The following is a 111,068-nucleotide window of genomic DNA, read 5'->3' on the forward strand; positions in this document are numbered from 1 at the left end:
GCCGCTCACACTGAGCCTGGTTCTGCTGGAGGTTTCTTCCTGCAAAAAGGGAGTTTTTCCTCTCCACTGTCGCTACAAGCATGCTTAGTGTGAGGGATTGCATTTGAGTCAATGAGTCAATGCAATCAACTGGTGTTCCAGGACCCAGAGGGGGACACAACAACATAAACGGTACATAGATCTGGCTCAGCTGATTATTCCTGACTGATCAGAGACATGTCTTCACTGAAATGTCTTTTCTGCTCCCAGACATGTCCAAGAGACCCATATGTCCCTTCATGATGAAGGGCAGCTGCAGGTATGACAGCAGCTATGCTTTCTACCACCCCGGCATGAACGGCCCCCCACTACCGCCTAACCACCCTGCCAACCACCACGGCCACTAGGGGACTGCACTTCTCCTCCTCAATTGGTGAATCCAGAGGGAAACCAGGAGCTCCGCCAAACGAAAAGAGAGACTCTGTTTCACTTTTTGAACTTTTGAAACTGAAACAATCCACAGTGAGCTGCTGTCTGAGCTTATTGGACCATCAGACTACAATAAGCTATGAGTAGAATACTGTTTAAAAATGTGTATAATAAAAATGTAATTGTGCTTTAAACCAGCAATGTCCTTGTTTGCTTCTGTCAGCTGTTTGCCTCATTAAGCCAGAGCGGTGTTCCTCCTGTCACAGCCCGGTTCTACAGCTCAGTCCTGGTGCTGAGATACGAGGCTGCTGGAGTGTTTGCAGCTTTACGCAGCAGCACTACTTGAGTAAATACTATGAATTATTAATTAATTTAAGGTTAAATCAGAAGGATCTCAGATGGTTACTCTGTATATCATCATACAGAAGAATCAACCTATGTATAGTGTTCTCTGAACATTTTCATCTGCTTATTGTTGTCGCCCATATTAATGTCAGTTAACAGGTAATGCTGAAAATGTTTAAAAATGATTCAAACACAAATCGAGCATGTTGTCAATCAGCTGCTGCTTCTCCAAACCTACCCTGAGTTTTTACGTTTCCAAGAAGTTATTTTCAGCCTCTGTCTGATCAGGTTTACTTTCCTGATGCCGCAGTGAAAGCACTGGCAGACTTTTAGTTGGTCAGGAGACTAAATTCAGGCCGTTACCAGGTCTGTTCAGATTACCCATGGAGTAACTGGGCATCCAAGATTCAATTTATTCTGATATCCTGTTAGATCTTCTGAGCCAACTTGTTGGGAGAGTCCATCCGTACCATCTACAGGAGAACTGGAGAGTCTGCCTTCTCTGTTAGAGCCCCCCAGCACCTGTTCATGCTGGGTATTGCTCCTGGTCCAAAATCTCTGAAACACATTGACAACAGGGACGGATCTTCAGGGGGACCATGGCCCGCCCTACCAGGTGATTTGTTCCCATGTTGATTCAATTCACCACCTCTGGAACCAGCTGTTCTCCTCTAACCTAGAAGGTGGCATCCCACCACCATCCTAATTTGACACTTTAAAGCTATATATATATATATATATATATATATATATATATATATATATATATGCCTTCAATGTTGGGAACTTATGCATATATTCCAATCTAGTGAAAGCTATTATATCATCACATATAGGAAAATCCCATTTATTGATCATTGCAATGGGAAAAAAACAATCAGTGAAACCAAGATGGCTGACACACACAGGGGAAAAAGACCAAACATGTCACCATTCCGACAGAATACCATATTACAACTGCAAAATCTAATTGCAACTATATCTATGCAACTACTTTGTTGGTATTTTGATTTTTTACAGTATAAAATGCATAAAGTACACTGGAATGGACAGATAAATATTTCTTTGTAGAATAAAGACAGAAACGTTTATTTTTTTTCAAATCCTGTTTAACTTTCCTAAGGATGTATAAAAAAATACTTAGTAAAAAGATCCTGTCTGAGTTTATCATAATTCATGCATGAGAGGATATTAACCAAACACTGGCAACAAGAATACATAATACCATTAAAAACGGTAAGACAGAATGCATGCTCTTTTATAGTTTAATTTTTAGGTTTTTTAGCGGAGAGTTTGTCTGTGCAGTCATCTAGGAAGTCTTCTATGTTATTAGAGATAAAGGTTTACTTATAAAGAACCAATTTACAACCACTTATTTCAAGAACCTTTACCAAAACAAACAGATCCTGTTCACATGACTTGGATAAAACCTTTATTATAGTGATAAATAACAGGTAAAGATAGAGTAGAGTTAGACAAGTGCACCCTTTCTGAGGCTGTCGTTCTATTGGCTGGAAGGGTTTCTAGGCGACGATCCGACTGCAATCTGAGAGAGAGCAAAAAAAATCGCAAGCAGAGCCTACGGGTTTGCGAGCATATCTGAGACTCGAGCAGAGCGCGGCTTTTGCGCGAAGAGAAGGAGGCAAGCGAGAGGAGAAAATATCTGTGCAAGAAGCATTAAATCTGAGAGAAGAAACAAAGATTTGAGAGAGAGGAGAAAATATTTGAGAGAGAGCGCATGTTTTGAGTGTGAGCATTATAAGTTTTGAGTGCAAGAAGATGAAATTCTTTTCTCAAATTGAAATTATGTGCTCTTGCATTATGGCAGGATAATTCTCCCATACATGCAAAAAGCAAAGTTTACTAAAATAGTGGCTTTTTCAATCTCTTTAATCTGGGTTCAGAAAGTTGAAAGCTTTATCATGATACTAAAATCCAAAACGTTTTTTGAACAAGTCAGTTTTTATAAAATCTGAAAGCAGTGTGCAATGATTTCAGACTTATTAAGGTAGCAAGACTTTTAAAATAGCATTTAGACCACATAAAAAAAAAAATGGCACAACATACATCCCACAGATACCAACATTACACATAAGAAATGGCTGTCGCTGGGAGTGTATCTAAGGGAAGCCTTGCAGCAGATAACACAAACACATGCCGAAATACACTGCCCCAAAAAATAAAGGGAACATTAAAACAAAACAATATAATTTCTATCAAATCAAACTTTTGTGAAATCAAACTGTCCCGTCAGGAAGCAACACTGATTGACAATCAATTTCACATGCTGTTGTGGAAATGGAGGAGAAAGCAGGTGGGAATCTTTGGCAATTAGCAAGACACACTCAATAAAGGAGTGCTTCTGCAGGTAGCAACCACAGACCACTTCTCAGTACCTATGCTTTCTGGCTGATGTTTTTGTTACTTTTGTGTTTATGCATTTAGCAGATGCTTTTATCCATAGCAACATGTCCTGACACAAGTGGCTCAGTTAGGACAGCCACTTGTGTAAGTTAGTCTGTAGTGTAAATTTAAGAAATACAACTGAAAGGCTGTTTAAAAAAAATCTAACGGTCTGTGAATGTGGAACAATGCCCCCGCCCCCTCATTTTATATACACTCACAGGTCACTTTATTGGGTACACCTCTCCAGCTGCTCGTAACACCAAGTTCCAATCAGTCAATCACATCGCAGCAAATCAATGCATATTGGCAGGTAGAGATAGTGAAGACTATCTGCTGCAGTCCAAACCTAGCATCAGAATGGGGAAGAAAAGTGATTTAAGGGATTTTGAATGTAGCATGGTTGCTAGTGCCAGACGGGCTGGCCAGAGAAACCACTGATCTACTGGGATTTTCACGCTCAACCATCTCTTGGATTTAAAGAGAATGATATGAAAAAAGAGAAAATATCTGGTGGGCGGCAGCTCTGTGGCTGCAAATGCTTTGTTGATGCCAGAGGTCAGGAGATGATAGATGATAGAAAGGTAACAGTAACTCAAACAACCAGTGGTTAAAACCAAGGTATGCAGGAGAAGAAAGCATTAAAAACATGCCAGACTTTGAGGCTGATGGGCTACAGCAGCAGTAAACCACACTATGTGCTACTCCTGTCAGCTAAGAACAAGAAACTGATCTACAATTTGCAAAAGATCACCAAAATAGGACAACAGAAGATTGAAAAACATCTGCACTGATGAGTCATGATTTCTGCTGCAACATTTGGATGGTTGGGTTGGAATTTGGAGTCAAAAACAAGAATACTTGGAGCCATCCTGTATCCCCACAGCAGTATTATAATGCTGTGGGGAAATTTTTCTTGGCACACTTTGGCCTCGCTAAAACCAATTAAGCATTGTGTCAAGGCAAAAGCCTAACTATGTATTGCTGCTGACTATGTTCATCTATATATGACCACAATGCAGCCAACTTCTGATAGCTTCTTCCAACAGGATAACACTCTGTGTTATAAAGCATGAATCATCTCAGAGTCTTGAACATGATCATGACTTCACTGTACTCTAATGTAATCCTCTAAAGTCACCAGATCTCAATCAGGTAGAACAAGGTAAACCAATTCAAAATCTGTGGGGTCCAAAAAAAAAAAAAATCAATAACCAGTAAAGGTCTGGAGACATTTTTAATCATAATCCATTACTTTTAACAGCATTTAACACTGAAACAAAATTCAGGTGTTTATGCATCCATGTTGTACATTAAATAAAAATATATATATATTAAAACGTTTTTCCATATTAAAATCTAAAAATGTTTTTAAGTAGAGAACAACAATCTTTTAGTTTGGTATATAGATAATTTCCTCACTCACTTTTTTTTAATAAAACACCTGAACTGACCGTTTGCTTTTTTTCTTTCTTTTTAATGGCTTAATGAGAGCAGTGGGCTTTAGGCTGCCCTGCAAGGCTTTAAACCTGGGTTTGAATGGCAATAAAGCCGTCCTCAAGCACATATCAAGGTGCTAATTTGTGAGCCTGGATCAATATTTATTTTAGATTATTTTCATGGTGGAGAATCCTGCTTCACAGTAGCAGGTTGAGGCAAACATACTCAAAAATGTGCAGGGTCATCTTTAAACAGGCCATTTCACTTTTCTTTCACTAGTTCGCCGTGCTTATTCCAGCAGTCCACACCTTTTCTGCTCTTTTTCTCATCGTCTTCTCCTTCTTTCTCATCGCCCGGCTTGCCACAGGTTTGCCTTCTGTGTCTAAAAGTAGCTGCTGCAGCAACCCAGACTAACAGAAGCTCATTGGCTAATTGTATCACGTGATGCCGGAGGGCTTTACCATGTTAACAGGAGAAGTGACATTTAGACACTGTCGTCAGACAACATGCAGTAATTTATAAATGTTTCAAATCAAGTTGGGTCCAGATTAGCCAGCAGGTGCGTCTGGGTCCGGATCCGGACCCTGGTCCGCTAAATCGGGACCTCTGTGATAGAGCATCTTTGGGTTGTGGTGGATCAGCAGATTTACATCAGCTGACAAATCTGCAGCATCTATGCGATGCCATCATATCAGTCTGGACCAAAACCCTCTGAGGAATGTTTCCAGTACCTTGTTGAATATATGCCACAAAGTATTGAGGCAGTTCTGAAGCCAAAATCCAACCCAGTACTAGAGAGAACTACCTACTAAAGTGACCAGTGAAATGCCATGCTATTACCAGTTTGATCAGCTAGCTAAGGTACGAAAGTTGTTGAAATGGTAACTTACCTTAAAAATTTATTATTCCGCAAAATTGAACTATTTTAGTTCTTAAAAGCATTAATGCCTGAAGTGTAACTTTCAGCACATAGATCTTATAAACAGTTCTTAAATTAGGCCTGGGTATGGCAGTAGTAGAGGGTGAAGGATGGAGCTCATGTACAGACGTCCGTCCCGATGTGGCATTACATATTTGAGTCCCGGCCTGTTGACCTTTGTTGCATGTGTTCCCCACTCTGTCTCAAACCCATTTCCTGGTTGCCTTCTTTCACATAATTACGACTAGTACCAAGAAAACAGAGAGCTGGCAGTTGAAAAAGCACTGAATCATTCAACTGTGTGCCTGTTTTTCACTGTGGGATTCAGATAACACAGCAGAATGTTACGTAATATCAGCAGAGCCAGAGCTACAGTAAGACTCCCTGAAATCAATCACCAGCAGCAGCCTATTTCATTTCCAAGATGAACTCCTGGCTGGTGTATTCCAGCTGGTTGATATTACAGTAGCTTGGATTTTTCCCCAGAACAGATTGAATACCTACAGGAGTCTGATGAAAACAGACAACACAGTACCGAGCTGCTGAGCATACAACAGTTTTACTGTAAAAGTCACCAACTGCAGAGTCAATTACACCTCATTTCTTGGTTATTTTGTGAATATTGATGTTTTCCTGTTAAGAAAACCGATTTTTTTTTTCTGCTTTCATTCAATTCAAGACAGTATTCAAATCATTTGTTTTCTATACTTGAATGTTCCCAATTAAACACTTTTTCATGTAATATAATAACTCCATTTATTTAGGGAGGAAATGTTCCTTTGGGAAAAAGTAATTTATTTTTTTATCCTACTAGCTGGTTTGCCACATCTATCTTTTTTTTTGTTTGCTAACTGCCAGTGTTTATATTATAAACACTGCTCAAAAAAATTAAAGGAACACTTTGAAAACACATCAGATCTCAATAGGGAAAAAACTCATGCTGTTTATTTATACTGTATAAAAGTATCCATTTTCTGCTTGCCTTTCTTCTCCAAATCCGGCACCATTTAGAAACCTGTTTTCCACCTTTGGCGTTAATAGTGGCTAATGCAGTCCTCTGGTTAATACAGACAGGCTCTTTAATTTCTCACATTTTTGAGAACTTTGAACTGACATTAGCATTGCCTATTTTTATTACTTTGATTGCCTAAAAACACATAAATATATGGGTGAAGATAACTGTAAATAAAAACAGGTTGGCCAGATGTGAGTCGACTTAGCCTAATGGATTCGACTTTTTGGTGAATGCCATATGTGTAGGTGTCTGAAGCAATAAGTACAAGTCAATCAGTGGAATAAATTTAAGTTTTATGACTTCGTAGCACAATTTTACATGAAGCTTTCACAAATTAATGAGTAAAAATCACAAATTTACTAGTGCAATTCATAAATGTCTGAGTACAAATTTACAATCCCTAATGAAGCGTTTTCACTGTACCAGTTGATGGCGTTAATGCACCTTAAGGTTCTTCTCCAGCCAGCATAAATGAGAAAAAGACAAAAACAGAACCATCGATCAGATATCTTTGTTTTAATCTTGCTTTCAACTCATGTGCAAGATAACGTTTGATCGATGTTTCTGTCTTTGTCTTCTTCTTCTCGCCCAATGCCGGTTTGCTAACAACCCTAAGCTGCATTTCCATCACCCACTGGTAAAGGGCAGATTATACTTCTGCAACCACACACATCAAATGTCGCCTGGGTCTGGTCGCGAACCAGTGTTGCTGGTATGCTTCTGCACCGTCGGTCTGGAATTTCTAAGGACGCACAGCAGTTTCCCACCAAAGCACAAGGGGGAGCCTATTCAAGAACTTGTGAGAACTTTTACGCATTGTACTTCCAAACCTCCTTGATTACCTTTCGTCATAGTTGTCCATTGTAGTTGTTCCTCGGTTTTTAAAAATGGCGCGCCCCGACACCGAATCGAGAAGGACGACCACACAGACAGCCGGAAAGGTTGGTATGCCTGTTACATCTGTTTTTCGTCTGCACACTTCCGCTTAAGGTCTGCGTGAGTTTGCGAACGTCTGAGTCGGGATTTTTTTGAGGTTTGCAATGACGGTTGCAGAACCTCTGCGTGGGGGGCGTGGTCGCGCACAGAGACAGATTTGACGGTTGCAGAGGCTATGCCTCAGAAGCATAAATTGGCCTTTATTAGTGGAAAGACTTCATCAGGGGTTCTTGATTTGTACTCATTTGTGACTTAGATCTGTAAAAATAGTGATTTATCCTCATCTGTCCGTCCGTCTGTCTGTCCAATTATTCACTACATCCATTGTGAATCATTTATATTTAAAACAAAATAAAGACCCATCCAGGTCACGGTGGATCTGGAGCCTACAGTATGTCCAGCAGCCTATGGGTGAAAAGTGGGGTATACCCTGGAAAGGTCGCCAGTCTATCACATATTTATATGCATATTTCTACAATGCTGTTGTTTGTTAACTTGTATTCATGCCTTTCAACAAACCTTGCATGTGAACAGATAAAACAGTTAATGTCACATGTGTGCAAGAGCTTACAGCAAGGAACAAATACAAATCTTACAGTTATTCAAGCTTATCTATATCAACAAATTCAGACACCTATGCATACGCTTCTTTAGACAGTTATCTTAACCCATACAAATGTCACTTAAACAAAGGCAGATCTGTAAGAAGGCTGACCACTTGAAGCTTTTTGTTATCTTAGTATAATTTCCTTCCTTCCATGTTGGAAGGGAAGAGGCCGGTGCTGATGACTGTTACTCAAAACCACCTGAGTCCTCATAAAATGCCGACATAGGCAGAGCGATAAAACAGCCTGCCCCAGGAGGTAATCAATACTGCTTAATGGATTTTTACAGTGCTGACTAAATACATTGTTCAATAGAAGTTCTTTAAGGTTTAACAAGACAATTAACTTCATCAATAGGAACATATTTTGTGGAAGGAATTTCTTTAAGCAAAAATAAGAACACCAAAAGTATGGGTGTTGAGTGGGCGACTCCTGGCTTCCACCGTGTCCCAGATTATGTCTGATTTGGCAGTAACACCCTCCTTGCCTGTGCCTGTAATACCACTGCCTGCGACAGAGGCCTTCTGCCTGCACACGGTCTCCAGGAGCTTCTGGGTCCAAGGCACGCTCATGCACCTGGACGACGAATAGACAGTTTTACGCTGCACACCAGGCAACTGAAAGAGCAATCCCTCCAGAGGATGTGGAGCCAGGCTACAAAGCTATTTCTATTCATGCCCTATTTCATCCTCCATACTTTTGTATAATATAATACATTTTTGTTATCCAATCCCTAAAATGTTTACAATTGTAGCTTTAAGGGCCATTGAGCACAAAGCTGAAGTTGACTCCGAATTGTTGCTTCCAATTAGAATATATATTTCAGAATAATTCATTAATTTTGCATTTTCCACTTTATTTTTTTCATTAAATTGGATTTTATTTTTAGCACTTTTGCATTCCATATAACTAAAGGGTTACAATGGTAAAATTATTTCATTATATAATTTAAGCATTTATTTCATAGATTTTAACTGAATTACATTACACTACAGTAGTTCTGTGGGTTACCAAAGACCAAAGACATATTTGAGTAGCAATGTAAAACATTGAAATATTACTGAGGTTATTTAGATTTGTTCTTTTTTTAGAAAAAAGACAATGCAATTATTATAACTGTTTTACTTATATCGTTAGAGTGTCTAATCATTAACTTGTAGCCTATTATACTTCTTACTTCATAATGCAATATTAACACTATAGTTATCTATACATTTTTTAGTCAGTAATAGCTTTTTATTTTCTATTTTTTTAGCACCAATAATTGATTATTTTATTGCTTTTACAGTCTTCCTACAATCCTTCAGAGGAAAACTTAAACAAATGTCAAAAAGAAATTGATTCAATACTCAGAAGACTTCAGCTCCAGGACCAACATCAACAGATGCTGTCATCAGAGGATTTTATTAAAGTAGGCAGAGCTATAAAACAGACTAGCGAGATTTCTGAGAAAGATCTAGTTTGCATGTTTTTTCAGAGGTTGTTGATGTTAGATTACAGAGCTAGACACATACACGTACAGCAAAAAAAACTCAAATGGGAAAACCTCGAAGTTTGTCTCAAAGTCTGGAAGTACTGTCACAGATGAAAATGATTTATCTGCTCTTTTCACAACAAGTGTAGACTTCAACCAGTCAATGGAAAGTCATGTACATCCAATGGATGTTCAAATAGCAGCATTTCGCTGCTCAGATGGCTTCCTTAAACAGAAAATGTTAACCAAGCTGTCCCAATGTCAGTATGCCTTGCCATTGCTTATCCCTGATCCTGTCACAACAAATATTGAGTTTCCACTGTGGACATTCAGACAAATAACAAAAACATGGAAAATAGCTTCAACAAAAGACAATAAATCCACTGTCACAATGAAGAGCATGCCAATCTACAAAGCTCAGACTCCCATGGTTTCATTTTCCGACTTGGCTCCATGTCTTTATCCAAATCTCAGCTCATGAATGCCTTGATCAACGACCGCCACCACACATTCTTCCATAGAAACTGTCCAGGCAGCACCAAATCTTGTCATTTGATGGACGGTGTGGCAGAGATTGCCTGGTACTGCCCTGCTGGAAAACCCAATGATTTCTTTACAGACTGCACTGCCTTCTGTAATCTTCATGGGGATTCACTAAAAAATGTAAAACAGCGTGAAATATTGACTGAAAATTCCTGAGTCATTGTTGTTTTGGTAGGAACTTTAAAAGAAGGCCAAGAAAGTAGTGAAATCATTTCAATGCTTTACAAAAAAGAATCTCACAACCTAAAGGGACACATTGAAAAGGAAAAGGGTCAGAATATCCAGCAGCTAATGGAGCTGCGACGGAAGCAGTGTGACCTTTCCTCAGTGAACTGATGAAGTTATTCACTGAGAGCCTTGTGCAGTTGCCACCAAAAGACAGAGAATATTTCTTGACATGGAGTCAGATCCTGATTGATACCCTCTCTACAGATGATCTTTCTTCAATTCTCCAAGATTAGGATAAAACATGGTCAGAAGTCTTGGAACTGGAAAAAAAAACATGACAAATCGGCTCACTTCAGTGTCAAACAAGCACAGCTTAATCAGTTATCAAAAAAGCTCCAATCAGCAACTTTTGGTTTGGAGCACATCTTCAGAGAAATGGGGCAGATCTATGAAGCCCATAAATCTATCAAAAAATCATCACTTGGCCAATGGACTGAATGGACAAAATAGCCTGAGCTGGCTGCAGATCTGATGATAAAAGGACACCCAATGGAGCTGATGGATGGTGATGCAGGTCACGTGCCTTTAATATGGGTCTCCAGTCTTATACAGGAAGTCATCAAGAAACTGGGTGACCAGCGAGTCTTTGTGCTGTCAGTTCTAGGCATACAAAGCAGCGGAAAGTCAACAATGCTGAATGCCATGTTTGGATTGCAGTTTTGCAGTGAGTGCTGGGAGGTGCACCAAGGGTGCTTACATGCAGCTGGTTAAACTGTCAGATGAAATCCAGAAAGACTACAAGTTTGACTATATTCTAGTTGTTGACACTGAAGGTCTGCGTGCTCTTGAGTTAGCAGGTGATGCCACCATTCATCATGACAATGAACTTGCAACATTTGTTGTTGGTCTGGGAAACATGACGCTGATCAACATCTTTGGTGAGAATCCAGCTGAGATGCAAGATGTCCTGCAGATTGTTGTGCAAGCTTTCATGAGGATGAAGAAAGTCAAGCTTTCTCCAAGTTGTGTGTTTGTTCACCAGAATGTCACAGATATTGCAGCAGCAGAGAAAAACATGGATGGAAAAAGAAACCTGCAGGAAACACTAGACAAGATGGCTCAGCTAGCTGCCAAAGAGGAGGGGTGTGATGTTGAGTGCTTCAGTGATGTCATCGCATTTGAAAAAGTTTGAAATACTTTGCTCAGCTGTTGGAGGGAAGTCCACCAATGGCTCCTCCAAATCCAGGGTATAGTGAGAGTGTCCAAGAACTGAAGACCATCATCCTCTCTAAGGCTAAACTGTCTAATGGGATCCTTTTGTCACATTTAAATACCAAGATTCAGGACTTGTGGAATGCCTTGATGAATGAAAATGTTGTTTTTAGTTTCAAAAACACACAAGAAATTGCAGTTTACAGAAAACGTTTGGTTATCTAACATAACCCCAGTTCTTAGAATAATATGAGCGAGGTGTCTCGCTATGGGATGCAGCCTCCTGCAGCCCTGATAGAAGCATCTATCTCAATCTGCCAATCCTGATTGGCCGGTGGAAGTGCCCGTCATACGCCACGCCCCGTAGCTCCGACTACTAAAGCGTGTGCGGATCACGGCACTCCAGTTCAACAAGCAAACCTCTTCTCGCCGCCCTGCAAGAAGGGTCGTCTGGCGAGACACCTCGCTCATATTATTCTAAGAACTGGGGTTATGTTAGATAACCAAACGTTCTTTTTCATAATATTCACTCGGTGTCTCGCTATGGGATATGGTAGCTCCCGTATTGCCAGACAGCTTATCGAACAAGAACCGGCCGATGGGGAAGGTCCACAAGGTCAGTTATGACTCTAGGACCGCACTGGCCACGCACGGTCCAGACACGTCAAGCATGTTGAACCGGACAAAAGTCAGAGGCGAAGACCAATTCGCCGCTGAACAAATGTCCTGAACGGACACTCACCGAAATAAAGCCCAGGACGCAGCCATCCCGCAGGTAGAGTGTGCACGCAGACCCGCCGGGGGCTGCAGACCCCTGCTTCCATACGCCAAAGCTATAGCCTCCACCACCCAGTGGGCGAGGCGTTGCTTTGTGATCGGCTGTCCCTTACGGGGCTCCGCCCAGGAGACAAAGAGCTGATCACTCCTCCTGAAGCTCTGCGTCCTGTCCATATAAGAGCGCACGGCTCGAACAGGGCACAGCGTGTGCGCTCGCTGTTCACCTGGGGAGGCGGCGAACGCCGCTAGGTCGAACCAACCACTTTAGGAACAAAGGCCGGGTTGGGCTTCAGAACCATACGCGTGTATTCCGGGTCGAACCGGGTACATGCGGGGTTCACAGAGAGCGCATGAATGTCGCTGACTCGTTTCGCAGAGGCCAGGGCCAGTAACAGCACTGTCTTGAGAGACAGATGTTTAAGACTGGACCCCAACAACGGTTCAAATGGGGGTCCCTTAAGCCCCTCCAGAAATCCCACGGAGGCAGCAAAGGTCTGGAGACGGGGAGGAGCCTGCGGGCGCCCTTCATAAACCGACAAACCAAAGGGTGTTGGCTCGCCGTTTTGTCTCCAAATCCTATATGGCATGCTGCTATAGCTGCCAGATAAACCTTAACCGTGGAAAAAGCTTTTCCTTTATCAATCAGTTCCTGTAAAAATGACAGAATCGCTGGTACAGAACACTGAAAAGGAACGTAGTCCCGTTCAAGACACCACCGCTCAAACAGTCTCCACTTGGAGCCATATAGGCTCCTAGTAGAGGGGATAGTAGTAATTACACTCTGAGGGAGTCCCGTAGTGGTTAAATTAAGCCACTCACGGGCCAGGCCCACAGCTGCAGTCGCTCCGGGTGTGGGTGGAACACTGTCCCCACACCCTGCGAGAGCAGGTCCCTGCGCAGCGGCAGCTCCCAAGGCTGGGCGCACAGCATCTGGAATATCTCCACCAGTGTTGCGCTGGCCAGTGCGGAGCTATTAGGATCAGTTTGTGATTGAATGCCCTCACTCTGGCGAGAGTGGGGGGTATCAGGGCCAGCGGTGGAAACGCGTATAGCAGCTCGTGCGGCCAGGCATGCGCTAGTGCGTCTACGCCCAGAGGGGCATTCAGAGTGCTCAGAGAGAAGAACAGCTCGCATCGAGTGTTTTCCCTGGACGCGAACAGATCTTTCTGAGCGCGCCCGTAGTGCGCCCATATCTGCTCCACGACCTGTGGGTGCAGCGTCCATTCCCCGTACACTGGCGCGCCTCTGGACAGCAGGTCCACACCCGTGTTCAAGTCTCCAGGGACGTGCGTCGCTCTCAGGGAGAAAAAGTGGGCACTGCTCCAGAGAATCAGGTCGCGCGCCAGATTGTGCAACATGCGGGAGCGCAGGCCCCCTTGGCGGTTGATATACGCCACTGTTGTCGTGTTGTCCGTCCTCACCAGGACATGGTGACCCGAGAGGAATGGGAGGAAGTGTCTCAGAGAAAGAAACACCGCCGAAAGTTCGAGAAAGTTTATGTGAAGGCGCTGGAGGGCCTGGCTCCAGCGACCCCTCACAGACCTGCCCTCGTGAATGCCGCCCCAGCCTGATAGGCTGGCATCCGTGGTTACCACTTTCCTGGACGAGACGGTGCCCATAGGCACCCCTTGGATCAGGAAGGACGGGGCTCGCCAACAGCGCAGAGCTGTTATACAGTCCGCTGTGACCGTTATCCGCCGTGCGCCATGACGCACGGGGTCCATTCAGAGCGAAGCGCTAACCCAGCGCTGAAAGTCCCGCATGTGAAGGCGGCCGAGGCGAATCACGAGGATGGCTGAGGCCATCAGACCCAGCAACCGAAGGCACAGTCTGAACTGGACAGACCTGTGCAGACGGAATTGTGCAAGGCACGCTCTGAAAGTCGTCACTCTTTCCTCTGACAGGCGGGCTGTGAACGGAACAGAGCGCAGGGATAATCCCAGAAAGCATATCTCCTGCGTTGGAGATAGGTGGCTTTTCTCCATATTTATCACAAAACCCAAATCCATCAGGTGTGTTGTGACAATGTGTGTGTGAACCCTGGCTTCCTGTTCTGACTGCGCTAACAGGAGCCAGTCGTCTAAATACATGGCCAGACGTATCCCCCGGCGTCTGAGCGGGCTACCGCGGCCTCTGTGCACCGTATGAAAACCCTCGGGCTGAGAGACAGACCGAATGGTAGAACACGGTATTCGTAACACACCCCTTGAAAGGCAAATCGGAGATATTGTCTGTGAGGGGGATAAATGGGAATGTGGAAATACGCGTCTTTCAGATCCACGGACGAAAACCAGTCGTTCGGTCTTACTAGACGCAACAGTGCTGCATGTGTCAGCATCCTGAACTTGTATTTCCGCAGGAATTTGTTCAGGGCTCTTAAGTCCAGAATAGGGCGGATTCCTCTCCCCCCCCCCCCCCCGTTTGGGGACGAGGAAGTATCTGGAATAAAACCCTGAAAGACTCTGTTCGGGAGATACGACAGAAACTGCTCGTTTGTCTATCAGAGAGAGAATTTCCTCCCGTAAAACTCGAGCTGATTCTCCCTGTGCATGTGAGTGTATTACACCGGAGAAGCGGGGAGGGACAGTGGCGAATTGAAGCCTGTATCCCCGGGAAATTGTGTGCAACACCCACGGTGGAGCTGCTGCTGCTCTCCAGCTTTCCCATCTGAGAGAAAGCGGGGGAACATATTGCGGCTCCTGCCCCGCGCCCCCCTGTGGTGGAACCGAGAAATGATTCTCGGGCACCACCGGAGGCACGGTGGGGCGCTCTGCTCTGCTCCGCGGGGACGGCGGTGCCCGTCCCGGGAGCAGAGCTGCAGGGGGCTGAGCGGCCACCGTGCTTATGGAGAGAGCATTGTCTGTTTTGGCTTTTTTTATTATCTGCACCCTCGGCTCGTGGCCTGGCTGTGACAGATTTAGTATTTTTATTTTGACACCATTTTTTCTTTGAACAAGGGTGTGTGACTGTGCTTGTGGACATTCCGCTCGGGGCGCAACCGCGCAGACCTCCGGGGCGATGTTCTTCTCCTCGCGGACCGGCTCTGGGATGGGCAACGGTGGCGTGGGGTGCGCACAAACAAGCCAAAACGGTGGGCCTGCGCAACGGGGAGCGGCAGGCTGCACCAACTGAGGAACTGGCGGCTGTCAGGCCGCCCTCTTTTTCTTCCTCCCCTGTGGGACCGAGCTCGCGGCGGCTGTGGGCGGCGGCGGCGTAGCGGTCGTGGAGGCAGGTTTCCCCTGCCAGCCGGCTCCGCGCTCCTTCCTCATCGGAGGGGGCGGACCTGGCGGTGGTGGCCGTCTTGGTATCTTAAAACGCGGTGGCTGGGAGGCTGCTTGCGCAAAGGTTTTGATATTTTGGCGGAAGGGCACGGCGGTTTAGGCTTCTCAGGATGTGCTGGGGCCATGAAGGTGTCATCCTCTTCCTCGTCCTCTGATATGAGGAACGAGGTGTCGTCATCCTCCTCCATGGGGCTGACTTCCAGCACGTCTTCCTCGGGAAACGGGGGGGCATGGAGCTGCTCGCACTGGGCACCCCAGTCGTAGTCAGTCTCCGGAGCTTCCCCAGCTGTGTCCACGTCCTCCTCCGTGGCTGCACCTTGTGCGGCGGTGGGGAGGAATGGATCACAGTCCGAGACGCTAACCTGGCGGGCTAGCCTGCGTCTGAGGCTCTTAACCGTGAACACTTTGCAGTGTCCACAGGAGCCGGGAATCTCTAGGGCCAACCTGGTGTGGTCGACTCCCAGACAGGTACTGCACACCGGGTGGGTGTCCTTCCCTGAAATTTTATTCCCGCAGCCACAAAAACGGTAGTCTCCCCTGGCGTGGGGGTTTTGGACGGTCGCCATTTTCCGACGAGCTGGAGTGCTGGTAGGGAAAGGAACCGTAGCTAGCTGGCATGCTAGCGTGGCGGGGTCGAGGAAGTAGCTGGAGTGCTAAATGCTCGTCCGACTCGAGCGTCCGTGGAGGGGAGCCGAGAGGGATTCCGCCGTGAAGAGAGACAAAAGGATACCGGTCCGGTCTGGAGTGAGCGGACAGGGCAGAAGCCAGAGCACAGTGCTAGCGTCCGGCGACGGAAACTAGCAAGGTCCGTCTGTGGGCAGTTAAGCTAGCAGAAGGCTCCGACGTGAGATAAGCTCTCAGGTGAGAAGAGGTTTTGAATTGGAGTGCCGTGATCCGCACACGCTTTAGTAGTCGGAGCTACGGGGCGTGGCGTATGACGGGCACTTCCACCGGCCAATCAGGATTGGCAGATTGAGATAGATGCTTCTATCAGGGCTGCAGGAGGCTGCATCCCATAGCGAGACACCGAGTGAATATTATGAAAAAGAACTGGAGGTCCAGTATGGGAACTGGACTTGGACCCTGAGGAGTGAAATCCTGAATATTGAAAACCAACTTTATCCCAAGATTGAAAAGGGGCAGCTGGACAAAGTTGAGCTCAGTTACCTTTACAAAGAAATTAGCAAAACGTACAAAGCAGTAACAGACAATTTAGGAGCTTACTTTGATAATGACAAAGACAAAGAAATGATGGTTCAGTGGCGGGGACGATTTGAGAACAAAATCAGAGAGTTCCATGAGGAACTTGTGAGAGGCATGAAAAGAAAACTGGATGAAATCATGCAGCAGAATAATGCTCGAAAAAACCTTGAAAAGAAGAAAATTGTGTTTGAAAACAAACTATTCCAGAAGAGTAAAGAGCTTGCTACCAGATTAAAAAGCCTCAGCAGAAGATGAAAAGGAATTAAAAGAGCAGTTTAACACTGTCTGGATTCAATGGGTTGAGGAATTAATCTCAGATGCAAAACCAGTTGAGGACATACATTTGGAAAATGATGAGTTAGATGTTCTTCTAGATCTAGGGCTTGAATCGAGGCTCATTGATGAGTCAAAAAATAGAAAGACATACAAAAATCTGTCAGAAACTGGAAATTACTCTTGTTATATGACAAAGAAATCTTTTTGGTCTAACTTGAGTCAAGAAGCTCAGGAAAGCAAGACAGAACCAGTGGCCAAAAATTATATCTCTTCCACTTACCAGAAAGTAAAAGGACCCTCGCCTTTATCCGGGAAGGAATCAATGACTCGTCTTCAGTATAAACAACAGGAAACAATCAGATTATTAATCAAAGAAGTTGAAAACTATTGTCTGGGGATCATTATGACAAAACCTGTTTCAACAAGAGGATACAAACAGACATACTTGCAGGAACTTGCCAAAACTGTTAAAGACAGAGTGACAGAGTTTGAATCAGGGAGAACATATACATTTAAGAAAGAGTTTATAGTTGACCTTTCACTGTATGTGTTTGACAGGGCAGCAAGTTGGCTCTTAGACTCCCATAAGATATTCAAGGAGAACAATGATATAGTTACTTATTTGGAAAGCAAAAAAAGAGAATATTACAACATCTTTAGAGCCTTTTTGTTGTTGTGTTTGGAGAAATTATGTGTGAAAATCTACAGTAAAAGTATCTGCTATTGAAGCAGTTTGTAACAAGACTGGGATTGATATTGCTGGAGAGATGAGGTGCAATTTCCCAGCATTCAGTGAGAATAGACTGAACTTAGAGAAACATGTGCTGGCATCTCTGGCAGAGAAAGAAGACTTTAACAGATTAATCTCCTACATCAACAATCCAAGAAGGCAAGTAGAAGCCTTTATTAAAGAAAAAGTTGATAAATACATGTTCACAACACAGCAAGGTAAAGCCCAGTCTATTCTCAGGAAAAATGTAGAAAACTTCAACAAGCTCATCAGTCGGGCTTTGTTTAAGGCAACAGAGAAACTGGAAAAGGAAGAGGGAGAAATAAAAGACTGGTTAGAGGAGTTCTCTACTGTATTAGGTCCAGACTTGACAATGGAACCCATTAATTGTCAAAACTTCAGTGACATAATGGATTTTGACTTTCTGAAAGAAGATATAGAGAAAGGCCTCGAAAACATCACAGTGCCTCTGAATAAAGTGTATGAATGCAGGCAGAAGCCTGAACAAATCCTCATTGATCAGCTGTGTAACTGCTGCTGGGTAACGTGTCCTTTCTGTGCTGCTGTTTGCACCAACACTCTGAAGGATCACAGTCCTGAGAAACACAGTGTTCCTTTTCATCGACCTTCTGGAGTTAAAGGTTGGCATGTTAGAGGAAAAGTCGATCTGTTTGTTGATTTCTGCACCACATTAGTTGCAAGTGACAAAAGATTTTACCCTGAACTTGACTCAGAGCAGACTGTACCTTACAGGTGCTGTTCATAAAATTAGAATATCATGAAAAAGTAGATTGATTTCAGTAATTCCATTTAAAAAGTGAAACTTGTATATTATATTCATACATTACATACAAACTCATATATTTCAGATGTTTATTTTGTTTAATTTTGATGATTACAAATGACAACAAATGAAAATCTCAAATTCATCATATCAGAAAATTAGAATATTACTGAAGACCAATAAAAACAAAGGATTTATAGAAATGTTGGCCAACTGAAAAGTATGAACATGAAAAGTATGAGCATGTACAGCACTCAGTATTTAGTTGGGCCTCCTTTGGCCTGTATTACTGCAGCAATGCGGCGTGGCATGGAGTCGATCAGTCTGTGGCACTGCTCAGGTGTTATGATAGCCCAGGTTGCTCTAATAGTGGCTTTTAGCTCTTCTGAATTGTTGGGTCTGGTGTATTGCATCTTCTTCTTCACAATACCCCATAGATTTTCTATGGGGTTAAGGTCAGGAGAGTTTGCTGGCCAATTAAGAACAGGGATACCATGGTCCTTCAACCAGGTACTGGTAGCTTTGGCACTGTGTGCAGGTGCCAAGTCCTGTTGGAAAATGAAATCTGCATCTCCAAAAAGTTGGTCAGCTGCAGGAAGCATGAAGTGCTCTAAAACTTCCTGGTATGTGGCTGCGTTGACCCTGGACCTCAGAAAACACAATGGACCAACACCAGCAGATGACATGGCACCCCAAACCATCACTGACTGTGGAAACTTTACACTGGACTTCAAGCAACGTGGATGAAGTGCCTCTCTTCTTTTCCTCCAGACTCTGGGACCTTGATTTCCAAAGGAAATGCAAAATTTACTTTCATCAGAGAACATGACTTTGGACCACTCACCAGCAGTCCAGTCCTGTTTCTCTTTAGCCCAGGCAAGACGCTTCTGATGCTGTCTGTGGTTCAAGAGTGGCTTGACACAAGGAATGCGACAGCAGAAACCCATGTCTTTCATACGTCTGTGTGTGGTGGTTCTTGAAGCACTCACTCCAGCTGCAGTCCACTCTTTGTGAATCTCCCCCACATTTTTGAATGGGTTTTGTTTCACAATCCTCTCCAGGGTGCGGTTATCTCTCTTGCTTGTACACTTTTTTCGACCACATCTTTTCCTTCCCTTCGCCTCTCTATTAATGTGCTTGGACACTGAGCTCTGTGAACAGCCAGCCTCTTTAGCGATGACCTTTTGTGTCTTGCCCTCCTTGTGCAAGGTGTCGATGGTCGTCTTTTGGACAACTGTCAAGTCAGCAGTCTTCCCCATGATTGTGTAGCCTATAGAACTAGACTGAAAGACCATTTAAAGGCTTTTGCAGGTGGTTTGAGTTAATTAGCTGATTAGAGTGTGGCACCAGGGGCCATCAATTTTGAACCTTTTCACAATATTCTAATTTTCTGATATGATGAATTTGAGATTTTCATTTGTTGTCATTTGTAATCATCAAAATTAAACAAAATAAACATCTGAAATATATGAGTTTGTATGTAATGTATGAATATAATATACAAGTTTCACTTTTTAAATGGAATTACTGAAATCAATCTACTTTTTCATGATATTCTAATTTTATGACCAGCACCTGTATAAACAGTACCCAACTGCTGGAGAAAAATATTCTTCATGGAGCATCACAGCTGATGCTTCTAAGCTGGCTTACTGGAAATGGTTTGTCTGCCACTTCCAAGAGGAACTGGAAAACCACTATAAATTGAAATTCCAGGGTTGGGGTAAAATTCCTCAGGAATGGAAACATCTCAGTAAAGAGGAAGCCATTGAAAGCTTAAGTGAAATATGTAGTTTGTAAAAAAAATAAAAAAAATAAAAAATAAAAAAATGCAACTGTTTATAAGTAAATGTCATCCCTAAAGTTGGATGCTTCCTAACAGTAGAAAAAAATTTGTTGAAGAATGTGCAGACATAGTGGCTCAGCATTAGATTGTTAGTTTTTTTTTATGTCTGTTTTGATTGAGTTATATTTGAATTACGGATTATTAAAGTTACTTCAATACAAACATCTGTATATCTAACTTCATATTGTAGCTTATTTGTTTTTGTTTTTTGTTGTTGTTCCCTTATTTTAGGTATCTTTCATTAAACCAATGATGGAATTAAAGAAGTCAGCTTTAAAATGTAAAGCATTAGAACTGACATTATATGAGTATGTATGTGTTGCTTTTTTTTGTCTAGATTGAATCAATTCATCATGGCATATTTTTGTGTTTGTGTTAATGTACCGGGATTGGATAAAGGCAATTAAGGGAGTTCAGTAAAAAAATAAAAAAATATTTCTAAAATAGTTGTATAACAAATATCCTCATATAAATTTTTAGCAAATTGTCATTATTTGATAAGCAAATTATTCTTTGCAGCGCTTTCTTCTTTGTTTTCCATTTTATGTTCAAAAATTAGTTGAGTTAAACTGAGTCCACCTTTACCTATTTTTTTCTTTGTTGGCCATATTATGGCATGTGATATCTTTGTTTTACCCAAAATGATTTTTGAATATTAATATGATTTGAAAATGTAATCTTTGTCTTAAATAAAATGCAGCAATAACCTCTTACATCCTGATATACTGTATTTTTGGAATGGACAAAAAGTGTGAACATGTGGGCAAAGGAAGCTTGGAGAATTCTTGAAACTCATTCTAGTTTATTTGTTGTAAAACTGGCAGAAAGCTGCTTCCATTCTCTAGCAGATGACCAGATGAGAAGCAGGACGCAGCAAAATCACCTGCCAATTTACCAACATGAGTCATTTGATTTATGTTGTGGAGAAATAGTTATCCATCTGTATAATAAATAACTATCAAATTAGTCACACAAAGAGATTAAATAAAATTGCATGCAGCAGCTCAGCCATGAACCAGTTAACTTCCCAAGCAGTACATGATTTGAGCAGCTCACAGACATTGTTTGCATACAACAGAAGATTTTGGGATGAGGCCATTTTAAAGAAAGCAAAAACCAAAAAATCTAATGTCAGTGCTTATCTGTTTTTCCCCCTCTATTTTCATTTAGTGGAAAAAATTAGATATTAGATAAAAAGTTTGTTATTCCATATCTCAATTTGTTTCAAAAAAGAAAAACTAGATTAAAAAAAGAATTTAAGACGGCCATTGCTGTTTTTTTTCTTATCCCTCTTTAATTACTAGTTATTGGTCCCGAATACTGTCAGCTCCCATCTTTTAGTAATTACTTTTTTTTCAACAAAGTTTTATTGAATACTTGTAGTGGGAGCTGACACATTCATCATAACTTCAGTAAAAAAGTGCTCTGCTGTATGACTGCTTCATTCTTCTTTTCATCGTCATTCTCATGTCCTGAACTGATTAGACTAAAGCCTGATAGCTGTCAGATTTAATTAGTAGTATGAAAGACGATAATGGAAAAACCCGATTTCAGAAAAAATGAACTGAATATTATAACCTACTGTCTGAACATAGCTTTAGTATATTTTTTCTTCTACTGGTATTTTTCTTTTCCCCCTAAAGAAAAAACTATTAACCTAAATGATGCTACCCATCAAGTCTTTCATTTCTGGCACATATTAAATTTCTCATTAGAGAACAAACACACAAACAAAGCTTTTAAACCACATGAGTGAAAGGTTTTTGATGTGCTTTTGGAGAAGAAACTTAAAGTCCATGTTTCAGTGCCAGATTCTTCCTCCCTATCCTGGAAAACTCATCGGTTAAATGTTGCTGCTCTCTCAGGTGCACTGTTTGAGTTGTTATTTTGTATGTTTGTTTTTTTAGAAAAGGATTATTGAACATAAAATATAAAAATGCATTTTCCAATTTATGAGCTACTAACAGTGTGTATCTAACAGCATTGGTTTATTTGATTCTGGTATTTAGATCTTCATGCATTTATGTTACAAGCTTCAGCAGATCTTAAAGCTTGTGAGTTTGAAATCCCCTGCAACTCGGATGTAGGTGATGACATCCATGTCTGCACGATTAGGAAACTGCATCTCTTGTCCATCAGGGAGCTCCACCTCAAACACATCTTCAGAGAGTTTCAACACAATCTGAAAGAGAAAGCATTTTATTTTAGTAAACAATTTTCCTTTACGAAAATTGGAAACAGTTAGGAATCTAATCTTTAAAGAAATATGAGCCAGGTTGAAGAATAGCACATAGATCTCTGGATAATAATCTCTTCTGTAATACAAACATTTCCTCACCTTCACTTCACTGCCTCTCAGCAGAGGGTTGTGAATTTCCCTCTTTTCATCGCCCCAGCAACCCGCTGTCTTTGAGTTGCACACTAAGACGGCTCCATCAGCATCATCATGGAAACGAGGGTTAAAGTGCAGCGCCAGGTCCTCTGAGTCCAAACCAAGGTCAATCTGGAACCTGTTTGGATCATTAATCCACTTTTTTTTAGCAAGACTTTCTGAACAGAGTAATACTTGTTTATCGATAACTGTGATTAAAAATATGTAAGAAACCAAATGTATAAAGCTTCCATCAGCTGTGCATTTTCATAATCATGGATGATGAAGAATAAAGTAATATCCAGGCTTATAGTAATTATTAAATATGAAGTGTTTGTATTACCTCTCAGCGTCATGCAAAATTTCCCCTTTTACTTTCAACTTGTCTCCAGGTCTCAAGTTCACATTCTTCAGTTCAAGTTCCTGAGAAAAAAAGGTTTGTGGTTGCACATATCGATTACAGAGACATCCCAATAAATTGGAATAAATTGTAAAGACAGAATATTTTAGTAATTCAAACGTAATTATCTAACTCACATAAATTACATTTTCTGTAAAATCCTTGAAGTTTTTTTCTGTGAATTCTGGTTTACAGAACCAGAGCAAAGCTTACAGTAAAGGAAATGTTTTATTATTAGAGTTTTTTTTAGATGAATAAGAAAGATAAAAACTATTTTAATGCAGACATGTTATGACCTACAATATTATGATAAATACTGCTTCCTGGAAAGTTGTTTACCAAACAGTCATTCAAGGTTTTTGCAAAAAGTTCAAGCCTCAATATTTCAATGCTAGATTAGCAAGTATTTTAATGGCAGATTGAGTGGAAGGAAAAGAAATGTCAAAAGGTGGACGAGCACTGGATCGGCTGCAGAAGAGTTCTTTGAGAGTTCATGGACTCCTGCTGAAGTCACTGTTTAGAGAGCCAGCACACAGTCCCTAGAGGTCAGATGTAAAGTGTCTACAGTCAGTTATGATTGCGCAAAAAGTGTATAGTTTACTGTTCTGGGTAAACTGGGTTTGCTAGTACAGAGCCAACACAGGCGTCTTCCAGGAAATGTTCAGGCACCTAATTTTTATTACTGCTCTAAACTGTGTAGAGAGGCTGATTTAAATTTATATCTGCTAGCCCTGCAAAATATACTAATACATGCTTTAAAGATTATCACTATACTTAATTTACTGAGCATCTGACTTGTCTGCAGCCTATGGATAATCCATTGGGTTATCATAAGAAGATCATGACATTTAATTCCAGCACTGGAACTAACTTGAAAGATGCTATAAATGCAAACTGGGCTTCTAGAACACCTCAGCAGAAACAAAGGCTGTTCATTCTGATATATTATTGCATATATGCAGTAATTCATATAAAATAAGTCCAGGGCAGCTGAAAAATAAATCAATTTCATTGTCCATTTGATATTGTAAATAATGCAATGAGACACAGAGGAAAAGATTCACCTTACCATACTGAAACCAAGTCCTGCTAAATAGTTGAGATAGGAGCAAGAAGATGGTCCTTATATCAAGTCTGTCTCCTGTGTGGTAGAAAGAAGTTAAACGGTTTAAATTTGAATGTTATTTGTGTGTGTGTAGCTCAAGCAAAATAGCATGTAACAGAAAGCCCTTCGCAATATAATTAAATCAGTATCATGATTGTCTCTGGTATGATAGTCACATGATCTGTTTAAATGCTGACTAGCCATGTTAATCATTGCTGATTAATCAGATTTGTAGATAAGGTCAGAAGAAAATTCATCAAGAATTAGGCATTGAATAACTGGAGCTGTTTGTAGAAGGGGGATACATCTTCAAGACAATCAAGTAAAATAAAAGAAATTAAACTGTGCTACAGGTATTGTTTTCAGTTTGTTGTCCACACAAGCCCTGAATTTGATTTATTATTTATTTATTGCCAAATAGGTTTGCACTTACAAGGAATTTGACTTGGTGTTGATGGTGCAGACAAATTATATATATATACAGAATACAGAATCTATAGCTATATACATTATAAAACCTACAATACACTATATATAATATATAGTAAATAGCTATATACTATATAGAGTAAACTGTGGTTTAATGTAACGCAGGATGTCTGGATAGCTTCTAGGTCCTGAACAGGGGAGGGAGACAGGGTGTCACTGGGGTCCCTGAGCCTTGAAGAAACTGTTTTTGTGGCATGAGGTTTTAGTCCTGATGGACCGCAGCTTCCTACCAGAGGGAAGTGACTGAAATAGTTTGTGGCTAGGGTGTGAGGGATCAGCAACAATCTTCCCTGCATGCCTCAGAGTCCTGGAGGCGTACAGATGCTGGAGTGATGGAAGATTGCAGCCAATCGCTTTCTCTGCAGACCGAATGACACGCAGCAGTCTGACCTTGTCCTTGGAAGTGGCACTAGCGTACCAGATGGTGATGAGGAGGTTAGGATGGAGTCAATGTTTGAGGAGTAGAACTGCACCCTCATTGTCCTTGAAAGGTTATTTTTTTCAGCTGCTGCAGGAATTTAATCCTCTGCTGGGTTTTCTCTGTGAGGGAGTTGATATTCAGCTCCCACTTTAGGTTCTGTGAGATGATATTTCCTAGGAAGCAGAAAGACTCCACAGTGTCAATTGTGGAGTCACACAGGGTGATGGGGATAGCTGGGGCTGAGTTCTTCCTAAAGTCCACAACCATCTCCATTGTATTTAGAGCTTTGAGTCCCAGGTTGTTCTCCCTTCACCAGGTCGCCAGATGGTCAACCTCCCACTTGTAGGTGGACGTGTCATCTGTGAACTTCAGAAGATTGACAGACTTATGAATGGAGGTGCAGCTGCTCCACAGGGAGAAGAGCAGCGGAGAAAAAACACAGCCCTTCGGGAACCGGTGCTGATGAGCTGTTAGTCAGAAACATGTTTTTCCAGCTTCACGTGCTGCTTCCTGTCAGGCAGGAAGAGCTGGGATGATTGTATTGAAGGCAGAGCTAAAATCCACAAACAGGATCCTGGTGTAGGTACTCGCGGATTCCAGGTGCTGGAGGATGAAGTGAAGGGCCAAGTCGACAGTGTCGTCTGCAGAACTCTGGCTCTGTAAGTAAGCTGTAGGGGGTCCAGGAGGGGGTCAGTGATTTCTTTCAGGTGTGAAAGCACAATGTGCTCAAAGGACTTCATAACCACAGAGATCAGGGCGACAGGTATAAAGTCATTAAGTCCTGTGGACATTTCTTATATAAAATATAACAAATATAAAATAAAAGAAATGTAGTAGTAGTTTAATGTTTCTTTCATAGTTACATAATAAATAAAATATTTTTGTGTCTTTATGAATCAGTAGTAACTATGTCAGAGTTCACCTTTTTAAGCACTACAGTGTCCTGTTACAGGTGGGGGAAATTACAGAACAAATGCCTTATTTCAATTTCAGAAAGTTTTTTTATTAATTTAATTTATATTCAGAACCTCACCTCAGAATGTCCACTAGAATAAGATATAATGAACCTTTATGTCTTGTGAAAACTTTGCAATCAGAGAAGTCTTCATAATGATCTTAAACACAGAGCCATTCTAGAGGTTACATCTAAAATATGCTATTTAGACAATCACTCGCATTGATAAGCTGAAAGGATTTTGTGCCAAAAACAAAGTAAATAATTTAACTAAGTTTAAGAGCTAATATTCACTGACTTTACTTATTTATGAATTTTTGGATGGATGATGTAAAAAAAGATTTGTGTTTTGCCATTATTTTCCTCTTTAGCTTTCCTCTTTTTACATGATTGCAGTTATTCTATTATAAATAATATTTCACCGTCTCTTTATGATGTATTTTGCTCTTTATTACCGTTTTAAGTAAAGCAAATAAAGACCTATATCCTTATCTTGGTCTAAAAAGCTGTAATTTTACTTTTTGGCCGCTAGAGGTCAGCCTTTCCCCGGTAACCCAGCTTCCGCTACGTCAATGGAAGTGACATAATTATGTAAACAGGAGCTGTCACTACATTCTATGTTAGATTTAGTGTTAATATTAATTCTAATAAACGGCACCGTTCGGAAGAATATTGGACTTAATGCGGAACCAGCCACATTAGGAAGCTGCTTTAAACCAGTTAAGGTATTTTGATACAATCTTTATAGCTGATAGCATCTCCAGTGCACCTGCTGATGCTAAACCAGCTAGCAGCTAGTGAAGCAGGGTTAGCATGTCAGTTTTCTGTCTTAACATCAGTTATTAATGGAATATTTCCCGTATTTCCTTTGTTAAACATTAAGTTAAGCTTTTGCTTTTTAACTCTTGAGCCTAGACAGGTTTAATTTTCTGGTAAAGCATGAAGGGGAACTTAGCAGCTGTTCCTTTAGCTGTAGCCTTTCTTTTTCTGTAATCATTTCGTTAAAACATCGGTTTGTATCATCTGCAATTAGTGCTGGTGGTTTATACTAAAACGGGCTTTAAGGAAGTTGTTTGCTGTCCATTTTTTTGTTTGTTTGTTTTAATTGTAAATCAGTTAAAAATCATAAAACAGAGGAGGTTGCTTCTATTTTTACAGGGACTTTTGTTTTCTTGAGACAAGCTGTGAGTTTCCTGCGATGTTTACAGACATGGACTATGAGCTGGAAGAGGACAAACTGTAAGTTTGATTTGTTTAAATACTTTACAATCAAACCTTGCAAAAATGTCCACCTTCTTCTAGGTGTCCCGTTGCATTTTACTGTGATTTTATGTGATAAAAACATACAAAGAAAAGCATCATTTTGAAGTAAAAGTTAAATATGTGTAAATGGTTTTCAACATTTGACGGTATTCCTCTTAACTTTGAAGCCATTAATACATTATAGTCAAACCAAATGCCTTCTGAAGGTGACTGGTTGAGATAGTCAACATTTGTTTCATTTAAAAGCTTTAAAAGCCTCAGTGGTTTGTCACAGTATTTACCTGAAGACGATGGGACTCAGCGGACGGGTCATGGATAAAGCTGCTGTTAATTTTTTGTATGGTTTGGTTTAAAAACAACATCCCAAACATTAGACATTTCCTAAAGCACTGTAACTAAATTGAAAATAAAAATGGAACAAATGTAAGCCAAGTGTTCTAATAAACAGTCAATCTAAACTGGCAGGCTGAGAGAATATCAATTATGGGAGATTGTTAATGGTAACTCTGGAGGAGCTGCTGAGATCCACAACTTGTGTGGGGGAATGTGTCAGCTCAACAGCTGATAACTATGGTATCTATAAATCTGGCCTGTATGGAAGACTTAATATAAAGTAATATCTAATGGTCAAAAGAGACCATGTTGAAAGTTATACTACTTATACTACATGCAAAATGTTAAATATGGTGTAAAGGTTCATTCTTAGTGTAAAACACAGTGGTGGCAGCATCATTCTCTCCAGGGATGTGAAGCATGACAGAGTTATTAGAAAGATTAAATGAGTTTATTGCAGCGCTATCTTAAAGGAACAGCTGCAGCTTAGAGCTGAGGTTTAGCTTTGAGCAGGACAAGGCCCTGACATACAGTATGTCTAAACACAACGTATGCGGACGAGTTTTATTGGCCCAAAGATTAGATAACAATGTAACTGGGACAATGTATTCATACTTCAAAATTAATGTTACCAGAAATTCTCCAGTTAATCTCAGGAAAGCTAAATACAAACAGGTTATTACGCTTTTCAGGTTTTAACGCTTCGTTTTTTATTTAAAAAGGGTATTTTATTTTCTTCTTCACTATTGTCTAATACTTTGTTTTAGTTTAACGCATTAATCACATTCAGGTGTTTTGAAGCTTGTGGTTGTAATATGACCAATGTAAAAAATATTCAAGGACTGAATAATTTTGTAAGGTCCTGTGGATGAAAGGGAATTTTCCAATATTACATTAGAGCTACAGGTGTCCTTCATCTTTTAAAAAACTTTTCTCCTCTAAACATTTCATTGAAATAGCTGAAAGATTATATTAACCTGCTAACATGTCCTGCTAGAGACACATTTATTTAGATTTGATTATATTGAGTAGGTAAATGGCTAAAACATAAAGGACACAGGCCCGGGGGGAGGGGAATTACTCTCCCGTGTTACATAACTTAAACTGTAATAATTAAAACATATTTCTAGTTTTGTGGACCTGCCAACTTGTCATCTATCTATCAAAATAAATTTTGTTATATTCACTATTAACTAAAAACAGTAACTTTGTTTCTGCAAATGCATCAAGTAACTGGATGCTTGGGAGTTTGGAGTTTTAGTCAAAATGGATGTTTTAGGAAATCTGATCTCTACACTTGATGCTGGATTTAAGCGTTACATTTTTCCTGGACCATGTGATTCTTTTTCCTTTAATTCAAACAAGGTTCACCAATGTGAGTTTTATATTATTGTAATATGTAGGTCAGAACTCATAGGGGACAGGAAATCGTTTTCAGCTCCAAAATATTAATTTGTGCTATAAAAATATTTCCTGAAATGAACACCCTTTATGTTTGATAACAACTAGAACAAATACTGATTGTTATTCATCTTTCCCCTACAGGGGGATACCCACCGTACCCGGTACTGTGACTCTGAAGAAGGATGCCAACAACCTCATCGGCATCAGCATCGGAGGCGGAGCTCAGTACTGTCCTTGTCTCTATATTGTTCAGGTTGGTGGATAAAGCTTATCTCTATGTTACACATGCATCTTAGTTTACTAAACAAACATACTGTGCTTATATGTTTACTAACAGATGTGTTAGGTATGTATGTAGTCCATCTGAGTCTCAGGTATAATATTTCCTGCTAGAACAACTAAAAATACCATCATGTTAAAGTATCCTTTGGCATTTTTCTATTCTTTTGTTTTCTTTTTTGTCCTACTTAAATGTTTCTGACCATCAAATGATTTATTATATTAAAGATAACCTGAGTAGATATGATAAGAAAGTTTAAAGTAAAGATTTAAAAGCTTTTTTAAATTAACCTGATACAATGTGATGACCCTATAACTGTCATCAGTAATGGCTATTGTCTTTAAGATGGATTTGGAGGGATTTCTTTGCCAGTCATGCTTTATTTTTTCACCCACAGTTTTATTGCTTATTTAAGGCTATTTTCTTGCATCTTTTTTAGATCTTTTTCAAAACTTGGTCTTGGCTGCTTCATTACCTAATTTTATATTAAGCCATTCAGAGCATCTACAGCCAGTCACTATACAGTAGATAGCTATGTTTGCCTGTTGGTAGAATTATTATGCTGAAATTCTCTTGGTGTTGTATTCGATGTAATGCAGTGAAGCTCTTCCAAAACATTGCACCTTTTTCTTGTCAGTCCACGAAGTATTTCCTAATATGTTTTTGGAGTCATTGTTTTTCAGTTTTTTTTTTTTTTTTTTTTTTTTTTTTTTTTTTTTTGGGTAAATAGGAAATGTTTGTATTTTTCCTCAGTAGTGGTTTAGGAACTCTTGCATGGATTGCCTAAGCAACATCTTCCTTACTGTTCATCAGGAGCACCAACGTTATTTAATTTAGCCTTAGAAGTGGCTTTGTAAACCTTTCCAGATTGATCGATGTCAGAGATTTTTGATTCTTATTTGTTCTTGAGCCTTTCTCTGTGGGGCATAAGGGTTTGTTTTTTTGTTTTTTTGACATTGTTCATGCTGCCTTATGTTCTTAGATCGACTCTGTTGGTTTTCATCTTTATATATCAGGCCTTGTAGTGAAATCAAACTAAGCTTCACAAACGATGTCTTCAATGACCACCTGATAACCTTTTTTCCACAAAAAAGTTTACAAAAAAAATCAAATAAAAGGTTATGCATTTCCTTTGTTCATGTTAGTCTGACATGAATGTTTGTTTGATCATAAAACTTTTATGCATTTGGAACCGGTTAAGTGAAACTTTCTTTGAATGTTACGTTTTAAAATGGTTTCCTTTGTCTTCCAGGTGTTTGATAACACTCCAGCAGCTCTGGACGGGACGCTGGCAGCAGGTGATGAAATCACAGGCGTGAACGGGAAAACGGTTAAAGGAAAGACAAAGGTGGAAGTAGCCAAGATGATTCAAGCTGTCCAGGTAATCAGCTTCTTGATAAATAAGGAAAACTTCTGGAGAGCAATGATCATTATAACAGCAGTTTGTGTTGTTTTCATGCACACAAAATAGTCTTAAAGTAATTTAATAGCTGGATTTTCTAGTTGTATTAAACCATTTCAGGGAAATAAAAATATTAAACAAAATGTTTATGAGTTCACTTTAAAAAAGATATTCAGTCATCTAATATTAAGCAATTGCAGAAATTCAAAATTAAAAGTAGATGGCCTTTATGAGACTGAGCTGTTTGTAATCCAGAGAAATGTGGATTTGCTCACAGAGAGATAACAATACAGGACTTAAAACAAGTTTCCAACTGATAAGGAAAATAAATCAGAATATTCAAAACCAATTTTGTTGGATATAGTTAATTCAAAATAAAATATTATAAAGATGAGTGCAGGAATAAAACCTGTAATCTTCCAAAGTCTCTGTCAAAGTGGGCTGATGTTATAGGAGGAGGTCCAGAGAAAATTACAATAAACTTATAAATTAACACTAAAGTTTTGATCATTTTATTTTTCAATGCATTAAAAAAAAGTTGAGCTTGGAGATTATTTTATTTATTTTTTTCAGGATGATATTTCTCCTTAGGTTTAGTGTTTTTTTCTTAAGGAAATGTGAAACAAAACAAATTGCCAAAGATTTTTCTCTAGCTGAGCAATTACTGCAATCTGCAAAGCTGAGGTTGATATTTGAAACAGAAATATCAACATAAAGATCTAACAAATTTATTTTTTAGCTGTGGAAAAAATGCATCAAATAAAAGGAAATCAGATTGGATTAATTACATTTCTTTTAGAGGATAAATTTTACTTAGATTTTCTCAATGACACCCACATGGCATTCCTGATTTACCTGAGGCATAACTGAGAGCTTATTTAGTTAAATCATCGTTTTTTTTGTAACATAAATGCCCCTTTTTCCCTGGGCAGATTATTAAGCTACTCAGGATGAACATTTTAAAAATCCTTAGGTTTAAAATGTCACAAGAATTTAACATTAAAACAACTAAACTATAGAAATTTTTCTCAGATTCAACCTCTTATACCATAAATGTAGGATATAGATTCTAAATAGCTGTATATGTAAGCCAGGCACAAATAATAAAGCAATAAGTGAACTTACTTTTCTGTCCTGATTGATTTAAAGAATAAAAATTCCTGCAGAGATCCAGAGTCCAGCTTTCGATAGAAAAGAAGAGAAGATGTTTAACTGCTGGTTCAGCTCTTTGAAAGAGATGAGGGAGATAGAAAGCATGCGGCAGAGCGTCACCAATGCAGAGCAGCCGTGTTTGTTTTGGACACCTTTTGTTCACAATGAAACAATCCCTGACTTCCTGTGTGCAGGGATAAAGACAGGGTGCATTGTGGGAATTAAAGGATTAGACTGTGCTTCCGTTACCTTTTCAGGGCCCATGACGAACTTTAATGTTGCCATTTTCTCCCCGTTTTTAATTTTTCTGCGATGCTAAAATAAACATTTTACATAAGTTAAAGATTTACATCTGATTTAAACATTTACTCTTTATTTCTGCTTGCTGATAAATCTGTTTGTGTTCACAGGGAGAGGCAGTAATCCACTACAACAAACTGCAGGCTGACCCAAAACAAGGGAAATCTTTAGATATCGGTAGGTTCTTCATTCCACTACTTTTTTTCTGAAGGTTTTTGGATAAAATGCTGTTCTTTGACTCTTTATTTTTAATGTTTTAGTGTTAAAAAAGGTCAAACATCGCCTTGTGGAGAACATGAGCTCAGGTACCGCCGATGCTCTTGGACTTAGCAGAGCTATTCTATGCAACGGTAAAATCTGTTTTTATTCTTACTGTATTTTGACTATTGTCTAATTACCGTGGAAGGATCCTCATATTAATTCATGTTTTCTCTGTAGATGGCCTGGTTAAAAGACTGGAAGAGTTGGAGAAAACAGCAGAGCTTTACAAAGGTAGGGAGAATAAATGGAAACAGAAACGGTTCCTGTAAAGGAAAAGGTTAAACTAACACTGACAGTGATCAGTACGGTTCAACACCAAATTCTAGGTTCCTGTCATCTTTTTTTTTTATATAGAAAAACTTTCAAAGACACAAACTATTAATATGAGGTCTAAGCTCTGCATAGAAATATATGAATATTTTTCTTATTCAAGCAAAAAGAAAAACTCATACTAAATTTACACAAAGGTTTCTTCTTTAGGAACACCTGTTCAAATGCCCGTTACTACTAGTTCTCTACATTGATCCATCTAAATGTATTGAAATTGACCTGCTGTGACTCAGACTGAGCAATGAAATGATGAAGATTGGGAATTTAAGTGAATTTGATCATAACACGGCTGTTGATGCCCAACAGTCTAGTCCGGGTGTTTACAAACAGGAAGTCTGCTGGGCCTTTACACTCAGCCCACTCTTGGATCAACAGAGAAAAGGTAGACTTATAGGGATGCAGCATTAGTTCAGTAAACAGTCATTATCTAAATGTGTGCAGAAAACCATCTTATTAAAGTACAACACCTGGAAGCAGGTGAACTACAGCAGCAGACGATCATTCCAGCTACTTCTATCAGCTGATTACAGAAAATTGAGGCTTTATTTCACTCATATTGACCAAAACTAAATCTTGGGATATGGTGGAACCAGCTATTTGGATAATAGTGACAAAGCTGACTAATCTACAGTTAACATGTAATGCTGTCTGGTAGGGCTGGGCGATAATTCAATAACGATGTATATCGATCGATCGATAGACGTGTGGCGCAATAGAAAAAAAGAGGGTCGATAAAAGTTCGATAAAAAAACGCAGTTTTCCTTCCTTCTCATTGTAGCCTAGCATGTAGGTTTATGCTAGTCACTAGTTCCTCACAACCAATCACAATCGCGGACCCAGGCACGCCGTCACAAAGCGCCGCCCTCTCAAACCACAACACAGAGCACATGAAGATGTCGCAGCAAGGAGAGGCGGAGGAAATTGTTCCAAAGAAAGGTTTTTGTAGTTCGCCAGTTAGGCAGTATTTCGGTCATGGCAAGTCGGACAAAAAACAAACCACAGTCATCTGTAAAATGTGTAGGGAACCAGTGAAAACCAAGTCTGATAAGACAACCAACTTTTTTTTTTCATCTGAGCCGCTCACAGCCGCAGGAGTACAAGCTGTTTAGGCCCCGGCGAGGCTCTCCTCCGAGAAATCTTCGGGAATTTCGGGAAAATATATATATTAAGTTCTGGGCAGTTTCCCACGTAGTTCTAACAATTGAGAGAAAAATGCTGAGGGGCCAGCAACTTCAAAGTAATAACTCAGGTTAAAGCAGGAATGCGGGTGGCGTCCGGGGGGGTGGGTTTCTCCATTTATTTATTTTTGTTATATTTATTTTGGTCACTTTTCTGATCACTTTAGTTTATTCTTTGTCAGTATTTAATAACATAAGTCAGGTCTCTTAAGTTATTTTTCTTTAAAACAATTCTGTTATGGTTAAAAAAGTTGATTAAATAAAGATTTAATTAGAAGTCTGAGTTTGTGTTCTTTATTAAAATTAAATCATTTAGCAATATCATAAATGTCCAGGCAGAGCTGCACATAAAATATGGTTTCAAATTTTTTCAATAATTATCGACATCGATCAATATGCATTTTTTTTTATCGATAAGCTTTTTTTCTATATCGCCCAGCCCTACTGTCTGGTTAATATGGGCCAAAATCCTCCACAACAGGATGAACTAAGGCTGTTTTAAAGCAAAATAAGTGCTTGTGCCTGATGAGATTAAATGAGGTCATGGCTTTCCATATGTCCACCCATCAGTTGTTACTGCAGCTGGAAGGACGCCAGTTAGATTTAGGCTCCTGCGGACCATTATCTCCACTTTCTCCTGCATTACTATTTTTATAGACAATGTTACAAGTTTCCTAATCTTGTCATTTTCTGTTGTAGCTTTAAACATGATGCAATAATAAAACATGTCCTCCCCTAATTGATTCTAACTTTATGCACCTGTGAGTGCTGTTTGTATCATAATGATTCAGGGTGAATACATGATTTTTAAACGCTGTATAAAGGTAACAAGGTCATTTTAAATCAAAGCAAAAAGTAAATTAATGCCTGTTTGTTTGGAGCAGGATCTCATTGTGGTGTTTCTGTGCTTTCAGGACTGATGGAGCACACCAAGAGGCTACTCAGAGCGTTCTTTGAGCTTTCTCAAACTCACAGAGGTGTGTTGCTGTATAAACAAATGGTTCAGTGGTGTAATAAAGGCAAAATGCTTAAAGAAACTAGGCGAATAAATTGTGAAAGATACACATGCACATCCAGTTTTTTTATCCTAATGGGTGATGAAGCGTTAAAAATCAAAACAGAGTCAACCCACCTATTGCCTTCAATAGGCTGTGGGCTGCATAAAACACTGCAATTCGAGGGATATGTTTCCTACACAGTCCTATGCATGTGAAGTCAGTTGATGCTGCATGTGTGCCCCCAACAACTTTGATACAGGAAGTTTGGGTCCTTTGAGTAATAGAGTTAAAAAAAAAAGAGGTTGTTTAAAAGAGGCCTAATCTTGAACCGGCCCCTAATCACTGTTTGCGTGTTCCTGTGGAGGCTCCGCCATATTAAGGGCCATCCAAAATCAGGGTGAGTGGACCGTTCAGCCCTTAAATAGTGAGTCTACATCAGTGCAGACACGCTGGAAGGTGGGTGTAACGGGTGTGAACTAATAATGGACGAAACACCTGAATTCAAACAAATTTTCCACGAGTTTGCTGATACATGGTTTGCTTACATTTCTATTAGTTTCTCATTATGGGTTATGTGTATTAGAATGACAATATTTGTTTAAAACAACAACTCATACCTGTCCCCTACACACACATACAGTTGCAAGATGTAGAAGCTTAATATAAAGCAAGTAACGTACGATTAGGAGGAGCCTGCGGCCGTCCCATATATGGCACATCTGCAACAGTGATCCTGCACCACAGATAAAATAAAAGTTAATTTATCAGCTGACTTTAATACAAAACTACACAAATGCTCTGTTTTTAAATAATTCTATTTGATTGCCATCATACATTTTGGATATGTTGTGCTGTGACCTTTTCAGGGTTTGGAGACGTATTCTCCATCATTGGTGTTAGAGAGCCGCAGGCTGCAGCCAGCGAGGCTTTCGTAAAGTTTGCCGATGCTCACAGAAACATAGAGAAATATGGAATTCAGCTTCTGAAAACCATCAAGCCTGTAAGTCCAAAAGTTGTTTTCTACCTTCAATAGCTCTGTTGACACGAAGAAGGCTAATTATTTTTGTTTTTATATTACTAATGCTCCTTTTGTTTCCTAATTGAATATAGGAGCATTCAAACATTTGTTGTAAACAAGTATCTTATTTCTCCTATAAACCCTGTTACTGACCTATTACTGCATGTCTTAACTTTCAGATGCTTCATGATCTGAACACCTACCTCCACAAGGCCATACCAGACACCAAGCTCACCATCAGAAAGTACCTGGATGTGAAGTTTGAATATCTGGTGAGGAAAGAGGAGCGTTTTTTTTCCTGCTTTTATGAACAACAGAAGTCGCTACAATCTGAGGTCAGACAGATATTATTGATGTATAATCCTATAAATCCTTTTTCAGTCATACTGCCTGAAGGTGAAGGAAATGGATGATGAAGAATACAGCAGTATTGTGAGTACTGGTTTCTATTTGGTAGCTTGTCTGTGGTTATCTCATTCAAGTAGCCTGGGATTTTCAATATTACATTTTATATTCTATATTTTCTAAAATATCTGATTAATTAAGGCTGTTTCGGGCTGACCCTGAGTTTATCGGTTATGGATTGATTTTTTTTTATGAGTTTTATTTTATGATACTATTTCCAACATTTCACCAATTGTACAAAACACAGTCTTTGTAAATAACCCCTTCCCTCCAAAAGTGTACAAAAAAATGAACTGTTGTGGCTATTGTTTGGTAAAAGTATTGTTTCTTCAATGCATTATTAAGGTTTTTTCTTTTCTTTCATTTTTTAAATACCTTTTAGACGTAACTTGAATACCAGCCAAGATGTCATAAATAAATAAATAAATCGATTTTTTAATAATAATTTTGTTTTTAAAGGGAATGAAATCATCCAACTCGTCCCTGTTTTAAAATGAATACATGATTTACAGTTTCCCAGTTTCCCTGTCATTATATAAACAGAGGAAAGAACCCATCTTAACTATATGAAGAACAGACTAAATATGTATTTGACATCTGTAAAAAAGAAAATTAAATCAAAATAAATAAATATGCAGCTGAACAATGAATGTAGGCATATTAACCTGATGAAAATAAATAGATTATGTTGTGGTCTAGTCACAGTCTGGACAAAAAATTCATAGAGTTGCTGTACAATGGTACTAAATGGGTTAATTCAATTCAATTTATTCATATAGCACAATTTCACAACAGGTGTTATCTTAAGGCATCTTTACAGAGACAATTCAATCAGATCATACAGTCAGGTTGGTTCAATGTTTTATATAGAAGGAAACTGTCGGATTCATTGACTCATTGACTTGCAGGAAATGTGGCGACAGTAGATCTTCGTTTGAATTTTCTCGGCTATCAAAACCAGGCTCAGAGTGAATGTCCTGCTGAGGCCGACTGGTTCAAGAGAGAGAAGCAGACATACAAAAGAAACATAGAAGCACTCATTCATAAATACTTTCTATACTTTCTAAGTTGGCTACTAAATGGTTACTACTTAGGTTACTAATTCTGAAACACAGTTCATACGAGGAAGGTAGATAATTTTTGCTTGTGACTTCAAACACTTAGTGAAAGTTGTTTCACAACTAATTTCATAATCACCTAATTGAAGCTGGCTAGTTTTTTCTCTTTACAAATTAACAATTACATTTTTTTTTGTCTGAGATGGGAATTTGTTTGATTTGCAGAATTTTACTATAAAAAAAAGATAAATCTGTGAGGAGTGAAACATTTTTGACAGCACTGTAAAATGATCAATGTGAACATCTTTCACAGGCCATGGGAGAACCTCTGTATCGTGTGAGCACCGGGAACTACGAGTACCGTTTGGTGCTGCGGTGCAGGCAGGAAGCTCGGGCCCGCTTTGCTAAGATGAGGAAGGACGTTTTGGAGAAGATCGAGTTGTTGGACCAGAAACATGGTTTGTTCTTCAGCTGTTTTATATAAGTCATTTATTTCATTGCTAACAGGTAAATTGGAAACACTGTTGTTTTGGTGAATCAGGATCATCAGGAATAATTCTTCTTGCTTCTCTTTAATAAGAATATTAACTGAAGTGCTTGAATCACATCTACTCCACCATTGTAAAACAGATTTGACTTCTATCCATCTCTGCAGTTCAGGACATTGTGTTCCAGCTGCAGCGCTTTGTCTCCGGTATGTCTCATTACTATGACGACTGCTACGCCGTGCTGAAGGAGGCCGATGTGTTCCCCATCGAAGTAGACCTGTCTCGCACCATGATCAACTACAGCAGCCAGTCGCTCTCCTACACAGACGAAGACGAGGAGGACGGAGGAGGCGGAGAGGAGGGAGGGAGCACACAGGCGGAAAACGGCACGGAGAAGCTGATCGATGATGAATAAGCGCGTCATTCATCAACACATGCATTTAACACGAGCACTCTGTTTTATGCAGTGGAATACTGCAGCTGGAACATTGGTGCTGTTCAAATGAATCTGAATATTACTTTGTGCTGATTTTACTGTATTTTATTATATTGATATTTGACTCAGCCATCTATTTAAACCCATTTCTTGCATTTTACTATTTCTTTACTCACGAACACAGCTTCACAAAGGGGTGGAGTTACTTGAATACATTTGATGGTGATGTGTAACTACTTCTGAATGCGGTCTTTAAGCTTAAGGTGTGCCTTTTTGTACTCTTTCTTTGAATCTTATTATTTCTGGTTGTAATTATATATGAAATTAAATGTACTTTTATTTTCTTTAAGAACACTTTTCAATAGCTAATTATCTAGATACCATATCTTTTTCTTACCAAAAATGTATCTGCTTACAAATCCCATACTTTACACTTGTCAATGTCACAACAAAATATACACGCCCCTAAAACATGAACAGGGTTGTTATGTGATGCTGTTACATATAGATTATTTTTGTTTGTTTTCTCATCTTTTTTTAAATGCATTTATTTGCCACTAATTGCACATGCAGAATTCGTTACTCCTTTTTTTCTGCAGATATAAAGCCAGGTTCATCCTAAAAATATTGCACCAACGTTAAATGTTGTTTTTGCATTGCAGATATTGCTATGCTTTTACATTCCATGAAGTCACACTCAACAGCACAGAGCTTTAATATGCTGTTAGCACTACTGAAAGCAGGTGTAAACCTGGGCAAGTTCAGTAATCCTCTATATCCTGTTACCAACAATTTATTTATTGTGCATTTCTTCTGAAATAATTTTTATTTGATTGTAAAAACTGATTTCTGTTGCTTTAATAATGTTATACTGTAAGTGACCACTGGAGGGCAGCCGTTTTGACTTCACCAATGTGGTAAAAACAAGCTTTTGAAGTGAAATGAATCAGTTTCTTTCTTGTTTGGGGTTATGCTGTTTAAGAAGGAAAATTTAAAATCTTCATCTCCTAACAATAACTGCAACATACACTAATCTCAAAGAAGGAGCACTTTTTTTTTTATGCTACATGAATAATGTGCATCATAGCATAACATACCACCGTGAGTAGCTTATTTTCCATTTTCTAAAAAGTTTTAATTAACTTTTATCATGACATATTTGATTTGGATCATCTACACTGATGCAGTGTCTGACAATTTGTAAATATGAAATAAAGTTATTCAAAAGTATTAAGTTTGTAATGCTGTGTCTGAATTTTAAAGCTAGTCATTTCATTTACCGGTATGTAAGCTTTTTGTTTCGAATTTTTCAGTTTATTTAGGTCTAACAACTACCTAGGTTCACATAAACAATTTATGCATTAGAAATGTAAGATATCTAGGACCAAAAATCTTTAAATACTTGGAATCAAATGTATGCTAATTGTTACCTCAGAGCCATAGAGGTAAGATTTAATCTTAAAGGAATAGTACACCAAAAAACATGATTAGCCTTCATTTTCTACTCACCCCCATGCTGAACAACACTCTGGAGTACTTTTTTGATATCTCAAATGCATCTGGAGATCTGGGAGGCTTCTTGCTGTCTGCTGACATTCAAATAATGGAGGTCTATGGTGCCCGAGACAGAAAGGTCCATAAAAGTCCACAAAAAACGTGTCAATATTCCTCCATACTGCTAGTCCAATGTATTCCAAGTGTCCTGAGTGGGTAGCGTCCAGAATTTACTCGAAACGAAGTCATTTAGAATGTTTTTAGAGCATAAACAGTAGCGTATAGGATTTCCTGAAAGCGCGCACATGCGCGTTCACGACGCTACGGAAGCCGGCAGACCAAACCAGATGAAAGTGCGCATTCAGCGTCTGCTCTGCCGATAATGCAAGCGTAGAAGAGGAAATGTGCTGTTTACCTGTGCAAAGAAAGAAACAACGAAAGAAAAATGTCTGAGGACTTCAGTGTTGAGGAAGAGCATGAGTTCTTTGCCGAGCTGAATGCGCTGGTTTGGTCTGCCGGCTTCCGTAGCGTCGTGAACGCGCATGCGCGCGCTTTCAGGAAATCCTATACACTACTGTTTATGCTCTAAAAACATTCTAAATGACTTCGTTTCGAGTAAATTCTGGATGCTACCCACTCAGGACACTTGGAATACATTGGACGAGCTGTATGGAGGAATATTGACACGTTTTTTGTGGACTTTTATGGACCTTTCTGCCTCGGGCGCCATAGACCTCCATTATTTGAATGTCAGCAGACAGCAAGAAGCCTCCCAGATCTCCAGATGCATTTGAGATATCAAAAAAGTACTCCAGGGTGTTGTTCAGCATGGGGGTGAGTAGAAAATGAAGGCTAATCATGTTTTGGGTGTCCTATTCCTTTAAGACTGAGGATCTAGTCTGAGTTATAGTCTAAGTCATTTTTCCACAGCTCTGTGGTATCTTCTAAAAATGTGAGCATGGAGAACATCTGAATTGATTAAGACATGCTCCATGCTTCTCATTCGTTCAGTGTTGCCCATCTATCCGACCTGTATGGGAACCAGTGACCCGGATGTGTAAGACTCTTAAAGCTGAGCTTGCAGAATTGTCTGAAGAAATGTTGACGCGAATTGCCAATTGTGCCAGTTGCCAGTTGTTGTCAGGAATGTTGAAAACGTTGAAATATGTAGCCAATCGTGTTTCAGGCCAACGTTGAAAGACCAATATCTCTCCCAGAGCCGGTGTTTCGGGAGCACACGCAACAGCCAAAGGGGCATGGGATATATGGGCTTATAACATTATCCAGTGTTGGTCCTTAGGAAAGATCATTAAGGCAATGTGTCTACACTTAATATGAGAGCTGATAAACACAGAATGAGTTCAAGTTATTTGTAAGAGAGCAGTGTAGCCTATATCAGGGCTGCCAAGCTTCAAGCTTTGAGTGCAACAGTAACACAATTTAAACCCAGTTTCACACCACACATTACATTTCTCACATTTCTCTTCCCATTCATTACATGTAGAATCTTTCCATAATTTGAGTAACTCTGATTTAGAGATCTTTCACACAGAACATTGCCAACATTTAAAACCCACCAGACATTATCCTGCTTGCTAAAAGATAGATGGTAGGTAGTCACCCAGTTTTGTTCACCATTGATTCACTATTTCTCCTTGGGTTTCCTAGCAATTAATACAGATAACTAATATATTATTTATAGAACCCTCTAAAGGAGTGCTTTTCAAGATTCTAAATTTTAAGGTCTATCCTTAACTCAGGAAATAATATATCAAGCTATAAAAATAGTTTCAAAAATTAAGGTTTCCAAAATTCATGCTAAAAAAAATATGTTTTTTTTTTTAACACAACAGTGTGGGCTGGTTATACTCCAACAGGCTATTATTATCTAGTGCCAAGCCTGTGGTGACATGACGTATCCTTCTGTTCCAAGTGACCCATATTTATGCTGCATGCTCCATTCTCCCTGAGTCCATACTTTCCTGGTTTGTTCTCCAGCACATACTTAGCGAGGACACGAGTCCGTACTCGCATTCTTGTGAATGGAGAAACGGCCTAGTGCTCGGCACTGTTCAGCTGTGGCTCGGTTCTCTGATAACAAAGAGTGCATGAGCACACCTCGTCATCTCCTATTGACAGTCATCTGACTCATTTCACAGGTTGTCCACCATGTTCAGCTTTGTAATCAAGTGGGAATGCTTATGGATTCCCACTTATTGTTGTTCACTTTAAATTTTTCGGACTCTAACTACTCCCGCAGTTTTCAACCGATTTCAACAATTTTGGTATCAAAATGTTCAGCTTGTTCAGGAGAATTGTGCTATGTCTTTTGGTAAAGATATTTTTTGTAGTTTTCGCGATATTCTGCTTTTTCTGCGTTTTTTTGTCCCATTGAAATGCATGTAGAATTCTTAGATTTCAGCAAAATTCAGCTAAAACTTTATCATCTTCGACCTTTAACTACTTCAGCATACTTTCAGTTAGAAACACCATTCAACTTTTAAAATGTTTCTGTATCTTTCTGCTATTACTGTTTAACTCAGCTTTTTTGCTAACTTATACAGTTTTGCTTCAGTGAAGCTTCAAACTTTAAAAGAAAATTTTAAGATTTATAATGGAAGTCTATGGACGGAATTCTTCAACTGCTAGAGTGCGTGCTCTAGCTTTTGAGCTGTTCTGGTTTTTTAGAACAAATTGTTCTCACTCCCTCATTTTTCACTCAATTGAAATAAATTATACATCAAAATGTAGGGATTTTTGTCAGGATTCAGGAAATGTAACCCTCATTTGTGTGGCATCTACAGTTTTCCGACAGTTTGGCCCAGACCACGAAGAAGTCCACACTTCCCCAATAGAAATCCAATGAAAGACTTTCCAAAGATCACAAACAAAATCCAAAATGATACATATTTTCATATCACTCCCATTTCTTAACTATTTGATGTACTATCATGAATCTTGGTATAGAACATCTTCAGAACCTTCTAGCACTCACATTTAAGGAATTTCTTCAATATCATTTATGGTTTAGCTGTTTAGCTAACTTTTTCGTGCATAGGAAAACGTTGATTCTGAGAAAAATCCTCAAACTCAGAAAATGCACATTTTTACATCATCACTGTGGCCAAATAGTTTTTAGTAGACACATGAAAGTTCGTACACTCGAAGCTGAAGGATGGCTGATGTCCACGGTGAAAGAATCTTTTGAATACCTTTTACGGTTTTGGCTCACCGCTCGTTTGTTCGGAGGGGAAGTTTTGCTTTTGACAGCTCACCTCTACCATGGAACTCCATGTTATTTAATGAGACCAGCAGGATTTACAAACCTTTATATTTCTCCTTCCCATTAAGGCTGTGAATGAGCTACAGCCATGAAAGTTATCCCAATCGGAGACAAAGGATAGCTGTCGCTTAGACTGAAATAATTTTTTAGATACCATTTACGGTTTGTCTTCAGCACTCGTTTGTTCGGAGATGACATTCCCATTCAAAAAAGCCTGAGAGGAAAGGAATGAAAGTGAAGCGCATGTCTCTCTGTCACTGACAGGCTCGTTAAGCATCGTCAAGGTAACCGAGCTTCAAAGGGATTTTACCTCTGCCCCTTTAAACAGCACATTTTAATCTAATGGAGGGAGACAACACTGATTTAACATTTGGAAATGGATACAATATGACTACTGGCCATGACCCTTCCTTTCACACGCAACCCTGATAGACTTTCAAAATAAGACTCCGGGGACCCTACAAAATAAAAGCCCTTACATTAAACTCATTTTTTTCCCCCAAGCATATGGCTCAACATTATGACCCAAACTCAACGACTTTTTAAAAATTATACTCTAGGGGGTTTCAAAACACACCCCCCAGCAAATTTCAAAATAAAAGCCTCCAATTGCCACTTCATCTACTGCCCTAATAACAGGGGAAAAGAGTGATTTAAGGATTGAAAAGTCATCAAGTATCATTGCTGGGTCTGACCCTTTTCTCAACACACAACCCTGCTAGACTTTCAAAATAAGACTCCAGGGACCCAACACAGTAAAAGCCTCTATGTTATACTCATGTATTAATTGATGCAAATGGCTCAGCATTATAACCCAAGCTCTACCAGCTTGATTGTATTAGACTCTAGGGACCTTTTCAAAACATACCCCAGAGCAAATTTCACAATAAAAGTCTCCCATTTACGCTCTAATACAGCATCTATTCACCCAATAACATGGAAAACCAGTGATTTCATATTTAGAAATGGATTCCATATCATTGCTGGGCATGACCCCTGTGTTAACACACATTCATGATAGACTTTTGAAATAAGACTAAAGGAACCCTACAAAATAAAAGCCTCTTCCTTACACACACTCATTCATTGTGCCGTATGGCTCGTAGCTATGACCCAAAGTCATCCAATTTCTTCAAATTACACTACCAAGGCCTGTTGACCACACACCTCAGTGCACATTTCTTAATAAGGCTCTAAGATTTACACTGTAATAAAGCATCTGCTAACCTCATAACATGCAGCCTAAGACTGCCAAGGGTGCTTTCATCACCACAGTGGCTCGTTACATGCAGGTTAGTTTTTTTTTTTTATAAATTCAGCTCCTTAAGTGGCATTATCTCTCTTTCTATAAGCTTCTCTCTCTGTCCTTCCTCTGCTTCTAATGGTCAGTCTTGCACATAGGTTTGTAGATTTTCAATCCTCAAATGATGACACTGTTTTCTTTATGCTGATCAACCAACACATTTTAAATCATTTTAAATTGTTTTGCCAAGTCTTGACATTTCCACATATGATTTCAAAATTTTGATACGTATTCAATACCATCTTCCTCAACATTTTATTTCCCATCCTTCAGCTACTACTTTTTTCTTCAACCAGATAAGATTAAAGTTTTTCATTGTAATTTCTTTTCTGATTCAGCTAATTTAATACTTTTCAGCCTATGTTGTGAACTTTGGCGTCATTCTGCTCTCTTTCTGGACAGGAATTAAGCCTGTCTGTTTGCTGCTAATTCATAACACGCCTGACATCTTTCTGGAAAGTAGGTGGCCCCCCTTCAAAATTTCTTTAGAAGTTTTTCTAGAAAGTTGGGAGACATTACATTTAGACCCTTCTAGTGTCCACATTGAACACATTTTTTGATATCATGTATGGTTTGGCTGTGCAGCTTTTAAGATGAGTCTGTTTCTGCCATTTTACTGCTAGATGATTCTACCCTACAAAATCTTCAGATGATTGTTTTCTGCAGTTTGAAGTTTCTGATGACTTCCTATCACATTTTCATACGTTCCTTAGCTAATTTGTGCTTCTTTTCCTTCTCGCAGTTTCTTTCGCTAATTTTTATTATTTCGTTTAGCAAAAAAAGCATTCCCACTTTGCTGTGGTCTGCGAAACAGCTTTTTCTAGTTCACAAATGTTTTCATTGATGCCTTGGCGACAAAGGTAGGAAGCTATCATAAATTAAAATATTGAAAAAAACAGATATTAGATTGTGGAAATTAATATTCGACAGTGGAACAACACAGATCAGCACTGTTTACATACCAGGTTGGCACATAAGCATTTCTAGACAGGGGCCAAAAGGGGCCAGTGCCAATCTAGAACTGGTACTGGCCCCTGTACTGAAAACACACAGAAAACATTTAAATATAAATAGAAAAATACTGTTCTTTAAGTAATTTTATTTTCCTTTGATTTAAAGAGGCAAGACAATTAGCAGATACAAGATGATTTAGGTTTAAAAAAACAAAAAAAATATGATCTTATTTTAAGTGCATATTGTCTAATTATAGTCTCATTTTAAAAGCGGAAATATTAATTTATTTTGCAGATCAATTACCTGCACAAATAAGGAGCAGATGCACATATTTCAAAAAACCTATTTATTTTTTTAGATCATTCTTTTGCATTTTAACTCCAAATCAATTCTGAGATGCAATGAAAAGACTGTTACTTATTTGTCTCTTGGACCAATTTAATTTATTTTCCCAAGGCCTTCATAACAACAGGTGATTGAGCTGTTAGATTCAGGCGTGTTGGAGAAGAGACGCATCTAACAAGTACAGGATGGTAGCAAATAAAGCATCTTCAGCTTGGCAATAAATACAGTAAATAATAGACTTATAGTGGCCTTAAATTACTACATATCAACCAGTAAACTCAAGGAGAAACAGCTAATTATCATAATTTAGTAGCTGCCTACTACCACCCGTCCTCTATCAAGCAGGAGATCAGTCCGGTGGGATTATAATATTGGCGGTGTTGTGTCTTAATGACGGCTGGAGACGCCTAGACCCGCCTTACCTTACCTTGCCTTACCTCACCTCTGATTGGTTTATATCACGTGGTGCCTTCCGTGTACTGAACGAGTATTGAATGTGGAAATATGAGTAAGAAATATCATTTGTGGCGTGGTACGTGAAAATGGGTCAAATTGCAAGACTGCGACACTCAGCGCGTGAAGCACGGCAGCCGAGATATAATTAAAATTTCTGTCACCTGTAATTTTGCCTTGATTCTTACACTGACGCGGTGTCCGACAACATGTGAATATGAGAAAAGCTAAAGTAATTGGAAATTGCTTGGTTTTTACGAATGTATTTATTTTAGGATTTTAAGAATTATTTATATCACGACGTACTGACAATATCAACTCAAACGGCGTTTGTCATTATCACGTGCCCCAGTGGCCTAATGGATAAGGCACTGGCCTCCTAAGCCAGGGATTGTGGGTTCGAGTCCCATCTGGGGTGGTATACTTTTTTTTTTTTTTTTTCTTTGTGGAAAACAAATCTCATGACAAGCTTTGACGTTTCACTCAACCAAGACAGTAACCTAAATTGCATCGGTCGGTATGCCCATGGCTGACTACGCTTCCTTTTCTTTCCCTGGCTCTCAGCCAATCAGGAAGCGCTCCGTTCCCGTGACTCCCTAACTACCCTGGACTTTCCCTCCGTCACATAACGTTGATTTTCTCTAATTCCACCTTATTTAGTTCATTTGTTTCCTCATGCTGCTCCAGAGTTAGCGTTTCCACAGCCCTTTCTGCAAACATGCTAGTAATACTGAAGCTGTGTGTCTTGCTTTCAGTCCATGTTGTGACGACCTTCGCTGCTGACAGTAAGTAGGAGTCCTACCTCTGATTATTACTCTCAGTCGTCCTACTGTAGGACGAATGAGAGTAATAATCAGAGGTGAAAGAAACTATTTTTTCTAGGGTTTCACCTGTAGACTTGTTGCTTTTTGAAAGTCTCAACTTAAGATTGAATAGGGTGCACTTTTTTTATTAGCTGTGATATTGAAGATTTAACTCATTATAGTGTACTTACAAAGAAAATATAATTTTAATTCAAATTGTTAAACAAATGTAGCCATTTTCTATGTTTGACAATGTTAATCCCTGCCTAGAGATGACAACTGCCACTGTGTACTGGGACCCAGAACAAAAGCTTGTGGTGCTAAAGGAGGGAGTGATGGAGACTGAGGGGGATGCATATGGTTACCTGAACAACAGCCTGTCCAGCACAGGCTGGAGCATCCTGGAGATCCGTGCTGGATATGGGAAGACCCCTGAAACAGATGAGGTCACCTTCTTCCTGGCTGGCTACCTCGAGGGATTCCTCAGTGCTCAGTAAGAAGCACACTCTACTTTACTGTATCAACTTTATTGAGCACCGATATAAGGTAAAACTATGTCTGAAAGCCTTCTTGTAGATGAGAGCAATGCAGCTACAACATAATGTACTTGTTTTGAGGTTTATAAGATAGACCAACACAAAGTAGTTTATATCTATGAAGAGGATGGCTCCTTAACATTTTAAATTATAAATAAAAGTAAGTAAATATTTATCCGCTTCACTCAGATGCCCCTAAATAAAATACGACCCACTATTGGGATAGAGTCCTGCTGTGTTTAATTAAATCTCAATATAAAGGTATACTGTAGCTGTCAAATTGGGGGGCAGCATCATGCTATAGGGAGGGTGATTCTGGAAGACAACCTGCTAGAAACTGCTGGAAAATGACCATAAAATATACAAAAGAATGGGTTATAAAAAAATTTTTTTAATGTGTGAAGATGCCAAAATCAAAAGCCAGATATAAACAATGGGAAATAGGTGCCAAATCTCGACAAACTTTGAACTATAACTAATTTGTTTTTTCCCTTTCCGTCTTCTGTATGTGGTTAGCTGACAGAAATGTTGAAAACTTCAAAGTTTCTGAATAATTCTGCAACTCAAAGTATGAACTGCTCTCCTTCCTGAGGCAGATGATGGACCACTACACCAACATGTATCCACAGCTGATCACCGACCCCAAGATCCTGGCTCCTGTTAAGACTTTCATGGAGTGAGTTCTGTTTGTCCTTTAAGAAATGAAAGCCACATACAGTAACTATTCTGATGTACACATGGCCGTCATCATCTTTCATATCCTCTTCTCAGTTCAGCCGATGCATCAGTCACATGATGAATCTGATATTTAATCGCCATCTGCAGCCACTAAGCTGCTCTGTAAACAAAGCCGATCAATGCATTTGCTTGCTTTTCACTCGCAGACACTGCTGATGTGTTTATAGATGTCTGAGTGGGGCTTTTTTTTTTAGCATGTGACGGCTCAGAGTGTCTGTGGAACGTTTTACTGTGTGTTCAGTTTCTTTTTTGTAGGTGACAGTGAATAGTAAATAAACAGGAAGTATCGCCCTCATAGGAAGCAGGACTCGTGGGTCAGAGAGCAGGTGAAGCTGAACAAGAGCTCTGATCCTCTCTGGAAGCACGTGGGTTTCATCGTGGCCCAGATGGACGGCCTGCAAGCTGGAGTGGCAGAATGGGCTAAGAAGCAGGGAAAGAAGGTCAATAAGCCATACTTTTTAATTTTATCTCACAAAAACAAAGCTTGTCCAAATGCACACAGCTTTGTTTTCATGACATATGGGGACATTTCATTGACTTGCATTCATTTTATATGGCCTAGCCCTAGACCCTTACCCTTACCCTAACTATTACCAAATTGTAACTTATCCTAACCTAAACTGAATTCAGACCTTAGTCCTATACCTAACCCCAACTGAAAGAGCAGAATTTTACCATATAGGGACTAGTTGAATGTCCCCATATGTACCTGTAAGTCCTCGTATGTAGGATATTTTTGAAAATACTTTCCTCACATTTTAGGTAAAACAAGATACCCCCCCCCCCCCCCCACACACACACACACACACACACACAAACACATAACTTAAAAACATTATCCTCACTGTGTTCAATATCACATTTCTCATGTTTTAGTGCATTAATTTCTAAATAAAATTATGCAAGAATACATTTTCTGATTGCAAACTCATTGTAAAGTAAGCATCTGACATATTAGATTCACCTCAGTCAGTCTATTAATAAAACACTGTCCTAAGTTCACATGTAGAATGAGGAAGCTTCAAACTGTAAGATTTTTTTTTATTTAAAGGAACATTATCATATTATTTTATCAAAACATGTACATCTTTATTTTTTACGGTTAGTTTGTAATCTGCTCTGGGATTAAACTTCTCTGTTGTTCTGCTTTTATACTCCTGCTCGTTTTTTTCAGTTGCCATATAATGCTGCTTTAAGTTTCAGGTCGAGGTCAATCTGCATTAGAAATGTTTATTTTTTAGGGGTTGTTCAGTGAAGGAGGCAGCAGTGTTTGTTTGGTTTTACTAACCAGCTGTTAATCTGCTGTCCTTCCCACAGCCGCTGTCGCTGTTTGATATCCAGTTCCTTAACGGAGTGGGAGACCTGCTGGATCTGATCCCAGCTTTGGTTCCCGGCTCCAACTCTGCGCTCAGAGACTTTAAACTCCCAGGGATGGGGCACTGCTCAGCACTCATCAAGGTGAGAGCCTTACCTGATCAGCAGGCTGCACAAACCTAGATGGTGTTTTCAGTGAAACATAGTAATAGGTCACACTTCCTCAGAACTTTTGCATCAGCTATGTTCCAGCTGACATATAGTCATGGGAAAAGGGAAGTATAACTCATTTTAGTTCTTGGGTTTTACAAGTTTTTGAGACTGGAATGAGCCACATTTCTCTTTATCAGGTCAAATTCACGAAATAAACTGAAGTATTTTCCTTTTGTTTCCACTATGATCTACATATGATTGGTTCACCAACATTTACTGATGTTACAGAATCATAGAAAATCAGTCTAGGTTTAGGAACATACTTTAAATGCATAAATGAACACAATCTTTTTATTTATTTAATTTTTTTTAAAGGGTGTTGCATTCAAATACCCTTCTTCAGTCAAAGTTGTTACATTCCTTAAACAAATGCTTGGGTGTCGACAGTAAAAAGCTTCATTAGTGCTTCTCTATTATTCTATGTTTTATAGAAGTTTTCTCACAGATTTTTAATAATTTCTTTACTAAATGAATTTTTTAGGTATATTTGTTATAAATTCTTAAAATGACAGAGGGAATATGTTTCCCTTATAACTAAGGGAAACATTACGACTTTTTTTGTTTTTTACTATATACACTCTTTATAGCATCTTGCTTTAAGATTTTGTACTTTACATGAGCTACTGGAATCTGAATTTCCCTAAAGGAATAATTGCAAGGGATAGATAATGTTGAGTCTAAGTCTAATAAAATGTAAAAGTTCTTTTTTATAAACTGACAAATGCCTGCATTATTCTAGCTTCTAGCAGTTGGATTTTGATGCGTCTTATACAAGTTACTATATACCTAAATGGAATAACCATAACAATAAAAATATGCACAATGTTGCCGATGTTAAATAGACTGGAATAGATGATGGTTTATATGTGTTTATTTATAAATTTAAATCAAATGATACATTAGGTCAGGTGCATAGACCTCCCCCTAACACTGAGGTCCACACTTAAAAGTGATTTTAGAGGGAAGAAACTCACAGTATGAGTGAGTATGAATATGATGATGGAGGAAAAAGAAAATATTATTTAATAACCTTTAATATCTTTATTAAAATATAAAGCGACCATTACTGGAAGTGTGTCTAATATAATGGAGCCCTTTTTCACTGAGACTCTTCATGGTAGTTCATGCTGCTATTGATTGGATCTGATCAAATATAACAAAACCCAACCAAACAATATTTCTGTTTATCAAATGAAAGCTGATCTTTTCTTATTAATGAAATAAAGAGCCGGTTACGTAATGGTTAATTAGTGTGGAGATTTCAATTTGCCGACCATTTGGGCAGATCCACTGCCCATCATATGGAGCAGCAGCTGGAGAGCAGAAAAAGAGTGAGACAGCAAATTGCTTAAAGCGCCATGATGCCTTCGCATCAGACCATTATAATCCTTCCTGGTTAAAATATTTGCAATGATCAATCCATAGAGGTGTGTTCAGACTTAGTATTTTGGATGAGCTGTTACTTCTATGATGAAGCTTCTTCATATGCCCAGATATACCCTGATGTACTACTCTAATGATCCCACCAACTGTTTTTCCTTCTTAAAAGAATGAAATGTAATCTTTTATCACAACTGATGAAAGTAAAGTACTTTCTTGCTGCATCTTAGGAAATTCTTATAGAATGCTGTGAAGATCTCCCTCACTAAGGCTGCTTTTTGTGGTCACTGTGCAGTTTTAGTCCAGTGGAAAAAAAACAACTTTCCTTGATGGGCCCTTGGCTGGTTCACTATGATTTCTTTTTAAATATCAATCTTTCTACTAAAATATTTTTTCTGTCATGATTTGTGGACATTAAGATCTAAAATGAAGCATCATCTCCTGGTCAGACCCTATAATCCAGTGAAAGGGTGGAGTCAGAGTAAAAAAATATGCACGCCCAGGAGAAGGAAGGGGTCACTCCAGTGGCTGGAAGTTTGAGGGGATTTTGCTGGGAGTTGCAGGGAAGTTAGCTGCCATTTGCCTGGCGTTTGATTTGGAAGAGGCATTTTGAATGGCTCCTACTGTATGATGGTGCATTCTGAAATGTATTCTAGTATAGAAATATAACTTAGAGAAACTAAGGTTTTCATAAATGTCACTAAAAAGGTTTTATGCGTTATAATCAATACTAATTTGGCATGTTATCGATAGTAAAAACAACTGTTTGGATATTTTTCAGTTGTAAATTGTAGATTTATGAACTATTTGCTCATTAAAAGGATAATACTTCAGACAAACTTCAGATATTGTCATAGTGTGTTATATTTGGGTTATTTATTTTGCATTTGTTTGCACACTAATTACACATCCATTTAGAGAGAATGCTCCATGATGAAAATAAAAAAAAATATGTTGATAACATTTTAATTTGCCCTAAATTATTTATAATCTTTTATCCCCATGTTATTAAAAATGGTCTTGATAGAAAAGTTTCTGAGTATCTTTATCATTTAGAAGTTTAGTATCAAGACAAACGGAATAGCAAAAAACAAATGTGGGATAGAAATGTTTTTTTTATTTTTTTTATTTTTTTTTATCCTTTATCTCCACAACTGTTTGATGACGTCCTCCATAGATGCTTCCAGGCTATGAGAACCTCCTGTTTGCCCACTCCAGCTGGTACACCTACGCTGCCACCATGCGCATTTACAAGCACTGGGATTTCCACATCTCTGAGCCCCACACAGCCACTGGGAAGCTGTCCTTTAGCAGCTACCCAGGTTAGTGAACACCCAGGAGAGTCTCTGGTCATCTCTTCTCTTCTAGCTGATAAATCCGGTATAAATGTGTTTCTCCAGGTTTTCTTGTGTCTCTGGATGATTTCTACCTCCTGGGCAGTGGTTTGATGATGACCCAGACCACCAACAATGTCTTCAATTCCTCCCTATTTGACAACATCACCCCAAACAGCCTGCTGGCGTGGCAGAGGGTCAGGCTGGCCAACAGCCTGGCTCACACAGGAGAAGAATGGGCCAAAACCTTCTCCAAATACAACTCTGGTCAGTTACTTTTATAAACACTATTTTATATTTCTAAGGGAAAAAAAGAGCCTCTAAGCATTTAATATTAAAGTGCATTTTACCACCACTGAAGGCACCTACAACAACCAGTACATGGTTCTGGATAGGAGCAAAGTAAAGCTGGGTCACACCATCGATGACGGAGCTCTGACTGTGGTGGAGCAGATCCCAGGCTTTGTGGAGTACTCTGACCAGACACAGGCTCTGCGCAGAGGTAACACGTCCTCCGATCCTGCTTCTTAACTGACACCACTCGTCTCACAGATCTGTCTAGCATACGGTTCTTCCTCTGCCTTTGCTCGATGCAGGTCACTGGCCGTCATACAACATTCCCTTCCACCGGAACATCTACATCATGAGCGGATATGGGGAAATGTGGGAGGAGTATGGGGAGGACTTCTCCTACGACCTCTGCCCCAGAGCCAAGATCTTCCGCCGCGATCAGGCTGATGTGAAGGACCTGGACTCATTGAAACACATCATGAGGTTCAATGGTGGGTTAGTTAATGTCAATTTGTAGCATCAGTGTCTGTTATTTCACTAAGTGGCCCTTAAAATCTACACACCCGTCTTAAAAGTTGTTGTGATGTGCTCAAATTAAATGGCGGTAAGAAAAAAGGTTATTTCCCTTGTTTAATATGAAATTCATATATATATATAATTTATTTTGTATTTCTTTCTTTTTTTCCAGACTACAAGAATGATCCGTATTCTGCGGGCAACCCGTGCAAAACCATTTGCTGCCGTAACGACCTGAAATCAGAGCACCCCTCACCAGGGGGCTGCTATGACACTAAAGTAAGACCTGATCACCAACATGATTTAATGCAGAAAAGCTTTTTTTTTATGAAGATATTTTTATCCATTCTGATCTGAACTAAATTGTATTTTGCTTTCCATCCAGGTGACAGATTTCAAAATGGCGGGTGACTTTGTGGCAGAGGCAGTGAACGGTCCGACGACGCAGGATGGACTCCCTCCATTCATGTGGGATCAATTCAGCAGCATCAAACACCAGGGCCTGCCGCAGTTCTACAACTTCACCTTTGTCAGGATGCAGCCGCTGCTCTTTGAGCCATGAGCTGTATGTCATTACAGAGACAAAGAAAGGAGGCTTCTCTGAGGAGTTTTCTTTTTTTCAATCGACTGAGCGTCATGAACAATGTTTAACTTTCCAAAAATCTTTCCAATCAGAATGTTTCTATCACTTCTCCTCTCAGGGTGAACTTTATTATGTGTTTACGATCAGAGAAGCGCGTTTCTTTTGGTGCCTTGAACACTGACAGCAACTTTAATTATTTTAAAAAATGCCAAAGCACTATGTTACTTTTTAAACTTTTGAAAGTCATGATGCATGCAGACACTATCTTCCTAATCATTAACTAAACAGTGCAATTGTTGATTCCTTCTTTAAATCATGTACCGTCAGGTTGGTTTTTCTCTAAGCCTCTGTGTTTTGCTGGAAAATGTGAATCCTTATTATTGTTGTTTGCTTTTTATTAAAGTTTTACATTTTTACCAGCGTCCTTCAGTTTCCGTGTTTAAGCACAGTGTTTATAATGTTTCCACTCATTGATTAATCTATTTTATTATGAGGGGCTGGCTCTCTGCAGTTTTAGGGGTACACAGATCCATCACAGGGCAACACAAAAACAACAAGCAAGTTTAAAGAAATTATCTAATCAGTCATGACTGGGATTTCTTCCTAGGAGACCTTTATACAGAAATACCATGCTGCCTGTTCAGTCTATTGAATCTAATATGGCTGATTTTTCCAGCGTATCATTTAAAAATAAAATCTAAGCCGAAGGTCTGCTTGGGAATTTCATTTACAGATTCTTTCAAATCCAACACTACTTTGTCTGACAATATATGCTGCTGGTTTTAGCTGTCATGAACTTTGGATGCAAATTTAAACAGGTAGGCTCACCCAGCATCACCTGCAGGTGATGCGTCATGTGCCTCTTCTCCAACCAGTCACCTTCAAGTCCTCCTTTTCCTCAACCCACCATTCTGGAAGATCCATTTCCAGCTTACGCGTCTTCTGCCAGGTCTGAGTGCCAAAGAACTGTCAGATACATCAATAAATCTCCCTAACTGCTACTTTTCTTTGTGTGTGAATCTCTTCTGGTTGAAAAATAATTTGTTAAAATACGTTTTATTTTGTAAGGTTTTACTTCATGAGATTTTTGTTTTAATCCTTTGTAAGATCTCACCTTTTTTACTTTGAAAGGTTAAAAAAAATGTTTTTTAAATATACTGTATATATTTTCTCTCCTTTATTTTAGTGAGAACCTTTCTTCCTTTACTTTATATTATAACTTCATAATGTTTGCCTACTACCTGCTTATGTGGGACCAAGTTTTTTTTCCTCCATCTGCTTTCCTCCATTTTTTTGTTTTTCTCACCAGCAACCCAGTCTTTCTGCTGCTGGTATGGAAGACCAGTGGGACTCCCAGCCAGTCCCAGATAATCCCTCTTGACTGCTACTCCAGCCCTACTTGCTTTGCTTCTAGAAACTCGAAGTTCTTCATTCTTTATTCGTGTGCCTAGTAGAAACATAATGAGAACCCAGAAGCCAGTTGACTGATAGGAGGAACTAGTTCAGCCAAAACATTACCTCCATTCAGTCAGAAATTCCCTCCATCCGTCCAATTTCTGAATCTATTTATCCTTTTAGACTCATGATGTTGCCAATCTCCAGTGGTCATTGGGCCTCTCCATTCAGTGGCGCCACCAGAAATGTTTCATAGGGGGGCAAGATGGGGCCACTAAAAATCTTGGGGTGGCACACTGAAACTGAAAGCCATCATTTCAGGGTTTGAATCTACTATTGTGGTAAACCTGCCTGTAAAAATCATAAAGAGTTACGTAAACCCCTACTTATATCTTGGTTTATTGTGTGATTTTTAATGTTACAGTACGTTGCTGGCTGTGCATAATGGGATGAAATGCTAACTGATATTAATACAATTTACACTGGTGAGTGGGGTGGAATGGGGTGTCCAGGGTATTGCACAGGTCGGCTGTGGACACCCGTGGCCTTCCCCTGGTGGCGCCACACTCTCCATTACAGGGCATCACACACATACAAAGCACAGACAATAATGCAGGGGATACATTTTGGGAGGAAGCTGGAGTACCTGGAGAGAACCAACATGCAAGAAGAACATAAAAACTCCATCCAGAAACACAATGGGCGGAGATTCGAATCCAGCTGCAGGGCATCTCAGAGACTGGAGGGTAACCAGCTTTGCTAGTCTGAAATGTGTTTGTAATAAATCAGAAGTGTAGTCACACTTTATGTTAACTACCCCAAACATTTGAATGTTGTTTCAGTTACTGTGTGTTCTTATTAGCTGGGTTTAATATGTTAATGTATAATTTGTTTTTCAGTAGGTGTTGTGACATCAGTCCAGTGCTAGTGAGCCTTAGTGAAGAACACTGCATGTTTTCATCAGACAATGCACCTCCAGAGGAAAGAAGGTGCCATACCTCATTTATTCGATTCTCCCATCTTCAGCCATGAGTTTCTAATAAACTAACATTTACTGTCTTACAGAGTTTTACTGATGGTGATCACAATGCTGCTTATACTTGCATACTATCTTGTAAGACAAGGTTCAAAATACTAACCCAATCTAATGCTACGGTCGCTACAGATGTTTTGTATTCTACAAAAAAACAGGTTGAGTTAAGAAATGTGGTAACTTCTGAACTGAATCCATGCTCTGTTGAGGATGTGTACTTTGGAAAATAACTTTATGGATGTGTTTATGATTCTGCATGTGCTTATACGGTGCATTAAATCAATACACATCTGAGCAGATGAATCAATGTGGAAATAACTCATTTATTCAGTTCTCCACTAGTCAGGGATATTAAACAGTGACGTGCGGTGAGGTTCATAGCTGGTGAGGCACTGACGTCATCAGAATCAGATTTGCAAATAGATGCATAGATTGACAGCAGTTTACAGGTTATGTTTCACTTCTGCATCCTTACACATACAAACTGTAGCTCACAAAACACACATTTCCTTAAAAAACAAAACAAAATAAATGTTATTACTGTCTTACCTTTACTTATAAATGAATAGAAGTCCTCCTTATCTTCCTTCAGTTTTAAAAGTCTCTCTGTCTCAATGGAGATCACTGCCAGGGAAGAAAGCCTTCCTTGATCCGTCCTGTTCCTGCCTTATGTTTTCAGTCTCTTGAGCACCCCCTGCCATGAGGCAAGAGAACTGCCTGCCTCACCTCGAACTTGTTCTCTGCCGTTTATAATCGCTCATTACACGAAACACGTTACACAAACACAGTTGGTGACAAAAAGCTCTGTACATTATATACATAAGCCAAATTATTAGAAATAAGTTCACATATTACATTTGTTTAAACCATTTTATTGACGCCGTACAGCAACATGCTCTCTCCGCTTTGCAGCCAGCGCAGAGCCAGGGGTTGCGCAATCCAAGGTGAGGCAGAGCTCGCTGCTGCCTCACCGGCATCGCTTCCAAGCATTTGAATGGGAAAATAAGAAAATTCAGCGATTTTGAACAAATAAAAATCGAAATTGGTGAAGCTACATGAAAAATGAATATTTTTTAGTACAAACCACCGGATGAATATAACAATTTAAATTACTTTATGATTATATATTTTCTTTCTTTCCATGATGGCTGGTGAGGCACTGCCTCACCTGCCTCCCCTGACCGCACGTCACTGATATTAAACTACCAACAGTGTGGTAGAGCAGACCCCAGTGACTATTTGCAACAAATAAACTTTGAATTTGAATCTATCTGAGCTCCAGTCTAACATCTCTCCTCTTCTGAACTGCAATCAAGCATCGTTAAACTAATAAAGGTAGCACTACCACATTCTTAACATCTAACAGCTACCATCTAATTTTGAAAGTACAGTAGGAGGAGGAAGACATGTAGAAAAGGTCAACAGACTTGAACCTGTAATGGCTGCGTCAAGGACCAATGCCTCAGTGCATGGGCAGCACATTTTCATTTACTGTTTTAATTATAAATGTCTGCAGAGTAGTCATCAAAGGAAAGCCAGCCCTCTGAAACTAAACTTTGCCCTATTTTCCTTAAGATTACTCCACCCCATCACTTAACCGAGCAGTAAGGAAGGATGAGTCAACTAAAGGGAACTAAGAAAGAATGGCTAATTGCAGGGCAGAAATAGGGGGAAAAAGGACTGATGTAAAGCTCATAGCAGAGAAATAACCACTGGACAGAATATTAAGAAATATTGGAGACAAATAACTGTAAAAAAGTACCAGGAGACTGAAAAACCATAGCAACTAAAATAAATCCTGCAGACTATTCCAGGTTATTTCATTTTGTTTTCAAAAAATAACTTTAGAATTACTTTGGTATGAATATCCTTTGTAATCCTTTATATATTGTACTGTAATCTGTTGCAGTTAACCTTAAATATACAAACAAAATAGCAGAGCATGCAATGGCCTCTGTTACCATTCTTTATAGATGTGTCAGGGGGAGAACATGGCTGATATATTTAACGACATGCTGTCTCTGCTCCCCAGGGGACACATGAGGTGATTCACTCTTTCCTACCAAATGGAGGAACTGAAACCTTTTAGGACTTCTATATTCATTTCACAAATCCTCGCATCACATCTCCCTCCTGCATCTATTTGCCTTCTCTGATTTTTTTTTTTTTTTCGGTCACTAGTTCACAGGAGTACAGCGCGGCAGTTCTCTTACCCTGCTGCAGGCATGGCTGATAGTAAGTGTGCAAACGGAAAGTCATGGGACAACCTCCTCCAGACCTGTATACCCACCCGTAAGCTTCACCCACCGACAGGTAAGTCACATTGAACCTTTATTGTTTTGTATCCTGTACTTCTCAAGTGAAATGCTTGACATGTGACATGATCTCCTCAGAGCCTGTCCTGACTGTCCCGGATCCACTCACAGCAAAGATCAGCCCCACCAAGTCAACTGTTTCACCAGACATGTTGGTGCTGAGTCAGGCAATTTGGATCCCTGTGATGGTGGTCACCCTGGGATCCATCCTCGCTCTGACCCTTTGGTTTGTCATTTTCAGACGGCAGGCCAAATCCCGTGGAGCCACTGGTAAGCTCTAATACTAATGGTTTATCTAATTAGGTAATAAACAGAAAACCCTAAATTTATTTTAATAAATAAACAGATAAAATTATTTAAGAAAATGTTTAATCTCAGCACAAGATGGATTAAGTCTACTAAAAGAGAGTGTCACATTAAATTATGTAAAGAAAATACATATGTTTTTGTATTTTAGTAGTAGATGTGTAAATTAGAAAGCATTTTTAATTAGCAGCACATATTTTTCAATAACTTATTTCAGGTCTAGGGGGGAGGGGTCTAAGTATCGGTCTCAGAATCTACTGGAGGAAACAAGATGGCAAGCAGGCAGGTGATGAAGTGTGACGCTCATCATAGTAGAAACTCCACAGTCTGTTCTGGTGAGGCGTCCCATGGGTCAGCAGCGCTGCCTTACCATCTATTCTGGTTTCAGCACACATCCGTTGCTTGCAGCAGGGCAAATTAGGGCCCCTCACTATATGTAAGTTATTTTACAAGGAGAGACCATCTTGCATGCAAAAAGTCGGTTAAAGTCTGCATATCTGGGCAAACGAATGCAGCTGTACAAAGGAAGCGTCTCTCATGTGACTTAGTCAGCAGCTGCAGAATTCCACAAACATCCAAATCTGGCACTGTATGATAAAATTGTGGGCTTAATTGAATGATCCAGAAATGGCAAGAAAGCAGATAGAAGACAGTCTATCAAATACAGCATCCTTTTGTCCTCACTGAATAAACTTTTGCTCAACAGCTTTCTTCATGAGACAAACAGGAATGCAGAAAAATGCATTCAGCCCTTCAGCATCTGTAAAGTATATGTAACATTTGGCTGAGGTGATGGAGTGGGAAAAGATATATATTTAAGGTATCCTGCAAGAATGTTATGAACCTGAAAGTTAGTTGTGCTTTTGTATTCAGTCCTCTTACTTTTTGACCTAAAGATAGAGTTCTGAGCAGCTAGTAGGTAGTACATACAGTAGAATCCACTTAGTTTATCCACTTATTTAATCTCAGTATAATAAGAGCTGGTCTGGGGAGACGTCAGTCATTAAAAAACATGAAGACCAAAGAACACAACTGAAAGCTAAGGAAGAAAGTTGAGAGGGAGTTTAAAGCAGGGTTAGGGGAAAAAACCCACAATATTCAAGTCCAGAACAATTAAGAGAGAACTGTCCAGTCCATCTCCAGAATGGTGAAACACAGCTGTAAACCTACAAACACACGGAAATACACCTTAAGCAATTGATGAATCTCAGAAGTGGTAACTTGCAGGAGCTGCAGAGTTACAATGGGTCATGCATTACTGAGGAGTGAAATTGTGGACAGAATAACTAGTGGTGAACTCCAGAAATCTTGCTTTTGTAGAAAAGTTTTGTGACAGACCAAAACTGATTTACTTTGGCCTACATGCAAAACATTGTGTGGTGAGAAACCAACGCTGCAAACTCAGCATCCTCATGGTGAAACATGGAAGTGGTAGCATCATTCTGTGATGGTAAGGCTGTTCTTCACTAGAGAGATGGAAGCTGAATAGACCAGATGGGTTGAGCTAAGAACAAAAGAGGAACTCTGGAAAACCCTGTAGAGATTTCAAAAACCATTAACATACATCCAGAGCTGCAAGGCCATGTTCTAAAAGTCCTAGTCAAAGTCCAGTTCAAATGTAATTAGGAATCTTTGGCATGACTTGAAAATTCCTGTCTGCATGAACGCTCGCTCTAGTGTGATTGACTTAAGCTACTTTGTAGAGAATGGACAGAATGTAAGATATGCAAAGCTGGTAGTGATATCCAAGATAAGAAATCTGGTTCCACTAAGGATTAACTATAGGCGCTAAATAAAACTACAAAATGTATTTTCTCTCTTTTAAAAAAATAAAAAGTATACCAGTTATGGTTTCGGTACAGTTTGTTATACATTCCAAAATAATACATTGAAGTTTGTTTTTGCAGTCCGGCATTCAGAACGGTATGTAGCATGTAAAAATACTCCATCATTATTTTTGGGTTGCAGAGGATCCTCTCCCTGAACTAGAGACTCTTCAGACAGCAGAAGCAAATGCCATGTATCACCCTACCCACTCAGACAGAAACGGTCAGGCCCTTCAAAGAGAGGCAAACGGACACTCATCCTGTCATCAGTTGCACCTTGGAACCCAGATGGACCCCAAGTGGGAGGACGGCTTCAGCATTTGCCCTGACGCAGCGAGGGATGGCTGTAGGGATGGCAGCGAAGGGCTGCCTTCATGCAGCAGCGTGGCAGACCACAGAGTCCCACTTCCTGCTACAGAGCTGGGAGGCACTGCCTTAGTTACCACTAAAACTGTGTAGAGCTGAGTAGGCTACATATGTACAGTACGCTAACAGTGCTGTGACTATAAATCTATTTACAGTCACTGGGCATTTATGTAAAATATGATGCTTTAGGGCAGCGTTTCCAAACATTTTTTTGACTTGTGCACCCCGGCATTTAGTAGGTACCCCTCTCAGTCAAAATTACTGATGATCATCCAAAAGTGAAACGTACTACGAAGTAATTATAAAATACAAATTATTTTTACTCAAACTTTTACCATAAGCATTTAATTCTTAGGCTTTTTTTATGCTTTCCATCTCAAATAAAAAAACAACATAAATATGTTACCTGGAAGTTAGTGAGGAATCGAAATAAATACAAAATAAAATCCTATCATAAAGCTGTATCTAGAGTAACACCCTTAAAATAACATCTAAACTTGATAAAATGGGAACAAAATAATAAGAAAAAATGTAGTCAGATGGATTTGAATTAGTTTTCCTTTGTTTTCATCAAGACACCTGAGCTGCTTTGATGAGCTCTGATAGCTCAGTGTGGAAAACAGCTAATATTAGGTTGTTCTCTACATCCAGTCTGTTCCTCTGCTTGCAAAAAAGAATAACTTACTTTTTTTACAATAAAAAAAAAAAAAAAAATTTAATAAAATATTTTAATGTACCCCTTGCAATGCCCTTCCAAACCACTAGGAGTATGAGTACCTCTGGTTGGGAATCACTGCTTTAGGGGATTTGATAGCAAAGAGCTGTTGTGTTTTCCTACATTATTAACATTTTTATGTTAATTGCCTTAATCTTATGTTTTTTTTATAATATCTAAACTGTATATCACTTTTTGTATTGCTGTAATGTTTGAAAATTGTATTTTAGTGTTCAAGCTGCTGAAGCTTGAATAAAACATTCATCAACATAAAACAGTTTTTTTTCTGCTACATTTATTATAACACAAAATATAAATCAGCACAAGAACATTGCAAATGGTTTAAAACCAAGGTAGCGGTGTTTTGCCATGACATGGCCTCGCATGGCCTTTTATAGCAAAAGTTTACGTGAAATGTGTTTGAGAGATTCCGTTAACTTTACAGTATGTAATATTGGAGTGGATGGGTGATTTTGTTGCTTTGTTTTTATTTTTATATCATTTATAGATTAAAGCAGACATTTTCGTGCCCTCCTCATGGTTGTCATGGTGATGTTGGTTGTTTCTGCGATGCTTTCATAGATTGGAAAATTGAAACTGGATGCCTTCATTTTTGAAGCAACTGATAAAGTTTATTATTTCTGGTATGAATTTTCTCTAATCCACACATTGTCAAAATTACACATTTAGGCTCAAATATATATAGACCCTCACTAATATTTGAATAAATTACCCTCAGATAGCTGCACCATTGCAACATATGTTTTAGAGCCATCATTAAGCTACTAATATAACTCTGGCTGATTATTCAACCACTTCTCTTGGCAGAAATGACAGAGTTCAGTAAAATTGGTTTGTTTGGTTAAACTGAACCAGCTTTTAACCTCTTAATGTCCAAATTTATATGCATGCAGATATAACCTTTTTTTGCTTTTAGTTGCCAACGTGAGCTGGTGACTTTGACTACTGTGCAGAAAGAAATGGATATATGGTATATTGCAAACATCTGGCAGCCGTTATAACTGTCAAGGTCAACATACAGCTTCAGGGACCAGTCACACCAGAAACAAGTGCTTTCCAAAGGTTCCTAGGCCCACACTGATGTGAGATAACTCCTAACGGCAGAATGCACTGGCTATTTTGGCTGTATGAGTGATACATACGGTTGGTCGCATATTTGCAACAATAGGCATCAAGGGGTTGAGGATGGATAGGAAAATATTTAAATTGCTGCTTCCATATTAAAGAACGGTGACAACAAACCAATAACCTTTAGGCTTGCTATGAGTTGCAAACTGTTTGAAGACATGTGTGCCTGTCCACAAAGAAACAAACTAACATCAATAGACTGAGGGGACAACCACCAGAATGTGCTCCAAGATTGACTCTTTCTACCTGTAAGGTTTCCACATGCAAATGTTGAAAAGCCAAAACCCTCCAGAAAGAAAGCTTTATGGTTAGATGAGGCAGACATTGACCTATTTGATCTCCATGAGAAGGAATATATTTAGGAGATTCCAGTGATGCTTTGAAACACTATTCCTACTGTCAAGAATGGTGGTGGCAGCGTTATGCCATGGGACTGTTTTTGACACTTAGTCCATGCAATCAGAGCTGAATGGTTTTGCCATTACTAGCTTGCTTGTCCAGAGTACATTGCTGTCAATTTTGCAAATGTGCTTACTTCTATTTGCATGCTTAGATCTCTATGTGCTAGCTGGAAGTTTCTTTTCTTTTTCATGGAAGCAAACCCACTTTAAACCTATTACCGTCACTAAAATAGCTAAAGCGAGAAAAAAAATTGTTTCTTGATCAAACCTGAGTGTCTCAGCGATTTGAAAGTTGCATTTTTCTAAAATGCAATTGTATTTTAAATGCAATTAATTACCCAGCCCTACATGCAATAATGAAAGATGTACGGTAGGACCACCTTAACATATTCTTGGGGCATAAACAGCTACACCACTGGTTATCAGAGCCAAAAATCAACCAGTTAAACTGTAATCTGCATATTCTGCTGAAAGGAGTGGTCGAATATTCAGCATACTTTAGAGTTATGCCAAAAGCTTTGTGGGGGGTTACAAAAAAAATACATTCATGAAAATGAAGACTAGGTAAACATCCGACTGGAACTGTGCCCGCTGTAAGTTTAGCTTTTAAATTAACATGAAAATGTAGTTCCTCTCATTCACTGCAAATAAAGGTTATTTACATGGTAAATAATGTGTCACACTTTGCAATGAATGAGTTTCCTCTAAGCAACATAAAGGAATTACATATTAAAAGTAAACATAAAAATACATTCTCTGTCTTCACTTTTCCCACATTTCTTTGCAGAAAAGTGACTTCAGTTTCTCTGATTACTTGAAGCTCAAGAATAATTACAACATGAATTGCATGCTAAGCATTGGCACAATCCAGAAAAAATAGTTAACCGTATTCTACAAATGCGTCTTTGGAGTGAAATATTTCCCCCAGCTTGGAGGATCTTACAAGAAAAAGGTGAAGCTGATGCTCTTCTAACCAAATCAAACCGTGGGGGAAAGTAACCTGGTGAGAAAGAGCACCCAAATGATGAAGAGATTATCTCACCATGAACCCTAACAGTGTTAGAGTGGAGCTACTCCCTAACAGTGTCCTTAAAGTCTTTCAAGTGCTGCTGTTACAGGAACGTGCCGGGATTGTCGGTGACAGCCAGGTGGAAGTACTCCGGTGGGCTGTCCTTCGGCAGGCTGCCATTAGTGTCTCTCCAACGGACTCTGGTGGACAACGTCTTCCTCTTTTCAAAGCCCTCTTTTCCAGCTCGGTGTTTCTCCAGACTGGATACGATCATGTCTGCCAGTTCCTGTTGAAGCCGCTGGAAATTCTCCCTGACAGAAACATTGAGATCATTGTGGATCACATTCTTGTCACTTTTATGAATGATTTTTATACTTTAAAATGAGACTGGACTCACGCTGTTGGTGGGACGGGAAGGTTGTGTTTTCCTCCTGTCACACCAGTTAACCAGTAGGTCATCTCTTTGCCTTTTCCCTGTGAATTAGTAAACGCAAAACAAGCCACTAGTTTTCATCCAATCCTTGGTTCCCATTGTGGACCTACCATAAAAGAAGAACATCCCCTCACCTTCAGATATGTCTCGCCTCTTTTTTCATACTCAAACTTGCAGTCTGTCCTCTGCAGGATGTTGATTGTAGGCTGGCTCACATGAATCCTCAGAGCTGGAAGAGAAAAAGCAAACCTGTCATCAGATTTAGAGTCCTGTTTCTCTCTGAAACTGGAAGCTTAATCTGCAATTCCAATGCAGGATGTTTTCTTGTGTGTTTGGTCTTACGCAGGCCTGTAGACTCCATGCGAGAAGCCGTGTTTACCGTGTCTCCAAACAGACAGTAGCGAGGCATCTTATTTCCAACCACTCCGGCCGCACAAGGACCTGGACCCAAATAAACAAGCTATTTATTTATGTTGAACTTATCAGTGAGGCGTGGTGGCGGGGTAAAAGGTTCAGAGTTGTTAAGATGATACTAATCCAAGATTTGATATATAAACAGAGGTAGGATTTTCTGATAATCTGTTTTAAGATTAGGGAAGCTTAGGGAAGAAGTGAAGAATTAAACACAGAAACACTCTAGGGCCTAATGACAGAAAGCAGCCTAGGAAAGGAAGAGAGGCCCCAGCAGGTGGGTCAGACGCTCCTTACTTTTAGATTCACCTTGGTTCCAGCTCTCCTAACTGCAAAAATCATCAGCCAACTGCACCTGCATTTGGATTTCAACTGTTTCTCATTGTTCAGTCACTCATTTCCAATCATTATTTCATCTTTTAAAAGGTATAGTGGAGGATGTGATTTTTTTAGATGGATCATCATAATAAATGGTCCTCCTAATTGTACAGTATATCATCCTGGTGATATGTTTACGTAAGGCCGTCCTACGTGCTCATCCCCATTTTCACTTACCGATGGTGAGTCTGACATAGCGGAAAAATTGCAAATCTTCTTTTGCAAAGTAAGCTTGTACTGTTAAACAGACGTGTTTAATAGGTGTTCCCTCAGGCTTCTTTTTTTTTTTTTTTTTTTTTTTTTTTTTAAGTGGAGACGGCGTGTCTTTTCAAAAATTTGCAAAAATCCTCCATTATACCTTTAAGTGTTTTTAAACGTTACTTCTGGACACTTTATAATTCCAAGGTGTCTTATTTGTTTGTTTTTGTTTTTTTGCATTAATGAGCGTTATTTGAACAAATAAAGATAGAGGGGGAAAACATCCAGCAAAGGTCAACAGGCTGGGATTCAAACCCAGGACCGTTGAATCGTGGACTTATCCCTCCATCAACGCTGCTTCTTTTCTTTTTATTTAGTGTTTTTCTTCATTATCCAGATTGGAATGTAAAAAAATCCAGATCTGGAAGAAGTGCCTATATGGTCTATCACATTTTTTCTACAAAGAATCTCAGTCATTCAAAATGTTTAAATTTGAGGAAGATATGACGAATTTAAAGCTCATTCAGCAACGTCTATTAACTTGTAATAGTCAATATATTATATGAAGATAATCAACTAATCTCAGGAGCACATTCTGTTGGATTAGTTGCAGCTATATCTGTGTTTTTCTGCTGGATTATATAATGAGACATTTTGCTAATTTCTTCTTATACTCATTCCGGTTGTGATTATAAAACATGTTATATTCAGCCAGCAGATGTCAGCAACTTCCCAGAGAGGAAACCAAAGCATTATATTAATCTAATATCCATAATACAAACCGGACATTCTTATAATGATTTGAAAAACTTTAGAGCCTCTGTTTTTTGGCCTAAGTGAATGAGGAACTTTAAATAATGGAAAGAAAAAAAAAACTCTAAGTACTGACAGCACAATAACATATGAAGCAGAAAAACAGAGAAAGTGTTTTATAACAGAGAACAAAGCAGCAAATGTTTTTCACAAGAACGCCTCCTTTAGTTGATCATCTGGTGTGTGCCAGGCATTAGCTTAATACATGTTTGGGAATCATATTTTTGTTGCTACAATAATTTTTATGTCTGTCAAATGGTATTATCTTCAGCTTTTTATAGAATCAATTACAGTGGAGATACGTTGATAAGCCAGCTGTGAATAGAACATCCCAAATTAGATCCTTCATTCACCTTTAACTGCTTTCATCAAAGCCTATCACTGGACTATTATATTAAGCCACATAATAGGAGTCCTGAGGCTTCAACAAATATTTTATGATCCTGAAGCCTTTGATATGTCAGAATGCTATGAGGTACTAAAGTATCTTTTTGGTGATAACAATTCGGAACACACCCATGATTAGTTTACATTACAGTGTAAGAAGTCAGAACCAGACCACTGTTTTAACATTAGTTTGTATAATTGCTTCTGTCAGAATTGTGTGCTTGTTTTACTCGTGTGCCATTTTTTGCTCTTTTTTACCAAACTCCAGTGTTCTCAGTGTCACTCACTGACTGTTCTTCCACTCAGAGTCCCAAATAGGACCTTTAGCCCCAGAATGCACCCTGGGTGCAGCACAGAGCCATCCCACTGCTCTTCAGCGGGATAGTTTAATGCAGGGAACACATTTAGCTGTGAGGTATAAGTTGCAATGAGGAAGAAGGAACCAGAACTAAGAGACTCCTGTTCTAAAGGAACAACAGTTGTAGTTGTTGTAGGCAGTTAGTTTAGCTCAGTGGGTTGGAGGAAGTCCCGAATATTTAGTACCTGAATGTACTCCGATGCGGATCCACAGAGGAATCCCTGGCAGATGCTGGAGCTCAAAAGTCCCCACAAATGACAGGATGTCTAGGGCCATGTGAGCGATGTCTACTGCGTGCCTGTTTCCATTTCGGTTCGGCAACCCTGATGCAACCATGTAGGCGTCCCCTATGGTCTCAACCTAAGAAAAACGGAAAATTTCACTCAACCTACATGACAACTATTAATAAATCAGGCTGTGCTGCTAATTTAATTTAGACCTTATCATCTTAGAAAGCCTGTGACTAACAGAAGTACAGCAAGCAGGAGCAGGAACATATAAGCTTCCACCTATGCTGGTACTTCTCATTAAGCTCTTCTAGTTACCCTGAGATACCTTGTATACATCGTGGTGATCCAGAATGCTATCAAAGTTCTTGTAGATCTCATTCAGCATGTCTACCACCTCCATGGGGGTGCTGTAGTGGCAGAGGGTGGTGAAGCCCACTATGTCACTGAAATAGATGGTCACTTCCTCAAACAGCTCGGGCTCCACTCTGCCCGTCTCCTTCAGGGAGCGCACCACAGGACTAGGGGAACACAGAGAAAGGAAAACATACATTATGACATTCACATTCAAGCTTGACTGGTGCTTTTATAGGTTTTTAGAATAGGGAGGAAGTGACCAAAGTGACCAAAGAACTACAGTTTAGGATAATACTGCTAAATTGTTCAATTGATCTGATCTAAGATCAGTCACTAAATCATTTCAAGTAACCGCTGCTGCGATGTTATTAACGGAAAGTTTCACTGTACAGAAATATTTGTGAATTCTGAGTGTTAACCAGCAGTGGTTAGCAAATAGCTAGAGTTGTTTGAGTTTTTTAAAAAGCGGCATTTTACTTTTACTAGAGTTAAAAATATTCTAAATAATATGAACATTTCTCGCTGCTCCAAACACCATATGTCACTTTGCTCAGTGAAAAACAAGCAAGTTTTAAACAAAGATGCATCAGAGAGACACACAGTTTATGTTTTAATATTATTTTCTATCTGCTGACATTGCTGTCTTATTTAGAGGTCAAGATGAAATAATGCAATGTTTACTATTCTAAACTATATGCATAAATAATAAATGTTTCTATCATCTAAAATCTTATCTTTGTATTATTACTTTACTTTATATTTTTATTTTCTATTTATCTCATTTAATGGAATTTACATATAACTTTATATGCCGCATAAATTTACAATATTTTTAAAATTACAGATCTTTAAAAGCAATCATTAGTTAGTTTAGATTTTTAACTTGTACTTGAGTAGCCTTTTTCACCAAATACTTTTTTAGTCTTATTTTAGTAATTTCTTAGATAGCTGCTTTTTACTATTACTGGAGTAAAAATATGAAAAGTAATGCTACTCTTACTTGGGTACAATTTTTGGTTAATCTTACCACCTCTTGTTGTAGCATAGATACTTTCTTTCATCTCCAAGTAATATGAGTCAAAGTAAATAATAGCAAATGTAACAAAAAGTAATTTTTTGAAGCTTTGAAACCGTTTGAAACCTGCTTCTATTGATTCAACAAACCCAGGCAGCAGCATGAAGTTGAGGCGATCCGCTCTATCCCTCTCAGCTTTGTACAGAGCCGTTCTCTCCTCAACCAAACACTCCAAAGTCCTGGAGTACATCTGCAGACGACGGATCAGATTGTCCATGTATGTTTCAGTAACTTGATTGTGCAAATTACTGTGGAGCGAAAAACAAAATGATAATTTCATAATGACGGTAAAAAAATACATAAATAACTTCTGAACTTCACACTGTCTACCTTCAGCCATGTTAAAAGTTTTAGAAGTTATATAAAAGGTGCATTATAAGACGTGTTGATCTACCTGAAAATCTTTCCAAGCGTTAACTCTATCTTCTTGAAATCTGGCCTTCGCTCAGGGTCTTCATCCCAGCAGTTCTTTATCAGTGTGTAAAGCTGTTTGCACATAGGAGTCAAAAAATAGGAGATGGGTCAATTATTTAGCTGTAACTGGTAGAGATAGTCTGTTTTTATAACATTTACAATGCCTGGCAAGATTATAAATACCTTTGAACCTTTGTCACATTACACCCACGCATCTCTATTTATTTCATTAGGATTTTTTTATAATAGCCCAACAAGCGATAGCAAATAATTATGAAGCTGAAGGAAGTTTAAAGGTGTTTAGTTTACTTTGATACTATTAAATAAATTCCAGTGAAACTAGACTTTTTCAAATGTCTCCTAATTATTCAATAAAGTCTTATTATGAAAAGGATCCCCTCTGAAGGAGAGCATGGAACTTAATTCACTATAAGAGGAAACCCATAGGAATATCTACACCACAATATCACCAGCTGTCTATGAACCCATCAGAGTGTTGGTTAGATGCTGAGAAACGGAGAAAAGCTGGAACCCACTGATTTGGCTAAAATCTTGGTGTCATGATGGACTCAGACCTGAACCTTCAGAATCATATAAGGGCAGTTATTAAGTCTGCCTTTTATCACCTGGAACATTTCCAGGATTAATGGATTAATGTTCAATCAGGATCTAGAAATAGTAATCCAAGCATTTATATTTAGTAGTATTGATTACTGCAACAGTGTCTTCATAGGTTTGCCTAAAAAGTCCAGACAGCTGCAGGTGATCCAAAATGCTGCTGCCTGTGTTCTCACTAGCACTAAGAAAGTAGAGTACATCAGCCAGCTCTGAAGTCCTTCCACTGGCTCCCTGTAGCTCAGAGATTAGACTTGGAAATCCTTCTGTTAGTGTATCACTTACTGAATGGATCAGCATCTCAATACATAATTAGATATAAATAGATCTATAAATAGATTTGTTGTCAGTGTATCAACCTCCCAGACTGCACAGGTCTTCTAGTTCCAGTCTACTTGGTCCACCCAGAACTAGAACCAAACATGGAGAAGCAGCATTTGGTTCCTATGCCCCACTTATCTGGAACAAAGTTCCAGAAGGCTATAAAAGTGCTAAAAGCCTGAGTTCATTTGAGTCAAACTTAAAAATGTCCAGAGCTGCAGTTGATTGTTGAGGTTAAGCTGCTAACTGAGGGATTATTAGTTTAACGTTGTGATCAAACTGTTTTCATAATCAGAATTACTTTATTTGTGATTGCGGGAAAAAAGTTTTCTTGCAGTGCAGCCGTTTACTTAAGAGAGAATTATATAAGTAGAAATAAGTTATGAAAAAAAAAGGATAAGAATAAGATAAGGATCACAGTATATACAACCAACAGTATTTACAATTTCAAATGCTGCTCTGTACAAAATTACAATTATTACATATAGTGATGTAATGAAATAAATAAAATATAAGTAATTAATTAAATGACTGTCAGAGAGATGAATTATACAGTTTTATGACCACAGGCATAAATTAACATCCTGTGATGCAGCATTATGGAATGAGTCTCTGACTGAAGATGTTTCTGTGGGCGACCAGCACATCATGAAGCATGGATTTTATCCTGGCCAACATTCTCCTCTCTGACACTTCTGTCAGAGATTTATAACCTGACAACAGCCAGATGCATGTCTCACTCCGCCCAGCTCCACTCACATGTGAGTGGAGCTGGGCGGAGCGAGACATGCATCTGGCTGTTGTCCGGTTAAGAGATTTAAGCTCCTCTCCAACAACGTGACTGGCCTTGCAGATGAGTTTGTTAAGTCTGTTGGCATCAGTCTGCTGCCCCAGCATGCAAAAGCTTAAAGGATGGCACTGGCCACCACAGACTCATAAAACATCTGCAGCATTGTCCAGCAGATGTTGAAGAACCTCAGTCACCTCAGAGAATAGAGACGGCTCTGGCCCTTCCTGCAGATACATTTGTGCTTTTAGTCCAGTTTATTGTCCAAGTGCACCCCTAAATATTTATAATCCTTCCCAGTGTCTACGTTGACCCCACAGATAGAAACAGGGGTCACTGGGAACTTATTTCTTTTTAGATCCACCACCAGTTCCTTGGGCTTTGCCATATTCAGCTGCAATTGGTTCTGCTCACACCAGATGACAAAAATGTTTTATTTACTTCTCTACCTGCTTTTATCATGTTATTTTTACTTGCTTTTATTATGCTTTTATTTTACTTCTACTTTAAATTTTAAGTCATATAAAGAACTTTCAGTTGTCTCTCTACTGACTTTTGTTATAAAAATAAACCTTAAAAATAAGCCTATTTGAAGCTTGTCACAAAAGATTATCGCCAAACATGTACAACAAGGTTCTCTGGTCAGATTAACCCAAAATGTCTCTTTGTTTGTCGGAAATGCAAAAACAGTAGCGGTGGCAGTATGATGCTGTGGGGATGGTTTCCTTTAGCACTAAGGAAGTTGGTTGATAGAAAAATGAATGGAGCTAAAAACCTATTAAAGGCTAAAAATAGTTGAAGCTGAGGTGCAGGTCTACCTTTGAACAGGAAAATGTTAAGCAGTCAGAGACATGATAAAAATGGGCTAGATCAAAGCTTATTCAAGTACTAGATTGACCCAGACAAGGCCAAATCCTAAATATAATGTATAGCAAGAAAATCTAAATTGAATTGAACTAATTCTTTCATTCCAGAAAATGTAATACCCAAAAAAACTTCATAGTGAAGCTCGTATTAGTTTTGACCTCTACAAAAATATTCTAATGAATGAGGTACTTATGATCTTGCCAAGCGATGGATCATTTCGTGATATATATATATATATATATATATATATATATATATATATATATATATATATACAGGTGCTGGTCATAAAATTAGAATATCATGAAAAAGTAGATTGATTTCAGTAATTCCATTTAAAAAGTGAAACTTGTATATTATATTCATACATTACATACAAACTCATATATTTCAGATGTTTATTTTGTTTAATTTTGATGATTACAAATGACAACAAATGAAAATCTCAAATTCATCATATCAGAAAATTAGAATATTACTGAAGACCAATAAAAACAAAGGATTTATAGAAATGTTGGCCAACTGAAAAGTATGAACATGAAAAGTATGAGCATGTACAGCACTCAGTATTTAGTTGGGCCTCCTTTGGCCTGTATTACTGCAGCAATGCGGCGTGGCATGGAGTCGATCAGTCTGTGGCACTGCTCAGGTGTTATGATAGCCCAGGTTGCTCTAATAGTGGCTTTTAGCTCTTCTGAATTGTTGGGTCTGGTGTATTGCATCTTCTTCTTCACAATACCCCATAGATTTTCTATGGGGTTAAGGTCAGGAGAGTTTGCTGGCCAATTAAGAACAGGGATACCATGGTCCTTCAACCAGGTACTGGTAGCTTTGGCACTGTGTGCAGGTGCCAAGTCCTGTTGGAAAATGAAATCTGCATCTCCAAAAAGTTGGTCAGCTGCAGGAAGCATGAAGTGCTCTAAAACTTCCTGGTATGTGGCTGCGTTGACCCTGGACCTCAGAAAACACAATGGACCAACACCAGCAGATGACATGGCACCCCAAACCATCACTGACTGTGGAAACTTTACACTGGACTTCAAGCAACGTGGATGAAGTGCCTCTCTTCTTTTCCTCCAGACTCTGGGACCTTGATTTCCAAAGGAAATGCAAAATTTACTTTCATCAGAGAACATGACTTTGGACCACTCACCAGCAGTCCAGTCCTGTTTCTCTTTAGCCCAGGCAAGACGCTTCTGACGCTGTCTGTGGTTCAAGAGTGGCTTGACACAAGGAATGCGACAGCAGAAACCCATGTCTTTCATACGTCTGTGTGTGGTGGTTCTTGAAGCACTCACTCCAGCTGCAGTCCACTCTTTGTGAATCTCCCCCACATTTTTGAATGGGTTTTGTTTCACAATCCTCTCCAGGGTGCGGTTATCTCTCTTGCTTGTACACTTTTTTCGACCACATCTTTTCCTTCCCTTCGCCTCTCTATTAATGTGCTTGGACACTGAGCTCTGTGAACAGCCAGCCTCTTTAGCGATGACCTTTTGTGTCTTGCCCTCCTTGTGCAAGGTGTCGATGGTCGTCTTTTGGACAACTGTCAAGTCAGCAGTCTTCCCCATGATTGTGTAGCCTATAGAACTAGACTGAAAGACCATTTAAAGGCTTTTGCAGGTGGTTTGAGTTAATTAGCTGATTAGAGTGTGGCACCAGGGGCCATCAATTTTGAACCTTTTCACAATATTCTAATTTTCTGATATGATGAATTTGAGATTTTCATTTCTTGTCATTTGTAATCATCAAAATTAAACAAAATAAACATCTGAAATATATGAGTTTGTATGTAATGTATGAATATAATATACAAGTTTCACTTTTTAAATGGAATTACTGAAATCAATCTACTTTTTCATGATATTCTAATTTTATGACCAGCACCTGTATATATGAATAGATATATGAAATACAAGTATGTCAGTGTTATAGATTATTTACCTCGATTTCTCTGTCAGATGCACCCTCAAAGCAGAGGTCAGGTCTGAAGAAGAAGTTACCTCTTGGATACTGTACTCTGTGCATTTTCTCTGAACCCGGATAATAAATGATAATAAAAGGTTTGCAGAAAAAAAAAGTTGAATTACGTATTTTCTCAAATAGAGACAGTTGATGTTTCTCTCTCACTTGTCAGGAGCCTTTTAGCGATGGTGTACCTGCAGTGTTGGAGCAGCACCTGGTATAGAACGGGGTCTGCCTCAGGACGATCTCATGTGCGATGATGCCGTAGCTGTAAACGTCACCTTTCTGTGACACACCCTGTTTACGGAGATGTTCCGGAGCTGTCCACAGATCTGGACAGGAGAGATAAACAGACGCTCAGTGTCTCCTCATCATCTCAGCTTTACTGTAGGATGCATGATCATTCCTGGGAATAATCACCTCTGCCTGGCATTAGAATGGAGTGGCAGCCAAAGTCTGTGATCTTGACCACCATGCGGTTATCGACCACACAGTTGGTGGACTTGAGGCGACCGTGGACTGCAATATTACTGGAGTGGAGATACGACATGCCCTTTGGAGACAGTTTAGAGCAAAACATTTAAAGGATGGGTGTTAAAAAGAGTTGCCATTTAGTGTTACAGAGCTTTGCTACAAGGATTAATAAATATTTTTCACTTTTTGACACCTTATTTCCCCAAACCTTAACATCTAATATTTGAATTATATGTTTTAGCTGCAGTGAAATGCAAAAAATGTGTATAGCTCATCATTTTTAGACCATTTTACTTTTATACTCATGAATAAAGAGCAAATAAACCATTAAGAAGTCACCCAGCTGGTTAGTAGGGTCGACCTGTGTTTGTTTTAATTTCATCATAAATCCTTAGACTGAGAGTTAGACAACTTTTATTATCATTCTGTATACAGAGTGTATTCAAAACAAAATACAGACGTTCTGTTAAGTCATAAAATGTTTGTTTGACAAAGTTAAAAAATAAATAGCATCACAAAGACAAAAGAATGCAGCAAACAATAAAGCTGAATGTAATATCCCCACAACCGAGCACAGTGTTGGCTGCAGCATGCTAAGGGGAGGCTTTTCTTTAGCAGGAGCAGAAGTTACAGAAATCGAAAAATTTGGCGCTTGCGCTACTTTGCCTTTATGTCTCCCATTAAATGCAGATAAGATAAAGGTGAAACTTAAAGGTTAAAATGTAACACAATGTGAAAAAACTGCAAACTATTTTATACCCTCCAAGTTGTTACTTTAACGTGAAAAAATAAATGATACAATAGCCTTTTTTAAAGTTGCAATTATAACAAAGTTACCTTTGCTATGTCGTACATGACTGATATCTTAAACTCCATATCCAAGAAGGTTTCATCTGGGTAGGAAATCCTGTCACTGAGAATGTACTAAATAAAGAAAAAAAAAGAGAGAGAGAGGAAAAAGCAAATTACATTAATATCTTATGGCTTTGATCGCTCTGCTTTATTAGTGGTATGGAAAAGTGGAACACTTAACATACACTCTTTATGTGTCTGTTCCTGTGTGCAAACATAGGATTATGTGCATTTACGCGTGCGCTATTAGTGCTCTGTAAACAGTGTGTCATAAATCATCAAGAAGACAGTAGAGTCATTAGGGGCAGTGTGAAAAAAAGGACTACTGAGATTTGTCATCAACAGCTTCTGTGTCAGGTTTCATAAAAGGAAATCGGAGCGACTATTTGATAGAAATAATGGTTGCTGCAATGCTTTTTTGACATTAGGAGTAGATAGTAAACAATCCCATCATTAAATTAGAATTTAATTAGATTTCTAGGGTGGATGTGGTCAAATATGCAGAAAATAGGCTAAATTAGGTGGCCATCTTAGTAAAATATTAATCCCTAAGTTACAGTGTTTGATCATTTGCATTCCCTTAAAAATTGAGTCTCCCCCGTTCCTCAGTGAGGCCTAGAAGCCCAAGATCTATATCCAGCCATTCAGCAAAGATACTGCTACATGGCTGTGCATCTCATTTGGGCATTTGAACAAATACATCAGCCCTACAATGATACATTTCCTATTGTAAATTAAGTTGGGGAAAAAAAGGTAAGTCAAGAAAAAAAAGGTAACTGAAAAGTTAAAAAGTGAAGTTAAAAGTTAATAAGCCTAGTTAACAATTATATTTAGGTTTATAATCTAAAAAATGTGAGTGCCAGTATCAGCAATAATGCGTCTAAGATTATGTTGTGGCAATAAAATATGTTTCTTTCACTCTCAGAGTGTTTTTCATTAATTTCTTATAGAAGCGCTTTTGTTATTTTTTTAAATATATTTGGGTAGGTTGACGTTTCTTGTTATTTCATTGACATTCATTTTTGCAATAAACATATTTTTTTAAATGTTCCAATAACACTTTTGGCTAAAAAATTTTGATTTTCAAAGTATTTACTGAGTGCCCTATAAAGGGTTAAAAGCTCCCAAAATAAATTAATCTTTACCTGCAGAACATAATCCCTATTTTTGAATTGAAAATAAAAGATCATAACTCTGAAATATCAGCATAGTCAAATTTATTGTAAGGTATTTTATATCTCTTTTACATTTTTACTTTTACATAATTTACTCTGAAAAAATGATGTTGATTGTGTATTTTAGGTTTGGATAACCAGTCCTGCATTAGAAAACAAGCAAACCATGGGACAGACAGCAGCTGGATTAAAAAGCTCAAACAGAGACACATTGAGATCTGATCTTACCCTGAGGGACCCCCTCTGGCACAGCTCAAACACCCCAAAGAGCCCGTACTCAAACTTCACAGTGCCGTAAAATTTGGTTAGATTGTAGTAATCAATCCGCAGCAGCTGCAAGAAAAAGGTGTGGAAGAGCAGAATATACATAAATATAAACCACCGATGTAAATACTACAGCTGGAGTTTATTGGAAATAAAATACAAAGCGTCTCACAGTGTTGAGCTCAATTTTCTGTTCCTTTGTGAAATCCCCATCTGCATGTTTCAGCTCTTTCAGGATCACAGGCTGTGTGTGTGGCGGGGGGTGGGGGGTAATTAACATACATAGTAAATCAGCTGAACTTGGTTATCACTCTGAATGTCTGTGCTCTGTTATTGATTTTTGGGAGCAGGAACAAATGTACCTTCTTGTCGTAGCAGCCTCGCTGTCTGAAGTATGTGCTATCCTTCCTCTTATCGTCATCGATCTGTCCCACAAACACAAACATGTCCTTTTCCTTCCAGATAGCTCACTCTAAAGCCTCATTCAAGCAGGTTTTAGATATGAAGTTCAAAGGGTGCTCATAACTTTTTAACCCAGAATATCTTCAGCACTCCATCTATCTGTAATAGCTCCATTAGAAAAATATATATATTGTTAATCTGAATGTTAAAACTTAACGTAAGTTTTTAGTTTTGCCTCATTAAGTTGTTAATCATGAATATTTTCTTAAAATCCTTTAAATGAACAGCATAAGATGAACAGATTAACAAAAGAAAGACATTATCACAGCACTATTAAAACCACAGTGCTGAATTCAAACAGGCAAATCATATTTGCACTGATTCCTGTATGTGGCAGTGATACATGAGCTGCAAGCTGCAGACACCGATTGTGCTACATTCAGTCAGGAGTAAAAATGTGGCTGATGGTCAGTTGTTCTCATTAGGCTTAATTTTCCACTTATTTATTTTCTAGGAATAAAGAGCAATAAAGAGCAAATTGACACTGGGTTTTATTCCATGATCCAACTTTGATTTTCTGCTGTTATATTGTCTCTTTTAATCTTATTAAAAAAACAATATTGTAGAGCATGTTAATCAATGACAGTTCTGACCTTCAGAGAGACCTCTTTCTCATCAAGAGGTCCAATCAGGTGTGCATCGATGTGGGACCACTTCCTCTGCATTAGACGCTCCTTCCTGTTCTGTCTGGCAGCATTTACAGTCATTGAACACAGATAGAGCAGATTACTTAAGTAAGTCAAGTGGAATGCAATCATAAAATGTCTTTATAAAAATCATCTTAAATTATAGCTGTGGAGTTTCTGCTTCTCCTCTTTCAGGCTTATTAGTAGTTACTCAGAGCGGCATTAAAAATCAGGAAAGCATACAAGTTTCTGATAAAAATATTTAACTTACCTGTCTTTAGTTTGTGATTGCTCCAACCCGTTTAGAGTAAATAAGGAAGGAGACTATTTTACATGCTCTCAGTGAAACTACACTGCATTTCTTTCTAGTTTAAATTCCATATAACTTCCTGCATTTTGCTTATATGCTGGCAGAAAGAGAAGCATGAAGGGTATAACTGTCACTGTTAAAAGTTTGTTGTGTTTACCTGTAGAAGATGAGGGCGATGGCTGTCACCACCACGACACTAACAGCCAGAACAATCACAATCACATCCTGGGTATCCAAGTCTGCAAACACAACACATTGATTACAGTAGAGCTTTACAGCAGCTGATATTATAGTATTTTATATATAACATTTATAGTCCTTACATACAGAGTCTCTGTACACATGTAAATAAATATTTATACCCTGTATAGCACTTCTAGATGGATTCAGGTGGAGAAGGACATTTTAGTTGGGAAATATAAAAGGAATAATGGAAATGAATCATCATTATTCTATTGAAGGTTGTATAGGGGGAGTGGTGGCGTAGTGGTTAGAGCTTTGTGCTTGGATCCCTGAGGTTCTGAGCTCAAGCCCCGCCCCCACGAACTGCAACTCTGGGTTCCTGAGCAAGACCCTTAACCCCACACTGCTCCACTGGTGCCACACAATGGCAGCCCGATGCTCCCCAAGGGGATTAATTAAATTCAGAGAGTTCATTTCCTTTGCTTTGTACTTGTAAGAGTGTAATGACAATAAAGTTGAGTGTGTAGACTTTGACACTTATGCATTGTTGAAGTGTCTTTTAATGTATTTTCTTTTGACATAGTCTGCTTTTTTCTGTCAGTAACCCAAATCTTTTTTTTGTAGATGGTTGTCTACTCCAGCTTTCAGATGTCCTCTCAGTCTGCTAGACTGCGAGAATATATTTTGTCTGCAGTTCAAATCAAGCGAGCCAAGAAATGTTCAGATTTAGCTCTAAACTCAGTGATTCCAAAACTCAAATACTGTTCTAAATGGTACATTGTTGTTATTTGGTTTAGTTCAAAATATGCTTGGACTTTAACAATATAATATGCTAAAAGTGGGGCCCTGAGGGCCACTATCCTGAAGGTTTTAGATGTTTCCCTGCTTTAGCACACCTGATGATTGCAGTTCAACAAAAAAACAGTTAATCTGCTTTAGCACACCTGATTCTGATGATTGCAGTTCAATAAAAAACTGTTAATCAGCAATCAATGAAATGCAGCTGTGCTGGAGCAGGAATCCTTTAAAACCTGCAAGACAGCGACCCTCGAGGATCCACTTTGGACAAGCCTGATCTAAAACAAGATGATGCTTTCATAATCAGTTTTCCCCCGGTCTAATCTGGTTAACACAGACCTTATCCTGCAAAAAAAAGACACAATAATTTGTCTAAATTGTTGTAAGGAACTGACTTGAAAGACTTTAAAACAGACTCTCCTCTGAATAACAGCTTTGGTCTCCCATGGAAACTGTAATTTGCACTTTAGACATTAATTGCTCATAATGTTCCTACGGATCCAACAAGCTGTACTATTTATGAAAATCATGACAAAAAAATAAAATTCAGCTTTAGGAATTTAATGTTTATTACCATTTGAATTATGAGGTTCATCGCTCGGGAGTTTCCCAGTCCAGCCCAGTGCAGGGTTTGGGTGCGTGTCAATGGTTTTATTCTGTGTTGTATCAAACACTAGCAGAACTTCATACTGTAGAAGAAAAGAATATGAAATGAAACCTTTGTTTTGGCTGCGCTGACAGTGAAATGAACAGAAACCTCACCTTCAAAGTGTCTTTTGTTGTGTAAATGAAAGTGAAGTTCACATCTCTGTCCCCATACTCATCAAGAACATACGTTCCTCCCATACCTGCATCCGACAATACATACATATACTGCAATAAAAATACTATATACCAGCAAAGACACATGAAAAACCAAAATCTAAATAAGTTTGCACCAAAATCTGGTTCAGATGCTGATTAAAATTCAGATTAAAGTTTAATTTCATGGATCATTTATATCCATGGCTCTGCCAATTATTTTTAAAAACTAGATAACAGTTTTTGCCTCCATTTGTTAGCTTAGAGAGTGGTTACTTGGTTTGGATGGGTTATTTATATAATTATCATTGACATCAACATTGCAGAAAGACTGCAGAGTTTAAATAGACAGATTTGTAAAGAAGTTTCATAAACATAAACTTTATTACAGATTAAGGCTACGTTTATGGTCTATTAATGCATTAATAAATGAAAAACTTAGGTCATAAAGCCAAACTGGTGAAGTTTATGATTCTTTTCATGTTAAAAGGTCGGCTACACTTTTCATGGTGAACCTAAGAGACGCTGCAGGGCCTCGCGGGATACACTGTAGAGTCAAGGTGTCATGTGGGGATGAGTTGGTAGAGATTTTCAAAATGTATTCAATACATCCCTCACTTAAGTTATTGCATTTAATGGCATCAAGTGTGTCATCATAAACCCAAAAAGATCTGGAAGCAGCAGTATAAAGCTGCTTTCCCTTTGAAAGTAGTGGGTTAACGTGGGTTTATCAAAGGCAGGTTGACCCACTAATTGGCATTTGGCTTCTTTCCCTCTGACAAAAAAGCTGGGTCTGACATGCCAGCTAGCATGCCGCATGGCCTCTGTACGTCTGGTTATGCCATCATGCTGGGTTAGTGTTAATGATGTCATCAGTGTGGCAGAAATCAGGAAAAGCAAAAACAATGGAGAGCAACGTGTTGCAATCTTGTTGATTACCTGCCTTGGCTTGCGGTCGTAACTTTGTTGCCTTAATGAAATACCTGTAATGTTTAATGTTTTTTTTTTAAGCTAGTATCTCGAACGGTGCCTGAAACTTGGCGCTGAATCTCATCTTCTCTACGAATCATAAGAAGCTCACCAACCTCTCTGTCCTTCCAGTGCTCCATGTTTATCAAATCAAGCAATTTTTTGCTTGTTATATCAGATGGAACTGACGCAGTGTTGTGAAGTATGTGTGTTGCGCTCAATTTCATCACGTTAATTTTTCACCCTAATGTTCCTACTGCATGCAGATTGGAGCTGAGCTGTTTGAAGACAATTTTAACCCAGGTCGCCTGCCAAGTCATTAGACAAAGGTTGATGGGGGGTTTGTTAGCCGTTCCCACTGCGAATAAAAGCTGATAGTAAGCAGATTTAAATGGGTTTTTCGTCCACTTCAAAAATTACTATAGATCTCTATTAGTCCATTTACTGAAACAATTGATCGACCTAGGATGTCCTTCTTCATACCTCACTGAGTGACTGGGACCTCCTACCAATTCCTGGGAGTTTTCATCTAAAATAACTCGTCATGGTCTGAGAATAAACAGGCAATGATTTGGAATCCCAAGTTGGGTTCACACATTCTACAAGTTTTTCAGCACAACCTGCTGATGCGCTTCTATCATGTTACTATCTAGAGTTTATGATCTACTGTATGTTGTAGTTGTATGCTGGGAGCACATCAGCAGATTAACTGGCCTTTCGAACGGTCATAAATGCAACACAAGAGATCACCGGGTGAACTTCATGACAGGAGACAGAGAATTCTAGATGCATCAGAAGACCCGCAAACATCCTTAAAAGACTCTTCCTACCAAGCTCATAATCTGCACAGACTGATGCTTTCTGGCGAATGTGTTTCGGGTCGATCAAAGCTTGTATCACCAGGATAAAAAAAGGTCTCAGAAGATGACCAGGATGGGTCTGTGATAGCTGAAACGGCATGAATTGAACCTGAAGGAAGACTTTACCCTAGTTCTACTGTATGTAGTTGAAGTTGGATGATTGCAAGGTTGTCTAATTTTTTAATCTTTATCCCCTTCACTATGCCCTTGTAGATCAAAGATTGGCCCTGAAATTCAGAAGTAGGCCATAAAGCAATTTGCCATTCAGCCTCTAACAACTGATAAGTTCCTGATAAATGTCACATTTTAAATCAGTTTTAATCATGGATGCTTTCAGTATTTGCTGCCTTGTAGCTATTATATGTTCGATCAATAGTGTATAGCTTAGAGTAAGTATTTACTTTTAATCCTGTCTTGAAGTTGCTTGCTGTTTGTCAATATAATTTTAAGTTGTAACCGGATCCCCTATAATACAGATCATACTCACCTTCAAAAGTGACATTTCCAAAAGGGTTATAACTCAGTGGCACATTTACAGAGGCCTTACTAAGTCGATTATCAAGCATCCTTTCTCTCAGAACTTTGCCCAAGAGCAGAGCTCCATCATGATATCCAGCCACGTAGTCATTTATCTGCTCATGACATTTAATGAATAAAAAAAAAGATTATTCAACACTATTTTAAAACGAGTTTTAATCCCTGGTCATATTTAGATATTTGGGGCAGCTCACCGTGTCGTTGTATGATGAGTTTGATCTATAGGCGTAGTTCCTTTGTGGCAGAGTAACTACAAGGACATCACGCATCCAGGGAGGGGATGTTTCATTGACATAATATGCAGGGCTAGATAACAGAAAAGATGATTCCCTAGATGAAATATCTTGCATGGCATATTGTTTTTATGGACTAATTAGAGTGTGTGAAGGAAAAACATCAAAATTAGTCTGAACTTACTTGTAAACATCAAGAAGAAGGAACAAGGTGTCTGGGTGAACCTCGCCTTTTACGTTTTTTTTCATTGTTTCAATGTCCTTTGGGCCTCCACATAGAATAAAAACTGAAAGAAATAAACATTTTAAAAGAAAGGATGAGGCACAGAACCAGAGAAAGGTCTAAACACAATCTCCACGAGCATGATAGCTATATTAGTTTTTAGGCCAATTTCTGGTCACACTGACCAGTCAAGGCACTTGCTCTACAGTCAAAAAATGTGCAAAACATCAATACACCAATGTGAAACCCTGAGTTAAATTCGTTTCCATAAATTCACATTGAAATATGAAGGGAGGACAAAGCTAGCTTGATTTTAGAAAAAGGAAAGATGTTACTATCAAGTGTTACTCTGGAGGAGCTGCAGTGATCCACAAACTAGCAGTAGACTATTACCTAGCAAGCGACATGAATTGTCCTGAGATTTGTGTGATTATTTACAAACTCCTAAAAATACGTCTTCGCAAAAGCCAACAGACGGATTATCCTCGATACTGAAATGTCTCAGACCAATTAAATGCAGAGATGTCTGTGATGTAGACACATCAACCAGAAGGGGCAGGCCGAAGCAAAAAACAAAGAGGGCTGGAATACTGCCTATTTCATTTTTTAAAATGATTAAAGTGATGGCGTGCATGAATGGTTGTTTGTCTCTGTTTGTCTCCATGTTGCCCTTTGATGGACTAGCCTGGGATAAGCGTGACAGAAAATAGATGGATGGATTAAAGGGACACAAGTTTTGTCTTTGTGGATGGGAAAATGTCTGCTCATTCCTCCCAACCAGATTTTGAAAGAGTTTGATTTATCAGTTAACTCCACCAGTTGTGAAACAAATCAAGAATGAGATACAGCAGGGCGGCTACTGCTGCTGTGATTGGCTGAAAGTTCAACATTCGGGAATGTGTCACTTGATTTACCCAGGAAAAGTTGTACTAAAAGTCAGTCGCTTTTGCTAAAAATATATAGAGGAGGCTTTCCAGATTTATATGTTGTAGAATTCAAATTGAACTCCATGGATAAATCTGGCTCATGCCTGGTTAGCTGGACTCTAATGCATGTTGCAAATCTAGCCTTTATTGACGAGAGGCAGAACTGAAAGGTAATCAAGAAGTCTCAAATAAACTTCCCTATCATCAGCAAATGTGTAAGAAGCATGTCAACAATGGGTGGTGAGGTTGCTTGAGGACCCAAATGCAGAGACGAGTGAAGCAGAGATGAGTTCTGATAGATTCAATTAATAACTGAGGCAGACATCCAAAAGGCAAAATATACAAAATATAAGGAACCAAAAACCTTTAGGGGAAAAATTGTTTAGGGAGCCAAAGAAGAGGAAATAACAATCAACAACAACAAGGAACCAGCAAGGTGACTGCAGAGGTGGAGTATTTAAGGGGAACAGAACAAAGGATGGACTAATGAGCTGAATAAGGAGCAGGTGTGAGTGGAACTGATGAGAAGGAATCCACGGAGGGAAAAAAACAAGCACAAGGGCGCAACAGAAAGTAACTAAAGACTGAATATAATGGAAAATAAACCAAAGAACAAAACAGAACAATTGATAACAGTAAACTAACAACTCAGAGTCACAAATGGGGAGAACCATAAAGTCAAATGAGACCAAAGAAAATTGATTGGTGAAGAGATGGATGAGCAGACTTAAAAAATAATGGGTGAAATATGTTCAAATTCTTTATGGCCACGATGAGCATCTTTTATACTTTTTAAAAGATGTTAAAGAGTATGTTTGTTGCATAGTGCCTATTCATCTATTTGACCTTTTTCATTTACACAAATGATGGCATACATTCAGAAAACATGTTATCTTTGCCAAGTTATCATCAGATTATTAGGGGGGTCGCCAATAGTTATAAAGCATCTTCAAAAACTTGAACTTCTGCCAATCACCTTATTGGGAAAGGGATACAAAAGAAAATGGGTTATATTAAGTAGTAAAAGTTTAGAAATTTAAAAGTTAAACTACAGTAGTTTAAACCGATAATCAGTTTTAAAAACTCACTGTTGCTGTGTCGTTTTGAGTCCTTCAGTGCTTTTGTTAGCTCATCCATGTTCCGCAGCATCACCCTATCTGTATTTGAGGCAAACCTTGAAGACGGAGCTTCCAGTGCGTTTATGTACCTTTTTTGGAAAAGCAGAAAGCTAAAGGCGATGGATCACAAAATAAAAGCAAAGATGCTATTTAATTCTCACGTTCTCTCTCTCTTTGGCTCACCAGAAGCAGTCTTCAGGTGCAGAGCTCCCTTCTTTGTACACATAAAATTTCTTCCATTTGGACTTAAACCCCAGGTCCTCATTCATAAAGTTCAGGAATAAATCAATGATTTTTCGAGCTGGAGGCAAAAGACGAGTCAGTTTGGGTTTGTAGTCGCATGAGAGGCCGAAACTCCCAGCTGAGATGATGGGAATACTCAGAGTTAAGCCGATCTCATCACTAGGATAGATAGAGAGGGTAAAAAATTAGACAGGGTGAATAGATGATGCTGGTTAGAGAAACATTAAGGTCATACTTACTCCACTAATTGGAAGGTGGCATAAGTACATGAAGGTCCTAGCATAACGCATCCGACTTCACCCATGCGCTGCAACAATAATTGCAGCACAAACAGTTAAATATTCTTCAAAAACTGGTTTATAAGTCCACTCCTGTAATTATCTTGCTTTACATCCATCCTGTCAATATTTGCCGATCAAAACATTTTAGGGTGCATCGTTTTGTTTTTACTTGTATTTAGTTTAGAAACAGAAACATTTGCACAAACTTTCACAGAAATATTGAATTTAAAATCAGATACAGTGCGTTGATCTCATAGATCAATGCACTATTTTGCTAGGTGTAGAAATATTATTTACCGGTATGTACATTTTTCTTTTTTACAGATAAAATCAGAGAATGCTGGTTCCTTATTCAGGGGCCCCCACAAATAGAAAGAGAACATTTCACAAAACAATCTTTAAATTCTTATTTCCTATAATCTTCCCTTTAACATAACCACAATTTTTGAAATATCTGCATTTTAACTTGCACCCCACAATATTTGTCAAAAAAAACATAGGGCCATTTTATGTGGTGATGTTACACAATCATTGAAACACACCAAAGAAGGCGTCCAGCATGGAGCTGTAATGTTTCATCAGAAGTGGAGCTTTGACCACATTGTTTCCTGCTGGGTTCCAATCAGTAATCTAATTAAACACCTCATCTAAAATTAGGTTCTAATTACGTGTAAAATACCATTTTTGTGTGACATTTATTTCTAAAAAAATGTGAAAAAAATCAGGAAACCCTGAAAACGTTAGGGTCTTACTTCTTGTGAATCTTCACCAAAATCTTTATCGTCCAGATTTTTTATAATCGTCATGTTATGTACTTTTTTGTTGAGGAAGCAGGGCTTTTTTATTGAACTCCTACAATTTGAACATGAACCATGTGCCTGCAATAAGGCCAGGGAGCTGATCTTTGACTGGGCACCATGACAACCATCTCCTCTGGCAGCAGCAGATATAAAGCTGTGCCAGCCAAAAGGTAATCTTGGTATAATAAAAGGTAGAACAAAAAAAGGGAACTTGTTGATGAGAAGATGGCGCCTCAGATCCAGTCATCACTGCTGTTCTCCTATGTTAGTAAGATAAATACAGGTGCTGGTCATAAAATTAGAATATCATGAAAAAGTAGATTGATTTCAGTAATTCCATTTAAAAAGTGAAACTTGTATATTATATTCATACATTACATACAAACTCATATATTTCAGATGTTTATTTTGTTTAATTTTGATGATTACAAATGACAACAAATGAAAATCTCAAATTCATCATATCAGAAAATTAGAATATTGTGAAAAGGTTCAAAATTGATGGCCCCTGGTGCCACACTCTAATCAGCTAATTAACTCAAACCACCTGCAAAAGCCTTTAAATGGTCTTTCAGTCTAGTTCTATAGGCCTCACAATCATGGGGAAGACTGCTGACTTGACAGTTGTCAAAAAGACGACCATCGACACCTTGCACAAGGAGGGCAAGACACAAAAGGTCATCGCTAAAGAGGCTGGCTGTTCACAGAGCTCAGTGTCCAAGCACATTAATAGAGAGGCGAAGGGAAGGAAAAGATGTGGTCGAAAAAAGTGTACAAGCAAGAGAGATAACCGCACCCTGGAGAGGATTGTGAAACAAAACCCCTTCAAAAATGTGGGGGAGATTCACAAAGAGTGGACTGCAGCTGGAGTGAGTGCTTCAAGAACCACCACACACAGACGTATGAAAGACATGGGTTTCTGCTGTCGCATTCCTTGTGTCAAGCCACTCTTGAACCACAGACAGCGTCAGAAGCGTCTTGCCTGGGCTAAAGAGAAACAGGATTGGACTGCTGGTGAGTGGTCCAAAGTCATGTTCTCTGATGAAAGTAAATTTTGCATTTCCTTTGGAAATCAAGGTCCCAGAGTCTGGAGGAAAAGAAGAGAGGCACTTCATCCACGTTGCTTGAAGTCCAGTGTAAAGTTTCCACAGTCAGTGATGGTTTGGGGTGCCATGTCATCTGCTGGTGTTGGTCCATTGTGTTTTCTGAGGTCCAGGGTCAACGCAGCCACATACCAGGAAGTTTTAGAGCACTTCATGCTTCCTGCAGCTGACCAACTTTTTGGAGATGCAGATTTCATTTTCCAACAGGACTTGGCACCTGCACACAGTGCCAAAGCTACCAGTACCTGGTTGAAGGACCATGGTATCCCTGTTCTTAATTGGCCAGCAAACTCTCCTGACCTTAACCCCATAGAAAATCTATGGGGTGTTGTGAAGAAGAAGATGCAATACACCAGACCCAACAATTCAGAAGAGCTAAAAGCCACTATTAGAGCAACCTGGGCTATCATAACACCTGAGCAGTGCCACAGACTGATCGACTCCATGCCACGCCGCATTGCTGCAGTAATACAGGCCAAAGGAGGCCCAACTAAATACTGAGTGCTGTACATGCTCATACTTTTCATGTTCATACTTTTCAGTTGGCCAACATTTCTATAAATCCTTTGTTTTTATTGGTCTTCAGTAATATTCTAATTTTCTGATATGATGAATTTGAGATTTTCATTTGTTGTCATTTGTAATCATCAAAATTAAACAAAATAAACATCTGAAATATATGAGTTTGTATGTAATGTATGAATATAATATACAAGTTTCACTTTTTAAATGGAATTACTGAAATCAATCTACTTTTTCATGATATTCTAATTTTATGACCAGCACCTGTAGTTCCAGTCCGATGATCTACAGCTTTACCTAAATCGGTGGAAATAACCGAAACCTTGACGAACGCATTCATGGCATAAACAAATCAATTTCCTCTGAACACATTTAACTAACTTACATCCAATGCCTTGAGGATTGCCACTCCTTCACAGGTGCTGCTCCCGCAGCCCTGCCTGTTGTACACGGTCGTGTTGAACCCGTTGTAGTTAGCTGTCAGATTGTAGTCTAGGCCTTGGGTCATGGAAAAAAGATAAGGTGCATTAATATTAAATTTCATTTATTGATCTCCTGTTATTAAGATTAGATTAGACTGACTTTTATCACACAGTGATGAAATATTTGCCTTTGGATTCCCACTGAAAGTATGCCACTGATTTGTCTTCATGAACAATAAAATAAATGGTTATGGAAATATCCTTTTAAAGATGTACTGGTTCAACTGCACTGAATATACATCAACTACTTATTTATTCACACATTTTGAACAAACTGCGATGGACTGGTGACCTGTCCACATTGTTCCCCGCCTCTCGCCCATAGACAGATGGTTACTGGCACCAGCACCGCTCATGACCGTAATAAGGGTAACGAAAAATGGATGGATGGATATTCTATGAAATTTTATATTACTGTAATTGGATTCAATTTGAAAATTAACATCTAAAACTAAAACATTTAGGGAACCTTAAAACATACCTTTCTCTAAACCCTTTTTTTTTGTATTAAAATGTTTTTTTTTGTGGTCTGATGTACTTGTCTACTGTTATATGTCGTGTTTTCATCAGCTATAAGGGGAAAAACACCATAATTAACAAAAATAAAGATTTAAATATATATAATTTGATTTACTTTGTGAATTATGTTACTTAATACTTAAAATAAAATAAAAAATGTTTTAGGATTTATTGAATAGGAATCCTTGTTCCTTTGTCAAGTCCCTGGCCCAACGTAAAGTTTTCGTCTCTAACACAGTGAAAAGAATATTTACCTGACTTCTAAAATAGAACAGAAATATCAGTGGAAAATGGTTGTTTTGCAAGCTATTATATTTTTGCACTTCCATTGCTTTGGAAAAGTATTCACACCTTTTGTCTTAAATACATTTTGTGACAATACCTCAATGTATTTCATCCTGATTTAGGGAACACTTCAGCAGGAATGGAAGGAGACGATAAAGGAAGAACTGTCAAGCTCATGCAAACACAAAACGCATGGAAAGGGGAAAAAGGGCTGCAAGAAAAGAAAACTCCAATACTGGGTAAGAATAATGGAGGTGCTCCAGACCACATATGAGAGATGATCATCTACACAACTGGGGCCGCCTTGGTTCAGATAAATTGCAAAAACTGGATGCCCACCCAGGGGATATTTAAAAGCAAGAAAGAAAAAGTGAGTTTTCTTTATTAAAGTTCTGGTCTTGTATGAATTGATAATATTTTTTGGGAACTGGAAAACTTGTGTTATGGGGATCTAGCTTGCAGCTTTTCCTAACTTTTATTGTATCTGTTTTGTGTCTCTATGTGGGGGCACTGTTTAAATGTGGATTGGAATTTTTTTTTGCAGGCTTTTTCCTTTGCCTCCTTTTTGTCTGTTTTATTTTCATTCTTATGTTTGCTTTATGTTTAGAATTTGCTGCCCGTTAATGTATTTTCAGGACGTTTCCACCCCTCAACCACTGTTATTTGTGTGAAAAGCGCTTTGGTCAAGTCTCCTGACTTGAATAAAAGGCGCTATATAAGTACATGCCATTTACCATTTACCATTTACCATTAGAAAACTGAATTTTTTTTCTTATTCTAATTACTAAAAATGCTCAAAAACAGCTGACGTTAAAGAATGTTGATTTTTAAACATTCCCATTGATTCCCTGTTTTTTTTTATATAAGCAGTTTTTGTGTAGTCATGCCTTTATGTGGAAGGTCATCACAGCCTTATATTAAAGCTTAAAAATGGCTTTCACTTTATTACTTCACATATAGCTCCAATCATATTCCTGTTACCTCTGATAAACTTCCTGGTCCCTTATGAAGAAATATAACCCATCAAAGCCCATTTTTATTATCCCTTTTTATTATCAAATATTTATCACAATAAGCAGCCCAATCCAAATCAAATGAACTGATTAACACACTTACCATAACACAGGTCAGCTGCAACCTGTGTTTTTTCCTTTAATGGCAGATTGCAAACTTAACTTCTAGGTGCATACTGTCACCCACTATCACCGAGTATGTAGCATGAGACTGTGATAAAGAACTTACCTATCTGTTTTAAAAGTGGTGCGCTCTGCTCCTTGTCTATACTAACAGCTGTTTCTGCTGGCAACATGCTCACATTATTTATACTGTAATAACAGTCTACAGACAACATTTACCCCCTCATTTATAAAACAGTAAAATCTGGACTCCTGATTTTACTGTTTAATGAATGTCGGGTATTGCAGGCTAACAGAAAACCCCAAACGACTCCCCATTCCTAGGGGGCTGACCCGTTCTTCTGGGAAAATTTGCATGTTTTCTAAGCCAAAACAAGTTTTTGGGCTACTATACAAGCTTCAAACTCAAGCTAATTCTGACATTCTGAATTGAAAAAGCTACCTGGATGGGAATCAAATCTTCTTCAAACTTGGAAACAAGTCCAGTGGATTGTTTTTTAAATTTTTTGGAAAGAAATGTATCCCACAACATGATGCTATCACTACCATGTTTCATCATGGACACAAATAACATGTAGACCGACTGATTTATGTGACCAAAGCACCTTTCTTCAAGATTGCTGCGTGTTTTACATAGTTTGAGGCAAATGAAACCTGTTAACTGCCACATCCCTTGCATGGGATGGAAGTGGTTCCTTCATATTTGCAGCCCCACTAAGGCTATGATCTGCCATTACAACAGGTTTGATTCAATTCATGCTTTTTCAGGTGTTACAAAATCGTTTTTAGTGATTTTAGTCTGGCCAGTCACTGGACTTTCTGCAACTTTTCTTCAACAACGGTTTTCTTTTCTTTTTTTATAAAGATCTAACTATTTGGTGAAATACAAACAGATTCTTCTGTGTGAGCTGTTGATTTTGTAACAAATTCCTGACTTAAACTTCTTTACAGTTTCATCATGGCTGTTGGTTCCCAAATGATCTTAAATAAACCTTTGCAGTCCTCATATAACAGCTGAATTTGTACTTTTAAATTGCACACTCAGAGCTTTGATTATGTGACTTATTATCCAGCTGGTTACGCTGGATGTCATTCAGGCTTGTCAGGCTAAAAATGGCCAACCCAGAACACTGACCAACCCAGAACACTGACCCGTGTTCATAATTGCAGAAAACTTCCGTTCTTCCAAATTTCCCCATTCATTAACAGAGCATGTTGCTGGGAAATTGGACAAACATTTTCCAGAAGTACCAAATACTTACTCAAACACACAGACTCTTGACTTTGAGTCAAACACACAGACTCATTCCCACACCCCTGATAAATTAACCCCATTACGGAAAAGGCTCAGGTTTCTCAAAAGTACAACCTTCCACTGGAGCTGCTAAGAGGCTATTATTCAGTCTGTCTTGTGTTCATCCATCACCATCTAGCTTGGCTAAGCCACCAACAGAACAGGTGCAAAACATTAAGATCTGCAGGGACAATAATCAAGGGTTGCCGCCCCTTTGTCCAGGATTTGTTCAGCCATTGGGTCAAAAGAAGAACAGGTGCTTCGGCAGCACAGTGGTTAGCTCGCACGACCCATGTATGGAGGCCTTAGTCCTTGACGTGGCTGACCCGGGTTCGAATCTCACCTGTGTTCCTTTGCAGCATGTTTCTCCCCCTCTTTCATAACCCCTTTCCTGTCAGCCTACTGTCAGGAAAATGCAGCCAACATTTCTGCAAATTCCACACATCCTGAGCTCAGACTTTTAAACATATGGAAAAATTCAGGCGCCATTGTCAGGATGCTCTCCAAACTGTCTCTGTCTGATGAACACTTATCAGTCTGAGTACCCACGCTGTAAACTGAATTAATATATTTTACCTTAAACATTGTGCAAACTTGTTGCCTTAAAAGAAAAAAATATTTGTGTTAACTCGAAAGAATTTTTGCATATATACAAAGTTGTACACATTGAGTTTGTACAGATCTACCTACATAATAATTGTACGTAGACGTAACTTATTATTGACAGTACGGTCATTTTGGGGAAACTGGCCTTTGGAGCATCCTGTTCGGATCTCAAACTGTTTATTTCAGTATCGTATAAAAATATTGTTCTGTTAAACATGAAACATTGCTTTTGCAGTTTGTCAATTCTAACAACTCAACAGGCTTGAATTCCTTGTCTGGATGAAACATTAATGTTTGATTCATCAGGAAACCTGAAGGTCACAATAACCCAACCATAGCTGTAAGTCTCCCGGTTTGGACAGTTAACTACCACATTTTACCCATCTTTCCTACCATCCTCCTATTATCAGTGTCCTGGAAATTACCCATATTATTGTATTATAAAATGTTAATTTGAAAAACAATTGCTCTCCATCTCCAAATGGAACTGTTGCTAGCATTGCAACCCAAAATGTTATCACATTATTGTAGTTTGCAATTGGTTAAAGTGTTTATTTTTTATTTCTTGTACACAGGTCTTTAAATATAAAGGACACTCTCTGGGCTAGTCCTACGGCTCGCAACAGATGTTATAAATTTTATCTTATTTTAAAATCCAAAACTTGACAACCTAAATAAAGAACTATGGTCAGCTATATTGAATAGAAATTTACTGTGGCAGCTGCCTCGCTCATGATGCTGGCCACACCCATTGCTAACAAAAATCATCCAATGAGGTCACACTGATCTGCACAAGTCTTTACTTTCAAACGCTTCACTTTTATTCATTGACTCAGTTCTAATGTTTTGAGTTATCAAGCTTTGTTTTTATTAAGCAATTTAAGCACTTATTTAGGATGAGTGTAAACTGTTAGCCTGATTTATTTTGTTTATTGAATTAAATGTAATATTTCACAGTGCCAATCACGGAGATGCTTATTTTGACCAACGTAACAATTTTTTGACATATTGTATATACAACAATTGACAAAAATAAATGTCTATTTCTCTTATTCTATACTTAAATTTTCTTATATTTTCTTCCCTGAGAGTAGATTGAAAGTTGATTTCTCTATTTCTGATCACAAACTGGTGATTAAAGTTGATTTTAAAACTGTTTCTGGTCAAATGTAATACAACTCAGCTCTTAGGGGAATAGAATATCCCTATTTTTAGTATTTATATTTTTATATTTTTTCCACCAATAAATCCTTGCATTACAGCTAGCATACCAGCTCCTCTCAGCAAGATATGACATTATTTAAAAAGGGATTAAATTGAGGATGTGTGGAAAGCTCTGTAGTTTAAGTATTGCCACCAAAACCTCTTTTACATTATAGTATCATAATAAACATACAACTATAAAACCCCAGAATAATGGACCATGTTGTCCTTTTACAAGATACAAGACGCTCCTGAGATTATGGACCATGTGAGCATTAAATTAATCTAAGGCATCAACTGGACCTTGCTTTCAGACTCCAGCATTAACATTTAGGGGATTTCTACGCACCTCAGCTCGTTGTTGCATCCCCTCGGAGGTTTTTCCATTGCACATAGTGCTTTAAATAAAGGCAAAAAAATGTTTTTCATTTAATCTAGCATGTTTTCTTTATTGTATTGTTCTGATTAACGTTTTTGAAGATCAGATGACACTTGAGGATCACTTTTCTGTACGTACTTGTTGAGGGAACATGCTGCTCTTCCATGTCACACTCCAAAAATCTCCCATATCAATGCTTTATAGTGGATATGAGTTTATTCATGCTTCCGAAAGTGGATAATGGTAAAGGGTTGTGGTGAATCAATTTTAGGCCACTGCTGGATGCTTTGAGTTTTTAGTAAATCACAAAGAATTAAAGGATGATCCCCATAAAAATCGCCATATATTTCACTAATATAAAAGGGTGATAAAGACTTTGCACCAGTAGTAAGGACAGTTACCAATTTTGGTCATTCCCAAACCCCTGATAAATTAACCCCAAGCCTTACACAGTAGAATATAATCAAATGAAGTATATTCTGTACATTATACAACTTTTTTTTCCTTATTAGACTTCCATAACAAATGTTCTAACATTCTGTAGATTAGAAAAATAACAAAACACAAACACCTTTGATCTATAAGCCAGGTGCTGCTATAATGAGTATTATTTAATCTGAAAATAAATCAGCTATGATAGCAGGAGTTCTGTATTTTATAGTTGCTAGGATAACACCAAAGATACTGATGTCTGCAATAAATAATAGTTATTGATTCAGTGTACATGAAGCAGTCATGGGTTGATGTGTTTCTCTAGTGGATGCTGGGAAACGCTTCAGGCCCCTGACCAAAATTAATCTGTGAACAAACACATAAATAAAGTAACTACAGTCCCCTGTTTGTGATGACGTGTTTTCTTCCCTACAACGCTTCCTCTTTTGGTAGTAGTGTTCGAACTTGTTATAAATCTGATGATTAGATTCGAACAGGGGGCACTCAAATACATTTTTCAAGTTTAATTTATGACATCTATGTTGTTGTTTTTTTTTTATATATCAAAACAAAAAAAGAATAGTGTAGATTTACATGTGGGATAAAAAATAAAACAAAAAATCCAAAAATAGGGTTCCAATCTTGACAAACCAGAGTAATTACAACAAAAAAAACAGATTAAAATCTACTCTTAGACGACTAAATATTCATATCAGTAATACGTTGTTCACCGCAGTCTTTTTCAGGTTTCTATACTGAGTTCCCAGTGAGTTATAGCGACATAAAACATAGAGCATTTAATTTGAAAACAACATCAGAAGATATGACGAATCATTTCTAGTTTACAAGAAACAAACATACTAAAAGGTGCAGGTTTATTTTGCCAATTAAACTTTAAATTCTTAAATTTTCCTGATTCCTTCATCTTGCATGTAGCAAACACAGTCCTGTTGCAATAGATCTAAATATAATTCTGTTAATTATTTCTGTATTCGCTGAAAAAGACCTGAATGAATTGTTAAATAACTTTTAAAAAACATGCACTAGTAGGAAACTATATGAAATGTCCTTCCATGCATATTTTTAAAGGATTTTGCCATTATTTTATTGAGATTATGTGTTTTTAATCTGCTAATCAAGATCTATATGTTCTTTATCAACATAACCTAATTTAATAATTAATTTCTGCTTAACCAATTTCATTTAGGAAAGTTAAAAAAAGGAAATAGCTTTTCGACTAGGCGCAAATCCTGTGGAAATCTGAAAAGCTGAAGGAGGATGAATTTAAGTTGAATGCAAATACATTCACCACCAAACTGATTACCATCCATCTTGATTTTTACAGTATTGTGATTTACAGATTGCAATCAAGCAGTTTGTGTATCAATTTTACTTCATCTCACAGGACTATGCTCTGCTGATAGCATAAATAATGAATGTTATTTAGAATTTGGTGGATTCTTCCTTGCATGCCCATCTTAGAAGTTACTGATAACCAGGATATTATGAGAGACATCAGTCCATACCATTGTTGATGTTCTCCTGCCTGTCCTTCTCTATAGCTTGCTCCACGGCTCTCTGCACAAACGGCCGACTCCACTCGTAGGTGTTGTCCTCCAGCAGCACTACGTTCATTTTGTATTTATGATTTGAGTACAAACAGTCGTCTAGTATTTTGTTGCCAGACACCACCAGTACCAGCACTCCCAGGTAGAGTAAACAGTCCAAGCAGTACATTATTGATCTTGGAAAATTTTCCTTTCTTCCAGCTTCTACATGTCAAACAGATACAAGTTGGTTGAGAGAAATCAAAGGAAAGAAGCAGGCCTTTTTTCACGTGTTGTGTCTGATCCTCTCCACCGGCTGCATATATCCAAAGACAGAAGTGAGTAACTAGGCAGAAGTTACAACGCTTCTTCTTTTACTATCCAACATCAAGATGAAAGGACAAAGCAAGCTTTTCTCTAAGGTACACACTGCTAACACTAAAGAACAAAATAATATCAGTACTGCAGAGATTAAATGTTGACTCCTGTATGCCTTGTACTTCTTTAGCTGCAGTCTAAGATCAGTCCTCCACCGCCTTGATACGGACTGGTTCGTCTGTCTTATATTGGTTAATGAACAACTGCAAGGTGACAGTCAGTGCATGGCAGAGAGGGAGGTGCAGAAAAAAACTCCCACACTCAATCTGGACAAACACCTCCCCTAAAAAAAGAACTAAAAGCCTAAAAGAATAACAGGCTTAGATTTGAACCCAATTTATTCATGTGGTAGTAATTGAACCGGAGAGATGGAGCGTCAACGTGCATGCACAGAGCCTCTTTAACATAATAAATATGATATTGTGCTCCTGTGTTTAACAATTCATAACTCTACAGCAGGATATATATTTATTAAAAACAGCACTTTAAGAAGCATATCAGAATACAGTACATAATACATCAGCTTTGTGTCTGTTTTCTAAGACAATGCTCCTTTTTTCCTACAGGTTATTACTAAGAAGAAGCCGAGGAAACCTTTTACGGTGAAAGGGGCAAAGGTCACCAGAGGCCCATAAAAGCCAAACAGATAAATATTGTCGGCTATAAAGGCAAGGTGGATTTAGATGATAAAAGGTCTGCTGGTAAACCATTGTCCCACATGTTGAAAAAAATCGTCCTTACCCAATCAGATACTCAAATCAAATTGCTTCTTGATGTTATAGCGGGCTACTGACATTACACAAAGGTGCTTCAGAATATGAAGTCTTACAAAAGTCGCATATGTTTTGAAACAGGGCAAGAAAAAATCTAATTAAAAACACAATTTGCATGTTTATTTCCACTCTAATCTAGTTACAGCCCTATAAGGCTTAGCATTACATTTTTAGTTCTGTCAGATTTATGTTTATGGATCACAGCCGTGAACAAGTGAACAAGAGGGATCTAACCTTTTTAATGATGTTTCTTTGAAATATATTATATGATTGGTGTTGTCTTTAAAAAGATGAAGAGGTTTATGTTCATTTGATTTTAGAATTAGACTGTTTCACCTGATTCAAAGGTGTGTTTTATGTTGTATTATGTCTATAAAGTTGTGCATGTGATTTCTTTAAAAATAATTTGTTTAGGAAAAACTATGATCTCATTGCACAGTATGCAGAGGCTCCATCTTCACTGAGGATTCATTACATTTATATATTAAATGATTGAAGTTGATCCATCTGCTTACAGCAGCATCTGTTTGTGCATCAGTCAGTCTTTGACCACTAAGCTGTTTAAACATTAGAAGGGAGGCAGCACTTGCTTTTATAAATAAATAAAATAGAAAAAATAAAATACATTGATTCTGTTTTTTTTTTTTTTTTTTGGGCATATGCCATTGATGGCTTTTGAGAATATGTATATATTTAGTTTGAATCCTACAAAATGGTTGGATGTTATTTCATAACGCCCTGTGTATCTCAGCATTTGCCTAAATGTCTTTGCCTGTTTTAGTTATTTTTATATATATATATATATATATATATATATATATATATATATATATATATATATATATATATATATATATATATATATATATATATATATATATTAAAAAAATTATTATATAAAACCAAATGTTGTACAGTATCACACAAAATATCAAGTAGAGCGATCACAAAATGTTTAAATAAACAATAAAAACCAACTAATAGCTAGTAAATGCATTTATTTTCAAACTCCTCTTAACTATGTCTATTTGCCCACTCTGCAGAATTTGTTAATTCAATCTCTAAGGTGATGCTCTCTCTAAATTTCTATAGTAGCTTCATCTGGTCTGTTCCAGTTTGGCTGTTATTCCATCCTTTAGAGCAGCGGTCCCCAACCTTTTTTGCACCACTGACCGCTATATGTCAGACAATGTTTTCACGGACCGGCCTGGCGGGGTTAAATACGATCAAGTAAAATGATACGACTGGCATAAAATCAAATACAAACAGCATAAAAATAACACAAGCTGGTCCTGTAACCGGCAGAAAATTCTGCTTCACAAAGATAGGATGTTGTAGATAGGATGAGTCTTGAACTGAATTAACCTGTGTCAAGAGGCACAGATGCACCGACTGATGTAATTGTGAGAGAATACCTCAATTCTTTATATTTTTCAAAATAAAACATCACTCAGACTCTGATCGTTGATAAATTATATATATATATATATATATATATTTATTTATTTATATATATATATATATATATATATATATATATATATATTTTTTTTTTTTTTTTTTTTCCCCACAGCCGTCAGAGCCATTACTCCTTGCCGTCTCCCCCTCCCACACATATCATAACCTCGCAGACACACATACACCCCCCCCCCCCCCCCCCCCCCCCCCCCCCCCCCCACCCTCCCCACACACACACACAGCCATACTGTTCTGCACCTTGCACTGTCACATTTTCTGTGTTTTGCCATGATTGGACCTGCTGCTGCTTCTTTGGCATGGCTGAGTGCCTTTAGTTGATTTAGTTGTGTATGTTGTTTTTATTATTGTTGTGTGTTTGCTTGTCTGTACTGTATATATTTGACCTTTTGCACGGGAGCTGCAATGGAAATTTCGTTGAATTTTGTTCAGTGACAATAAATGCTATCTATCTATCTATCTATCTATATATATGTATATATATACACACACTTTTTTCTGTGCGGCTCGGTACCAAATGACCGACAGACCGGTACCGGTCCACGGCCCGGTGGTTGGGGACCGCTGCTTTAGAGAAATATCAGCTGTGCTGCTGCCATCAACACCTTTGTTTATAAATGTTGGAGCTGATTGACAGTTGCCTTTTGTATCTCTGCTGCTGTTTCCTTGAACCCTAGTTAGCTTCACTAGTCAGCACACTGTGTCTGCTTCTGCTGGAGGTTTCATCCTGTTAAAAGGGAGTTTTTCCCTCTCCACTGTCGCCACAAGCATGCTTCGTGTGAGGGATTTCCCTTGAGTCAATGAGTCGATGCAATCAACTGGTTTTCTTTAGATAGAACACTTTGAATCAATTTGACTGTATGATCTGGTTGAACTGTCTCTGTAAAATGCCTTGAGATGGCATGTGTTGTGAATTGGCATTATAAACTGAATTGAAAACTGAATTTAATTAAAAATAACAAATCCTTAAGATAGTGTTAACTAATCAGAGATGTTATTTAGAAAGCCTAGTTTGTCCATAACATCAGGTCCACTTGACCTGATGACTCCAACTTAAAGGTTATTGCAGCAACATCATCAACAAGACTATAATTACAAAAAAAAATGCATCCACAGAACATCCAGAGCAGGGCAAAATAACAGTATTCACTTTATGGAGAGAAAAAATAAGTATAAAAATGTATAGAAATACATTTGTTGTATTTTGACAGGTCCATGATAAACGTATATATACACATACATATTTTGATGACCACAAAAGTCTTCACCAATAGGGACTGTAGTTTGACACAACCTGAGTTGGAACTTTGGCATTGCGAGATCATAGTATCTCTGTGATAGCTCTTTCTCAGTGTTACATTTCAATGTTCATAAAGAAACGCTTAAACTGAAAGGCAGTACACTTCTGATACCGTCCCCCCGATACCTCTACTGGGGTGGAACATTTCTGAATAATTTATTATTTATTTATGTATTTACTCATTAATTTATTTTTTTACTTATTCATTTGCTCCTTTCACGAAAGTTGACATCAACATTTATACATAAATGCACTCTACATTTTTTTTAATAGTGTCTTGTCTGGCAACAGATTTTATTCTCACAAGTGGAGCATTATGGCTTTAGGCATAGTGCTCTGCTTGATTTATATATGTAAATAATTTTATTATAATTTATAAGAAAAGGGGAAAGAAAGAGGAGACAGAAGAGAGAGATTGACAAAACTTCACCATCAGCTTCATCACCTGTAAAGAGAGATGTAAAAAGAACTGCACCACCCTCTGATATAGATCTACAGATAGAATACAGCAGCACCTTGATATTATCACTAAAGTATATACAGTATTTATCAATACGAAATGTATAAAGTGGTAGCTGAGAACTCTCTGAAAGGATTATGTCATACGAAAAAGAAATAGGAAAAACATAAAAAAATATTTCTGTCATTCATTCAGTTACTTGCAGTGCATGTTTAACATACTGCATATCAAAATAAGACTGACATGATTTACTCTTGAAATTGGCCAGTTTTGCATGTTACAGTATATTGTGGATTATACAAGAGTCAGCTATATAGGTGGTATATGTGTAGATAATATATCACCATATGTTTTCCATATATTTTTTACTATGTCTAGTAATAATACCAATAATAATAGTATGTATCCTCGTATAAGTGTGATATAACATTTTTCTAAACGTGAAAGTTCCTGAATCATATAAGTTTCATTTATTTTTTTGTTTATTTGTTTGTTCCTTTCATGAAAGTGTACAGCAACATTTGTACATAAATGCATTCTACATTGTAAAATCCAAACCTCCACGTTTGGAAAGGATTATCAAGAAGGAAACAATTCTTGTATTTGCCCCCATTTGAATAACATCTCTTAGCACTGATTTTCAGTAGCCTACGACATCAACACTTTGACTGTAATAACAAAGAAAATGACAGAAGAAGAGGGAAAAAAAGAGAATGTTTATTCCAATTGAGGTTTCAAGTACATATTTTGTATGAATTTAGTAATAATCTTGTATCTGGCTTCAATTTTTGATGCATTTCAACCATATTTCAAGTTTCAACTAAAACATTGACATACTCTATATGATTAATTAATCTTTTCCATATGGGAGATATTCCCTATAGTCAGCATCCATCACAATGAGTTGGAGAGTTTCCTAAGCTAACTCTATCTCTGATCACTGATCTTTTTTGCTAGAAAATTTAAAATATTGCAATCGATATTACATTTAGAAAAATTTCTGACATTATATAAAACATCCTTAAGATCTAATACCTTGTATGACTTATTGAATGTGTAACAGGTTGAATAAACGTTTTGTTTCCACCCCTATTTTTTAGCTAATCTGCTACAATCCACATTATCCAGGCTGGGTAACCTTGTCACGAAGTCCATAAAATGAGCAGACACATTTAGGCTCCTGTCCAACATTTCCTGCACATAACACATTATCTTGTCCAGTTGCCACCTTGCAGAGTCATAAACATCTTTATCAAACACACAGATGATGTTGTCATAACACTTTTGGATCAGGGTGCACCGCCATTTAGGACCATTACATTTCCACATGAAGAGGCTTTTCCTCTGTTTCAACATTGCAAAGGAAATAAAGTATTACTTTGTCACCTGGGTTGTTAAACAGCAGCTGGGTGGTGGTAATTCATGGCGTTCCCATCAGTACCAAAAATGACTCGGAGTACTTTCCATTATGCATGTAGAGTTACAGTGTATTTATTGAAAACCATGTGTTGGAACATTCGTCTGACATGAAAAGAATGTTGCAACAGTTCTAGTCACTTGTTTATTTCCATTTGTATTACTTTAAAATGCAAAAAAAACTGGGGGGGGGGAATTATATATATATATATATATATATATATATATATATATATATATATATATATATATATACATACATATATACATATATATATATATATATATAAACGTATTTAAAATTACTTGATCAATATTTACAACACGTTTTGCTAAAAAGAAAAGTTAGAAAAATAACCCAAAAATTCTTCTTAATTAAGAGGAGCGCTTCTTTAACCTATTTTTACTTAGGTTAAGAAAAAAAAAAAGATCAGTCCAAAAAATATTCAATTAAAAAAGTAATGGGTAAAAAGACTACTTAATTACTGAGTAACTGAACATAGTACATGGTATACTAAGTAATATGACAACTGATATAATATGATAACTCAAATACAGCAATGTTCAAATTGTTTTATATAAAAGGCTAAAAATAAATAATGAAAATCCATCCAAATCTGCAACAATTGAAGTACAGGCACACCCTTAAACCTTTGTTTTTTTGTGAATAACTCTGTTTTGACTGCTGTCACACCTGCTCCTCTGCTGTGACCCACACACCTGGGATTCATCATCCTAATCAGCAGTTGCAGCGCTTTAAGGACGGACACATTCAGGCCATTTTCTTATTCAGACCAAGTCTGGCAAAATCTAACCTGCTTGTCTTTCTCTTTTTGTCCAGTTATTCTGCCTGCCTGAACTTGTTCCGCAACCTTGGATTTCTGGCTTTGACCTTCTGCTTATCTGACCCCTAGATTACCTGCCAATTTGCCAACTGCTCAGTACTGGTGTCAATCTGTGCCTGAAGTGCAACATTTGACTTGACGTTCAACTTAAGTCCTTCCCCAGACCAGAAACATGGCAAAATAACGTCGACGAATTTTCTTTCTTAAATTGAAGTAAAACCATAGTTTGGGCAACGAGAAAACACTTTATGTTACAGATATCAAAAATGCACCTTCCCCATTGTTAAACAGTGCGGTAGCAGGATGATAATGTAATAATGTTCTTTCATCAGCCAGCAAAGAAAAGCAGGTTGTAGTGTGAGTCGGATGGATCAAATTGTTGATCATGGCAGATGGCTTCTCATCCTGAGCCAGGTCTGAATTTTCCTCCCGGCTGGCACTACAATCATGGCAAAATGTATTGAGAATGACAAAAATATATTTTCTCATGATCTGCTGCCCTCTGGTTTTCATGTGTGTATGTCAGATGTTTTCATCACATACAGAAATACAATTGCAATCATATTAGGAATAACTAAAGCTTTTAATGACAGTTAGAATGAGTTAATACAGTAAGTCAATATTTGCAGTGTTGACCCCTCTTCTTCAGGACCTCTGCAATTCTCCCTGGCATGCTCTCAATCAACTTCTGGACCAAATCCTGACTGATAGCAGTACATTCTTGCACAATCAATGCTTGCATTTTGTCAGAATTCCTAGGTTTTCGTTTGTCCACCCATCTCTTAATGATTGACCACAAGTTTTCAATGGGATTAAGATCAGGGGAGTTTCCATGCCATGGACCCAAAATCTCTAGGTTTTGTTCCCTGAGCCAGTTAGATATCACCTTTGCTTTATGGCAAGGTGCTCCATTATGCTGGAAAAGGCATTGTTCATCACCAAACTGCTCTTGGACGGTTGGTCTCGGAGGACACTCTGGTACCATTCTTTATTCATGGCTGTGTTTTTAGGTAAGACTGTGAGAGAGCAGACTCCCTTGGATGTCTTGAATGGTTTCAGGATGCTTTACAGTTGGCCGAACAGTGTGTGCAGATGCACTCACACCTGCCTGCTGCCATTCCTGAGCAAGCTCTGCACTGCTGGTAGCCCGATCCTGCAGCTGAAACACTTTTAAGAGACGGTCCTGGTGCTTGCTGGTCTTTCTTGGGCGTCCTGGAGCCTTTTTGGCAACAATGAAACCTCTCTCCTTGAAGTTCTTGATGATGCGATAGATTGTTGACTGAGGTGCAATCTTTCTAGCTGCGATTCTCTTTCCTGTTAGGCCATGTTTGTGCAGTGCAATGATGACTGCACGTGTTTCTTTAGAGAAATCCATGGTTAACAGAAGAGAAACGATGATGCCAAGCACCAGCCTCCTTTTAAAGTGTCCAGTGATCTCCAGCCCTGTCCTCATCACCCCTCACACCTGTGTTAATGGAGCAATCACTGAAACGATGTTAGCTGGTCATTTTAAGGCAGGGTTGCAATGACGTTGAAATGTGTTTTGGGGGATAAAGTTCGTTTTCTAGGCAATTATTGACTTTGCAATTAATTGCTGTTACGCTGATCACTCTTTATAACATTCTGGAGTAGGCTATATGCAAAAACTGAAAGCAGTAGACTTTGTAAATATTAACATTTGAATGTCATGAAACGAGGACAGATGGACCCAGTGTTCAAGGAGAAACAGTCAGTAGGTAAGTTCAAAACGTTTAATAAATAACAAAACATTTTAAAGTGGAGCTGTGGCTTGCGGATACTGCAGGAGGGGGGCAGGGCACCGCCAAATCTCTGACACTCTGGCTTAGCAGAAGGAACAGCGGACGATCAGGAGACGAGACAGACACAAAAACCTCTTTCCACTGGCCGCCAGGATCCAAAACATGAACCAAGGAATCAAAATAACAGACAGGCTAACAGAAAGACAAATAATGATCTGGCACTAAATGCTCAGGCTGAGCAAAGTTTGTAAACTAGGATCAAAATGGAATGTATGTGGCTTCCAATGTGTCTGTATGATAGGATTGAATTGACCTTTTGTTATAAATTTCACTGGGATAACATTTGTCATGAATGGGCTCTATGCACAGCTCCACTACTTCCTGAATTTAAGGCAGCTCCTTTGTTTCCTGTCTTTCATTACTGGACGAACTGATTAATCCAGGTGTGTCTGGCCAGTTACTTAGGTCATACACACCTGGATTAATTAGTGCATCCAATCATGAAAGACAGGAAGCAAAGGAGCCTCCTGAAGTTCAGGAAGTGGTGGAGTTGTGCATAGAGCCTATTGGTGCTGTATAAGCAAGCTTAAGTGAACTGGAATCTTGGTCTGTTATATCAGATAATTTAGATGTAAGTTGTTTCATAATGCTCCTATGTGTGTATATGACTGTCATCTGCATACATTACACATTTAACACCATCCGCCCTAGTTTTACCAAGTGTAAGGGATAGATCTTTATTAGGAAATCATCTACAGCCTGAAGAGATCAGAAAAAATATGGATTACAATGAGGCATTTGAAACACTGCTGGGACCAGAGAAAGGAATATTGGAGTTAAAATAATTAGAGCTGATTTATCTTTTTTACCAACTAGAGACGACAGGGTTTTTATCTATCTCAAATATTCACATTGCAGTTGAGTTTATGACACACTAATTAAACAATAAGAGAACTGGACTGTTGATTGCATGATTATAGCTTGTTTCTGGGTTTCTTTGTGAATCAGTTGATTAAAAACTTATGATTTGACTTAGATTTAAATAAAGTATACAGATAAGAAGAGTGCTAAGAGTGGCAAGATAATTATTTGTGTAGTTTTGTCAATTAAAGAAGGCACTGATCTTTTTAGGACTAGAACAGTAAATATAAACTGTCAATGAACCCTGTATAAGTGGGTGGTTAGGGTATTTCATTACATTTTTAAAAAAGTTTATTAAAGTGAGTTCCTAAGAAATCAGTTTAGAAAGAAACCCTGCAATAAAAACAGAGCTTTATTATGTTTAGCCAGAGGGTGTACAGTATGCCTAAAAGCAAAAAGATGTAGTAGAATATTTTCTACTTATATAAGAGCTGAAGTAATTTCATTGAGGAAACTCTAGAGGTCACTGTAGAAGCACAGATACAATGGGGTAAAAAAGTATTTTGTCAGCCACTGATTGTGCAAGTTCTCCTTCAAAAGGAGAGAGAGATCTGTTATTTATATAGGCAAATTTCATCTATTAAAGACAGTATAAAAAACAGAGGGTCACATTGTAGGATCTTAGAAGAGTTTATTTATAATATATGATGAAAAATAAGTATTTGGTCATCCACAAAAGAACAAAATGTCTGGCCCCCAGACACCTTGAGATCTGTAACTTCTCCTTTAAGCAGCTCCTCTGTCCTGTGCTCATTACCCGAGTCAATGGCTGTCTGATCACACCTTTCCACAGCCTCAAGCAGTCAGACTCCAAACCCAATCATTGCCAACACAAAAGAGTTCTTGAAGGACAACAGGAAGGAACCTACAGATCTGCACCCGACTGTGAAGAGTGAATGTACAAGAGCCAAGCAGTTTGGTGTGAATGAATAATCTCTGGGAGCATTTGGAAGAAAATATAAGACTTATAAGACCAATGGTAATGTTACTTTATCTGGGGCCCTATGCAAGATTTCATGATGTGCGGGTGAAATGCTCTTCAGAGTGGTGGGCAAACATCCCAGAGGTGCAAGGAGGGACCTGATAAATGACCTGCAGAGAGCTCGAACCAAAGGAACAAAGTCAGTGACAGTCACACAGTATGATCAGAGGGACTCGTATTCTGCAGTACCAGTCATGTTCTCCTGCTTTAAGCCCCTTTAACACCTTGATGATTTAGACCAGCGTATGCCTAACATACGTAAAAAACCTGCAAAAATGCTGGCATACGTTGGATAAGTTATATTTTTGTATAAGTTATGAGCATGCTGAAGCACCTCTGGCATACATAGACATACAGCGAGTACATCAAGAAATTTTGAGTAACTTACCTGCATAAGTTACAGGTAAGTTATTTGATCATTGACACACGTTAAGTGTCAATTACGTATAAATCCCTTCAAATACGCATATCAACGTATTTGACGTGTCAGTTCTCCTCCAGACTTCATCCCCATCATAGGGATAGAGAGAAGATGGGTGTAATGCAGGGATGTCAAACTGGTTCCAGAAAGGGCCGTGTGGCTGCAGGTTTTCTTTCCAACCAAGCAATAGCACACCAGACTCCATTCATCTCATTAAGTCATCATGTTGACTAACTCAAGACTGGACTCACTTGATGAGATGACTGGAGTCTGGTGTGCTATTGCTTGGTTGGAAAGAAAACCTGCAGCCACACGGCCCTTTCTGGAACCAGTTTGACACCCCTGGTGTAATGGATCCTCTCTGCATTCACGGCCACGACCAACAAACGTCTTGGCAGACATTATTCTGATTCTGCTGCGACAGCAAACCCTCTTTCGTTCTTTTTCTTTTTTTATTTCTTCTTTTTTTATTTTGGTGGGCAGTAAACAGCAGCTAGGTTAATACCACCAACTGAGAAATGTTTTTATGCATCATTTCATGTTATTACACTGCCGTGCATTATGCATAAGTTAGGCTGTTGAACATAAGTTCTAGACTCGTTATGAATACCAAAACTTGAAAAAACACATAGAAAGTTCAGCTATGACAGCATTTTAGAAGATTCTGGGACGTCAGGCATACGCTGGCTAAATCAGCATGGTCTGACAGGGCCCTAAGCCAGAACCTGTCCAGGACTGTCGGAAATTATGAGTTATGAGTTGTAATACAAGAACACCATACCTACTGCAAAGCATGGTGTGGAAACATTATGCACCGGGGACAGGACAACTGGTCCATGTTGAGAGGAAAGGACTGGGCCATGTATGGTGAACTTTTCAGACAAAACCTCCAAAATAAAATGCTCCTGTAAGAGCATTGAACATGACACATGGCTGTGTCTTCTAGGATGACCCAAAGTATATATATATATATATATATATATATATAGAGAGAGAGAGAGAGAGAGAGAGAGAGAGAGAGAGAGAGAGAGAGAGAGAGAGAGAGAGAGATACATTTATACAACATGCCATTTGCCCACTGCTGCTTTGTGCTGTTTCACAAATTCATAGGAGACTCACATGCTCCTCTGAAAAGTCATGGCTAGATTGGGTTTCACTGACTCGCTCCCAGGCAGGCCTGCTGTCTGACCTTGCGAACAAAATGACACTGATCCTACAAACTGAAGCAGGCTAAAGGATCAAAAAGGGAAATACAATATTAAGGCATTCAAAAACAGAAGTCAAACAAAGTAATTAAAAGCTGTTTATTAAGGGTTATCAAATAATTTCCACATAGGGAAAATGCTGTGGGGAACCTTTTTTAAAACCATCTACTCATCCAAGAGGTTTTAAATGAAAACCATCCGAACCTGCTTCTGTTAATACCAATAAGTCAATGATTCAACAATAAAAGTGGGGGAAAATGCAATCCATAGGAGAGCTTCAAGGCCAAAAACACCTAGAAAATCCTATCTTATGAATTTGAGGAAATATTCTGTAGACTGAAGGGTAACTTCATATAAATCCTTTAAAATCTGATATAAATCAGTGGTATTATAATGGGTGAAATGTTGCCTCAGTACCAGGGTTACAATGTAATTTTTGGAACTATGAAAACAACTTATAGTTCAGGAAAGGAAAGAAATAACTAAAGCATAGAGAAACATTTTGACGCAGCAAAGATCATGTTGGAGAATCTATTGAATTAACTATTTCAACCTGGAGAGACTCACACAAAGAAAGGCTGCAATTGGAACAGTTTTATTCAATGAGAATAAAACTCACTCAAAAAGCTCCTAGATTGGTCAATTTTTTTGTATGGAAAATCAGCTGTGCAATTCCTCATATCGAGCATGCATGTAGCAAAAGTGGAGAGGAAAACTTCCTTTTAACAGGAAGAAACCTCCAGCAGAACCTGGTTCAGGGTGAGCAAGGGGTTCAAGGAAATAGAAGAATATGTCGACATAAATTCATAAGTTCTTTGGGGCTGGGGCCCCGGCAGAAGACTTTGATGCTGTGAATCAACATTCCCTTGGAAAGATTAAAGTAATCTTCCCCCGGGGCCTGGACACTGGTGGTGGAATAAACCATAGGATGAGTGGGACTGAGAATAGTCTAAGATTGAGGGAGGAGATGAGTCGGTATAAGTTTGCCTTTAAATGGCTGAATCCAGACGAGGGACAACGCTGGTGGTTCAGGTAAAGCTGATAAAAATCTTCCAGATTAAATTTTCTCTTCAGCCTCACAAGTCTCACATTCCACAGAGATGGCCATGGCAGAATGGCAACAACAAAGCCATTCCAGAAAAAAAATCTGCAGTAGACTTGTTCAAAGTTTGCAACATGCCATGTCAGGGGTGCACTACTAACATGTTGAAAAATATGCTTTCATTAGATGTAGAAAAAAAAAAGTTTTTTATTTTGCCAAAGTTTAAAATGCTACCTATGCTGGAATACACTATCCCAACAGTGAAACAAAGTGGTGGCAGTGTCATGCTGTAGGATGTCTACACCAAATTTACCAGGGGGCAGTGTTTCATCATAGGGATACAGAGCGAAAGAAAGAAGCAACAAAGAAACATGGCTCTAGTTCATTGTTTAATGTATTAAGGGAGCCAAAAAGTTCCTTACTGCATTTTTTTGGGCCACTGATCTAGCAGATAAAAACTGTGATTCTATCTCAATATGGCAAATTACCTCTGTTTTTATATAATTGTTGAATTAAAAAAATTAAAGTTATAATTTGAATTGATGCAAGGGACCAATCAGTGATGGTTTCTGAGCCATGAGATAACATCATAAGAAGCTAAATTTTAAATTGTCCTTATTACAGGAGCCAGAACAGGGGCTGCGGGACCGGTTCTGTAGGAGCACCTGTCTACAACCGCTCATGTGCTGTTGGGAGGTTTTGAGCAGCAAAGGTGTTCATACTTAATGAGATCCTTAAATAAGCTAAAGAAAAGTCAATCCTGGAACAAAATCAACCAGGGCCTACAGTCTGTTTGAATTGGAAATGTAAATCACCTTTTAAAAGGACATAGACTTTGAATATAAAGTCACCATTACAATGGGAGATTTAGATCAAAGCATAATTTAAGTACTCAAATACAGCAAAAATCTCCTACAAGGCATTTCACTCAGTCAATCTGCATCCATCCACACTCCAAAGGTGAAGGGAAATTTGTTTCAGAGGCTAAAGTATAAATGCAAACCACACAGACTTTTTAATTTTTAAAACTTGGTTCTTGTCTCTCTGTAAAAATGTCACACTGAATGTCAAAAAGATGGAGCAGCCTCAGCCTCTGCTCTTAAGCTGGACCAAGTGACTCCCACCTTAAGGTGGAGCCGCATCAATAAAGCTGCAGGCCCTGGTATCAGGTTGGACCATAAAATCACACGGTGACCAACTGTCAGAGGATCCTCCTAGAGTCTGTAAAACAAACGCCACCAAGTCGACCTACAGGTAGAATATTTTTTTCAGACCATGCTTTCTCTCCCACAGCTTTAACTCATTTGTAGCGTCTGAAAACTTATAACAGTTTGCTTTTTATGGATTTCTGCTCACCCATTAGCCTCATCCTTCAAGACATGCTGGACCTGAAGTTCCACAGTCTGAATATATCTGCAACGTTTTGCTCGCAGATTCTTCACAACAGACCGTGGTTGGTGGGGATGAGGAAATTAACTTCTGGCCTACAGTTTTTTTCTAAGCCTTTTCTCAGTCTCAACAAAATGTTATTATATTTTCATGATGACAATAAAGATCATTGACTCTTGAATAAAGATGTCCCTCTGTTACTCCAGACTATGTAATGATAATTTACAAACTAAGATTTACTTTGTTCTCTCTTTCACACTTTCTACACTTTGGACAATTAAGGATCACAGTCCTTCTGCTCCTAAGAGGTATTGTGGATAATTTTCAAAAAAATGTTAAAAGACCTGCCCATCCATCCATCCATCCATCCATCCATCCATCCATCCATCCATCCATCCATCCATCCATCCATCTTCTTCCACTTATCCGGGGTCGGGTCGTGGGGGTAGCAGCTTCAGTAGGGAGGCCCAGACGTCCCTCTCCCCAGCCACTTGGGCCAGCTCCTTCAGGGGAATCCCAAGGCGCTCCCAGGCCAGCTGAGAAACATAGTCCCACCAGCATGTCCTGGGTCTCCTTCTGGGTCTCCTCCCGGTGGAACGTGCCTGGAACACCTCACCAGGGAGGCGTCGAGGGAAACATCCTAACCAGATGTCTGAGCCACCTCAACTGGCTCCTCTTGATGTGGAGGAGGAGCGGCTCTACTCTGACTCCTCCCCAGATGACTGAGCTCCTCACCCTATCTTTAAGGAAGAGCCCAGACACACTACAGAGAAAACTCATTTCAGCCGCTTGTATCCGGGACCTCATTCTTTGGGTCATGACCCAAGCAGAACCCTGTACCTGCTCACGAGAGGGAACACGTATTAAACACAGCATTCCGGGGTATATCTGCCTCTTTGAGGCCTCTCTTTTCTTCTCATCACCTTAATAGTCACTTTTCCTCTAACGACTCTCGGCCATTTTCAAAGAATCGCTTTGAGAAAGGTG

General features: G+C 38.6%; 4 protein-coding genes, 1 non-coding gene and 3 pseudogenes across 5 annotated transcripts; 5 read left to right on the forward strand and 3 right to left on the reverse strand.

Moving 5' to 3' along the window:
- The first annotated feature begins 9,363 nt into the window (after positions 1-9,363).
- LOC119799299 lies at positions 9,364-11,693 on the forward strand (annotated as a pseudogene).
- A 513-nt stretch (positions 11,694-12,206) lies between these two features.
- Positions 12,207-16,092, reverse strand: LOC119771657 (annotated as a pseudogene).
- Positions 16,093-16,183: 91 nt separating this feature from the next.
- On the forward strand, positions 16,184-20,325 carry LOC119771665 (annotated as a pseudogene).
- A 2,006-nt stretch (positions 20,326-22,331) lies between these two features.
- LOC119799320 (galectin-1-like) lies at positions 22,332-32,065 on the reverse strand. Its single transcript, XM_038309158.1, has 5 exons — positions 31,914-32,065; positions 24,206-24,277; positions 23,080-23,159; positions 22,704-22,875; positions 22,332-22,547 (listed from the first exon to the last, which is right to left on the reverse strand). The coding sequence occupies exons 2-5, from the start codon at positions 24,206-24,208 to the stop codon at positions 22,401-22,403; spliced, it is 402 nt and encodes a 133-aa protein (XP_038165086.1). The 5' UTR covers positions 24,209-24,277; positions 31,914-32,065; the 3' UTR covers positions 22,332-22,400.
- On the forward strand, positions 26,669-39,354 carry pick1 (protein interacting with prkca 1). The gene is made up of 13 exons (XM_038309147.1): positions 26,669-26,831; positions 27,265-27,345; positions 29,248-29,359; positions 30,639-30,767; positions 32,351-32,417; positions 32,501-32,590; positions 32,679-32,732; positions 34,924-34,986; positions 35,874-36,007; positions 36,205-36,297; positions 36,407-36,457; positions 37,802-37,946; positions 38,144-39,354. The coding sequence occupies exons 2-13, from the start codon at positions 27,305-27,307 to the stop codon at positions 38,389-38,391; spliced, it is 1,227 nt and encodes a 408-aa protein (XP_038165075.1). The 5' UTR covers positions 26,669-26,831; positions 27,265-27,304; the 3' UTR covers positions 38,392-39,354.
- A 7,235-nt stretch (positions 39,355-46,589) lies between these two features.
- Positions 46,590-46,662, forward strand: trnar-ccu. Its single transcript has one exon. It is a non-coding gene; the product is annotated as a tRNA-Arg (tRNA).
- Positions 46,663-46,813: 151 nt separating this feature from the next.
- Positions 46,814-54,146, forward strand: plbd1 (phospholipase B domain containing 1). Its single transcript, XM_038309168.1, has 11 exons — positions 46,814-47,029; positions 47,318-47,540; positions 48,176-48,259; positions 48,620-48,761; positions 49,639-49,779; positions 52,406-52,550; positions 52,629-52,829; positions 52,924-53,064; positions 53,159-53,344; positions 53,542-53,648; positions 53,755-54,146. The coding sequence occupies exons 1-11, from the start codon at positions 46,963-46,965 to the stop codon at positions 53,929-53,931; spliced, it is 1,614 nt and encodes a 537-aa protein (XP_038165096.1). The 5' UTR covers positions 46,814-46,962; the 3' UTR covers positions 53,932-54,146.
- Positions 54,147-62,408: 8,262 nt separating this feature from the next.
- gucy2c (guanylate cyclase 2C) lies at positions 62,409-96,055 on the reverse strand. Its single transcript, XM_038309196.1, has 27 exons — positions 95,693-96,055; positions 88,216-88,328; positions 85,364-85,431; positions 85,065-85,283; positions 84,852-84,970; positions 82,799-82,901; positions 82,576-82,687; positions 82,332-82,476; positions 79,977-80,062; positions 79,789-79,903; positions 78,391-78,472; positions 77,891-77,984; positions 77,198-77,260; positions 77,008-77,079; positions 76,800-76,904; positions 75,382-75,468; positions 74,491-74,623; positions 74,265-74,402; positions 74,050-74,138; positions 69,499-69,590; positions 69,194-69,352; positions 68,001-68,193; positions 67,631-67,805; positions 65,243-65,341; positions 65,035-65,129; positions 64,865-64,941; positions 62,409-64,778 (listed from the first exon to the last, which is right to left on the reverse strand). The coding sequence occupies exons 1-27, from the start codon at positions 95,901-95,903 to the stop codon at positions 64,571-64,573; spliced, it is 3,252 nt and encodes a 1,083-aa protein (XP_038165124.1). The 5' UTR covers positions 95,904-96,055; the 3' UTR covers positions 62,409-64,570.
- Between the last annotated feature and the right edge of the window lie 15,013 nt (positions 96,056-111,068).

The sequence above is a fragment of the Cyprinodon tularosa genome, unplaced genomic scaffold (genome assembly GCF_016077235.1).
Source record: "Cyprinodon tularosa strain WSP-4 unplaced genomic scaffold, ASM1607723v1 ctg118, whole genome shotgun sequence".
Taxonomy (NCBI): Eukaryota; Metazoa; Chordata; class Actinopteri; order Cyprinodontiformes; family Cyprinodontidae; genus Cyprinodon; species Cyprinodon tularosa.

Bases quoted from the DNA above. Each gene is read 5' to 3' on its own strand.
- LOC119799320 (XM_038309158.1), bottom strand. The intron at 22,876-23,079 runs GTAATACAAACA...TGATCCAAACAG, and splicing joins ATTTTGCATGACGCTGAGAG to GTTCCAGATTGACCTTGGTT. The intron at 22,548-22,703 runs GTGAGGAAATGT...TTTCTCTTTCAG, and splicing joins TGAGAGGCAGTGAAGTGAAG to ATTGTGTTGAAACTCTCTGA.
- pick1 (XM_038309147.1), top strand. From the start codon at position 27,305: ATGTTTACAGACATGGACTATGAGCTGGAAGAGGACAAACT. The intron at 32,418-32,500 runs GTAGGTTCTTCA...TTAATGTTTTAG, and splicing joins AGGGAAATCTTTAGATATCG to TGTTAAAAAAGGTCAAACAT. The intron at 32,591-32,678 runs GTAAAATCTGTT...TTTTCTCTGTAG, and splicing joins CAGAGCTATTCTATGCAACG to ATGGCCTGGTTAAAAGACTG.
- plbd1 (XM_038309168.1), top strand. From the start codon at position 46,963: ATGCTAGTAATACTGAAGCTGTGTGTCTTGCTTTCAGTCCATGTTGTG. The intron at 47,541-48,175 runs GTAAGAAGCACA...CTCCTTCCTGAG, and splicing joins GAGGGATTCCTCAGTGCTCA to GCAGATGATGGACCACTACA. The intron at 52,551-52,628 runs GTTAGTGAACAC...GTGTTTCTCCAG, and splicing joins GTCCTTTAGCAGCTACCCAG to GTTTTCTTGTGTCTCTGGAT.
- gucy2c (XM_038309196.1), bottom strand. From the start codon at position 95,903: ATGTACTGCTTGGACTGTTTACTCTACCTGGGAGTGCTGGTACTGGTG. The intron at 82,477-82,575 runs GTGAGCTGCCCC...TGTCATGAGCAG, and splicing joins ACTCATCATACAACGACACG to ATAAATGACTACGTGGCTGG. The intron at 65,342-67,630 runs GTACTAAATATT...ATTTGGGTCCAG, and splicing joins CCGCATCGGAGTACATTCAG to GTCCTTGTGCGGCCGGAGTG.